Here is a 144,179-nt window from a genome sequence, read left to right as displayed (position 1 = left end):
CAGTGAGTGTTTTGAGGCCTCTGAGGAATAGGGGAAAAAGATGTGTAGATGATTTTTTTATTTCAATCAAATTCTATTTCATTATATGTTGTGTGACTTTAGGTACAATTCTCATCAGACAGCACAGGCATAGTTGTTCAGTTGGTCAATTAATGTTCTTTTGTTTAATAATGCAATTATAATACATCTGATTTTGGTTTAATAATGGAATTATATATGATTTAGCCCTCATTCTATTTTAAACTCTTCCCTGTCATTCATCCTAGCAAAGCTATGATTAGGAAGTTGTCTTAAATACAGGGATTTGATTTTTGGCCAGGAAGTTAGTTCTGTGTTGTCACTGGGATGGTGTGTTTCAGAAAAGAAAATAATAGATCTAGTAGGGTTATTAAATAAGAAATAGAATTCCAGAGACATCCTTACTAAATCATTATGCAAATCACAAACTGTTGACTATAAGCCTGTCCTTTTATGTTTATATGGATTGAATAATTGCAAAGACTTCAGTAAGCTATGTGTATATATTGCATAATTATTAGTATAATACTCGATCCTTTTTTGGGGTATAGTATTGGTGATGGACAATGAGGAAATGTAAAAGAATATGAAAGCTAGAGCCAGCCATGTGTGTGCAGCTTTTGCACAGCAACCTTTCGGCAAGTGAGAATTTTGTGGGGAGTTTGGATAACTCCTCAGCTATGTACTTTACCTGTTTCAATATAGGGTTTAGCACAAATATGTTTAACATGGAAATGTGCAGGTTTACAGCTTGACTTTTAACATGCTTATTATGTGATCACTAGTACAATAACCAGTGACTTGAAAATTACTTGTAGGGTGTGTATAGAGTGCCATCAAATTGGTTCATCTATCAATAATCAATCTCAAAGACAAAAGGGATTTCCTTTCCAGAACTAGTCATTCTGACCCTGTCATTCTGCTTTTAAGAATTTTTCTCAAGGAAATATCCCAAAGTGCAGATTTTTAAACAGCTGTGATTCATGAAGATGTTAATAAAACTTTATTTACTAGAGAAAAGACATAATGAATGGAACAATATGTAGCTTTTTGTTCCTCTATTTTGGAAAATACTGTGCAGACATAACATTTTATTTGTTAAAATATATAACAATTTGAGGAAATAGGACAAATTTTAGAATGCATGTTTCATATAGTGGTTTAAAATATCTTCACTCAAAAAGATACACATACATATGTATATATAGTTTGCTTTTGCAGAGAGAGAGGTAGAAAATATACCAAAATGCAAATAGTAGTGATCTTTTGACCATAAAAACAGATGCCATTTTTTTTTTAAAAAAAAAAGCACTTTAAACATTCATCAAATAATTTGACTTTTATGTAAAATGCTGGTGTAATGGTACTTACCTTGAGTTTGAACAATGAGCCCGAGTACAGGCAGCAGGACCCAAGACATGGTGGCTACTGCAGGTAGCTGAGAGGTCCCACACAGCATGAAGTTGTGGTCTCCCCAGTGTCCAGTTTTATCTTCCCCAATTTCTCTTTAGAAGTTGAACAAGAAAATTAAAACTCCCACTTTTCGTGTGAGATTGGGGAATGTTTCTTAAGAGTGTTGGGAAATTGTCAAAAAATTGCAGTGTCAACATCATGAGAATGTTCCTCATCTTTGAGAGATATTTATGGCTGTGGTTATAGCTCGTTAAGGATTCACATCTGGACACTGTTTGCCCTTGGTGCTGCTGTAGCAGTGGGAATGTGTGAACTGAGACTGAGGTGCTCGCGTGCATATCTACATAGTCGCCAAGCTGGACCATCACGATTGCTGTTCAGTATCCTTATAGAAATAAATCTGCATATTTAGGACATATTTCAGTATTTTGTACATATTTCGAGAAACTATCACAGTGAACACAGAATCTAAAAAGCACCAGGCAAAGTCCTACAAACCAAGATACTGCAAATCTCTCAAACGTTCAGTCTCCTTATGAGTCAACAGGGGATGCTGATAATATTAACTACTTCAAGATTCTTATAAAATTCAAATGCATTTGCACACACATATGCACATGCATGTAAAATTGTAAAGAAATGTGCATGTATAAGACATGTACAAAAAATGTAAATAACCTTGACAGTGCTAGCCTTGACCAAACTCTACACCATATGAAATATGTTTGAGGTGTACTTTTTGAGTTCTACTTTATAAAATAACAATGATTCTCTGACAATATGGTAGATTTTCATGATCATAATATCACAAGTTTATTGTGGGGAAAAAAGTTGATTGCCAATGATCCGACATCAAGAAATAACTTCTGTTAACATTTTTATAATGTATTTTCATCCTTTTATGCAGAAAAGGAAAGCTCACCTTATTGGGCAAAGGGTTTAAGAAACTTATTTTTTTTTTCAAGGCACTATAACATAAGCATTAAGCATTCTCATGACATCGAATATTAAGATGTAATTTTAATGACTATCATATTTTGTACATACGTTTGTGTTGAGTGTCCATGTAATGTGTGGTTGTGTGTATTTCTTTAATTGAATTCCTGGCAACTTCAGGATAAATGTCTAGAAGTGCTATTTAGCTAAAAAGGGTAAATCAACTTGAGATGATTGATAAACATTGACTTGGTGCTTTTCAGAAAGTTGGGCCAAATTAAATTATTATGTATAGAATTTTCCCAATCTAAAAACCCATACTTTCTAACTGCTGAACTTACTTTCCACTGATACATCTGGGAGTTTCTTAGCATCTAACAGGAAGTTTAAAAATCCCCTCTCTATGTCTATTCTTCATTTTGTTGCTGTTCTAGCTTCCTTTAAAATAGTAGCATTTTCTCTTATAATTTTGCATTTCTCTTTCTGGTCCAGAAGATAAGCATTCTCCTTATATCCTTTATGACCTGCCTTTAATATTTTAACAAAGTATAATTCTAATTATGTCTCTATCAAATAATAAAAGAATCCTGGAGTGGTGAACTCTTATCAGTGCCTTACTCTTTGCCACCTTGGATGTTGTCAAGTATTTTAGTTTATTATGATTTTGACCCCCATGTTACTCACTATTTTTGTGTTTTCTACAGATGTTTGAAATTATTCATGTGTACCAACTTCTTTGCTCACAGGTCCTTTTAGCATCAGTTATTGTTTCTTTTTAATTCTTCATTAAGCATATTCTTTTTTATTATTTCCATAGGTTTTTGGGGAACAGGTGGTATTTGGTTACATGACTGAGTTCTTTAGTGGTGATTTGTGAGATTTTGTTGCACCCATCACCTGAGCAGTATACACTGAACCCAATTTGCAGTCTTGTATTCCTCACTCACTTCCCAGCCTTTTGCCCCCGAGTCCCCAAAGTCCACTGTATCATTCTTATGCTTTCACATCCTCATAGCTTAGCTCCCACTCATGAGTGAGAACATACAATGTTTAGTTTTTCATTCCTGAGTTACCTCACTTAGAATAATAGTCTCCAATCCCATCCAGGTTGTTGCAAATGCCATTAATTCATTGTTTTTTATGAATGAGTAGTATTGTGTCATACATATATGGTATATATGGTGTATATATGGTATACATGCATACATATATACCATATATGTGTGTGTGGTGTGTGTGTGTATATATGTATATGTGCGTATATATACATGAATACACACATACCAGTTTCTTCATCCACTCATTGAATGATGGGCATTTGGGCTGGTTCCACATTTTTGCAATTGCAAATTATGCTGCTATAAACATGCAATACACAATGAAATACCACCTTACTCCCACAAAAATAGCCATTATCAAAAAATCATAGATGATGTTGGTGTAGATGCAGTGAAAGGGAACATTTCTACACTACTGGTTGGAATGCAGACTAGTACAGCTGCTATGGAAAACAGTGTGGAGATTCCATAAAGAACTGAAAAATAGAACTGCCATTTGATCCAGCAATCTCACTACTGCGTGAAATTTTGCTATCTTTCAGTGACCATTGTTGCTGTGGACAATTTTGCTTTCTGGCTATTCAGTGGAATTATGTAAGTAGTAGTGCTAGGGCAGTTGAATACTGAAATCATATTAAAATTGTTTCTAATAAATTACTACTATATTGCTAAGGATTCTAAGATAATTCTGATACTATCCTTGCTATTCAGATATTCCTGCAATAAAGTCTAATAACGGAGACAGTCACAAATAGGTAGTCTGTGCAAATATGAAGTATTATGATTGATGTTTGTGTATTGTGTTGAGATCGATTTTAGAAGGGACATATCACTTGATAGGTGGAGATAATCTGATAATAACTGGAAAAGGAATAGTGGAGCTGGTACTATGAGCAAAGCCATGAGTATATAGAAAATCATAGTGTGTGTTGAAGCATATGTTCCTCATGACTTGAACATAACATAAAGGAATCAAACCAAATGTCCACCACTGATAGACTGGATAAAGAAAATGTGGCACATATACACCATGGAATACTATGCAGCCATAAGAAAAGGGTGAATTCATGTCCTTTGCAGGGACATGCATGAAGCTGGAAACCATCATTCTAAGCAAACTAACAAAAGAAAACCAGATATCACATGTTCTCATTCATAAGTGGGAGCTGAACAATGAGAGCACATGGACACAGGGAGGGGAGTATCACACACTGGGGCCTGACCGGGGCCTGTTGAGGGGTGGGGGATTAGGGGAGGGATAGCATTAGGAGAAATACCTTATATAGGTGACGGGTTGATGGGTGCAGCAAACCACCATGGCACGTGTATACCTATGTAACAAAACTTCATGTTCTGCACATGTACCCCAGAACTTAAAGTATAATAAAGTAATAGGTATGTGATATAAAACTTGTAATACATGCAGGGGCCAAGTTAAGGGGGAACAAATGATCTTAAAGAAGGTACATATTTGAGCACTACTTAGCTGACAAAAGTGTCAGACTTGCTGATTGATTGTATGTAGCTACTCCCAGTTGGAAGAGACAGAGGAATCCAGAATGACTTCTAAGGTTCAGCTTGAGCCACTATATAAGTCTTCCAATTTGGCGTCTTGATGGAAGTTGCAGTTTGTTAATCCATTAAAAACAGGAAATATATATCCTGGGGCACCCTTCAGGACCACAGCACCATGATGGTAATAGATGTTTAAGATACTCATTGAATATACGAACACCATAAAAAATTTGAAAACTAAACTCTGCATAAGATACAGATGCTGTTTATTAGATAGTTGAATATCAGCTTATAAATCAAAACTGGGGGAATAACAGTGAAGAAATTGTTTACCCAGTGCATCTGGAGGGAATGAGAAATAGAATATATACAGAGCCTTATGAAGACAATATTTAAGGATTGACTAAACATAGGATTTAATTTATGATCCTAAAACTAAGAAATCACAACCAACATCCTGATTACCGAGAATTTTATTCCCATAATGCTTGCAACTTAACATTTTGGAATGTTGCATAATAACATATCTTTGATTTGGGGCAGATGTTTAAATGTTGTCTAACTACCAATGAAAATAGAACAGCAACATGCACAAAAATTATGGTAATATCTTGCACAAGTAACGACTTTTACATACATGATCTTCTTTGGTCATATAACAATAGATATAAGCAGTCAGTTCAAAGATTTTGGTTCCCATTTTATAGATGATTCAGAGGTTAGGTAATGTATTATACTTCAAATCACCCAGAAATGTAATAGATGTCTCCAAAGTCATTAAGGTGGGAAAAGACGTGCTTGATAAAGAATTTCAAATATTTTACTGTGGGAGATCTCGATGATGGCTTCAACTGCTTCAAAGAAGGTTATCGCAAGGATATGAGAGTGTAAGAGTCAGAAGTTCGAGATGAGAAGTAACATAGTGGTGTCCATGCTCTGAACTCCTTTGATGCTCAGGAATCCCTATTTGCTTATGACTGACATTGGGGGAGGGGTCATGTTCCCTACCTCAGTGGTCTATCAGTGTATTGGAATTATCTAACGAGATTTTTTTTTCCAATTTGAGCTTGTCCAAACCCACCAGGAATCCCTACTGGAGAAAGCTGTGTTAATAGTAATATTAGCTAACAATTACATAGCCAGGCATTGTTCTAAGTGGCTTGCATGCATCAAACATTTTATGTTTATTACAACCCTATTTAAAACATATTTAAACAAAAACATGTTTAAATATCTTGCCTGGATCCTACCAACTTTGCTGACCCATATAATGTCAGTACATCCAGTTTTTCTATTTTCTTCTAATTATGGACATTTTTACCTTAAAATTATAACTGCGAAGACTTTGAAGTAACATAGCAAAAACTTAGTGTTATATTCAGAGCAAAAATAAAGATACAACTTTATGCACATAAATTATACTTTTAGCTATGGAGATCAATGAAATCTTTCACTAATGATACCTTGATGAGCTAGAAAAAAATACATATATGTATAACACATTATCTTTTTGCCTTTATAATTATCACATTTCTTCTAACATTTTATATGTATAATGTACTTAGGTTGTATATAAGATGTATATTTAATATATAATTTATATAAAATATGTATGTAATACATAACGTATAATGTATATAATATATTTTTTATTTACAAATATTATTTTTATATAATATATAAATAAAATACATACAATATTAGAAAGGTGAGAATTGTAAAGGCAAAAAGTGGTTGAGGGATCAAGGTCCCAGAAAGGAAGGAAGTACATGGCGCGAGCTTGACATTCCTCCCAAATTTCCCTCTAGGCATTTAGCACTTCTTGTGTTCCAATTAAGAGGTTAAGAATCCGAGCAGAGTTCTCTGAGCCTCACAGTGCTACAAAGACAAAAACTGGAATGAAGGATCTCTCAAGAAGGAGGACGGGTCCAATACATTTCCTAAGAATAGTTTGAGACCAAGGAGAGTCTACACTGTCAACCCTAGTTGCCCTAGTTAAGGCAAGTCAGAAATACTCTAGACCTTAACAAAATTGAAAACCAGCTTCTGATTAACTCAATCCAGATTGGGTTAAAGTGATTTACCTTGAGATTAACTGCTTGCCAAAAGTAAAGTATATTTTGGTATAGCCACACAGTGAAATTCTAGATAGCAGTGAAAATGTATGATCTACTACATGCAGAATCACGCAAATATTACAAATACATTTTGAAAAAGGTTATGATTCCACTGAAATACAGTCCTAAACTGGTAAAATTGATCTAAGGTTTTAGATATCAGGTAGTGGTTTCCTTTGGGAAGGAGAGATTACATTGACTGCAAGGAGACATGCTAAGTCTTCTAGGGCACACTCTTAATGTTATATTTGCTGATTGGACTGGTATCTACATGGGATATATACTTGGTGATTATTCATTGAGCTGTACCATTGTATATTTTGTGCACTTTTTTGAATAAATACATGAAGTTGAGAAAATATATCTCACTAGTTATGGCTGCATTTTAAATACTAGGCTGTTAGGAAATCTCTATTCTGGGGAAAAAATTTCCAGGAACCACTATTCAGTTGAGCTGTTGCTTTCACTATAGCAAATTTTTACAAGTATATATCATTTGGAATTTGTATATATTATCTAGATTTATTCCTGGAAGAAGCACAATGTTTTAACCCCTTTGTAAGATTAATATATTAGGAATTACTTAAAACAAATATTTTAAGTAATAAATACAGTACCTCTTGCATGTTCCATCAGTTGACTATTTCATATTTATTGCTAGTTACTTGATAATTTCTGATACTATTATAAAATTACCCTGTCTTTTCTGATATTTCTTCCTTTGTTTTTTCATATATTCATACAGTTGTATGACTTTAAAAAAATCATACGTAACTCATTGATTTACTTTGGTGACTTTATTAGAAATCAGTTGATCTCTGTGTAGGTGTGTTTGCCCATTTCTTCATCAATATCACACTGTCTTGATAACTGTAGTTCTATTTAAAACAACAAAACACTTAAGTAGTGTATGTAATCCATGATTCTTATTTACAAGTTTGTTTTGTCTCTTCTGGGTCTGTTACATTTTCATACCAATTTTGAATTCAACCTATCAATTTCCAATAAAGAGCTTACTAGGATTTGGATGGGATTGCATTGAATCATTCAGTCAAATTGGTAATAATTGATATTCTAACTCTATTGATATTCTGATGCATAAGCGTGTATTTCTCTGCTTAGGTCTTTTTAAATATTTGTCTCATTGATGGTTTGTACTTTTTAAAATAGAGGACTTGGATAAATTTCATCAAATGTATTTTGAAATATTTTTTGCTTTTCGATGGTATTGTAAATAAAATTATTTCTCCATTATTTATTGATAGCATGTAGAAATACAACAAACACAATTTTGATTAAGTGGAGTTTATTTCAAGAATGCAAGATTGTGTTTGTTAATTGCAAAGACAGTAATTTACCTTATTGACAGAATAAAGGAGAAAAACCATACAACCATTTCAATAAGTTCCAAAAGAAAAAAATCCAACATTTTTCACAAAAACTCAACAAATTACCAATAGAAGGGGAGCTTCCTAATCTATAAAAGAGCAAAATAAAACTTAAAATAACTTATTTGTTGATGAAATTTTGAACATATTTTACCAATATTTGTTCTACTGGTTCTAGAAGTATAAAAGGGCAAAGAAATAAGCATACATGTTGAAAAGGAGTAGTGAGACTTGCTTTTTACAGTTGGCATGATAGTTTACATTGAAAATCTTCTAGAATGAATAAGATTTATGTATGCGTTTATATAGATGATGCATATGTACATAAATATGTAGTGTTTTCTTAGGGAGTTTTGTACCCATATTCATTAGAGATGTTTTCTTACAATTTACTTTTCTTGTAATGCCTTTTTAAGATTGTGATATAGCAAAATTATGTTGATCTTATAAAACAAACTGCATAGAGTCCTATTCTTCCATATTCTAAAAGAATTTCTTTAGGATATTCTTTTTTTATTATACTTTAAGTTCTGGAGTACATGTGCAGAACATGCAGTTTTGTTACAAAGGTATACACGTGCCGTGGTGGTTTGCTGTACCCATCAGCCTGTCACCTACATTAGGTATTTCTCCTAATGCTATCCCTCCCCTAGCTGCCCCCCGTCCCCCCGCCCCGACAGGCCCCAATGTGTGATGTTCCCCTCCCCATGTCCATGTACTCTCATTGTTCAACTCCCACTTATGAGTGAGAACATGCAGTGTTTGGTTTTCTGTTCCTGTGTTAGTTTGCTGAGAATGATGATTTCCAGCTTCCTCCATGTCCCTACAAAGGACATGAATTCATTTTTTATGGCTGCATAGTATTCCATGGGGCATATGTGCCATATTTTCTTTATCTAGCCTATCATTCATGGACATTTGGGTTGGTTCCAAGTCTTTGCTATTGTGAATAGTGCCACAATAAACATACATGTGCATGTGTCTTTATAGTAGGATGATTTATAATCCTTTGGGTACATACCCAGTAATGGGATTGCTGGGTCAAATGGTATTTCTGGTTCTAGATCCTTGAGGAATCACCACACTGTCTTCCACATGGTTGAACTAATTTACATTCCTACCAACAGTGTAAAAGCGATCCTATTTCTCTACATCCTCTCCAGCATCTGTTTCCTGACTTTTTAATGATCACCACTCTAACTGGTGTGAGATGGTATCTCATTGTGGTTTGATTTGCATTTCTCTAATGACTAGTGATGAAGAGCTTTTTATCATGTTTGTTAGCTGCATAAATGTCTTCTTTTGAGAAGTGTCTGTTCATTTCCTTTGCCCACTTTTTGGTGGGGGTTGTTTTTTCCTTGCAAATTTAAGTTCTTTTAGATTCTGGATGCTAGTCCTTCGTCAAATGTGTAGACTGCAAAAACTTTCTCCCATTCTGTAGGTTGCCTGTTCACTCTGATGATAGTTTCTTTTGCTGTGCAGAAGCTCTTTGGTTTAATTAGATCCCATTTGTCAATTTTGGCTTTTGTTGCCATTGCTTTTGGTGTTTGAGACATGAAGTCTTTGCCCATGCCTATGTCCTGAATGGTACTACCTAGGTTTTCTTCTAGGATTTTTAGGGTTTTAGGTCTTACGTTTAAGTCTTTAGGATATTGTTTTATTCTGATAGTTTCTTCATTAATTTTGAATAGGATTTATCAGTGAAACCATGTGAGCAAGAATTTTGTGAGAAGGTTTTTAATTAAAATTCAATTTGTAGATATATATAGGGGAATTAGAATTTCTTGAGTCAGTTTTAATGTGTTTTTAAATTAACTTTTTTATATTGAAATAACTATACTTGCATATGCAGTTGTAAGATGTAATATGGAGAGATTTCATATACCCTTTACTCGTTTTTCCCAGTGGTAACATCATGCAAAACCCTAGTACAATATCACAGTGGAAACATTGACATTGGTACAGTTACGATACAAAATAATTCCATCACCACAAGGATGCCTCCTGTTCACCTTTTATAGCCACATCCACTTCCACCCACCCTGCATCCTCCTCAACCCCTGACAATGACTAATTTACTCCATTTCTACATTCTTGTCATTTAAAAATGTTATGTATGTGGAACCATACAATATGTAAGCTTTTGGGATTGTTCATTTCTCCAGGATAAACACCCAGCAGTGTAATTTCAGCATCATGTTAGTTATATTTGTTTTTGTTTTTTTTTTTTTTTTTTTTTTTTTGAGAAATTGCCAACCAGTTTTCAGAGAATCTGTTCCATTTTACCATTTTCACCAGTGACATATGAATGATCCAGTTTCTCTGCATCCTTACTTATTTTCAATGTTGTCACTATTTTTCATTTTAGCCATTCTGACTGGTGTTTACGATTTTTCATTGTGCTTTAAATTTGATCACGATTTTGCACATGTGCTTATTTTCCATCCATGTATCTTCTTCATTGAAATGTCTTTGTCTTTTTCTAATGTTCTAATTGGATTATCTTTTTTACTGCTGTGTTATGAGTCTTTGTTTATGCTAGATGCTCGTCCTTTGTTAGTAATGTGGCTTGCAAACATTTTCTCCTAGGCTGTAGCTTGTCTTTTCATTCTCTTAACAGATTTTTACAGAATAAATGTTTTTAATTTTGATGAAGTCTAGTTTATCAATTTTTCCTTCTATAGATGGTATATTTGGTTTTAAATCTAAGAACTCTTTGCCTTACACCAGATTCTGAAGTTTTTTTCTATGTATTTTTCTCAGAGTTTATAGTTTTATATTTTATATTTAAGTCCCTAGTCAATTTTGAGCTAATTGTTGTATAAGTTGTGAAGTTCAAATTGAGGTTTGTTTTCCTTTTTGCTTATAAATGTTTATTCACTCCAGCACTACTTGAAAATTTCTTCTCTATTGAAATGCTTTTGCTCTTTTTTCAAAATCAGATGCGTTTGCATGTGGCTATGTCTGAGTTTAAATTGATTTCATTTATTTCTATGTCTATTCCTCCATCAATACATTACAACTAGATTACTGTATATATACATAATCTCTTAAAATCAAGTGAACTGATGCTTCTCACTTTGTTCTTTTCAAGATTGTTTTAGCTATATTAGATCCTATGCATTTCATGTAAATTTTAGAATAGTGTTATCTGTATGCAGAAAAATTCCTGATGAGATTTTATAGGAATTGTGCTAAACATATATATTAATTTGCAAAGAATTGACATCTTTACTATGTTTAGTCTTCCAAACCATGAACAGAGAATGTTTTCCCATTTATTTAAATCTTCTTTGATTTACTTTATCAGCATTTTGTAGTTTTCAGGGTTATACATCCTGTATATATTTTGTTAGGTTTACATCTGAGTATTTAATTTTTTTAAAAAAATTGTAAATGGCATTGAATTTTTCATTTCGGTTTTCTTATATTCATTATTAATATAGAGAAATATAATTTATTTTTCTGTATTCATCTTGTAATCTGTAACCTGACTTCACTTACTGGCTCTAGGATTTTTTTGGTAGATTCTCTGGGATTTTCTAAATAGACCATCATGTCATCTGCAAACAGGAGAGTTTTATTTCATCTTTTATCATATAGTTGCTTTCCATCCCTCCCCACCCCTGACCCCTGCTTTTCTTATCTCGTTGCACCGGCTAAAACTTCCAGCCCATTGTTGAATAAAAGTGTTGAGAGCAAATGTCCTTGCCTTGTTCCCAGTTTTAAGAGAAAAGCATTCAATCTTTTATCATTAGATTTAATATTAACTGTAGGTTTTTGGTCAATGTTCTTTATCAAATTCAGAAAGTTCCCTTCCATTCCTATTTTTTTCTGAAGTGTTTTTAAATAATGAATGCATGCTTTGGTTTGAATGTTTGCATCCCTTCCAAACTTTATGTTAAAATGCAATAGCTATGGCCGGGCGCTGTGGCTGAAGCCTGTAATCCCAGCACTTTGGGAGGCCGAGACGGGCGGATCACGAGGTCAGGAGATCGAGACCATCCTGGCTAACACAGTGAAACCCGGTCTCTACTAAAAAAACAAAAAATGAGCCGGGCGAGGTGGCGGGTGCCTGTAGACCCAGCTACTCCAAAGGCTGAGGCAGGAGAATGGTGTAAACCCGGGAGGCGGAGCTTGCAGTGAGCTGAGATCTGGCCACTGCACTCCAGCCCCTAGCTTTTTAAGTTTTATTGCCAAGTATATAACATTTGAAATTATCATGTCTTCATGATGAATTAATTAGTAGGAAATGCTGCTCTTTATTTCCAGCGCTCTCTCTCTCTCTCTCTCTCTCTCTCTATATATATATATATATATATATATATTTATAGTCTCTAACACATACATAAAATATATTTATATTTAATATATATATTTTTACTAAAATCTACTTTTTCTGGTATTCCTATAGTCACACCAGCTTTCCTCTAATGAATATTTGCATGGTATGTCTTTTTACATTCAATTTTATCTTTACATTAACACAATATATTTTTCTCAGGGTTTAACCTAGTCTTTTTAAAACTGTTTCTAAAATGTGTCTACCTTTTATTTTAGTTGATTTGCTTATCTGTGCTTTATGTAATTATTGGTATGATGAGGGGATATGCTATTTTGCTTTTTATCTCCTTTTTTGAATTTATTTTCTTATCTCTCTCCTTCTATTGCATTATTTTCTATTTGTCTTTTTCTTTCCTGCCTCCTTGTGTTATTAAAATATTCTTGGTATTTTTAATTCTTTTATTGCATTTTTGATTACATACTGTAATACTTTTATAGATTTTTTTCTTGTTGGGTGCATATGTACAGTAGATCTTGGTTGACTATTGTTCAGCTCGCCTGTATATTCTGCCTAGCTTTTTGCCTATTTGCACTGTTCACACCCAAAAAGGAAATGTTGAATCTGACACAATGAAGGTGGATAATATCAACTTATCCTTCTAATTTTATAAATTTATTAGTTATAAAGATATGTAAAACCCTATATTGTCTTTGCAAATTGTACCTTTTAAAATTATACAGTGACTCTGTCACTTACCTCCTCCATCCCTAACGATGCTTTCTACCGTAAAGTATGTATACTTGATAATTAGGTGCCTACATGAGCTGATATGTCTATTGCTAGCCACCCATTTTCAGTCTTTGCATGAAATCCTGTTAGATGTATTATTTAGAAATAATGTGTGTCTGTATTTTATCTAGCCTGTCAATCTTGGTCTTCTAACTTACCCACCATGCTTCAGATCCCCTGCTTTTCCCCAAGCCCTACAACATATTGATATTATTGAGACCTATAATGCCTGAAAAGTAGCCATTAATCCCATGTGGCTATTAAGATTTAAATAACTAAAATTAAATACAATTTAAATATTTTGTTTCTCAGTTACAGAAGCCACATTTCAAGCTTGGTAGCTATGTGATTAGTGGCTACCATATGGAACAGTGAAGACAGAATAGTTTCATCACAGAAAGTTCTATTGCACAGAACTGATCTAGGCTTTCAAATCAGAGTAATTATGGATGTAATTTCTGGTTTTATTTGGTTTTAATAATTTTAAGATACATAATTTTATTGAGGTATTTGGTTATCTGTTTCATATGTCTCTTGCAGTATATTGTAAATTATCTTTCTTCTAATTTATTAATTTATCTGAAATACTTTTCCAATGGTTCTTTACATAGTTATGTTTCTGTATCCCTGTATTCCTGAGTATATTTTTTAACTAAACCCTTATAACTGAGTGACAATTTGGATGTAAAATCTTAGAGTCTAAGTTCTTTTCCTTCAATACTTTACTATTTTATTTTATTCTTGAATCTATTCCTGCTTCAAAAATTCCGAGATCATGGGTTCTTCCTTTTTTTCTATGTGATAATCCATTTCACTTAGAATTATTGAATTTTTTCTTTGTTTTTGATTTTTTTTTAATAATGCTTGAAGTTCTGGGGTACATGTGCAGAACATGCAAGTTTGTTACATAGGTATACACGTGCCGTGGTAGTTTACTGCACCCATCAACCCGTCATCTACATTAGCTATTTCACCTAATGCTATCCCTCCCCAGCCCTCGACCCCCGACAGGCCCCGCTGTGTCATGTTCCCCTCACTACATCCATGTGTTCTCATTGTTCAACTCCCACTTATGGGTGAGAACATGCGGTGTTTGGTTTTCTGGTCTTGTGTTTGCTGAGAATGGTTTCCAGCTTCATCCATGTTTCTGCAGAGGACATGAACTCATCCTTTTTCAGGGCTGCATAGTATTCCATGGTGTATATGTGCCACATTTTCCTTATCCAGTCTATCAGTGATGGGCATTTTGGTTGGGTCCAATTCTTTGCTATTGTGAACAGTGCCACAATACACATATGTGTACATGTGTCTTTATAGTAGAATGATTTCTAATCTTTTGAACCATATATTTTTATAATGCCATGATGTCCTTGGAGGCCAGGATTGTTGTTTTGTGCCTTGTTTTTCCTTCTCTCTTCTTTGGCTTGCCCTGTTTTTTTTTTTTTTTTCCTCAAGTCTGAATAATTTATCTCCATTATTCGAGTATTTCCTTATGTCCATTTTTTGGAAATATCAATTTTTGTAGGATTCATATTTTAATTTTAGCATTTCTACTTCTACCTTGAAAAGGTAATTTTTACTTTTTCTTATTTAAAAAATTTCTTTGCTAATTTTTCTTTTCTTATTTTCTCTATTTGATCTTTCCTGTTTGCTGAATTGTTCTTCAGTTCTATCTATTCTATTATTCATTTTACCTATTTTATCCTGTATTTCAACTATTCCATATTTTATACCTCAAATGTTCCTTAATTCATTTTTGTTTTTTCTTATGGTTTCATATTTCAAATGTCTATTTTGCCTGCTAATATGTGTATTGTTATTTTTGGCCCCTCTCTTTTGATATTTATGCTTACATTGGAATCTATAATGCAGTATATTTTTCTTTTCAAATGTTTGTGCTTCTCAATGTGCTGTTATTCTGGCAAGCAATCTCACTTATACTACTAAGCAATGCATATGGAGGGCAGTGCATATCAGATATTATCACCTGGGAAAGCTTATGGAGCTGGGAGTTGATGAATCCTCCTCATAGGTGTCAAAACCTGGGAACCAGAAAACCAGTCAATCACTCTCCACCCAGAAATAGAGCTCATCAGATTTTCATCTTTTGTTCTTAGAGAAGCAGAGTGAACAACATAAACTTACTCCTTTTGGAGGTGTAGAGGTGGTGGAGTGAGAAAGCAACTGCCAGAGGTCAGTTTCATTTTCTCTGGTGTCACATTGCACAAGGTTTCTGTATTGCCCTAAATTTATCTGAGTCCACTAGGACTAGTTCCAGCTTCTGCAGGTATGCACACAGCACTGTGTCCAAGGCAAAGTTGGCAAGTGGCCAGAGAAGCACAACAATGCATTCTTTCTCTCTCACAGACTCCCTAAACTGCCTTGTGACCAAACCCAAAGCACCACACAGCCCAGGGTCCAAAATTAAACCCACTCCCGTTCCTGCATCCTGTAGGGTTTGTTTGTTTTTTTTTTTTTTCCCATTTCTCAGTACTTTCTGAGACTAAAGAAAAAGACCACTGTGAAAAATGAGCAATTTGCTTTAAACCATTGAATTCTTTTTAACCAAGGCAAATATAGACATGTTTTCTTTTTTCATTAAATTTACTTACAACTACATCATTCAGTTGAGTGGGTCGTTAAAACCCCCCTTTTAGTATAAAACCAAGTTATATCAGCCTAGCTACCTTTCTTCTTCTTTACTTCTCTATTTTGTGTTTTAAAAAGAAAACAGAATTCTAAACTGACAGTTCTTGTGGCTTTAGTGGTGAGACACTGTTGTAGAGTTTCACAAATTGCTGATGCAGGGGTTATTTGAGGTCATCTGAGTCAGTATTTATAGGATCTATTTGCGAAAGACTCTCCAGTTGCAACAAAGTAAAGGATGCTGAGGTTACTTCAGAAGCCTATGTCTAGCAAATAAGCATACAAAAAATACTCAACATTATATATCATTAGGAATTGTAAATTGAAACGGTAATGAAATACCACTACTAGAATGGCCAAAATCCAGAACACTGATAGCACCAAATGCTGGTGAGGATGTGGAGCAACAGAAACTCATTTTTTACTGGTATAAAAGCAAAATGACACAGCCACTTTGGAAGACAGTTGGGCAGTTTCTTAAAAATCGAAACGTACTCTTAACAATCCAGCATTAGCACCACTTAGTATTTTCCAAAAGGAGTTGAAAACTTATGTCCACACAAAAACTTGAACTGGAATATTTATACAAGCTTTGTCCATAATTGCCAGAACTTGGATGCAATGAAGATGTCTTTCAGTAGGTAAATATCACATTGATAAATACACTGCAGAATGTAGGGGTGAAATTTTTACCTGTACCCTTTAGAGTTTGGTTTTTCAACTGGTCCTGAAGATTAAATTGATATAAAACAGATAAACAGGAGAAAAACATACAAATTTATATAATACAAGTTTTTTCTAAGTATCTAAAACTGCTCTAAAATAGTCTATTTTTAAAAAGCCATATCCTTGGTGCATGGTCATAGGAATGAACCTCAAATGAATGAAAGGACAGAAAGCTGCGCCTATTACGAGTTTCCCAAAATGCTTTGGATTCTGCTACAGTCACAGTCAGGAACATTTTCTTATTTATGCTTGATATTTTTATACAAAGTTTTTCAGCAACCACCAGGAGAGAAATCATAATCTCAAGCCTGAATATTTTCTTTTATTCATGATTTACAAGCTGATCTTTTCAAGATGATTTGCCTCTTTTTTTTTTTCTTTTTTTTTTTTTTTTTTTTTTTTTTTTTTTGAGACAGAGTTTCGCTCTTGTTGCTCAGGCTGGAATGCAATGGCATGATCTCGGCTCACCGCAACCTCCGCCTCCCGGGTTCAAGAGATTCTCCTGCCTCAGCCTCCCAAGTAGCTGGAATTACAGGCGTCCACCACCATGCCCAGCTATTTTTTTTTTTTTTTTTTTTTTTTTTTTTGAGACAGAGTTTCGCTCTTGTTGCTCAGGCTGGAATGCAATGGCATGATCTCGGCTCACCGCAACCTCCGCCTCCCGGGTTCAAGAGATTCTCCTGCCTCAGCCTCCCAAGTAGCTGGAATTACAGGCGTCCACCACCATGCCCAGCTAATTTTTTTTTTTTTTTTTTTTTTTTTTTTTTTTTGTATTTTTAGTAGAGACGGGGTTTCTCCATGTTGGTCAGACTGATCTCGAACTCCCGACCTCAGGTGATCCACCTGCCTCGGCCTTCCAAAGTGCTGGGATTACAGGCGTGAGCCACCACGCCGGGCCGATTTGCCTTTTTAAAACATTTTACTTTGTAGAACTACCACTGGATCCAGCAATCCCACGACTGGGTATCTACCCAAAAGAAATGAAGCCATTCTGTGAAGGAGGCACATGTACATGCATGTATATAGCAACACAACTCACGATTGAAAAGATAAGGAACCAACCTAAATACCCATCAACCAATGAGTGGATAAAGAAAATGTGATGCATATACACCATGGAATACTACTCCACCATAAAAAGGAATAATGTCTTTTAAAGCAACTTGGATGGAGCAGGAGTTCATTATTCTAAGTGAAGTCACCCAGAAATGGAAAACCAAATACCCTATGCCAAGTGGGAGCTAAGCTGTGAGGATGCAAAGGCATAGGAATGATATAATGGACTTGGCGAACTTGGGGAGGTTAGGAGGGGAGTGAGGGATAGAAGACCACATATTGGGTACAGTGTACACTGCTCATGTGACGGGTGCATCAAAATCTCAGAAATTACCACTGAAGAACTTAACCATGTAACCAAACACCACCTGTTCCCCAAAAACGGCTGTAATAAAAATAAAACATAATAATTTTATTCCAGGTAAAGTCAGAGGCTTTAGCAGTACCACCAGTTAAATATCCTATGTTTAGAATTTGAAAATTCTTTGGATAAAAAGTTGACATTAAAACATAAATTTGTGAATTTGAATTTTTGTAATCAAATTACTTTTGCTATTTTGGATGCTAATTTGCATGAATAATCAAGATAAACAGTTACAGCATACAATTAATCTCTTAAGACAATAGTAGGGATAAGATGTTGGTAGCCAACTACAGCTATTTTCATTAAATCTTTGGTTCTTAAGAGTACACATTAGATTCATCTCTAGAACTTACTAAAATATGTCTCGATTCCTTCCCTCTGTGTTCAGACTTTGTTGGTATAAGTTAGTTGGTATAAAATGGTTCTTGACATATTTTGTCAAGAACCATTATTACATGAACTCTTTCAACACTGATTTTTAGAAAATGGAAAAAAGAAAATATATATATATCTTTACTGTTTCTTTTACTCCATGCTGGATTGATTACAAATAAAATAAAGGGTAAGAGAACAAATATTGTAACACCCTTATATATACTTTAGTCACCAGAAAAGATCATCCAATATGCCTAGGAATTACTCTGTAGGAAAATAAATAGATTCAGTTCCTCAAATAATCATCTGAGAATCTTTAAATTAATGATTAGGCAGTGATAAAAAAAAAAAAAAAAAAAAACGTAACCAATGTCACTAAAGCCACTGTGTTTTCAGATATTAAATTCCCTCAAAGGAAAATTCAAAGATGCTATGATGTATATTAAAAATTTGTTTAAGTATTCTAAAAGTAGGTGAAGATAACTTTTACTTGTTCAGTGATGATATGAATAGCCAAGCTATTACTTGGCTTCCAAATTCATGATATGCAGCTCATATCCATTATTCCATTACCCTGAGCAGTGCTGAAAGTTATTGATGAAAAGGTCGAGAGGGTGTTCTAATTTGAGCCCATGTCTTGCTTCCTGCTGGGATTTATTTGTAACTGTGTGCGTGACTGCAGTGTGGTTAGGGCAGGCAGCCAAGAGACTGTTTCCATGAAGTACTGAGGGGCTCCCAGGGTGAGAGTCAGCCAAAAGGTACAGACAGGTTCTCTAGTTGGATACAACAGCAACACCATCCTGAGTGCAAATTTTAGGTCTTAGCAGAAAGAGCTATGTTCAGTCTTATCCATTAATTTTCAATCACTTGGCTGATTTTGTTTCGTTTATGTGGTTTTGCTCTCTTCCCTGATGTTATGTTTGTTCTTTATAGACGCTGTGAGTCTCATATAAATCCTGTTTACTCCTCTTGTTTACTTTTTATTCTTAGTTTGGAGCTCGTATTTATCAAACACGTAGGGCTGTATATTTTATATTTCACAAGTCTCATCTGACCCATGGCTTTATGGTTTCTAGAACTTTCTTGCTTTCTAATTTTCTTAAATGTTCATTTTTTGGGGTTGTTATACTTTTCTAAATATCCTAAATTTGTGTATGTACAAATATGTATGTATCTTTGATGAAACATGGTATATATAAATATCTAAACATATTCAAAAATAACAACTTTTGGTTTTCTATAGTCTTGATGATCTGCTTACAGTTTCCTGAACATGTCATAGCCCTTCTGGATTCACGACTTTGCAAGGCTGTTATTTAACTCCATTATTTTCTAGAAGAATTTTCTCTTTTTCCTTTATAGGTCTGATAAATTGTGGAGTTCAAGATTTAAATGACACCTCTGAGAAATTTCTCATGCCTTCTCTTGATAAACATTTACTCTGTGCTTTCTTGTGCTCACATTTTAGCAATTTATTTTAGTGGTTACTTTATTTCTATATTTATGTCAGTCTCTAGAGCTAGGATGTGAATCCCTGGACAGCAGGGAAAGAGGTTAATCTTTCTAGCTCCAGTGTCCACTTAGTAAATAGAGACTTTGTGAATGTTTGTATTACAGAATTAAAGCAACCAGATAAGTGTAAATTACACAATGTATTCAACTCAGAATCTTGATGGAAGACTTTTGTTAGCTGATTTATTGAGTACTTATTTCCCAGGATCTCTGCTAATCACTAGTAACAAGAGGGGAAAAATGAGAACTGATTTTCAGGAGTAGAAAATGAAGGGGCATAAGATTTGACTGCAGCAGAATGGCTATTACTAAAAAGTCAACAACGGATGATGGCAAAGCTCTGGAGAAGGAATGCTTTTACATTATTGGTGGGAGTATGAATTAGCACAACTGTTGTGAGAGATGGTGTGATGATTGCTCAAAGATCTAGAGGCAGAAATACCATTCGACCCAGCAATCCCATTACTAAGTACATACCCAAAGGAATAGAAATTGTTCCGTTAAAAAAGACACATCCACTGTCTGCATTGCAGAACTCTTCACAATAGCAAAGACATGGAATCAACCCAAATGCCCATTAGTGATAGACTGGATAAAGAAAATGTGGTACATAAGCGACACGGAATACTATGCAGCCATAAAAAGAAATGAGATCATGTCTTTTGCAGTGACATGGATGGAACTGGAGGACATTATTTTTAGCAAACTAAGCCAGAAACGGAAAACCAAATATGGCATGTTCTCACTTATAAGTGGGAGCTAAATGATAAGAACAAATGGATATATGCAGGGAAACAACAAACATTGGGGCCTGTCAGAGGGGTTTGGGAGGAGGGAGAGGATCAGAAAGAATTGCTAATGGATGTTGACCTTAATTCCTGGGTGATGGGATGATCTGTGCAGCACACCACCATGGTACCTGTTTAATTACCTATGTAACAAACCTGTACATCCTGCACATGTACCTCTGAAGTTAAAATAAAAGTTGGAAATGAAAAACTTAAAAAAAGGTTTGACTGCAACTTCAGATACTTTCACTAGAAACATTGCCTAGAAGAATTTGTTGCTGGAGATAAAGTAGCATTCTCATGCTTGATAATATAGAATTAAATGTGCTTCTCTGTGCAAAATAGTTTTGCTGCAGGCAGTGTGGTTGTGTGGAAGGAAGTAAGATTCCTGTGTGACACTCACAAATGTTAAGTGAAATCATACATGCACACATACACACAAAAATACACACAAACTTGCATAAATCAGAATGTGCTACTGTGTACTTTTGTTATTACCTTATGATATCCTTTCTTTAAGAAATAATCAAATTTGAAATTGGCTATGATTTTATTTTCTAAAAGTTGTATGACTTCAGTCCATGTTAATTTCCCCAAAATATGAATTCAGGGTCTTAGCACAATGCAACCTCAGATCTATGACAGTATTTTATTTGGCCCAGAAGTTCTGACTGAGATTCAACTTAATGTAAGATGAGAAAACTGAATAGGATTACAGAGAAAACTCTGAAAGCATGTCAGAGGGAGAAAAAAGACCAAGAAAAAAAGACTCAGCTGGGCACAGCAGCTCATGCCTGTAATCTCAGCACTTGGGGAGGCTGAGACAGGAGGATGACTTTAGCCCAGGAACTTGAGACCAGCCTGGGAAACACAGGGGAGACCCTGTCACTAAAAAACATTTAAAAATTATCCAGGTGTAGTGGTGCATGCCCATAGTTGCAGCTACTCTAGAGGCTGAGGTGAAAGGATCACTTGAGCCTGGAAGGTCGAGGCTGCAGCGAGTCATGATCATGCTGCTGCACCTCAGCCTGGGCAACAGAGAGAGACATTGTATCAAAAACTCACCAATGAAATATGTACTCGGCCGGGCACGGTGGCTCAAGCCTGTAATCCCAGCACTTTGGGAGGCCGAGACGGGTGGATCATGAGGTCAGGAGATCGAGACCATCCTGGCTAACACGGTGAAACCCCGTCTCTACTAAAAAAATACAAAAAGCTAGCCAGGCGAGGTGGCGGGTGCCTGTAGTCCCAGCTACTCGGAGGCTGAGGCAGGAGAATGGTGTAAACCCGGGAGGTGGAGCTTGCAGTGAGCTGAGATCTGGCCACTGCACTCCAGCCTGGGCGACAGAGCGAGACTCCGTCTCAAAACAAAACAAAAAAAACAAACAAAAAAAAGAAATATGTACTCACCAACTAAATATGTACTCACCAACTAAATATGTACTCACCAATGAAATATATACAAACAGCAAGTAATTCTTTCCCCAAACCTTACTTTCTGCTCAGAGACATATGACACAATAGACTGTTCAGAGAGGGTCTTGGTGCCGACAAGCCCAACAATGGAGTCCTCCTTCAGGTAGGCACTGATGGATGCATGTTACTTACCTTTCTAGATGATGGACATTTCCCTCTTTTCTCTTTATATTTTCATGTTCCCCTTACATGTTTCTTAGGAAATCCTCTTTGGGGCAGGGCGCAGTGGCTCATGCCTGTAATCCCAGCACTTTGGGAGGCCGGGGTGGGTAGATCATGAGGTCAGGAGTTCGAGACCAGCCTGGCCAACGTGGTGAAACCCTCTCTCTCCTAAAGATACAAAAAATTAGCCAGGCGTGGTGGTGTGTGTCTGTAATCCTAGCTACTCAGGAGGCTGAGGCAGGAGAATTGCTTGAACCCAGGAGGCGGAGGTTGCGGTGAGCTAAGATCACGCCACTGCACTCCAGCCTGGGCAACAAGAGTAAAATTCTGTCTCAAGAAAAAAAAAAAAATCCTCTTTGAATATTGGTAAGTCATACATGTTTAATTTCATTTTATAGGTGAGTAAATGTACAGATGCTCAAAGAATTGAAATTATTTGAATGAAGCTAAACAACTAGTTTTTGGCAGAACCAGGAGGACTATCTGTGCTTTATTTTCTGTGTGTGGCTTACCCTCCTGTACCATAAACTGACTTTTTTATCTCTTATTCTCTTGTCTTTATATTTCTGCTACATTTTTCTTCCCTTATTTCCTATCTGAGACTGTAGCTTTCCAGTGGATCTACTCAGCCCTGTCATGGGCACAAAAGAACTGATGGAGTCTTGCCAGGAACTGGCTCCTGCAGGCTCCATTTCAACTATAGTTACAACATGTCTCAAGAGACCCACGAATCTCAGAGAGCTATTGCACAGCAGTTAGAGAGATCTAGGCCAATTTGGCAACACATATTGATGTACAAGGGAACAGAATTATCTGCTGAGACACAGTACTTGGCCTGTGGATTGGAGTCTTCTCTATGAGAAATGCAACAACTTTTGCGGTTTGGCAGCTGACGCCTGCTTTCTCAAAAGCTATTGGGACATCAGGAGGGGACCATTATCTCTAGTCATATCATCATCATTTTATTTTTCATTTAGATACATTTCTGAACTTCCTTAAATTGTTGTTCCCATCAGGATTGCACAGCTAAGATTTCAACATTGAGCCGATGCCTGTGCTTGGTCAACTAAGAACAAGAAAGAAACAATGGATGTGGTTCTCATGAAGAAGAGAAGGGCAATAACTGATTTAAATGAGGTTCTAAAGTACTAGGAATAAAGTATGTATCATTATCAATTTTAAAACAGGTTTGCCATCAAAAAAAGTGTAAATTTAAAAAGTATAAAGCAGGAGAAAAGCAATGTGAACTCGAATGATGATATGGAGCAATGGAAATTATCTCCAGCCGTTTCAAATAGAAAATAAATGATTAAAAGATTATTAGGTTATTTAGCCTTAAAAATAAATGAAATGCTGATACATGCTGTAATATGGATGAAACTTGAAGACATGATGCCAAGTGAAACAAGCCAGACACATAGATGAAAAAATACTGTATAATTCCATTGATAGGAGCTACCTAGAATAGACAAATTCAGAGACAAAAAGTAGAATAGAGGTTACCAGAGTTTGAGGGGAAAATGTAACAGGGAATTATTGTTTAACGGGTATAGAGTTTCTGTTTGGAATGAGGAATGGGTCCTGGAAATAGATGGTAGTGGTGGTTGAACAGCACAGTGAATGTACTTATGTCACGGAAATTCTATACTTAAGACTGGTTAAAATGATAAATTCAATATCATGTATGTTTTACCACAATAAAGTACAATATTTGAGTTAAAAAAAATTTAGGTAGCTGAAGGACTCAACATGAGGACTGGAGAACCAAACTTGGTAGCTATGCAATTAGGAATTCCAGCCTGTATTGTGGAGCTGAATAATACGGAATGTCTCTCTCACCTTTGCCACTGTCACTCAGCTGACACTGTTGCTGATACTCTTTGCACCACATCAGCCTTGAACCAGCAACTGGAGCTAGTCTCAAGACTGCCTGAGGAACTCAGCCTTATTATGACATCCTGCATCACCAAAGACAATTCTCTGTAATTTCTGCTTTACATTACATACTTCTGATTCAAAGTTCTGGGAGGGGGCATCTGAAAGTTAGATCCTTGGCCATAACTACATCATAGATGCAAAAGAGGGTTGGCCAGGTGCTGTGGCTCAAGCCTGGAATCCCAGTACTTCGGGAATCCAAGGCAGGCAGATCACTTGAACCACGGAGTTCGAGACCAGCCTGGGCAACATGGCAAGACCGCTTCTCTACAATAAATACAAAGATTAGAGTGTGGTGGCACATGCCTATGGTTCCAGCTACTTTGGAGGCTAAGGTGGGAGGATTAGCTTGAGCCTGGGATGTTGAAGTCACAGTGAGCCAAGATCATGCCACTCTACTCCAATCTGGGGCAAGAGAGCAAGACCCTGTCTCCAGGAAAAAAAAAAGAATCTGGTAACAACATGCAGAATCTTTCCAGTTGCCACTACAAATAGCAAAGGAGTTATATCTCCAAGATGTGCAATGTGGGAATCCTGTAAGCAAGGAAAGGTGTTAAGATAGGCAGATATTAAGAATGAGAATGCCTATGTAGAAACAGTTTGATAAATTACTAATGGAAATTTAAATTCATATATGCCTACTAGAGAAAAATTTTTGCAAAGTGTAGCAAAAAAGTTGGAAAACTTCTAGAAAGCTAACCAACATATAGAGTACTATCCAAAGGAAATAAGAAGTAATAGACATTGGGTGTGGTGGATCACACCTGTAATCTCAGTGACTTGGAAGGCTGAGGCAGGAGGATTGTTGAGTCTAGGAGTTGGAGACCAGCCTGAGCAATGCAATGAAACCCAGACTCAAAAATTAAAAAAAAAAAAAAAGGCCTTGTTTTGGGCTGCACAGGAGAACTTATCCCCCAATTGTTGGCTGTGCTACCTGCAGACAGCCATCGACTTGCCTTTGAAAATGCTTTCACTAAATAAAGTCATCTTGCCCAACGTCACAGCTCTTTTGAGAGCAATTTGTACCTGTGACTAGTTGACACGAGGGAGTAAAAGCTTTTCCCTTTTACCTCAACTTGGCTGCATTCTGAAGGATTACCCAGGTTTAGGGCTGGGTGGGCCAGCTAAAGCCTTCTTTGAGGCAGCATCATTCCCAACTCCTCCAGTCTAATCCTGCTTTCTCTCATTCCATTAAACAAATAGGGGACCTGACCTGAAAGCATTCCATAATACACTTCCTGCATGCTAAAATCCATCTCAGATTCTGCTTGCCGAGGAACCCAAACTGTGATACAGAGAACTGCCTGAAGATGGTGTATACACCATTGTTCATCACTGCATTATTTTAGCCATAAACATTTTTGAAAAAGGATTTCATTGAATCAGATATTAAGTAAAGCATTATTCATTCATAAAATAGTATTGATGGCTGCATAATATTCTCTTATAGATTTGTGTCATATTACTAACAAAATTAAAAGTAATACAAATAGCATAAATATTAATAAATTATATACCAGACAGAAAAGAGGAAAAAGTCATATTTCTAAATGTTAATAGAAATCATACTTGGTGAGATGAGGAAAAATTTTTATCTTAGTACTTTCACTTGTATCCCAACTTTTCTACATTAAGCATATATCGTTTTTTAATTTTTTTTTTAATTTTACTTTCAGTTCTGGGATACATGTGCAGAACATGAAGGTTTGTTACTATAGGTATACATGTGCCATGGTGGTTGGCTGCACCCACCCACTCATCATCTACCTTAGGTATTTCTCCTAATGCTATCCCTTCTCTACCCTCCCACTCTTCAACAGGCCCCGGTGTGTGATGTTCCCCTCCCTGGGTCCGTGTGTTCTCTCATTGTTCAACTCCCACTTATGAGTGAGAATATGCAGTGTTTGGTTTTCTGCTCCTGTGTTAGTTTGCTGAGAACGATGGTTTCCATGTCCCTGCAAAGGACATGAACTCATCCTTTTTTATGGCTATATAGTATTTCATGGTGTATATGTGCCACAGTTTCTTTATCTAGTGTATCATTCATCGGCATTTGGGTTGGTTCTAAGTCTTTGCTTTGTGAACAATGCCACAATAAACATACGTGTGCGTGTGTCTTTAGAGTAGAATGATTTACAATCCTTTGGGTATTTACCCAGTAATGGGATTGCTCGGTCAAATGGTATTTCTGGTTCTAGAACCTTAGTGAATCACCGCACTTTCACAATGGTTGAACTAATTTACACTCCCACCAACAGTGTAAAAGCATTCCTATTTCTCCACATCCTCTCCAGCATCTGTTGTTTCCTAACTGTTTAATGATCGCCATTCTAACTGGCATGAGATGGTATCTCATTGTGTTTTTAATTTGCATTTCTCAAATGACCAGTGATGGGCTTTTTTTCATAGTTTGTTGGCTGCATAAATGTCTTCTTTTGAGAAGTGTCTGTTCATATCCTTCACCTACTTTTTGATGGGATTTTTTTTTCTTGTAAATTTAAATTCTTTGTAGATTCTGGATGTTAGCCCTTTGTCAGATGGATAGATTGCAAAATTTTCCTCCCATTTTGTAGGCTGCCTGTTCACTCTGATGATAGTTTCTTTTGCTGTGCAGAAGCTCTTTAGTTTAATTAGATTCCATTTGTCAATGTTGGCTTCTGTTGCCATTGCTTTTGGTGTTTCAGTCATGAAGTCTTTTCCCTTGCCTATGTCCTGAATGGTATTGCCTAGGTTTACTTCTGGGGTTTTTATGGTTTTAGATCTTACGTTTAAGTCTTTGATCCATCTTGAGTTAATTTTTGTATAAGGTGTAAGGAAGCAGTCCAGTTTTAGTTTTCTGCAATGACTAGCCAATTTTTCCAACACCATTTATTAAATAGGGAATCCTTTACAGATTGCTTGTTTTTGTCAGTTTTGTCAAAGTTCAGATGGTTGTAGATGTCTGGTGTTGTTTCTGAGGCCTCTGTTCTGTTCCATTGGTCCATCTCTCTGTTTTGGTACCAGTACCATTCTGTTTTGGTTACTATAGCCTTGCAGTATCATTTGAAGTCAGGTGATGTGATGCCTCCAGCTTTGTTCATTTTTCTTTTTTTTTTTTTTTTTCCGGGGGGGTGGGGATGGAATCTTGCTCTGTCACCAAAGCTAGAATGCAGTGGCACCATCTTGGCTCACTGAAACCTCCGTACCCTGGGTTCAAGTGATTCTCCTGCCTCAGCCTCTTGAGTAGCTGGGATTACGGGTGCCTGCCATCCTGCTTGGCTAATTTTTGTATTTTTAGTAGAGACAAGGTTTCACCAATTTGGCCAGGCTGGTCTCGAACTCCTGACCCTCGTGATCCTCCCAAAGTGCTGGGATTACAGGCGTCAGCCACCGAGCCTGACCAAGCATACATCTTTTCACAGAAGAAAATTAAATAAGTATATTATATTTGTGATTTGTCCAGATTTTAAAATAACGTTGTCAAACTATTTAAAGTAACAAATAGTTTTAACTTTGTGTGAAGTGGGAGCAACATAAACAACTTAGTCATCTTAGTCATTTAATATTGAGATGTCAGATATATCCCAAGAGTATGGACTTTAATATGAGGTGAAGGAGATAAACAGTTTAATGTTCACAAGAAGTTGCCTTCACAATAAATTATATACCATAATTTTCATGCTTAGGAATTTTTTTATAACAATAGTATTCGCTTAGCATACTACTAACAGTAATAGTGATATTGTATTGGTGTTGGGCATTGTAGCAGACTACCCAGGCCTAGTTGCTAAAAAGTGTCTGACATTGTCAAGTGAAGGCCTTTTTATGGAAGCCGCAAAAGAGACAAGGTGAATTCAAGGGCAAATGTACCAATGTGGCTACAGATTTTGTTAGAGGTGCTTTTTCCTGAGTTAGGATCTTCCCTGACAAGGTGGATCTCAGTATCTCCACACAGCTGTGCCACTCTTGCGTTGGCCCACTTCGGAGAGAGAAAAAAATTGAGAAGAAAAGAATATGTGAGACTTGCTTATCACCCCAACCATTTCCATATTGTTTCATATTACATTCAGATACTAGCGCATGCATATTATTTAGTTTACGCTTAAGAGATGGATTCTATGAACAAAGACATATAATAAGAGAATGTTAAAAACCTGATATTAATAATATTGGATGCACCAACTGAAAAATAGCAATGTAACACTTAAGAAATAAGGGTGTCTTTGAATGATGGGAACATACTAGTTAAGTGGCTGAGAAAGCACGTACTTCTGAAAAACATTTACTCTGGGAAGCAGTAATAAGGTTTATACACATTTTGCTTTAATTTTTAAAATGATATCTGGAAATGGAAGTTAAAAACAGTTAATTGGTTAGCCTTTATACAATTAAACTGATAGGAAAGAAGAGAATGTTATTAAGTAAACAAGAGAAACAACTATAAATTTTGAAATTAGTGAACAGGAGGACTGACAGTACAGAACATAAAAACCAGTAATTTGGAAGATAAACTTAAGGAATTACTCCAAAATACCAAGGAAACACAAAGTGAGAAAGAATATGATAAATGAGAATACTGGCTATCAGAGATTTCAAGGGAATCCTCGGTGCTAGTAAAGAAGGGAGAACAATGAAAGAGACTCGAGACACAGAAAGAAAGAAAAAAAGTTTTGCAGTGATGAAAGCCTATTAAATATAGTTAATTATACCTAACCTGTCTGGAGCACTTGAAACATGATATGGTTTGGCTCTGTGCCCATCCCCCCAAATCTCGTTTTTTTAATTGCTATAATCTCCACATGTTGAGGGAGGGATCTGGTGGGAGGTGATTGGATCATGGGGGTGGTTTCCCCCATATTGTTGTCATGATAGTAAATTCTCAAGAGATCTGATGGCTTTATAAGTGTTTGACAGTTCCTCCTTCACACACATCTTCCACCATGTAAGATGTTCCTGCTTCCTCTTTCATCATGATCGTAAGTTTCCTGAGGCCTCCTCAGCCATGTGGAACTCTGAGTCAATTAATCCTCCTTTCTTTATAAGTTACCCAGTCTCAGGTGGTATTCCTTAGAGCCATGTGAAAACAGACTAATACAAAATGTTATCTACTTCCTTGTGTCAGCTGTCTATTGCTGCATAACAAATATCTCCAAACCATAACAACTTAAATAAAACAACACAATTATCATACGGTTTCTGTGGGTGTGTAATCTGGACAAAATTCAGCTGCATCCTCTACTTCAGGGTGTCTCACAAGGCTGAAGTCAAGATTCAACTGGGAAGGAACCTAATTCCAAGCTTATTCAGTGGTTGTTGGCAGACTTCACTTCATTTGAGGGTCTTTGAACTCGGGCTTATTTTCTTAATGACTGCTAGCCAGAGGCCACCTTCAATTCCTTAACACATGGTAGTGATTTCCAAAGTGGATAGTAAAATCTTAATTGTAATAATAACCCTTTCCATATTCTCTGATTGCAACCAACTAAAATTTGTTTTTTTCATGCATACTTCATTATTTTATAAAAAACTAAAAGCATTCCCAAAGCCCATATAAAAGCAGTAATTTGGTGAGTTGTAATAAGCAGACAAACACTATGGTATCTTAGAGTAACTGGATACAAACATAATTTAACCTGATAATGTTACTGTTTTAAAGTAGAGAAGGTAAAAATAACTAATGATAAAAACAGGTTCGGTGGCATATCTGAGGTGGTTAAATGTCAAATAAGCGGAATTCCCTTAAAGTTAGAAAGTTACAGCTGTAAGTGTGGAAACGGTATTGTGAAATCAAAGTCTGTTCCAAACTCCTCTGCAGTTCAGCTGAAAGGGAAACATTGTAGGACTTGGGTTCACAGCTCCATGATAAAACACCAGTTTTCCTGTCATTGTACTGCATTATTTCTCTTCAAATAGGAATTATGATGTATCTGCATCAGAGACCTGGTGACATCATTTAGGAACTTACAGGAATGTTCACATGCCACCGCTTGAGAGTGTATGGTTTAGTTTTTGCTTGGGTTATGGTACATGGCTAGTTGAGGATTCACAGGTTTAAGATTTCCATTCCATCAGTATAAAAAAGGATTATATGAATCAATTACTGGGGTCAGGTATTACACACACACACACACACACACACACACACACAGAAAAGGCTCATAAGTTGGTCACAAGTACATAATGGCTTTCCAGGAAATAGGGATTTATTTCCAGATGAGGGGAGGGTCTTCTGAAACATCACAGGGCAGATAAAACTCTACTTTTTAAGTTGTTCTTGTGCAAATGCCACATGGAAAGAAAACCTCTATCCTTGACAGTGATTTGATCAGTGGATTCTGGATTTCCTGAGGATTGAGCTTCACTTTTGAGGCCAGAGTGAACTCATCTAGAACCTCATACTGCAAGGGTAAATGAACCATAAAGTTCCTCATGAAGAGACAGACAGGTCTGTGGGGACGAGGTGAGTGATGGAAACTGGTGAAGCAGACAAATACAAGAAAAACTGTAGCTGTGAAGATGAACTAAAACATGTTCCCTGATTATGGAAACAACTACTTTACCAGTTAGGATGATCTCTGTTGAAAATGAGAGAAAATCCAACTCAAATGGCTGAAACAACAAGGAAAATGTATGTCTCATATAACAAGGAGTACCCAGAAAGTGTGAGGTAACTCCAGCAGTCATTAATCTACCTACCAGTTCAGTGACATCATTGAAAGGCCAGGTTTTATTCTTTTCATCTTTCTGCTCTATCTATCTTCTTCAGCCTTCATAATCACAATGTGGAGTGCAGCAGTACCAGGTAGAGTATTCAGATGCCCATATCCGGAAAACTTTGCCAGAAATGTCCTAACATAATTCCTCTCTTATCTTATTGGGAAAAAAAGGGCAGGGGGAGGAAAATAAAATCATCTCCAAGTCAACTACTAGCAAGGAAAAAATAAGGTTATTATAATTGACTTAAAGTGATAGATATTTATCCATGAAATGGAGATAGGATATTTTTTCCTAGAAGTGGGCAGGTGAACAAAATTAGGGTTCTAAAAGCAAGGAAGGAAGGGGATTATTTGATAGGCAACCAGTAGTGTTTGCTATGTTACCCATCAACTAAGCTGACGGTTGCTATGGGCAATGTAATTCTATTGTTGACAAAGCATCGGATTACTTTTTGATTACATTGACAAAGCTGAGAATCTGGATGTTTATGCAAGATCTCTCAATTTTTAAATATTAGCAACATATTCAAAACATTTAAAAGTACAATGTGTCCAATATCATTCAGACCAAATAAAATATATTTGCAGTGCAAACATGGCCTACAGGTCACCAGTTTGCAACCTCTGGTTTATCCGATTAATTTAACTGAAATTTTCTCCAGTTAAAAAGTGAAAACCACTTTAACCATGCCACTAATTAATTATACAAATATATATGATAAAACATTTTTTAATTCACAGTTTTACTAAATTGTAGAAAACCTCACATGGTATAGCTAATAATGATTTCAGAAGCTAATGTAGGAAAGAGATCCACAAAACAGAATGTTTACATCATTTTCTTAAATGAGATTCTAATTTGACAAGTTAATGGTTAAAGCAATCAAGATGTTGCTACCCATTTAATGGATGTACAATTTTTCTTATTCTTCCAAGATTAGTGTAATGTTTTTATGTTTTGTTTTCATTAGAGAATGAATCAATTCCTATTAAAGATTTTAACTTCCCAGATATTTCTTTACAATCACTTTCCTTCTTATAAGAATGGATAATTGAAATTTTAAACTCATGCAAAGGTTCTCAGGCATATGTCCCTCTTGAAAATTTTCTTTAGTCTCTTCAAAGTCTAACACAAATCAGAAAATGTTAACCTTCTTGAGTCAAGAGTAAATACTAGTGAAAAATAAGTGTATTTCTCTGCCATCCAGATTTTCCAGTTTTCCAAGTTGATAATTTAGCCATCAGTTCTTGTTTAGCTGTTGCCTCATGCTTTTGGATTTGAGTCCTAAAAAAGACAGAACTTTTAAATGATCAACTTTCTTCAAAAATTTAGATATTTATTATGAAACTGAAGTATGAAGAAATCAAAATTATCTGAAGTCACAGTTTCTATTTCATAGGTCACTTGATACAGCAAAAATGAAGCAGCAGAAACGAGAGGACAGGAAGGGAGTGAGAAAAACACCACATGAAGTTCTAAACATCTATCTGGTAATTAGCATAATATGGAGAAGGTGTAGGGGACCTTCTCCATATTAGGTAGGAGAGTTATAGGATACTAATTCTATAGAAAGTTTCTTCTCATGTTCATCCTTATGGAATATTTCTGAGAAAATAAATAATATTGGTGTCTACATAGCTTTCTAGCTGAGGCCCTTCTAATTTCTCCCTTTTTAATTGTTGGCCATACTCAGAAGGAAGACATTCATGTCAGCACCCATTTCCAAATCATACAGATAATGTTCTTAGTAAATCTTTTCTAAAAAGACACGTGGGCCTTCTCTTCTTGATGGTGGGAGATAATACAAGAAGATAATTTGGCTATAGATCTCTTAGGTGTAGATGTTCAATTATCCTTGAAAAGAGTAGCGGGAAGTGCTTTTGTGTCTTTATGCTACATTAATTATAAAAACAATGGTATGTCATTAGAAATGCTATGCTTGTCCCATCTTAGCTATATTTATTTCCTTAATGAAATTATTTCTTACCTCTTCTTCACTCATTTAAATTCTCCGCAACTTTCAGGGTCCAGTTCAAATTCCAACTACTCAACTAATGAATATTCATCCTACTTTAACCACTCCGAACCCACTGAATTTCTCCTCACCATATTTTTCTTGTCAGTGTCACTCATCTTGGGTGATACTACAAATAACAGTTGAGGAATCAAGTACTCCATTTTTATATGACTTGTTTTCTCACTAACAATGTGAAATTCCTTGAAAGATAAAAACCTCAAATTTTAGTCTTTCTTATTTACCCACAGCAGAATACCAAGCACAAGAAACATGGTCAGGAGTCATTTAAGGAGTAAATGTACTGTAATTCTTACTTCATGAGCACCTGACTTTTATTCCAGGTTGGCCTCTATATCGCCTGTTTTTCGTACCCTACCTCCTACAGAAAACTATGACTAATAATAGGCCTTATTATATCTATCTATAATATATATATATTATGTAAAATATCACATAATACAATTTTATCTCCTCTTAAGCATCCAGAAATAAATCTTTGAAGGAGACATTTTGTCTCACACAGCAGAGCTATTTATCATTTCTCAATAATTACGTAACAGTAACACTTTTATAATGAAACATCAATACCCATACTAATTTATAGACAGTAAGTGGGCCTTGCTTTTTTAGATATCCCTGGGACAAATGTGCTGTGATATCTCTAGAGAACCTCAAGAGCACACATCCTGATAAATAACCCATGCATTTGGAGACAGTATTTGCAATGAGCAGAAGAGATATTAAAAATTCACCAGTGGCTACCTGATACTTACAAGGAAAGAAGATGATATAGGTGCAGGAATTGGCGGTGGTGGAAAATCTGGCTTTGTAATTAGCTAGTAAAAGGATAAAAAAAATTAAATTCAAAGATTGGGTCCCAAAAATAGGTGCGCATGAAAAGGCTTGTATCATTTTCAGAAACGGAGAAGCTGCGACCCCACCCATGAGAATATTGTAAACATACCAGTTTGATTGCTTTCATTTAGTTGCACACACACAATTGAGACCTAAGTCCAATGCCAGTAGGTATCTGATGAAGATGACTGCTATAAACTGTATGTTTGTGTCACCCCACAATTTCGTATGTTGAAACCCTAATCCCCAGAATGATGGTATTTGGAGGTGAGACCTTTTGGAAGTAATGAGGTCATGAGGGTGTAGCTCTCATGATAGGATTAATGCCCTTATAAGAAGAGGCACAAAAGAGATGTTCTCCCTCTGCTATGTGAGGGTACAACAAAAAGACAGCTGTCTACAAGCCAGAAGGCTGCTTCACCAGACACCAGATCTGCCAGCTCCTTGAACTTGGACTTCCCAGTCTCCAGAATGTAAGAAGTAAATATCTGTTGTTTAAGCCACTCAGTCTATGCTCATTTAGTTACAGCAGCCTGAGCTGATGAAAACAGTGGTACTCTGTTAAGCAGATTAGTCCTCTTCTTGTCACAAGTTGGCATGGAGTGGCATGCATGTTCACATTTTATATCTTCAAAATATTTTGCAGAAGAATTTGTATTTTATATTAATATTCACATAGATTTCAATATTGTCCTGAAGAAATAATGAAGTGTTGTGGGCTATGACTTTCACCGATATTTCCTGGAGATTGAACTAGGGTGATATTTAAGAGAAGTTGCGAACTCACGAAAGAGGCTGGGGGCTCATTGCCTTCTACTGGCAGATCATACACATGGAGCTTCATCTGACTCATCTGAAAAGAAGAATGAATCTTTCAGAATGAACCATTAATTTCATAAGCACAGTTTTTATGGAAGCAGACTTTTCAAGGCATGGAAGATTGGAACTAAGCTGACACCAAGAGACCAGATAGAAAACCACAGTGGTCCAGCTGGCGTATTCCATAGAAGTATTTCCCAGAGCTGTAATGAAAAGTTGTCATCAATAAATGATTACCAATGTTATCATTAACCAACTTCAGCTAAAATCTTTAAATTTACAGGACATGAGTAGGACATTTGGGTTATAAATATTACATGTATTATCATACAGACATATGTATTTTTGGATCTATTGGTCAATTTGCAAGGAAATAACCTAGAGTCAGAGCAAGAGGGAGTGTGTGTGTGTGAGAAAGAAAGAGGCAGAGATAGAGACAGGACAGACAGACATCTGGTATGTCCCTTTTTGTTCTCCTTATTCTGTTTGCATTTCATGAACCCCAGCAAAGTGGCTCTGCATTTTAGGGACTCTCTTTTGCATTTAATAAAAGGCAAAGGAGACACTTCTGAATGTGGAATTGCAAAACACTGCTGGGTAGAAAGGATAGGTAGTCAGGATAAGAGTGTGAGAGAAACGCAAAGTGGGGCCATGGTAATCACAGCCCAAACTATATAGTTCACCTCTTGCGGTTGAACAGCCTTTACCATCTGGGGTTTCCTCTTCTGCTTGTGTGGCCTGGTGCCAGTGGTAGATAGTGGCCTGTAAGAGAGAAACACATGGTATCAATTGACTTAGCAGCTCCTTCAGCATGACAGGGAAACTCGGTAGAAGATTCCCAGCTTCTTTTTCCCATTGTGTCTTTCTTGCCTGTTGCCTGGGTTTTTATTTGCTCCCTGGGTCATTTTTCAGTTTTTACTTCCCTATCAGCCTCCTTCATTGCCCTGTCATTCATAATCACTACTCACTTTCTTTTTGTTCTCTACAGATCCCGATTTCTAAAAATGATAGTGTTGAATCCAAATTTATCTAAATTGTTTTGTTAATGTCATATTCAATATTAAACTCATCATGGGTAAATAAATCATTCTTTCTTTAAAAATACTAAAAAACAAACAAAAAAAAAACCCACTGTGGTACCAGAATCACACTTGTGAGACCAACCCAGGCTCCACACTTACACTGCAAGACTGAAAGTATGTTTGCTAATCTCTCTGAGCTTATTTCTACATCCATCAAAATGTGAAGTTCCTAACCTTGCACAATTGTGTTAGGGTTAACGTAAAACACTCTTCATCTGTAAAATGAAACTAATAACCACTTTATGAAGTTCTTGTGACATTTAAATGAGATAATAGACATAAAAGGGCTTAGCACGGGGCCGGGTGTGGAGACTCACACCTGTCATCCTGGCACTTAGGGAAGCCAAAGTGGGTGGATCATTTGAGGTCAGGAGTTCAAGACCAGCTTGGCCAACATGGTGAGACCCTGTCTCTACTAAAAACACAAAAATTAGCCCGGTGTGGTGGTACATGCCTGTAATCCCAGCTACTCAGGGGACTGAGATAGGAGAAGTGCTTGAACCTGGGAGGTGGAGGTTGCAGTGAGCTGAGATCACAGTATTGCACTCCAGCCCGGGCCACAGAAGGAGACTCCATCTCAACAAACAAAAAAAAAAAAAAAAAGGGGCGGGGAGGGGGCCAGTGCTTAGCACAGTGCTTATCATATAGTGATCAATTAATGCTAGATATTTTTATGATAAATTCAAAAATCCATCATAATGAGTTAATATCTCTTATTAATTATAAATATGGTGACTAACAGAAGGAAAAACATTTCTAGATGTGGAGGATTTCTCAGTTAAAGAGAAACCTAGCTTCTGGTCCAAAAAGACTGTATCTGCATGTATTTCTGAATATTAGAAGTAAACCAATTCAATTTGAAAGGGTAGGTTATACATTGAATTTAAAGTAAAATAAGGGTCAAAGAGTCCCTACAGCAAGATAAGATAAAGGATCACCTCTGATCTTTCTTCTGCTTTTCTCTGGAGCTCTGTTGGCGGATTACTATAGCAACCACCAGAGAAATGACCGCCATTGGGAACAGCACAGCAACCACAATGGAGAAGTCTGCAGCAGAGAACAGGGACCCGCTGAGAACTACAGAAACACACATCTGCACATCACACTAGTCCTTGTTTCTTTACTTAGTACACATTCCCACTACCCTTTTCTCTAATGAGCATAAATTGCCATAGCCAGTAAAATGAAAATGTATTTTGATCAGACAATTACATTAATATTTAGATAGAAGAAATATACATGAAATCTATAGGAAACATTTAACATGAAATAAGTTTAAAAAATCATAATATTGAGAATACTTAGAAGGGCTAATGTTTGTAACCATTGGAAAATGAGCTGGGAGATTAGAGGAGAATATACAGTAAGGAAGATGGCAAAAAAGAAATGAAACATTTTTGAAAAGCAGTCTTGGAATAAAACAGAGAAAAAGAAACTAAAACTTTGAAAATACATTCCTGTCAGTAGTAAATAAGAAGCTGAGGTGTGACTAGAGAACTGATAGACAAATAATTGAGTGTTTCACTGATGTTGATCTACACTGGAATTACAGACAGAAAGGAAGTTATGTGACCTTGAGAATGAGGAAATGCTTTAAACAAATATTCCTGGGCCCCCGTGGTGTTTTTTTTCTTTTAATGACAAATTTAAATAATGAATATAACTTTAATCTTTTGCTCGCAACTGTTCATTTCTCTTACAATAATTGGAAGCCACAAGAGACCAGGAAGTAAAAGATTGAAGAATAATGCCAACAGTTACCATTCTCTTTTTACAGAAATCAGCAAACCAATAGCAAGGTGAATATTTGTATAAATGCAAGAAAAGCTCACAAGTTTGCGCACACACACATGGAGATAGAGGTAGTCGCATCAGAAGCAGAATTCTAGGTAAGACAATGACTTTAGTTCAAATATTCACTACTCTCCACCCTCCACAAGATTCCAATCCAAAAAGTCAAAGGAAAATAAAACATGAAGCATTCTGTTATCATGTAGATATATTCAGAATGAAAAATACACACTTGCACAAATGTCAGAACTGTATTTTCAGAAGAATGACATATTAGCAGAGAAATAAATGGGAATTTGGCAGTACTTTACAAACACACCGAACTTGAAAAGAGCTAACTAAAATTGGGGCATAAGACAGATGAAAGTATAATAACGGAAGGTTTGCAGGTGAAGATAGAAATCACTGAAGAGAAAGTGCAGCCTCTTCTTGTTTCTGGTAATGGTGGATTAGGAAATTGAGACCAACCTGCCCATTAAAAATATCTTTAATTTTTTTGCAAACAAAAGCTTCCCAAAAGTATAGAAGTACTTCAGAGTTAGATAAAATTACTTTGTAGAGATTAGTGAGTGGTCAAGAACCCAGAGAGACGGAAAAGAAAATAATCCTAGGTAGAAGTTCAGAAACGCAGAAAGAAATGAAAGGCAAATGAACCAATAGCAAACCCTAATGTAAACTGTGGACTTGGGGTGATAATGATGTGTCAATGTAGGTTTATGGAATATTTGTTACCATCAACAAATACTCCATGGGAGTGGGGGATGTTGACGGTGAGGAAAGCTGTTCAGGAGCGGGAGGTGCCGGCTATATGCCAACTATCTGTACTTTCTCTTCAATTTTGCTGTGAACCTAAAACTGCTCTAGAAAAGAAAGTTTTTTTTTTTTTTTTTTAAAGCAAATGAAGTGGGAAGTTTCAGGATAATCATTAAAATATAAAAGAAATGCATAACATTCAAGTTAATAAAATAATAGAATCAATAAGTATAAGAAAGGAGAGAAAAGGGAACATAAACAGGAAAGACAAATAGAAACTATATAATTGTGGATTTATGCCCAAGTGTATCAGTAATTACATTTAATTTAAAGGGACTATGTACCTTAGTTAAAGAAACGAACAAAAACCAAAGATGTGAGTACTGCTAAAAAATATATGTGCATGCTTTCTTTAATAAAACAAAGACAGATTTAAAACATGATTCAGAAAGGATAAAAATAAAAATATGGAAAAATGTTACTCCAGTGCAAATACAGACCAAAAGAAATATGCTACAGCTCTATAGTCTCCAGGAACTGTAGATTCTCAAAGGTGAGAAGTGTACTAGATAGACACAGAACCATTTCATAATGATACGCTGTTCATTAATTTGGAAGATGCAACACTCTAAACTTGTATGTACATAATAATATGCTCTCAAAGTATAAAAGTGTTGATAGAGCCAGAAGTAGTAATCAAATTCACAATTATAGTGGGGGTATTTTAACACTCCTAGCACAGTAATTGGTAGAACAAACAAACAATGTTAGGATTAATTTATATATTAGACAATTAGTAAGCTTGATATAATATCTGGAGAATACTACAGAACACATGTATGAAAAAAAGTCACAGTCCAATTATCACCCATGAATGTAAACTAAAAGCAAAAAAATACAAATTCTTCCAGAGAATATAAATGAACATTCTAATATACTTTATGTGACTAGCATAACATTGATACCAAAATTCAGCAATTTTTTCAGTATGAAAAAATCACAGTCCGATATCACCCAAGAGTGTAAAATAAGAGTAAACATCCTTCAATATATAAAAAAGATACTATTTCTAAGTTAGGTTTATTCAAAGGTTGCAAAGTTAGATAAATGTTCACAAACCAATTGATTTATTTGACAGTACTAATAAAGGGGGAAACATTTTAATAAATAAGGAAGTATTTGAAAGAGTTCTTAGAAACTTGAAAGAGAACTAGTGGACTTCCTTAATCCAATCACTGGAATGGATGATCTTGAAAGCATAAGGTAGAGAAAACGAAGAAAATGAGCATAGAAAAATTTCATACATACAAACTTTAAAGACTTGGTGATAATGATGTGTCCGGTTATGTTTATGGACGTAACAAATGTACCTCTCTGGTGACAGATGTTGATAGTGAGGGAAGCTGTGTTTCCTGTGTTTACAAACTTTATATACATGGAATTATATAACCAGAAGTTGTTGTTTAAGGATGTGTATTTAGGAAACAAAACTACAAAGAAAAGTAACAAAATGATTATGATCAAAGACAGATGAATGCCCAACCCTTAGAGAAAGAGGGGAGTTCAGACTGAAAAGAGGCAGGAAAGCAGATGTCTGGGTCTATTTCTTGGCCCTTATTGTATTACATGAGTGTTCATTTTATAATCAGGTTTGCCTTTATATTTACATGTTTATTATATTTTACAAACAAAAAGATGGTGTTAACAATAATCTTGAAAGCCAATGGCTGTGTATGGTCATGTTGTAGGGCAGTGCTCTTAACCTTTGTTATGCTGCAAATCATTCTGGCAATCTGATAAAGTCTATAAACCCCTTTTCTGAGTGTTTCTAAATTCATTCATAAAAGGCATAAGATTTAAAGGAAGCTACTGATGGTGGGATACCGTTGTCAAAATATTATAAAACAATTTATGATGTAGTAAAGTATCTGTTTATTAACCTCTGAAATAATAAGTTCTAACAGTGGATCAGTAACTACCAAAATTTCAAACAAATGATACTCGTGGTAATTGGAGATACATCCAACAACTGCAATGAGATATTGAAGTATTTGTAATTTATATTGGTGACAAAGTCATGGAATATTGCTAATAGTATTATGGTTTATAAGCCATACATTCCCATAATTGTAGAACATTCTACACTTTAGAATTTAATGAAAATGAAAATGTAATTTTTTTCCCATTCAAGTTTAGATTTAGGACCCTAGCTATAGTAAAAATTTTTATCCTCTAGGGTCTGTCTTCTTGGTTCAAGGACACTTCTGAACTAGGAAATGTTCCTCAGTCTGTCTGAGGCTTTTCCTGATGGTTAGATAAGAAATAGCACTGAAAGGGCACCGAACCCACTAACACAATGCCCTGAAAAAAGCAAGGCTTGGGGGATGAAGTTGAATTTTGATACAGTGGTTTCAACAAACAGTAAGTTGAGACAAGCTTCCACTGTATGTATTTTGAACTTCTCCAGCTACCTCCTTATCCTGCTAAAATACAAATTTCATGTAATATACTGTAAATTTGTATCACTAGTCCTCCAAGTTAAAAATTTTGAGAAATACTTTTTAACAGTGCTTATCAGAATTAATTCAACCTTATTGGATGATAACTAAAGAAGAAAAAGCGTCGGTCGAATCAAAAGATTAGGTATAAAATAACACATAGAAGTAGAAGTATATATAAAATGTATACTTTCAGAAAAAGAATATAAAGAATCAAATTTAGGGTACTCTTAATGCAATTAAAATATAGACTGCAAAAAAACTACTTATGAAACAGAAAACCAACTGGGATAAAAAAATTTTCAAAGAGACATAAAAATGCCACTGAATACTTTTAAATGTCACTATGAGTAACAAGAGAATTAACATTGCTAAAATGTTTATATTAAGATACAGAGAATAATCTTGAAAAACTTTCCCAGAATTAACAAGAAAAATGACCCAATATGCAATATAATATGGAGATCACACAGTAGAGATATTTTGTATAAATAATTTACATTTCTGATTCAGAAACCAGAAAACTGAAACAAAATAAATTTTAAAACCTAAAACAATAGAAATATTTCTTAAACTGAATAAAAAAAAAATGAGTTTCTTCACAGAATTGGAAAAAACTGCTTTAAAGTTCATATGGAACCAAAAAAGAGCCCGCATTGCCAAGACAATCCTATGTCATAAGAACAAAGCTGGAGGCATCACGCTACCTGACTTCAAACTATACTACAAGGCTACAGTAACCAAAACAGCATGGTACTGGTACCAAAACAGAGATATAGACCAGTGGAACAGAACAGAGGCCTCAGAAATAATACCACACATCTACAGCCATCTGATCTTTGACAAACCTGAGAGAAACAAGAAATGGGGAAGGGATTCCCTATTTAATAAATGGTGCTGGGAAAATTGGCTAGCCATAAGTAGAAAGCTGAAACTGGATCCTTTCCTTACTCCTTATACAAAAATTAATTCAAGATGGATTAGAGACTTAAATGTTAGACCTAATGCCATAAAAACCCTAGAAGAAAACCTAGGTAGTACCATTTAGGACATAGGCATGGGCAAGGACTTCATGTCTAAAACACCAAAAGCAACGGCAGCAAAAGCCAAAATTGACAAATGGGATCTCATTAAACTAAAGAGCTTCTGCACAGCAAAAGAAACTACCATCAGAGTGAACAGGCAACCTACAGAATGGGAGAAAATTTTTGCAACCTACTCATCTGACAAAGGGCTAATATCCAGAATCTACAAAGAACTCAAACAAATTCACAAGAAAAAAACAACCCCATCAAAAAGTGGGGAAAGGATATGAACAGACATTTCTCAAAAGAAGACATTCATACAGCCAACAGACACATGAAAAAATGCTCATCATCACTCGCCATCAGAGAGATGCAAATCAAAACCACAATGAGATACCATCTCACACCAGTTAGAATGGCAATCATTAAAAAGTCAGGAAACAACAGGTGCTGGAGAGGATGTGGAGAAATAGGAACACTTTTACACTGTTGGTGGGATTGTAAACTAGTTCAACCATTATGGAAAACGGTATGGCGATTCCTCAAGGATCTAGAACTAGATGTACCATATGACCCAGCCATCCCACTACTGGGTATATACCCAAAGGATTATAAATCATGCTGCTATAAAGACACATGCACACGTATGTTTATTGAGACACTATTCACAATAGCAAAGACTTGGAATCAACCCAAATGTCCATCTGTGACAGACTGGATTAAGAAAATGTGGCACATATACACCATGGAATATTATGCAGCCATAAAAAAGGATGAGTTTGTGTCCTTTGTAGGGACATGGATGCAGCTGGAAACCATCATTCTTAGCAAACTGTCACAGGAACAGAAAACCAAACACCGCATGTTCTCACTCATAGGTGGGAACTGAACAATGAGATCACTTGGACTCAGGAAGGGGAACATCACACATCGGGGCCTATCATGGAGAGGGGGGAGGGATTGCATTGGGAGTTATACCTGATATAAATGACGAATTGATGGGTGCTGACGAGTTGATGGGTGCAGCACACCAACATGGCACAAGTATACATATGTAACAAACCTGCACGTTATGCACATGTACCCTAGAACTTAAAGTATAAAAAAAAAAAAGAAAGAAATGAACAGCAACTGAACCTCTGATGATGAAAGAAAACTATTATAAAGACGTAACATTGGAAAAAAAAAAAAAAAAACACCAAATCCTCAGTTTGAAGAAACTCACTAAGTAACATGATAATGGAAAGAGAACATCACCCAGGAATAAAATAATGATTTGTTTTGATTAAGTAGTAATTCTAAAACCATTTAAGCCAAAACAAACCTAATGACTTTTAAAAAGGATGTTATTTAACATCAACAAAAATCAAGCTTTGGTTTTTTTTTTTGACGTTAAATATAAGCATCTACTTTAATAGTCATGAATGCAAAATTGCGATTTAAAAAATCCAGTCAACGTGCTATGTGTGCTATGATATTAATATTATATTTATTATTAATAAAATAAATATTTTATAAATATCATTTAATAATTTATAAATAATAAATAAAAATATTAATTAAATAAATATTAATTAAAATATTTAAAATATTTGGCAACACAAATACATTCTCATAAATACAACTTAGAAAGTTTTATGTGGATGCGTTGTTACAACAGGAAGAAATTACTCATAGAGGTGACTTAGCAAATCAATAGATATATCAAAATAAAGCAGTCAAGAAAGTCATAGTTCAAAAGGATTTTTAGTGAGCATTGAAACCATTAAAGAGTTTTCTAATTAAACTAGTTGATTGTGTTCATGCCCCTTTCAAAATACATGACAAATACATGTGTATATAATAAAATCATAGGACAGGAGAAAAAATAATTTTAAAAATCTTAAAGATTTTAAAGTTAAGGGATTTATGTGGATGGAAACAGAATAAATATAGCCTAAACATCAGAAATAAATGCTCTGTCTTGGAAAGTCTAACAATCTGAATTTGGGACAGATATCTCACTGAGATCTACCTCATCTCCTGTGTATATAGAATAAATTTAGCTCATCACCTGAGATCAAAATCCTAAGAATTTCTCTGTTTCTGCCAACAGAAGATGCAGGAACATGAAAAGGAGGACAGAGATTTCCTCTAGATACCTACACTATATATCAGAGAAGGGGGAGGGTCAAGGAGGAGATGATGAGGAAAAGCAGCTCTCTCAGGAAATGAGCTCCATCCTCAGGGTAAAATGTTCCTCATCATAACAACTGGAGGTGGGTCCCCACTCTGGCTCCTTCCCACCCTGAGGAGCTATAGGCAGACCTACCTACCTGCCCATAGAGCTCCCAGCCAGATTCCTCCATCAAGAGAAATATCAGTAGGTACAATAGCACACACAAATGCAGAGAAATCCCATGTGAACTAATCCAGCTCTACCAATTCCACATTCAACTAAGGATCACATATCCTGAAGAAAAGTAGTACAACAGAATACAAGTGACGTGGTGATAGAACAGAACAAACCAACTCAAAAGAAACAGATAATTCAAAGAATAGAACTGAATGTACAAAAATAATCAGTCATATTCTTAGTTTTATGAGGATATTACATTTTTCCATTAAGTTGAGGATTCTATGAAAATGGAAGAGTCCTAAAGTAAGAAAATTTGTGAAATTAAAATAACATTACAAATATAAATGTTGTAGAAATTTTTTTGCATGTGCAGTGAAAACAAAGACATGGAAAATACAATTAAAAGGTGTTAAGGAGATTTGGGGGATAAATATTGTGGATTCAGTGTCTACAGAACAGAAATCTCAAGAAAAGAGAAAAGAGGCAATGAAATCTCATGTAATACAAAATAAAGGCTTGGAAGAGGAGAGCAATTTTCTCAGGTTAGATGTGTAATGTTACCTACGGAAGACCACTGAGGAGTCATCGCAGTCAGGAGGGCTCCATCCTTCCTCACATTGACACCGGAGCTCATGGTCACACACCTAGGGTAGCAATGATCCTGTTACTGTCCCTGCTAGACTGACCACAAACTCAAATCCCTAATCATCCATAATAAAGTTCATGCCGAAAAAGGAATAACCCCAGTCTCCAGGCTTCCATCTATCTACATAAAGTATGAATGAATGAGAGGCATTTCATGAATGATTCTCAGAAGAAATTTCTCCTTGAACCATGCTATTGAAGGCTTGGATAAACTTAGTAATTCTCATCATTTAGTGCTGAAAACATTCCTTTAGCTTTCTTATGACTGACCTAGAATGTCATAAGATTCAGAGAGCTTAGGGAAATATATTTGCAGAACTTACAGCATGTCCTTTGCATTTAGATGAGCAATTGGTTGATTTGTAGGCTTTCTCAATATCCACACATTCTGCATTAATGCAAACCTGGAAGTGATGTAGAAAACATGAAGCTTCATCCTGTCTGAATGTAGATGAGAAAGTTGAGGTCTGTGTGAAGAGGCTAGCAGATATTGTTTAAGGTGGCTCTGCCAGGAGGCTGGTGCAGAGGAAGGGAAATAGAGATGGGCTCTGTTGCTTACATTATCCTCTTAAACCAACCCAAAAACGTTGATAAAATTGATCTAAGCATTTATGTATTTTTAGTAAATCCAAACAACTCTATATTCCAGAAGCAATGACTATGTAAGAAGTTCAGGGATAAGCAATAATGAGATGATCTTAATACCGGGGGACCCTGAAACACCTCAATTCTGCCCTAGTCCCAGTACCTTCCTCCCTTAAGACCCAAGCACCGCAACACTCATGCCAGGTCATGTGATAATGTCTCAATGTCTTTAAAGTCTTTTAGTATCTGAAACCTGGAAAACTCAAAGATTATATTTTATGTAAAATTCCTTGCCCTTGATGCTGGCATATATTTCAGGAAAAATTGGGGTAAGGAAGAAGTTTAAATATTGTGGGTACTTCTTATAGGGAAGATCTAATATTTTAATGTCAATAAACTGTGCTAAATTTTTATTTTCAGCTCCAGGAGCTCAGAGACCACATCAATCTCATTCACTTTTTTATATTTACTTTTTAAAACTGTATGAGCAATACCCACACTGAACCACTAAGATAATTTTGGACTCACCATTGAATAAATTTACCTTTGAATAGCAAAATCAGTTTAAGTAAATAAGATAGTGTTTTTAGGACTGGCTTTACCACAGTGAAAAATCAGGGGAACTCTTTGGTCATGTGGATATCTTAGTGAGATAAATAGGGTAATTCTAATCTCTTAGGAGAGGCAAACCTCCTCATTGTCAAAGTTCGTGAGTTGGTTGACCCTGGCTAAACAGTGCTTGTACTTGAGATAAGTTCATTATATTATTAATGATATACGGGTCTGTTAAATGAAGCCCAGTATCACATACACTGGCACTTTCAGTGAGTTTTCAGACTTCGTCTATGAAAGTTAAACGGATGCTACCATGTGTTATCTGCAGGTCAATATGATACTGTTCTTGAAATCATGACTGTGAGAGTCAATTATTTCCAAATTTCACCATAGTGTTTGAGAATGTTAATGTCAATACTTATTCCTGCTATTTACTAGGTTCTGTACCATTTTCATTTCTGTGTTCCAAAATCAAACTCTGTGGGTTCTATTAAGGCATGGTGAACCCCAAAATTGGGAAACAAGGCACGTACTGAATAACCAAGGGGCAAAACATCAAAACACATCAAAGTAAGAAACACTATTTTGAGTGAAAGCCACAATTTCAACTTACCTTGTTATGGCCACATTTAGTTCCATTGGCCACCATGCCTATTTCTTGACTTGTGTCTTCAGGATCAAATGTTTTACATGTCAGGAAAGTCACTATCCGTCCTTTCCAGAGCAAATTATCCGACCCTCCTTGACAGAACAACTTCCCACACATGGTATCGCTGAGGAAAAAGCCAAAATTTATTGCAGGATTCAAACTGCAGTTTTATATAAATGCAAATCAGCTCTAGGACTATGGATACTTAACCGATGTATTTTTCCCTGTAGCTGAGACTTTAGTTGGTCTTTAGACTCATTTTCCCTTATTTCTCAGTAACAGGATCCCTGAACTTAGCACAGTACATTATTGCTCAAATAAACAGCATTACCCAGATCCCTGTACACCTAAATTTTTGCCAGTTGCCTAAGTGCTGGCTCATGAGAAAAAAAACAATCTTAAGCACAAATTCTAGAAGGTGGCCTTAAATGAGGAATTATCTTCTGTTTCTCAACATTTTCTCATTTTTGCTGATTGGAGTATGATGGCTGGAGAAGCCATCATAGGCCTAGAGAAACACTTGGAAATGAAGGTCATGTGAATGATGGAGCTAGAGATAAAACATGGATTCCTAACATCAAGGAGGCATCTGAAACATCAATTTCTGTCTTGTTTCAGATAGGTTACTTATTTATTTGTACAACTGGCTGCAGAATAATTCCACCAAAAGAAAGCCCAGGTCTCCACTATAATTCTGTCAGAACAAAACTGAGCCTCCCTTGACACTGCAAGGCATCAAGTGGAGTTTACTAAAAGAACCGTCTCCCTGAAGGTGCAGATTCAACTGCTCAACATTCAATCAAGCCATTCATTTACTGCCAACAGGACTAAAAGACAATAATATTGAAGTCAATTGCTTTATGCAAAATTCAGAAGAGGGCTGTGAAAAAGTATCCCGAAAGTGATGGCATCAGATTTTTTGATATCTCTTGGCTGTAGAAAACACGTTTGAGGAGTGGAGAAAGGCATATATTCTCTCTAAATACAACAGTGTGTTTTTCTTGAATCATTTAGGTGAAGCCATAAAGGATGGCTTTAGGGCACAGGGAATTTCAGGCTAACTCTTCACTATAGCCAATGACTACTGTGAAGCGACTAAGAGGGCAGTTTGTGGGGTGAAAGAGCTGCTTGAGCCACTAGCTGCAGAAACTAATGCTCACGCAGAATTATATGTGTGTGCAGAGGAAAGATGGCGAGGCCCACTCTCTTCCCATTCACCACCTACAATTGCTCTTCCTCTGGCCCTCACAAGCTGCCTTTTACATAATTTCCTCTTTTGAATCTGCCCTGATTTCCTATAAAAAAGAGACCACAAGACCACAGAAAATGATTGTTCTTTAGGAACAGATTCTCCCAAAAGATAACTCTATATCCAAAGCATAGTTTGGTAATATCTGTCATTCAGCGAATTCATGTCCAATAGACAAATTTTGGGAAATGTTGATCTTGTGCAATCTCTTGTTATAAATTACTCTGCATGTGTAAAATTTGGAGCAGGTACAAAGAGTTTACTATAACTGAATTTTAAAAGCCACCTTAAAAATGCAGAATTAAAAATAAACCATAGAAAAATCTCAAGTTCATCCGGTGTGCTGTTCTATAGTGTTTTCCCAGATAATCAGTACTAAAACTAACAAACTCTTCATGTGAATTGTCAATAAGAAAGTAATTTCTTATTGTATTTTTTCTTTATGTAATTCTACTGAAAATTTAAAACTGTTCAAGCACTGCATCTGTTATTCCTCTGGGGAGATAAATATTTCTACTCTGAGTCTTACAAGGAAAAATGTGAGATTGAGAAAGCATCTGATTTATATGGGGAAATCCCTGGACAAATTTCCAACCAGACCCATTCATTGTTGCCTGTTCCATCATCAACCATTCATTCTATCCAACAATGACTCTGGTGTCATCTGAAGCACCCACCATGAGATACTTGAACAAAGAAGCCATTTCTTATTTGTCTTTTCAGACTCAGTACCTAGCCCACATCATGGCACATAGTAGTTACTCAATAAATGTCAAACGATTGATGGCCAAATGCGCTTTCCCTTTAACTGGAATAAATTAGAATGTGCAGCTGGAAGTGCACCATTGCTCTAGTCTGTGAAGCAGGAAGGTTCAGACAAGGCCACTTACTTTGCTTTGCAGGGAATGAGTGTGTCGTCCACTCTGTGACAGTACCCATACTTTGACCCACCTTCATTCCTGTTGTAACATGACTGATCTGCAACCTCAGTTCCTGGGACCAGGATCAGTCAGTAGGGAAAAGAAAATCGATTTTTGAGGTTCAAGAGATATTTGAAAAGAAAAGAGATTTTTAAAATTCAGTGCTGGCAAGGGATTTATAAAATATAAAACAAGCAAGAAAAAAATACTATTTTAGCATAATTCCATTGACCACTCCTAGAAACATGGGTGTAGTAATTTGGTATCAAATGAGCTGGCTGGAATTACGAATAATCTTTTAAGTAATCTGTTACTCCACAACAAATTCCTACTATGTGCCAGGTACAAAAATAGGCATCACATATTTCATGTCTCAAGTAATCTTCCTCAGATCTCTATCAGACAAAACACATTAGTTAAGAGCTCAGGCTTTAAGCAAGACTGAGTAATTGCATGAACATGGGCAAATGTCTTAACCCCTGAGTTTTCTCATCTGTAAAATGGTATAGAATTTATATGTGAATATATATATTTAATATATTTACACATATATAAAATGTATATATACACATTACATATAATAGTACCTACCTCAGAGGTGTTTTGAAGATTAAATCACTTAACACAGGTGAGTCACTGAGAACAGGGCCTGATCAGCAGTACATGGTTGACAAATACTAGCCATGCTTATTGGCATTCTCAATTTATTAATAAGGAAACAGAATCATGTCGAGTCACAGAGACCTATGTTCCTTCTTGGTGCTGAGGTGCCCCCTCTTCAATAACAATAAGTAATTCTGTCTTAAACGTTTGGAAATTTTGAGTCTAGCCTTTGACAAACAGCAAACTAAGTTAAAATAAGCAGACACCTATGAAGATACTGAATTGTTTTTAAGAAATACTTTTAAACCTACTATGATGACTTGTAAACTCAAAACATTTTAAATGAATTTCATGTTTCAGTATGCAAGATAAAATGAGTTTTGTTACCTTTTTTATTATTTGTATCTTAGTAAAATGTATTCATTTTAACATGTACTGTGTAGATATTTATACAATATCTACACAGAAGAATCATTAGTTATGAATAATCAGGGAAAAGCATTAAATTCCTAATCTGAGATTTCAAAGTTATTGCTGCTAATATTGTAGAATGTGTCATTCATATATCTGGCATCATGCTGTTTTATAACTTCTTGCCAATTAACAATTTAGCTGTCCTTTCCCCAGGCATTAAATTTTCTAAAGCATCACAGCTGCAAGAATTGTACTGAAATAATATACTTTATTTAATCCGTATATTTTGGATTTTGAGATGTTTTTCAATTACTATCATTAAAAGTGCTGGCTGAAAAATAGTCATAAATATTTGAGTGCAATTGCTAGGAGAAAGAGTAAAAAACAATTATTTTTAGATTTTGTGCATGCATTTTTCTCTCGGTAAAAATGATGCTAATTCGTATATTTACCAGCAGTGTAGGAGAGGAGTTGTTTGGTTATGTTTTCACTGACACTGAACATTAACATCTGTAGCAAACTTTTGCCAATTAGCAAATGTAGAAGATTAACTTGTTTTCATTTAGGTTTTGTATATTGCTAATGAGTTAAAATGGTTTTAATTTTATGGGACATTTGTATTTCTTCTTCATGATGAATTGTCTGCTCATGCCTTAGCCACATTTTCTTTTTTTTTTTTTTCATTTTTTTATTATACTTTAAGTTCTAGGGTACATGTGCATAACGTGCAGGTTTGTTACATATGTATATTTGTGCCATGTTGGTGTGCTGCACCCATCAACTCGTCAGCACCCATCAATTCATCATTTATATCATGTATAACTCCCCGATGCAATCCCTCCCCCCTCCCCCCTCCCCATGATAGGCCCCAGTGTTGGAACTACAATTGATTTGTGGGAATGATTTGATGCCAAAAAGAATGATTTTTAAATTACTTACAAAGTTGCAAGACTTTTCAAACTTCCCAGATTAATTTAAAATAAATGGGTAGTCCTCTGTGAATTATAAAATTTGGAATTTTATTTAGGCAAATTGTTTTCTCTGGCCTTTTGTAATGGCTATATTTAAAAGTATGACTTAAGAGGTCTACTCCATTTCATGATCAGATAAATACATTCAATGTTAATTCAATAGACAATTTTGAGCTTTTTACTAAAGCCAGGTACTATGCTGGGAGGCACTGGGAATACAACTGTGAACAATGTAGACAATGTCCCTGTTCCAGGAAGTTTACAGATTTGCTGAGGAGACTAATCGTAAAGTCCGAAAAAGGAGGGTAACAGTTAATATTGTTTGCAGTTAATATTTACTACAAGATAATAAAGGCGAAGCTCAGAACTTCACCTCTGTGCTAAAGATTTTTTCTCCTGGTTTTTGCCATATACTGAAGTTAGCCAAGGAAACATGAGCCTCTTAACCAACAGTCAATTTTGTTTCCACCTTTTTAACCTTGCACATCCATGAACTGGAGACAGGATTGCTGAGGCCTGGTTCCAGGACACCAGTGAGCTTGCTGACATACTAACGGCATTGAGCTTTGCTCCTCAAATTGTGTCTCAACCCACTGTAGCCAAAGACAGAAGTTTACAGGGAGGTTTTTCTAGGGTCTTGTCTATTTATTTCCCAGGTTTCTTGTTTTCACAGTGCATTGTAGGTCAGAAATTTTTGTTGATTTTCTGAATCTTGTTTTAGCTGTATTTTCAAGAATTACGAAAAGTTTCTGGTATCCAATGACCCCTTTCAAATAATTTTAGGAATATGTAGATTTTCTCTATTTTAATAAATACTGTTTCAGTCATTTAAGTAGGAATCTGAAACTGTATTAGGAAGGGGGTATGGCAATTAAATACATGTACACAATACACATCATATCCAGAAAGTTCAAATAACTGGTTTTTAAAAACTTGCTGTTTTCAACTTAAATTTTATATCCTCTGACCAACATCTCCCCACCTCCTCCCTGTCACCCCCTGGAAACCAGCCTTCTACTTTTTACTTCTATGCGTTCAACTTTTTTAGATTTCACATATAAGCTAGATCACTTATATGATCTAAAATTGCCTTTCTAATAAAGTTATTTAATACTATGTAAATTGCTGTTTAAATTTTCAGATATCTCTCTAATCTTTTATTTTTCCAAGTTTTCTTCTTGGTGAAATTAGAGAATATGGTCTCTAAAATTTTGGTGTTATGGACAAAGTGACCATTTAAGAACTTTCACTTTTCTGTATTGCCTTTCTGCATTTCCAGAGTTGTTCTTTTCCTTTTTCCACCTTTCCTTATTTCTGTCCCATCCCCCAGTGCTTCTGCCACACCTGCACGCGCGCGCGTGCACACACACACACACACACACACACACACACACACACACACAGACAGACTTCCAAGGGTTCATGATCTTAGGGTTGCCAGATTTAAAAAAAAAAAAAAGACACCCAGTTTAATTTGAATTTCAGATACACAAATAATTTATTTTAGTAGGAGCACACCTGAAATATTCCATGGGATAAACTGATGCTAAGACAAAAAGCTTGGTTGTTAATTTGAAGTTAAAATTTAATTGGTCCATCCTTATTTTTATTTGCTAAATCTAGCAACCCTAAAACCAACCTCAAATCTTAAAACCTTTCCATGATTTTGAGTTCGAAGTTTCTAAGAATGGTCCTTTGGCCATGGTTAAACACTGTCATCTGAAATTTGTTTTCCTTCGCACATGCAAAAAAAAAGATTTTTCTTCCTACCTGGTCCCCACAGCTCAGTGCACTGCTCCTGCAGTGTGGGGCACGCCCCCATCAAGCAGTAGCCCTTCCCGTGATGGCAAGGGAAGCCATTGACACGGAATCTATCATCAGGACAATTACCAGATTTACCGTCACACATTTCAGGCAGGTCACACTCATCTTTTGCTGGTCTGCACACCATCCCAGCCTTTTTAAACTGTAGAAAAACAAAAATAGAAGGCTTTTTGTTTTCCCTACCTGCTTTACCCTGATACCTCAAATTAACACAAAGATTTTTCCACTTGGACTTTTTGGGCATAGTAGTTTGAGGTGTCATTTCGCTGAAGCTTACATTGTCATTATAAATTAAAGCCATCATCTGCTATATCACTTCTATTAATATTGGTTAATGCCCTAAGATTTTAAGCAATCAATATTTCTGAATTTGTACCAAAAACACCAAAGAAACATAATGTAGAAAAGTACAGGGGAAAAAAAAACAGGCAACAACTTAGATATAAGGAAGGGAGTTATTTCTCCCTTGGTTGAATGCATCTCTATCAGGAACTCCAAGGAGACTTAAATCTGCAACGTCAGAGATGTACTGGTGAAGTGGGTCTTCGGTATTCAAGGAGATAAGTTTACAAACACTAGATCAGCAGACTCGGACTTTCCCAGGCCTCGAGTTTCCTAATCCTTAATTCCTTTTATTGTAAGTTCAGCTGGTTCCTTTCAACTCACTTCTTTCATAGAATGACTTATGAGGGAAAAATAACCAAATATTCCCTTGATATATTAACTCGATTGTAATCAGATACTGCAAATCTTACTCTTATTTGCTCAGAGAAATGTTAGTGAAACATTCTGCCATTCCTGCAAAACTGAGAAAGCATGTATGTTTGTTTGTTTTTTCCTTTCTAACAGGAGCAGGTTTTTTACTGCATCAAATAACTTTGAATATCTTAATGCCAGTGATGGGATCAAATCCAAATTTCAATGCAAGCATGTGAGATCCTCCAAATTCAACCCATGGCTCCAGCCAGACCATTCCTTACCAGATACCAGACAAACCATGCTTGTATCCCCTCTTATGTCTTTGCTGTTTCTGTGTCCTCACTTGGAAATTCTTTTTTTTTTTTTTTTTTTTTGAGAGGGAGTCTCGCTCTGTCGCCCAGGCTAGAGTACAGTGGCCGGATCTCAGCTCACTGCAAGCTCCGCCTCCGGGGTTTACGCCATTTTCCTGCCTCAGCCTCCCGAGTAGCTGGGACTACAGACGCCAGCCACCTCGCCCGGCTAGTTTTTTTGTATTTTTTTTTTTTTTTAGTAGAGATGGGGTTTCACCGTGTTAGCCAGGATGGTCTTGATCTCCTGACCTCGTGATCCGCCCGTCTCGGCCTCCCAAAGTGCTGGGATTACAGGCTTGAGCCACCGCACCGGGCCGGAAATTCTTTTTTTGTTGTTGTTCTTTTATGTCTAAATCTCTTTTGTCCAAAATACTTTAAGTCCAGTTGAAAGCCCCTTTCCCACCAAGTCTCCTCTGACATCTTCAATACAAATTGTTGCTCCTATTTTCATGTGCTTGGAAAGAGCCTTGAATTCAGATTTAGAGGACAGGAATTTGAATCTTGGCTCTGTGGGTGTCTGAGCGCTGAACTTTAGAAAATGGATTTAATCTCTCTGAAAATCCCTGTCCCCATCCAACATCTACTTTATAAGGCCATTGTGAAAATCAAGTGAGACTGTACAAAAAAGTTTAATATATCATTATGGTATCTACATGGCTATTGAATCACACATTATATTTTCATATGTTTCATATATGTATATCATTGCTCTAAATAAATAGTAAGAAACTGGATACTTTTTAATGTACCATAATCTAACAAACAGCATTTACTAAACACTCTGAGTACTGCTTAAGTTCTCAAATTTACTTCCTTTTGAACTTCTTTCCTCTCTCTCTGATATTAAAAACAAAATTACACCAAGCATTCCTTATAACCTGGTGTGCCATCTACATGTCCATGCTGCAGTTACAGATCATTTAAAATGTATAAAATTCTGTGCTAGGTGAAAGTGAATCAGTCTTCTGGCCTCAGGAGTCAATCTAACTATGGAAACAAACACACCCTCACAATGTAAAAGGATATGCAACAATAGAAAGTTAAATACTAAACTTGAAGGACAATTCAGAAAAGCACCACAGAGAACAATGACATGTCTTATTTAGAAGAACTTCACCCTGAAGGGGCTTCAAAGATTGAAGATAGGGACACCTCCACACTACTCAGAATAAAACTTCTTCCATCACACACATTGTTAATGGGAGATACAATCAGTTTTGTGAGAGATTTGACCTGAGAAAGCCATGAAGCATGAGAAACAGCAGCAGGTAGGAGTAACTAGCTGTGGCTTGGGAGATGGTCACACTTGGGGTTATGTCACTCAACAGTGGCCATGTTTGTTTTTACATTTTTTTTGTTGTCTATATTTAAGGTGTACATGATGTTTTAACATATATATACATAGTGAAATGCTTACTACATATGTACACCTACTATGTGCCCACAAAACTTTAAAAAGAATTTTAGAAAGAAATGATTACTACAGTCGAACAAATTGATGTATTGGTCTCTTACATAGGTGTGGGTGTGGGTGTGTGTGGTGAGAACACTTAAAGTCTACTCTGTTAGCAAATTATTAATATACAATACGGTAACGTTGTACCTGTACCTAGTCATGTTGTACATTACGTCTTTAACCTTACTCATGTTAAAAAACCATAACTTTGTCCCTTTTGAACATCATCTCCCCATTTCCCGAGCCTCCTTGCCCTTGGTAAACACCATTCTACTATGCATGTATTCAATATTTTTGGATTCCACATATAAGTGAGATCAGTATGCAGTGTTTGTCTTTTTATGCTGGCTTATTTCACTTAGCATAATGTTCTCAGGTTTATCCAGGCTGTAACAAATAGTGGCCATATTATTTTGGTCATTTTCTACTCTGCATTTTATTCTCAAAAACAAAATGAAATAATATCTACTGTGAAGGATCACTGGAAGATTCAATAGGCCATGTATGTAGAACACTGAGTAAGTGCTTCGTAAATAGTCAATATATCATTTTATATAAAGAAAAATATTGCATTGCTTGTTTCGGTTAACATAATCACTGAGATGTTAATGTACAAAAATGTAATAATTATTAAAATAGAATAAAATGATCTTACTTGGCATTTTTCACAACATTCTCCTGATACACATTGAAAACCTGCTTTGATTTTACATGTCTTAGCATCACAGCAAATATTGGTACATTCCTAAGAAATATGAGAAACAAATGTAAATGCAACATTACTTTTTGGTCCCAGTTCAGCACAATTTGTAACATAATACAGTCATCAGGCATATGTTACTTTTGTGGAGTCTAAATATGACTTCTTCAAAAATAAAGATAAAAAAATTAGAAACCCTGAAATTTTGGAGCAACTGATGGCTTGTGGTTTATCTGAATTCCACTTATGTCATTTTTCTATTAACTAGTTTCCTCAGTCTCCAATAATACTAAGGAAAGATCTATTCTTTTTGGTAAAATATGAAGAATAAACACAGTTCTTAAAATAAGATTTGTCTAATTATAGAATATAATTCCTTCAACTCATCAGTTATGTACATATCTAACAGTTGATCCAATTGCTAGGATATCTACTGAAAAGCTAAAGATATAGCTGTTTATCAAACTTTAATATTTAATTCAACTGTGCTTGATGCAAATACTTTGTCTTAGTCTCTCTGCTTTGTGTCAGAATCCTACCTGCAAAAGGTATTGGAGAAACTCCTACCTCAAAACTGTTCCCTGAGGCTGTCTAGATTCCCACAGAAGATTGAGAGTTTTAGAGTTACAACATTTTAGGGTTAAAACTCTGGCCCTTAGTTCAAATATAGTCATCAACCAGGACAGACTACTTTTTCTCATAGATTGAGTAAATATGTAATTAAATATATAATCATATTTCAAAGTTACTGAAAGCCAATACTCTGAAGGCTTGATGCATTACTTATATTAAGCATTAATAACATGGAAGCAGAGGTCCCATTCAAAATCCCAGCTGCCCTGTGAAGAGGGTCAGCACAGAACTTCTGATGGTAATAACTCCTGGGTCCCAAAGCAGTAAGGGATGCACCAGATCCCTGTGCTGGGTGGTCTTGTATTTCAGAGCTGGAAACAGATACATTTGATATCAGTTCTTGGCTCCTCCATTTGCCAGCCCAGTGACCTTGAACAGGCAAGCTCTTTGTACCCTGAGCACTCATAGTGCTCTGTCTAAAGTAATACTGGGTAAGTCGTAGTCACGTAGAGAACTTCAAGTATTTCATTTAGAAAGGGAGGGAGGAGGACAAAAAGCCCAAGTTAGTAAATAGTCCTTAAAAAAAGAAATGAGGATAGAACCCTGGGAGAGAAAATAGCAAGGTCTGTTCAGCAGTTCAGGGTTCGTTGTCAGAAAGATTTTCCTGGAAAATACCTACAAATGGACATACCCAAAACTACCCAAAAAACCTACAATGTTATAGTGGGCCACACATTATTTTATAATTTATCTTCTTAGCAATTGGAAAACAACTATATCCTTTTAGAAAGTGATGGGCTGTACCTCAGATGTCCCACAGTCACAGTCCTCTCCCATTTCCACCATCTGGTTCCCACAAATTGGAGTGGATATGATCTCTGTAGGCAATGGAGCATTAAAGAGGCAATTTGATAATTTATCTTCAAAAAACTTGTCATAGCTGACACGGCTGCAGGAACTGAAGTCTGTGGGTATATAGAAGCTGTGAAGATAAGGAAAGAAAAACTGCAATATAATCATGCTTAAAATGTGGGAAGCAGATCTGACATTAGGCACAATTACACCCACAGCCTGCCCCAAAAGATAAAATCCAATCCAGTGACCAACTGCCAGATCGCGAGCTCATTTGCATGCCTGAATTAACCCACCTGGGTGGACACAAACACCTCCAATTTCATGAGAAAATATAGTCATATTTCAAAGTGTAGCATCCAGGCCACTTTTAATAAAACAAATACGTCTCTGACTTCTCCAGATAATCTTAGATCATTTGGGTGTTGTAAAGACCTAAAGGTACCAAAATATGTATTTACATGTCTCAGAATTCACTTTCCTTTAGAGGAATTCCTACTGATAGGATCTCTTCATTATACAGATAAAGATGAGGTTTAAAACTGCTGTAATGCCGCAATAAACATACGTGTGCATGTGTCTTTGTAGTAGAATAATTTATAATCCTTTGGGTATATACCCAGTAGTGGGATGACTGGGTCATATGGTACATCTAGTTCTAGATCCTTGAGGAATTGCATGTTTATTGCGGCACTATTCACAATAGCAAAGACTTGGAATCAACCCAAATGTCCATCTGTGACAGACTGGATTAAGAAAATGTGGCACATATACACCATGGAATACTATGCAGCCATAAAAAAGGATGAGTTTGCGTCCTTTGTAGGGACATGGATGCAGCTGGAAACCATCATTCTTAGCAAACTATCACAAGAACAGAAAACCAAACACCGCATGTTCTCACTCATAGGTGGGAACCGAACAATGAGATCACTTGGACTCGGGAAGGGGAACATCACACACTGGGGCCTGTCATGGGGAGGGGGGAGGGATTGCATTGGGAGTTATACATGATATAAATGATGAATTGATGGGTGCTGACGAGTTGATGGGTGCAGCACACCAACATGGCACAAGTATACATATGTAACAAACCTGCACGTTACGCACATGTACCCTAGAACTTAAAGTATAAAAAAAAAAAAAAAAAAAAAAAAACTGCTGTAATAGAGGGGAGAGGTAACATAAGCTCTGTAACTGGCATGCAGCCATATGCTGTTTCGTGCAGGGGCTTTGGAGAATGACCCTAGCTTGAGTGGGCTGAGGGAGGAAATGAAAATAGAAAAGAGGAAATAGAGTTTATAGAGTGAGTTGTATGTATAGAAAAGAGGACATGAATATACAAAAAAGATTGTGAGATTTTAAAAGATAAGATTGCCTAAAAATTTTGCCTAATTCAGGGTAGGAATGTGTGATGTCTTTTCATAGACTGTCCTCATTTTCCTATGAGCAGTTTCTTCTTTAATTAGAGTTTTATTCTAGAACTCTTTTCTGACCACCATCTATTCTGAATTCATGGAAAATCTGATAAATGCTAATGATTTTTCTGAAGCCAGGTCTTGTATAGATGAGGATAAAATGATGAATTGCCCCAACAGCAAAGAGACAATATGTTTAAATTATGTCTGAGTTATTAAAAAATATTACATATAGATGAGGTGGCTTGGCACAAATGCACATTTATTTAATGACTCAAAAACTTGAACACGTTGTTGAAGATGACCTAAGGTAGTACAGCCCATGGTGGATCAAAACCAGGGCTACATAGCATGTCCCCAGAGCCCAGATGAGCCTCACCTCAGTGCTTTGTCCATCACACATATTGTAGAAGGACACTTGCAAGAATAGTTGTCATGAAACATTCCAAAGTTGTGGCCCATTTCATGTGCCATTGTCCCTGCAACTCTAAGAAGATTGTCACTATGGTCCTAAGGGTATGAAAAAAGAAAAAGATTCTCTGATTTTCTACTGAAATTATACTTCACTCGCCATCTCTCTCTCCCTTTCACACACACACACATACTCGCCATCTCTCTTTCTCTTTCACACACACACACACACACACACACACACACACACACACAGAGTACTAAATGGAACTGAATGCCCATCACAGCATATATGGTCTGCCCTTTGCTCCTTGAGTAGGTTCTTATAATGAAGGAAGTTGTTCCAGTTTTCCTTCCAAGAAAGATGGCAAATTCTCATCAACAATAAGAAATAAGAACTTTTTTAAAGTGATATATCTCCCTTACCTTTGGCTTGCCTTTTAGAAGTCTTTGATGCATTTGGCCATTAGAGATCTAAAATTGTTTGTCAGCCTAGCACTTTAGCTCTATTTGTATCTTTCTCAATTCCGTAATTGCCAAGAGTAGACATCAGTCATTTAAAAACTTGCCCATTGCGTGAAATCAGCCTGTAGCCAACTTGATCACCAGATTGTTTCTGGTTTGAGGTGCTTGGACTCAACTCCAAGCTTGCAGATAAATTAGAGCTTGCAGCTATAAGTTGTCCAGGAGCAATAAAACAATGCAGGAGAATCACTGCAGGGTAAAATGTCCTATTGAGGAGACAAGAATCTGCCAGTAACATCCACCTACAGAAGTCTGATGCTCTTATCTACTTCATCTCAAAGAACTAAATGTAAAGTTTGATGAGGAACAGTACAAGAGTGGCAAACAAGGAACAGCTGTGTAAATTGGGAAGGTGATACCTACACACTGTATATTCTTTCATTCTTTTGAGATGAACATGATAAACCCTCCCATATAGAAATATAGAGCTCTCCAAATGGGGAAAAATGCAAGCCAAAAAGCCCAAGAAAAATTAAAATGTGTTTAGAGGTCTATCTGAAGTTCCTTTCAAATTATGGTTTCTTTCTTCAAATAATGGTTTTCCTAACTTAAATGATTTTTGCCCTCGAATGATCCCCATTCTGTCTTGCCCCGCTCTAAATCCTACCTACCCTTTGAGGTCCTTTTTTTTTTTTTTTTTTTTTTTTAGACTGTCTCGCTCTTATTGCCCAGATTGGAGTGCAATGGTGCAATCTCTGCTCACTACAACCTCTGCCTCCTGGGTTCAGGTGATTCTCCTGCCTCAGCCTTCTGAGTAGCTGAAATTACAGGCACCAGTCACCACGTCCAGCTAATTTTTTTGTATTTTCAGTAGAGACAGGGTTTAACCATGTTGGCCAGGCTGGTCTTGAACTCCTGACCTCAGGTGATCCACCTGCCTCGGCCTCCGAAAGTTCTGGGATTACAGGCTGAGGTCCATCTTAATGCAACTTTTCCTGACTATGTTAATATTCATCAACAATCATCTCTTATGAATTCCTAGCATGGTTTTCACTTCCATAAAATAGTACTAAGCTACCTATTATATGTTAGAACTATTGCTTTAGGTAGGCCAGTTTTCTTCCAATTTTATGGCAAGCTATTTCAAATTTGAAAATATGTATTTTACTTCTTCGGTACATCCATGAAACCTACTACAAACCCAGACTCAAAAGATAGTAACAAAAAAGTATGTTAATTCCATTTCTATCTAGGATGTAGAAAGCTGGAAAGAACATTATTCTTACACTAACAAGGATAAGGCAGATAGATAACGATAACTTCCCTTGAATCCACCAGTAAGTTGGAGTTACAGGACATCCAAAAAGTTTGTGAAAATATATTCAAAATGAAAGTAAGATAAAGCCTTTCTTAGACAAACAAAACTGAAAGAATTTACTGTATTATAAGGAATGTTTTTAAAAATTCCCTTGAAAGGAAAAAATACTAGATAGAAATTTGGACTTTTATACAGAAGTAAAGAGTGCTGGAAATGCAATAAAGTGATGGTAAATATAAAACTTCTTTTTTAAGCTTCTATTATAAGTTCACAGGTACAAGTGCAGGATTGTTAGCTAAACTGTGTCATGGGGGTTTGTTGTACAAATGAAAAATATTTTAATTTTAAAGTGCAAAGATGGACATCTAAAAATTAATAATGTATTGTGTATTTATGTCATATAAAGTTAAACATATGATAACAATAACATAATAGATGGGAAGAAAGAGAGGCATACTCTTAAAAAATCTGTACGCTTTTCCCAGCACCATTTATTAAATAGAAAATCCTTTCCCCATTGCTTGTTTTTGTCAGGTTTGTCAAAGATCAGATGGTTGTAGATGCGTGGTGTTATTTCTGAGGCCTCTGTTCTGTTCCATTTGTCTATATTTCTGTTTTTGTACCAGTACCATGCTGTTTTGGTTACTGTAGCCTTGTAGTATAGTTTGAAGTCAGATAGTGTTATGCCTCCAGCTTTGTTCTTTTTCCTTAGGATTGTCTTGGCCATGCAGGTTCTTTTTTGGTTTCATATGAAATTTAAAGTAGTTTTTTTCCGATTCTGTGAAGAAAGTCAATGGTATGATGGGTATAGCACTGAATCTGTATTACTTTGGGCAGTATGGCCATTTTCATGATATTGATTCTTCCTATCCATGAGCATGGAATATTTTTCCATTCGTTAGTGTCCTTCCTTATTTCCTTGAACAGTGGTTTGTAGTTCTCCTTGAAGAGGTCCTTCATATCCCTTGTGAGTTGTATTCCTCGGTATTTTACTCTGTTTGTAGTAATTGTGAATGGGAGTTCACTCGTGATTTGCTTGTCTGTTATTGGTGTATAGAAATGCTTGTGATTTTTGCACATTGATTTTGTATCCAGAGACTGCTGGAGTTGCTTATCAGCTTAAGGATATTTTTGGTTGGTACGATGGGGTTTTCTAATTATACAATCATGTCATCTGCAAACAGATACAATCTGACTTCCTGTCTTTCTATCTGAATACCCTTTATTTCTTTCTCTTGCCTGATTGCCCGGGCCAGAACGCCCTGGCCAGAACTTCCAATGCTATGTTGAACAGGTGTGGTGAGAAAGGGCATCCTTGTCTTGTGCTGGTTTTCAAAAGGAATGCTTCTAGCTTTTGCCCATTCAGTATGATATTGGCTGTCAGTTTATCATAAATAGCTATTATTTTGAGATATGTTCCTTCAATACCTAGTTTATTGAGAGTTTTTAGCTAAAAACTTCATGCTAAACAATATATTAAAAAGATAATGCATTATCACTATGTTGAGTTTACCCTGGAATGCAAAATTAGTTCAACATTTGAAATTCAATCAATGTTATTTACCATGTCAACAAAGGAGAAAAACTATCATGATCTTCTCTATAGATGTTTTAAAAAGCATTTGGTAAATGTAAACCATAGAACCAACAGTTTATCGTCATACAGACCTGAACAACGCCAACAGAATGATAAGGAGAACACATTGTAGACATAAATGCAAGACCCACAGTCATTCCAGCAAATTCTGTTGCTCTGCAAGAAAGAAATAAATTGATATCACAAATTATAATGCTAAGCTCTATTTTTATAGACAATTCATCCAAAGTCCTAAATGGTTACCAGAAAAACTCACTGTGAACCATCACTCAATGTTTTTCTTCAGTTTTTGAATTTGCATAAGGCATTTTTCTGTAGAATGGCTTTTGTGTCACTTAAAATCCAAACACCTAGATAGAATTACGTTGACTATTTTCTATCATTTCTGATTATAACACTTTTCATTGTGAAATGTATCCCTTGTGAAGAAAAAGAAAGGCTATTTTTGGTCCTAATAAATATTTCTCCATATATATCTTGTTTTGATATTAGCATTACCACAGAGGCTTTGTTTTTATTTATATTTTACTCATAATTTTATATCACATACTTTTGTTTTACATTAGCACTGTTTTAGCTACAGTTGGTTTAGGGATTGGGCCCATTTTGAAAGCATTTGTATTAGTGATCACTGACATTCAAATAATTTTTATACTGGAGAGGGGTTTGAATCATTTGCACTTACGTAGATAACATGTTTTTTCTTTAGTAATTTTAATTTTTTTTTGGTTCCTTTTAATTTTTCTATAAATCTTCAATAATTTCATACTCGTTCCTTTTAGGTTTTTTTTCTATCTGTACAAGATCCTGGCCCTTAATTGTCTCTGGAAATTTGGCCAATTTGCATCAAGTTTTTAATTTCCTTAGTAGATGCATTTACATGGGAAATTGAACCTGTATTTTCCATAAAACAATATTAAAAATAGACAGTATCTATTCTGCTGTGTAAAATAAATGAGAAAACTTCTCAATTTTTCATTCCCTGCAGATTTTATCCATTTAATCTGATTTCAGATATTTATTTTGAAAATATATTTTACATTATACATACTTAAAAGATTTATGATATCTGTAATCTCTTTTAAAATTATATCACAAAGTTATTTATACTTCATTCTACATTTTTGTGGTTTCAGTTCTCCCCACTTGCTCATTTGCAAAAACAGTTCCTTCATTTTGGAGTTATATATTTTGGTTTATCTTTTAAGTGAACAGAGTATATTTGGACTCTAATTTTTTAACCTACTTACACCTAAGTATAAGTATCTTCTGTTAATTTGTTTGGTAAATGGTAAGACATTAATTGCATAACTGGAAGAACAAATATTTCCTTTCTTTTTTCATTTTTTTTCTGATCTCTTCAAGGAATCTATTCTTGACATTGTATCATCATTTATTTTTACCTATACATTTATCATCTCGTCTATTATTTTTAAGCTTCTACACTATTACTGTACTGTGATGGAGTATTCAGCAATTTGTCTGGCTCCCTTATTACTTACCCGCTATGAGACCTTGGAAAATCACTAAACCCCTCCACAAAGAATGGGCTCTTGAGTCTAAAACTCACCTTTCCAAATTAAGAAATTGTGTAGGCTACTTCCCAAAGGTGACCCCTCAATGAACCAGCCTTGCAGTATTCTCAGCCTGAGTAGTGCCTTCCCCTTGAATCTGGATTGGCCCTACAACTTACCCTTGATTAAGATAATATACCAGTAATGACACCCTGTGACTTTTGTAGTTAGATCATAAAAAACCTTGATGCATTATCTTGTGCCTCTTGAAATGCTTAGTCTGAGAAAAACTAGACACCTAGTAAGAAGTCCACCTACTCTAAGATAGCCATATTGAAGGGAAGCTCAAGCTGGGCACATGAAAGGGGATATAGACAGAAACATAACCAACCAGACTCACTGTTCCAGCCAAATGAGCCCACGTGCCAATTATGTAAATGAAGAAGCCTTATTTCAAGCCCAGAAATTTAAACTCGTTTGTTATGCAGTAACCGATGACCAGCACAGAAATATTAACTAATTCTGGTGGACATAGTTCACTGATTTCCCATGAAATTCATGGTTTTCTTAGATAATAGACTCTTCAGTAACTTCAAGTCAATCCTTACTGCTTCCTTCTAGCTGATTTCAACTAAATATTATCCAGCTACCCCGCAGCATTTTCTTGACCATTTTGAGGCACACCCTCCAGTCTCATATAATTTATAGCCATTAGATTTATTTCCCCTATTGTTCTTAACTGGACATTTCAGCAGGAAATAAATGAGTGAAGATGTGGGGTTAGGATATAGTACTTAATTTTTTTCTAATAATATCCTAGAGGTTTCTTCTAACTTGAGCCTAAAGCCAATCAGTTCTTTAATTAAACACTGAATCAAAAACTATCTTTCCATTATATAAACTTGTCTTTTCTTCCTGTATACCCAATAAAAACAAACTTTTTATGAATCATTGCTTTTTTTTGAAAAAAGAAAATACTTGGATCCAAAATAAGAGCATATTTGACATATAATCCAAGTAAGTGCTCTATAAATGTCTACTCCCCTATGTGTACACCTCACTTTGCCAACTTTGCCAAGGTTCAGAAAAGTATCCACCAAATACCACATAGTGTGCAATGGGGGAAAATCTGTACATACGTGATTAACTGAGCAATATCATGATGCTTTCTTCTTGGGAGAACACTCCCCCTCCATTTAGAAAAATTTTCCAAGGTGAAGCTTGCATTTGGGGTTATCTTTATCTTATCCTCGTCAGTCCAGATTTCCATACCGACTAAGGCCACATGAGTATTGAGCTTTTTATAAAGCTGTCCAAAAAAAAAAAAAAAAATGGCAAAGCAATTACTTATAATGGTGATATCATTTTAAACATTTTCAATGTATTTTGTATTTTTAAACATTAATCACAGCAGTATTAAAAACCTTATTTCCAAGCATATTTGCGAAACAGAATGTATTGACTATTTTGTAGACACTAAAACTCCCATTCAAAACAAAAGACAGATCCCCTAAGATAGTTCAGGTCTGTAAATTTCTTTTTCTTGGGGGGGGGGGGGGGAGTATATAGAAAAGGCCCTGTTAAGACAAAATATTCCTGTTTGTGCTCTTAAGAAATACTATAATTTTGTGTCAGTGGCCCATTACTATGGCTTCAATTGCCTATATGTTTTTCAGTGCTCTCAGAGTGAGAATATTTCAGAATTAGCAAAGTTTGCTCAGTGCCGGGTTAGGCATTAAAGTAGTAACATGATATAATCAAATGTACATCGACACATTTACAATAAGCTAAGTAGTTGCTATAGTTTGAATGTTTGTGTCCCCCAAAATTCATGCATTGAAATCCTAACCCCCAAGGTGATGGTGTGTTAGGAGGTGGGGCCTTTGGGAGGTGATTAGGTTATAAGAGTGGAGCCCTCATGAATGAGATTAGTGCCCTTAAAAAAGAGGTCCCCAGAGAATTGCTTTGTCCCTTCCACCATATAAAGGCACAGTGAGAAGGCAGCTGGTCTCCAAGCCAGGAAGACAATCTTCACCAGAAACCAAATGTTGATGGAACTTGATTTGGACTTCCCAGCCCCCAGAACTGTGAGCAATAAATTGCTGTCATTTATGAGCCACCCATTTTATGTATTTTCAGAATGAGACAATGGTCCTCTAATCTTAAACATGAATTGAAACAAATAATCCACAATGCATATGGGAGAAACTTTAGAAATAATGAGTTAAGCTTATGAGACAATATGCTTCCTCTAAAGATAAAAGCTTAAATTACTACTATAGTTTCTAAAAGTGCACAGTGACATTCTCACCAGCAACTTTCTGCTAAGAAACTTAAATACTTCTTAAAAAAAGGTAGTTTGGAAAACAAGAAAAGCATTAAGGAATGCAGTTACTGAAAGTGAAGTTAAAATCCAGTCATGTTATCATCCTTCACTTGATTGTTCCCCTCAACTTCCTTAACTTCCTTGTTCCTTTCTTGCTTAATTTTACTCACCTGACAAAACTCCAACCCTGGTTAAAAGCAACTTGCCTCTAAACCTCTCCTCCTTCTGCCCTTGAACACAGGGGAAAACACATTGTTCTGATGGCTCTCCCTTTTTTTTTTTTTTTTTTTTTTTTTTTTTTTAAGACGGAGTCTCGCTCTGTCTCCTAGGCTGGAGTGCAGTGGTGCGATCTTGGCTCACTGCAAGCTGTGCCTCCCAGGTTCACGCCATTCTCCTGCCTCAACCTCCAGAGTAGCTGGGACTACAGGCACCCACCACCACGCCCGGCTAATTTTTTGTATTTTCTTTTTTTGGTAGAGACGGGGTTTCACCGTGTTAGCCAGATGGTCTCGATCTCCTGACCTCATGATCCGTCCACCTCAGCCTCCCAAAGCGCTGGGATTACAGGCGTGAGCCACTGCACCTGACCCTGATTGCTCTCACTTTAAAGCTGTGACTACCAACCTCAAGTAGTCCTTAACGCTTTCCAGCAAAACTGCTGTATTTCCAAATTCCATTCACATGCAGTTGTCTGCACACATTTTTTATACTCCTCTTCTTAGTAATTCTAACATTTCTTTTAAATCTGACTTTCACAGTTGTCCTTGCTTCCATATTCACTGAGAGTATAAGAGCAATTTGAAGAGAATGTCCACAAGCTCCCACCATTGGCCCATCCCCTCACCTATTCTTGTCCAAACACCCTGCGCCTCCCCATCTACTATATAAATGAACAACCTCTGAGTCTAAGACCAGTTTCTCCACATACGTACTACATCTCTTATTTCTGCCCCCATCAAGATTATTCCAACAATTCTTCTGTCTTTCCTGCATTATCAATGTTTAGCCCTCCACAAATCATTCCCATCAGCGTAAGAAGGAAATTTATTACTTCTTTTATTTCATATATATTGACTGTGGTAATCACTTCACTATGTATATGCATATCAAAATAAGTATATTACAGCATTATGTTGTACAACAAAAAATTATCTTCAGAACATTTATAGAATACCACAAAGAGACTCATTCATTTCAAAATAAGTATGCCAACTATATATCCAACAAACAGAAAACTAAGAATTAGTACTTAAAAGTTGTAAAACCATTTTTTAAATATTTTGGAAATTAGGTAACACAATCATGTCTAAAGAACATAGTCAACAGTTGTATGACTCAAATGGGTTTGGAAATCTGACAAATCTATATTCAAACCTCATGGCTATCCTTTTCTCACTTTGTGATCTTAGGTGAGTTACTTTGTTTCTGACAATATGAATCCTTAGCTATACATTAGGTTTTAGTAACATTTAGGATTGTTCTGGGGATTACATGAGATCATTGTTTATGAAATATGCTACTGTGACAGTGCTTTGCATTTTTAAAATTATTTTTTCCCCTCTGGACCAGCTTTCTGTTGGGATTTGGTCTTCAGCATTTTCTTAGTGGATTTTTGGAAAACACAATGCACCCATGTAAAATCAGTTTTTATGTCTTCTTATACCTGAGAATAGTGTGGCAGGTAAATAAGAAAAGTGTTGGTTTGTGGTATTAATATTCATGTTCCACTGTGTAGCAAAAGTTGTGGTCATCCTTCGGGAGTTAGTCAGCCACATTGGTCTCAAGTGTCTTGACTTTGCTTCCCTGCTTCAAGTGCGTTCATTGAAAAACCCAAAGACATCTCCCAGCAAACTATTTAAAACTGCAGGTAATAAAATATGTCTTACCATGTTGACATAATTAGCCATCTCAAACACCCTCTTTCTGATCTCATCTTGATTCTCATTGTACTTTTTAAACTAAAAGAAAAATTAAGAAAGAATATTATGGGCATTGATAAAAATTAATATACTTGGAAGGTTAAAAGGGTATCTTCTCTTATATTACTTATTGATTTCAATTAAATTTAGTTATTAGAGTTAATTAAAAGTTAGAATCAAATTCCTATTTGTCTAGCTACATTAAAGCACTTTGGGAGTGAATATGATGTTTTCTCTTCTGAAGTACTAGCTCAGTATAAAGCTCTAAAGAATTATTCCAAATGTATTTTCACTTAAATTCTATAGTTTTCTAAGCTATGCAGAATTAGCAAAAGGAATGCCTTATTAATTTAAGAGATATGTATATGAATAGTACATGAATTAAGCACAATAAGTAAGGCCAAAGCTTAGGGCCTGAGCTAATAGTTGACTTATATTTTCATACACATGTGCATTTTAAATTTAGAAAACCCAGTATATGAAAATGCATTCTTACAGTAGAAGATAAACAATGACTGTCACCAAAGATTTGCCTTTTCAGAGGATTCCATTCACTAAGCTTTCATTGTGACCAAGTAAGCTTTTATAATGACTCCCTAATGAGAATAAATTTTAATTTACAAATGATTTAACAACAAAAGACAATGACAGAAGAATATAATTGGAAACCTAGTTGGGTGCTCTTAAGTCAATAAGAAAACAGTATTATAAGTCCCAACAATTTATGCATATCGTATCAATTGCCCTGATGTCTCTGAAAAGAAGAAATCATATCAGCTTAATTACAAATGTCAAATTTCATAGTTTTAGAAAAATATGTAACCATAGCTCATATTCATGATTCTTTAAGTCTCATCCAGATACTTAATGTCTCTATAATAAATAAATATATATGAATGGGAGTTTTGGAAGACAGCACATTTATCTCATACAATTACCTCACCATTATCCAGGACCAAATAATATTCTATGTATTTCTCATGTTTCTGAACCTTCCCATCATTCGATTTCTGAAATATAAAGGGGAGAATTACTGATACAACATCTTCTTCCACAAAAGTTCTTATATTATTTGACATCTGTAATTTTATAAGCAGTTGGTTTATATCTGGAGTAAAGGCAGACAATATTAGCATTTTAACCCAATTCAACAGGCAGGATTATCTACCGACAAGGCTCATAAATTTGGAGGTGAAGGGACCCCAGCAATATTCTGGTCTGACTTCTTCATTTTATCAAGGGGTCTAAATTATGTTACTAGTAGGGGAGCTAGAAATAAAACCAAAGTCTTTCTATTGTTTTGAACAGTAGACTTCTTCAGCATCCTGACACAAAATAGAGTAACTTTGACTTCAGCATCCTCCTAGTGTTTTTCGGTTTTTTTGTTTGTTTTGTTTTCTTTGGTAGCCTTTAATTCATATCCTGGTGAAATACCAGCTCCTTTATCAATAGTGCAATGCAGAGACACCATTGTTTCTAGTCTACTTGGTTCTCTTCTCTCCTTCCCATGTTTTCAAACTTACCAATGTTCTGTTCCTTTCTCTATCTAAAAAAAAAAAAGTTAGGCCGGGCGCGGTGGCTCATGCCTGTAATCCCAGCGCTTTGGGAGGCCGAGGCGGGCGGATCACGAGGTCAGGAGATCGAGACCATCCTGGCTAACACAGTGAAATCCCGTCTCTACTAAAAATACAAAAAATTAGTCGGGCGTGGTGGTGGGTGCCTGTAGTCCCAGCTACTGGGGAGGCAGAGGCAGGAGAATGTCGTGAACCGGGAGGCGGAGCTTGCAGTGAGCCAAGATCACACCACTGCACTCCAGCCTGCGCAACAGAGTGAGACTCTATCTCAAAAAAAAAAAAAAAAAAAAAGAGAGAGAAAGAAAAGTTACATAGTGCATTGTCTCATTGAAAAGGGACCAATAGATTATTCCTACTAAATAATAGCTCATCAAAGTTTATTAGATTGCATTTCTGGAAGTGCACGTCTTTTAGTAGGTAACTTAAGTTCGATTACAAAGAACAAATTTCTGAAGATAGACTTTTAGATGTTATCTAATGAGACATGTACTTACTTCCTACCCTCCATGGGAACAAAATATTTATTAGCACTTACAATACACTGAGAGTGCTCTGGGAACTGCAAATGCAGTAGTGAAATCAACATGGTCTATCTGTTGATGAAGCTTACAAGAGACATAAACATATCAGATGGTGGCCAGTGCTATGTGGAGGATTAAAGTGGGCATGTGATATTGAGTTACTAGGTAGTTATTTCAGAATAGGTGAAATTATCTAAAGAGCTGGTCGTCTAGCAGATGTATTAAGGAAAATGAGAAGCCAGGCAAGGAAAGATAAATTGGAAGACAATTCCAGCAGAGAAAAAAAAAATTAGTAAATAGACTCTAAGGCGAAATAGTATTGGCATATTTAGAGCATAGAAAAAAAAATGCTTGTGTTTTGTATAACATAATGGGGCAGGTCACTGAGAGATGGGGAGTAAAGAGAGGAAGAGACCAGAGAGGTCGATGGGATGACAATCATATAGGGGTTTGTGACCTGTGGTCAGTTGTGTGGCTTTTATACTAAATGCTATGGGAAGACATCAGAGGGCTTTGAACAGAAAAGGGATGTGATGTGATTTACAATAAAAATGGCACTGGATTGATTGTGTGGAGTGTGGATTCTGCTGAACTGGGATGGGCAGGTCAGGCAGAGGCTGTTGCCATGGTTATTATGAGATGGTACCTTGGCATAGTCAGAAAAGGGAGCAAAGTAAAAGATCTGAAATATGTTGGAGGCACTTTCTGATGGATACCATGTAAGGAGGGATGAAGAAAAAGAGAATCAAGGATAATTTCTAGATCCAAACTTGAACAAATAATGAGTGGTGGTAGTGTTAAGTAAAATGGGGAGAAAAAGAGAGGAGTAGGTTTTGTTTGTGGTTTAGAAATTGGTAGTTCTTTTTGGGACATACTTTAGGTTTGTGATATCAGATGTTTGAGTAGATATATTAAAAAGATAATTATAACAGTCTGGCCTTTAGGAGAGGGGCAGAGGGTAGAGATACACATCTGATGGCCATTAGTGCACAGTTCCTATTTAAATAAGGCACAGGACAGGGTGAGATTACCTAGGAAGAATGTGTAGATAAAGAAAAAGATCCAGGATTGAGTTATGTGAGGTTCTCTAATATTTACCAGTCAATCAGAGCAATGGTGACAGAAAGGAAATGAGAAGGAATAGCACTCCTGAGGTAGAGGAAAGTCAAAAAGATAAAATGTCTCAAAAGCAAGGCTCTTTCCACATAGTTACCAAGGAATGGAGACAGAGGGATAAGAGGCCTGTACAAGCAAACCCAGGAGTCGATATTCACAGCAACATATAGCTAGGAGTTTCACCAAGTTCTGGCCAATCAAAGGTGGCCAACTCTTCAAACCATGTTCAAATAAGGCAAACACCAAGCTGTAACCAATGCAGCTGTTTCTGTACCTTAATACATTTTCTGTACGTCATTTTTCTGTCCGTAAATCCTCTCCAACCATCGAGCAGCACGGAATCGCTCTGAACCTCTTCTGGTTCTGAGGGCTGCTGGATTCTCAAACCATTCTTTGCTCAATTAAACTCTGTTAAATTTGTCTACAGTTTGTCCTTAACAGTCCTCATATTGTACATTAGATCTTTCAACTGCTTCACCCAGCACATTGGCTACTTGGTATCCTTAGACCTGTATCTCCCCATTTCCTGTCCCTACCTAGACCCTGGTAACCACTGTTTTATTCTCTACCTCTATATATTTGACACTCATTCCCCCACTTTTTTTTAGATTACTTTTCATTTTGTTTGTTTTATTTGCTGTGCAGAAGCTTTTTCGTTTGATATAGTCTCTTTTTTTACATTTTATAACCTTAGCTTTTAGGTATGATATCTAAGAAGTCATTGTCAAGGTTAATGTCAAACAGCTTTTCCCCTCTATTTTCTTCTAGGAGTTTTATGGTTTTAGATATTACATTTAGGTTTCTTACTCATTTTGGTTTGATTTTTAGTTATGGTATAAGAAAAGGATTCAATTTCATAATTTTGCATGTGGATATCCAGTTTTCCCAGCACTATTTATTGAAGAGACTATCCTTTCCCCAGTGTGTCTTTTTGGTGCCCTTGTTGAAAATTAATTGACCATATATGTTTGGATTTATTTCTGAGCTTGCGATTCTGATCCACTGGTGTAGGTGTCTGCTTTTATGCCATTATACTGTTTCAATTACTATATCTTTGTAATATAACTTTAAATCAGGTAGTATGATGTCTTTTTTTTCTCAGAATTCCTTTGACTATTTGGGATATTTTGTGGTTCCCTACAAATTGTATGATTTTTTTCTTATTTCCGTAAATACTGTAATTGGGGTTTTTATAAGGATTGCATTGAATCTACATATTGCTTTAGGTAGTATGAACATTTTAACAATAGTCTTCTAATTCATGAGCATGGAATATTCATTTATTTGCATTTCCTTCTATTTCCTTCATCAATGTTTTACAGCCTTCGGTGTACAGGTCTTTCACCTCCTTAGTAAAATTTATTCCCAAGTATTACTTATGTTATAAATGGAATGGTGTTCTTGATTTCATTTTTGACTAGGTTATTTTGTGGATAGAAATGTCACAGATTGTGTCTGTTGATTTTATATCCTGCAACTTTCTTGAATTTATTTATTGGTGTTAACAGGCTTTCAGTGGAATCATTAGGGTTTTCTATAGGTAGAATCATTTCATCTGCAAATAGAGATAATTTTAGTTCTTCCTTTCTAAGTTGAACGTTTGTTTCCTTTTCTTTTCTAAATGCTCTTGATAGTGCTTCTGGTACATGTTTAATAGAAGTGGTAAAAGTAGGCATCCTTGCCTGGTACCAGAAGAATGGCTTTCTATTTCTCCTTTCTGATTGATTATGATGTTATCAGTGGCTTTTCATAAATGGCTTTTAATTTAAAAAATAAAGAGAAAGAAGAGTGGGCAGGTAAACCTTATTGCTTGGGCTGAGACATATTTTAGAGTTTCACATCATTCCAGCTTCAAATAAAATAATGCAAAAGTGTTCTTAAATATTCATTATGCTTTAATCATCAACAACTGCATTGTACACTATCAACATTTGTGTGGTTGCTGAAAGTCTATGATTATGTGCACTTAACCACACCTTTCTTATCAAAACTCGAATTCCAACTAAGCCAAGGACAAAAGTTACATATTAAACGAATTTCAGAAGAAGACCCACATATTTGAGTGAGCACTTATTTCCATGAAGAAAGAAGAATATAAGAATGACAAAATCTCTGAAATGTAACTGGCATGTAAAAAAGTTTTCTGATTATAAACTATCAACTTTGATTTAGTTTTGGGAAACTAGCTGCTATAGAATGTTTACAAATATCCTAAATCAAGAGGATTTGTAAGACTGTGCGTTAATAAAATAAGGCATATTTGACTGCTAAAATATATTAATAAATAAATAAATAAATGGCCTTTATGATGTTGAGGAACTTTTCTTCTATGTCTAAACTCTCAAATCAAGAACCACTAACTACACACCATTATTTAACTGCCTAAACTTTTAATCAAGAAAGCATGTTGAACTTCGTTTAATGCCTTTTCACCAATTGATATGATCATGCATTTTTTGTCTTTCAGTCTGTTGATATGATTGATATATTACATTGATCAAGTTGTGTATGTTAAGTCAGTATGCCAAGAATAAATCCAATTTGATTATGATGTATAATCTTTTGGATGTGTTGTTGAATTTGATTTGCTAATATTTTATTGAAAATTTTTACCTCAATGTTTGTCAGAATTATTGGCCTGTAGTTTTCCTTTCTTTGGTGTCTATGTCTTGGCTTAGGTATAAAGGTAATGCTGGGCTTGTAAAAAGTGTTAAGAAGTACAGCTTCCATCTCTATTTTTTTGAAAATTTTAAAAATTATTGGTGATAATTCTTCTTTGAATGTCTGATACTTTTCAGCTCTAGAGTCATCTAGTCCTAGGTTTTCCTTGTTGAAAGGTTTTTAATTACTATGTCAATCTCTTTGTTATTACTCTGTTCAGGCTTTCTACTTCTTTCTGATTCAACCCTTATAGGTTGTATTTTTCTAGGAATTCATCTATTTTCTCTAGGCTATCAAATTTATTGACAAATAATTTTTCATGTTAGTCCTTTAAGATCTTTTTATTTCTGAGACATCTTTTGTAAAATCTCCACTTTCATTTCTGATTTGATATATTTGAGTTTTCTCTCTCTTTCTCTTAGTCTACCTAAGAGTTTGTCTATTTTGTTACCGTTTGCATGGAATATGTTCTTCCTTCTTTTTCTTTCAGCCAATGTATGTCTTTAAAGCTTAAAAGTGTCTCTTGGAGGCAGCATATAGTTAGATCTTCTTTTTTCAGCCATTCAGGCACTCTTTATCTTTTGATTGGAAAAATTAATCCATTTATATTCCTAGTAATTATTTATAGGAAAGGATCCACTACTGCCATTTTGTTTTATAGGTTTATGTTTTTTTTATTGCTTCCTCCCTTGTTTATCTTTGTGATTTGGTCATTTTTCTGTAGTGCTGCATTTTTATTCTTTTCTCTTTATCATTTGTATCTGCTATAGTTCTTTTTTTTTTTTTTGTATTTACCATGAGGTTTACATAAAACATCTTATAGTTGTAATGGAGTATCTCATACCAATAAAAACTTCAGTCATGTATAAAAACTCTAGACTTTTATCTTCCCCCTGATAATTTATACTTTTAATGTCATAATATACATATATATTTCTTAATAAATTATTATGGGTATCATTATTTTTGACTCATTTGGTTTTTAAGTTTCATACTAGAGATATATGTGATCTACAGAGCACTTAAAAGTATTGGCGTATTCTGGGTTTGACTACATATTTACCTTTACCACTGAAGTTGCTGGTAGAATTTAAACCTACAGAAAATTAAACTGACTAGAAATTTTATTTAGACCAATTATGCCCTGTGCTCACAGACTCTGAGAACATTTAAAAGAAATGATTGGATTTGAAATAAATATTGGAAATAAAAGTAGTAACAACAAGGAAATAAAACTAATGTCAACAAAGATATTTTGATATGTGCTCTACAGACTAAAACACAACACTATATTCATTTTTCTCCTATGACTAGAAGCAGAATTCCACACATAAAATAATATTCTAAGTTCCTATAGCCAAATTCTATGTCTATCTTGCTTATTTCTATCTCTCCAGCACCTGTGACAGCACTTTAAGAGAGATTTGTTGAATGAATTTATGATGACAGGAGGATGTTTTATTTCAAAATAATAATAATCACTTCGTAGCTTTTTGGCTAAAATCAAGAGCAAATTAATAATAATACTTTATATCTTTGTGGTTTATTATAGGCTACAAGGAATACTGTGACAGGTTCCTGCTTCTAGGGGGCAGTTACATTTTACACTTAGTTTTTAACCTTTGAACATTGCTGTAAATAGTAGTTGATTCCAGCCAAGTGTGGTGGCTCACGCCTGTAATCCCAGCACTCTGGGAGGCTGAGACAGGTGGATCACCTGAGGTCGGGAATTTGAGACCAGCCTGACCAACATGGTGAAACCCCATCTCTACTAAAAATTAGCCAGGCATGGTGGCACATGCCTGTAATCCCAGCTACTCAGGAGGCTGAGGCAGGAGAATCACTCGAACCCAGGAGGTGGAGGTTGCAGTGAGCTGAGATCACACCATTGCACTCCAGCCTGAGCTACAAGAGTGAAACTCCATCTCAAAAAAAAAAAAAAAAGAAAAAAGTTGATTCCTAACTATTTGTTAAATGAATCATTAATGTCTAGCAATATTTAAGGATTAGTGTCTCTATAACTTACTAATTTCGACAATGACTATAGTTTCAGTAAATTGCGCTGCTAATTCTGGAAACCAAGGCAGAATACATGAGAGCATTTCAAATAAAAATAAAGTTGCACATACTACTAGTCTGGTGGCAGGTCGGGCAATGTTCTGCTGCAAATCGTGGGCCCACAACACACCATCTGTCCCACAGGTGCTGTCATAATTCTTTTCATCGGGGTCATACTTGAAGAGTGCATGCTCCTGTCCATCCCAATGTATGGGGCTTAAAGGTTCAATAAAGTATCTTTGATTCCCCTGACTGAAGTAGCCCCTGAAAAAAACAGAGTTCTGGTTTCTTAACAAAGTATTACTGCATTAGGTTCATACAGATTTATAAGATCCAAAAGAGGACCTTTAAAATTCCTAGTCAATGTCAAAAACAATTTCAGCTCATGGCAATAAAATGCAGAAAAACTTACAGCTGAAGATACCTTGGAGATTATCTAAACTTATTTTCTATAAGGAAGTAAGACATATTAGGGAGAAGTGACTGCTGCAATGTCATGCAACCAACCATATCAGTTCTGGCACTAGAATGAATATTTCCTGACACTTGGTCCAGCATTCTTCCAATTTTAATGCTATACTTGTTTTAAAGGTACCCTTAAAATGAAAGAGACTTTAGAGTTTTATAGATAAGTGTTAAAATACTGGCTTTATAACTCATTCACTGTGACACATTGGGAAAATTTTTCAAACTCACAAGCCTCAGTTTCTCCACTTTTATTTGTCATGACACCTTCCTAATATTGTGATAGTAAAGATTGAATGTGAGAACATGTAAAGCACATGACAAATATTTTCAACTTCCTAATTTTCTCTGCTAAAACCTTGAACTAGGATTCATTCAACCAATATTCACTGAGTACCCATTATTCATTAGGCATTGGACTAAAGGTAGACAGCAAAAATAAAGATATGGTCTCTTTTCTTATGGAGTTTATGTTCAAATGAGAAAGATGGATGTGTATCAAATAATCACAGAATATATATAACTATATAGTAAGTACTTATATATAATTATAATAGATAATTGATGTGAAGAAAAAGTACAAGAGAATATAATAGACTGAATTAAGTGTACATAAAATTAGATAATGGCAAGACCTCAAGTGGTCCGCCCACCTCAGCCTCCCAAAGTGCTGGAATTATAGGCGTGAGCCACTACCCCCAGACTCCCTCCCCACTTTAAGCTCTCTCTCTCTCTAGATAAGCACTCTCTCTCTCTCTCACTCTCTTTTCTCTCTCTCTCTCTCTCACTCTCTCTCTTTTCTCCCTCTCTCTCTCTCTCTCTCATATCATTATGCTGTTAATGATATGCTATGCATCTCATATTCATGAGATGCATGAATTGAGAAGATGATATGAGAAGATGAATTATTGCAATGGTCTGCACAAGGAATCATGGTAGAGGGACTAGGATATTGCAGTAGAGACAGAATGAACAATTTCAGAAAGCGTTTAGAGGATAGAATCAACAAGACTTGGTAAGGGATTGAAATTGCAGGGCTGAGGGGCAAGCAAACCTCAAGGAATTTAGGGTTCTGAACTGGGCAAGTGATTATTTGATTATACCACTGATTAAGACAGAGAACATGGAAACTGTACCAGATTCAAGAGACAATCATTAGTTTGGTTTAAGGCACACTGAAATTGAGATTTCTTTAAGATATCCAACTGAAAATATGAAAAAGAAAATTAGATAATCAAGTCTGGACATCAGAAGAGCCACCTTACTATAGACAGATGCATAGCATATCATTAACAGACAGAAACATATGTCATAATCACAGATAAGACAATCTAGAGAGAGACAGCTTAAAGTGGGGAGGGAGTCTGGGGATGGTGGCTCACGCCTGTAATTCCAGCACTTTGGGAGGCTGAGGCAGACGGACCACTTGAGGTCAGGAGTTCAAGACCAACCTGGCCAATACGGTGAAATTCTGTCTCTACTGAAAATACAAAACTAGCCATGTGTGGTGGCGGGCATCTGTAATCCCAATTATTTGAGAGGCTGAGGCAGGAGAATTGCTTGAACCCAGGAGGCTGAGATTGCAGTGAGCTGAAATCGCACCACTATACTCCAGCCTGGTGACAGAGCAAGACTCCATCTAAATTAATAAGTAAAATAAAGTGAGGAACGAGAAGAGAGAGCAGGTCCCATTCCCTAAAGATTCTGACTCCAGAACTGGGACTCAAAATCCTGTATTTTAAAAATAAGGTAACAAAAATATCTTTGAAAGCAATTCAGATATGTAATTTACAAACCACTATCAAGAGAAGCAGTGTTTCTTCAAATTTCAACATTTTATGGCCCTTATGATTCATATGCAACTATATAAAAATTAATGATATTTGGAATTCATCTGGTTGGTTAGATATATACATAAATACCACAATCACAGGTGCATGCAAAACATTCCTGAAGTCTTACCTTAGACCCCTACATGTGCTGATGCTAGCATCAGAATCCTTTTCATTAATGATATGTCCTTGATAGTAACAATCATCCTAAAGGAAAAGGGGTTTTATAAAGAGAAGTACATGTGAATTTTAGTGCCCCTGCTAAAGCCGCATTGGAAATCTTGAAACAGGATTTTAAATACTTTAAATACTTTCAAATCATATTCTGCTGAACAACAGTAAACTCAGAGACGTTTAAAAAATAATTAAAAACTTCATATAAATTGAAATTGTTAATGTCAGTCAATGATCCCAAAATGTTTACAAGGTATTAACTGTCAGTGTTGACTAAGTAGGATGAATGTCAATAATATTTAGATGGAATAAACTTGGATATGTGAGTTTAAAACCTGAGCTCCTAAAACAACACTGGGCACTCATTTTTCCTTTTGGCTGATTTCTCATTAACTTTTTTCTAGCAAAGATCTACAAGCCTTTTTCCAAAGGATGGGCTATTCAGATTGGGTTTTTGTTTTTTCTTTCTTGATTTATCTGAAATGTTCCATCAGATTAATTGGATCAGCACATTTCTTGCCTGCATTTGGAGCAAAATGCCCTTCTTAACATTTTTTCGTGTGGGTGTTCCATGAAGGACCTTTCTAGTTTGGGACAGATGAGGTGTTGGCCCATGTTAACTCTGGTATTATTGCTACGGAGAACAATGCTTGAAGGGCTTCCCATGGAAAATGGAGCTCAGAAAAAGAGGTAACGGTGCATGACCCCTAATGGCTACACACCGTCGTCTGCTCGCTCTAAGAAAACATGGGCTATGAATAGGTGTCAAGAGAAATTGTTAAAAAAAAAAAACAATTCTGCAATTGCTATTGAGGAAACAGTCTTGGTTGAAGAGACCACAAATCTAGAGAAATGATAGAAATTGATTGAGAGCACCAGAGGTATGTAACTCTTCATGCTCATTCTACCCACCTCCTATAGGAGTCCTTAAAGGCTGGAAAAACTTACCAGAGTTGCCAAGAAATTGTTTTGCTCTTGTCAAAATATAAAGAAAAAGAAAAGTGGAAGATCAATTGGGTAAGGGCTACTGCTGAAAAAAGCATTAATGTTATAAACGCAGTTTCACTTCTATTATTTGCCTAGCAAGGACACCGCCTTTAGGGCTTTGGGTAAAACCCCTATTAAAGAATTGAAGAGACTATTATACCATAATTTGTGGGCTTGTGGTGATCTCCTTTCCAGTGGAATTGTAATATGTTTCTGTGTAGCCTGGTGCAAGGAGGTTCCTAGAGAAAGACAAACATGTTGTGGTTACTTGTGCTGATTGTTAAGTTCAGTGAACTTCTTGAGTCATTTGAGAGCAAAAGCTGATTAGTCCAGGTTTGTGCCAGGCATAAGCAGCAACAGACTCAGCACACTCTCCACATGCTGCCTTTCTCTTGCTGAGGATAATATCACAGATAAACGTACTTACTTGTTTTTTTTCAAATAAAGCACCGCAATTTTTCCATTAACTGTCATTTTATACTTTAATTCAGTTTCAAATTGTTCCTGCAAAAATATACATTTACTTGTAATTAAAAACATACACAAATATTCACTTGAATATTATACTTCTATCTGTGTAGTCATTAGCAAGCAGTATCTGCTTTTTAGTAGTGTAATAGCAAGTGCTTACCTATTCCCCTTTTAACAGATCAAACAACTCTGGCAACTAAATAAACAAATTATCTGAGAGCCTTTTATCCATCCATCCTTCCATCCATCCATCCTTGCATTTTACAAATATCGTTTGAGTGAGTGCTGTTTCTTTGCAAGATACTGCTTGGTTTTGAAAATTCGACTCTAAGCAAGAAAAATTGGTACCTACTGTCAGAGAGCTTGTAATCTTGTGAAAAGACAGACACTGACGTGAGTTATGTGCATGATGATGGATGTATATAGTAGGATGTCTAACATCTTAAGGCCAGGAAAGGAAGTAATGTTTAAGATGACACATAAATTACCCAGGTGAAGTGAGAAAGGGAAGTTATCTGATTAGAAAGAATAGCGTACACAGATGCCTAAAAATTTCTATCACATCTCATGATTTTTGCTCTCAAGGTCTTCTCAAGACTAACTGGAACGTAAACTATGAGAAACATAACAAGAATATATACTGTAATGTGAGGAAGAACCATCAATAAGCAAGCACAGTCCCAGGTATTTAGGAAGAAGAAATACTACCTTAAGTCAACCACGTAAAAGGAGAATTATTTTAAACTTGGATATTGGTATATAAGGAGAGTTGTTGAGGACTACACAGAATTCTTTTAAAGAAGATGTTTTTGGGTACTAAGTTCTGACTTTCATCTGTAAAACAGGGTTATTAGCTGTGGTTGCACTCAATATCTAAAAAGTTATTAGGAAGTGCCTGGTTACTGTCATTAAAGATATCTAAATATGGTAGACCAAAGGTGGTTGAGAAACACACATTGTTGACTGAGTTCTGTTTCTTCTGCTGTGTTGCACCTAAGGTCAAGCCTTCCTTCTCTCCCTCCCCTTCTGGCCAGTATGGTATCTGAGCTCATAGAGGGACAATGCACGTTAGAGTCATCAGATCATGAGTACTGTTCTGGGATTTAGCCCTCTCCAAAGTCAGTTGTTACAGTTCATACTGTCCTTAAATCCTCAGTTGTTGAGGTCTGCTCTGCTGTCAATAATCCCAGGCTATAAATATCCCCCAATGTGGGCCTAGATAAGTAGAGGTTGATGGACTCAGCTTATTTTCATGGATGACAGGAACTAGAAAGAGACAGGGCGTTGAAAATAAAAGTTATGCAGAGTAGTCATAACCTCTTATTGTTCAGGTTTAAGAAAAGCTAGCTAGAATGAAGCTATGAGAATGATACCAAATATGGTCTTGTACCAGAAATGGCCTTCCAGATACCTGCTTCCTGTTCAGCAATGGATTTTTAGTAGATTTAGTTACTAAAACTTTAGCTGAAGGTTGTTTTAGAAAAGAATAAATGCTTTTGGAGTGGAGTTTTGGTCAACACTGGCATAAAGATTATGGATGGAAGGAAAGATCAAGGAAGAAAGCCAGGGCCTCTATAAAAGAGAGTACACTGGGTAATATAATAGTAATACTTTTGAAAGCGAGTTCCCTTGTGGAGAGCAAGGTTTGAGGATAAGAAGTGTTGTTCTGGTTGTGTACTTTGTGGGTTCGGAAGTATGCATCAAGAGAAGTAAGGTGCACCTTGATTTGGAGAGTACTCACTAGAAGGAAATGATTTCGGTTTTACTGAGGAAGACTAGCTAGCCACAGAAACATATAGATCCAAATTTTCTCTAAAAATAATGTCATGGGTCTGATTTAGAGGGTGGATTGTGAAAGCCACAGTCCTGGATGGTCCTGGGATGGAGCAAATCTGTAAGTTCAAGGACATGTCAATGGGCACACAGGAAATATCAAGAGAAGCCCTAGAAGACACAGAGAGATTCTTAATTCTAGTAATACAACAGTTATTCAGAACTCACAGTGAATCCATGAGCTCTAAAAACCCTGCTAAATCAGCTAATGGGCCTGAAAGTGTTCTCAATCTGAGGGAAGAATTGTGCTGTAAGATATTTTATTTTATGACATGGGCCAATATCCAGGTAGTTTGGGCCTCTAAGAACATGTACAATCTGGATGCTGAATTCTATGAAGAATAGTTACTGTCTTTGGAATGTAAGTTCCCAGCATCAGGGACTTTCACAGAGTATCTGTTAAATATGTCTCTAGGGAGGTTTATGGGTAATATGCTCCAGTCATAAACATTTATTCATTTGTCCATTAGTTTACTTATTCATTTGGTCATTTATTTAACACATACTTACTTAGTCCTTATATCATTCATATAAATACAATCGTGAATATAATTATGAATAAAATATTCAAAGTTCTACCTTGTTCTTTACCCCCAGCCCCCAAAAATTTTTACAAAGAATTATTTCAGTCTAGCTGAAATATTAAGAGATGTGGCATGTGTGATCAAGTCAGAAAGATGGTGTCACACCCCTGGTATAGCTGACAGGTAAAGCCAGTGCCTCAGTTCTCTGGTTGTATAATAAAACAACAGAGGGCACAGTTGTATAATGGTAACTACAAAAGTCCTCCATCTGTTCACTGTCTTGAGAAGTGAAGCACTTAATCGAGGGTGAGACCTATGAAGCTTTTATGGGATGGGACACAGAGATCCCCTTGATCATAAGGGTGGTCAACTGCACTACGAATTGTGGATTGTTTCAAGTAGTATTTGCTAATCAAGTCTTTGCACAGGGAAGACCAATAGTCTCAACACAGAAACTTCAAAGATAACTCCCAAGAACTTGGCTTATACCTGGAAGATAGTGTTCTTACTAGTCGTAAGGTGTGCCTGAGAGACTATAGAAGAGTCTATGCCAATGGAAATCATATGTTTGTTGTGTGGCAAACAAAGATGTTACTAACTTCTTTAGTCTATATTTGTAAAACAAGTATCATATGGCAGAACCGAATAACCCCAACAGGGCAGTATTAAGATACGAGGCATGCAGCAGCATTAGAAGCCTTAGGTCGTGGATAGGACAGAATCTGGAATCATGGAGAGATTGCTAGGGTTTAGTTCTGGATGTTCACAGGGTGATATCAAAAGCCACAGGATAGGATTGCCAGATAAAATACAGGATGCCAGTTAAATGTGAATGTCAGATAAACAGAATATTTTTGTTAATACATATAAACATATAATACTTTTTAAAATACATGTGCCCCCATGACCATTGTGACATACTAATGAAATATTTGTTGTTTATTTGAAATTTAAATTTAACTGGGCATCCTATATTTCTATTTGCTAAATGTGACAATCCTGCACATGGAGGAGTTTAGAAGATGTGAGAAAGAATGGAAAGTAGAGATCAGTGACTAAGAAAAAGAGATGCAAATGCACGAGCTGGGAAAATTAGATTCATTCTGTTGGAATGCTTCTTTATAATTATATCAGAAATGTTGTGTGGAATATATATATATATATATATATATATATATATATATATATATAGAGAGAGAGAGAGAGAGAGAGAGAGAGAGAGAGAGAGAGAGAGAGAGAGAGAGACACTCACTCTGTCACCCAGGCTGGAGTGCAGTGGCATGATCTCAGCTCACTGCAACCTCTGCCTCCCGGGGTTCAAGTAATTCTCCTGCCTCAGCCTCCTGAGAAGCTGGGATTACAGGTGTGCACCACCATACCCAGCTAATTTTTTTGTGTGTATTTTCAGTAGAGTCGGGGTTTTACCTTGTTGGTCAGACTAATCTCGAACTCCTGACCTTGTGATCTGCCTGCCTTGGCCTCCCAAAGTGGTGTAGGACATATTTATACAAAAAGATTTTGACTGTTTGTCTGAAATTCAAACTTAACTGGTACTCTGTATTTCATCTGGCAACCCTATCATGTGACGTTTGATATCTTCCTGTGAACAGCTGGAATTAAACCCTAACAAAAGTTACTGCTAATGGTTTAGCCACCTGGTTATTGTGGGATAATTCAAAGGTGTCACCTGACACCTGAGATATTAAAAAGTAAACATGGGAGAGTTATATTTATTTCTGAGATGCTGTGGAAGCATTCCGTGCTTATTCCATTATATTCATCAGGCCTGATAATATATTCTCTTCTACTCTCTACAACCACAGGGAACAGGAGAGAACTTGGAAATGTAACAGATGAAACTAAAAAAATAAAAGTTTTTCCTTTTGAAGAAACATTAAAAGGTTCTAATTATTTAGGTAGTTTTTCTTCAATTATCTATGGTATTTATTTTAATAATCTTATTTCCTTTAGAGATAAAAATTAATGTGCTTTGCAAGTATTTATTTGGACCCACATGTATTTATGAAACAAGTATTTATGTTCCAGGACAAGGATTGGCACATAAGGGTGAAGGAGGAGTAGAGACATGGGATAGACATATTTAAAGGAAAAAAAAAAAACCTTTAAAACAGTTTACCTGGACAGTTTCAAACCAGAAGTGAAGGTTACACTTGCTTTCATAGAAACACATGCACACACACACACTTACGCACACACACACACACTTGTGAACACACCATCGCTACAGACACATTTCTTTTTAAAATCAGTAGCTAAACTTTATAATACTCACTGTGACTGATGCACGATTTCAGGATAGGGACGGATTCGAGTGTATAGGAATATGGCAAGTTGGCTTGACAAAGACTCTAAGAGACACTAAATGTAGAGTCCCCTAAATGGGAGGGACTCTAAATGTAGAGAGAGTATTTTAAGTAGCAAGAAATCCATTAAAGAAAGCATAGAAGTAGAAACAAGCATATTATTAAGAAAAGCAAACCAAGGCTGACAGTTTATGTCGAAAAGAAGAATTTTAAAATAAAGGTTTATTAACTGGGACATGAAGCCACAAAAACTGAAAATCAGTCATAAGAAATGGAATACGATGGTCTACACAGGGCAGCGCCATAACATAATACACAATTTATCTCTCTCTCTCTTTCTTTTTTTTTTTTTTTTTTTTTTGAGATAGAGTTGGAGGTTGGAGTGCGATGGCATGATGTCAGCTCACTGCAACCTCTGCCTCCTGGGTTCCAATGAGTCTCCTGCCTCAGCCTCCTGAGTAGTTGGAATTAGAGGTGCCCACCATCACACCTAGCTAATTTTTTGTATTTTTAGTAGAAACGGGTTTCACAACATTGTCCAGGTTGCTCGTGAACTCCTGACCTCGGGTGATCCACTGGCCTCAATCTCCCAAAGTGCTGGGATTACAGGCGTGAGCCAATGCACCGAGGCCATAGCATAATCTCGAATAGGGAGTTAAAATTTGGATCCTTCCTCGCTTTTCGTATACATTATCCCAAAATATTTGTATAAGTATTATCAAGATCATCTCTACTTTAAGACAAGAAACCTAACGTTTATGTTTGTCTAAATTTATACAGAGAGAACGGACAAAATTTACAGGTGAACACAAACTAATCCTCTGAATTCAGATCCTATATACTTGCACTATGGATCAGGAAAATGTAAGGTTCATGTAGCCATTTAACCTAGTAATGGACTAGATAAGTAATATAACCACAATAAATATCAAGCACATTATATCAACCTCATCCACCTAGTCAATCATTGCAAAAATTAATATTTTTCATCTAGTATGAGCCAGTAACTAGTCTATGGCTTTTGTTAATCAAAATATATTATTCAAAGCTCAAATTTATTTTTTCAGTTGTGAGGAAATCATTTTGCAGCTCTGATTAAAAACAGTTCACCTGTGTTTAAATTTTCCTCAAAATGTTCAGTGTAAAAAGGGTGTTTGGTGTGTGTGCATGTGTGTGCGTGTGTAAGTAAATGTTGGCTTTTCTCGGAAGCATTGTTTACTGTGAGTCAAAAACGCATGAAGAGTAGATAATTGGTATAAATTTCCACAAGGACACAATTAATCACTGGTTTAGTAGCAAAAGGTTGATAACACAGAAAATACAGGTGAACTTGTGAAATTCGAGCTGGTGGCTAACAAGAGAAGTAAAGGACCTCTTCAAGGAGAACACAAACGACTGCTTAAGGAAATCAGAAAGGATGCAAACAAATGGAAAAATATTCCATGTTCATGAATACGAAGAATCAATACTGTGAAAATAGCCATACTACCCACAGTAATTTAGAGAATCAATGCTATTCCCCTTAAACTACCATTGACAGCCTTCAGAGAATTAGAAAAAATTACTTTAAAATTCATATGGAACCACAAAAGAGCCTGTATAGCCAAGACAATCTTAAGCAAAAAGAACAAAGCTGGGAGGCATTATACTACCAGATTTCAAGGTATACTACAAGGCTACAGTAACTAAAACAGCATAGTACTGGTACAAAACAGACACACAGACCAATAGAATTGAATAGAGAGGTCAGAAATAAGACCACACATCTATAATCCTCTGATCTTTGACAAACCTTACAAAAACAAGCAATGGGAAAAAAGATTTCATATTTAATAAATGGTGCTGGGAGAACTGGCTAGCCACATGCAGAAAATTGAAACTGGACCCCTTTGTTCCACCTTATACAAAAATTAACTCAAGATAGATTAAAAACTTAAATGTAAACCCTAGAAGAAAATCTAGGCAATACCATTCACGACATAAGCACAGGTAAAAATTTCATGACAAATTGTCAAAAGCAATTGCAACAAAAGCAGACACTGACAAACAGGATCTAATAAAACTAAAGAGCTTCTATACAGCAAAAGAAATCATCATCAGAGTGAACAAACAACCTGGAGAATGAGAGAAAATTTTTACAATTTATCGATCTGAGAAAGGTAAAATATTCAGAATCTACAAGGAACTTAAATTTACAGGAAAAACAACCCTGTTAAAAAGTGGGCAAAGGACATGAACAGACACTTCTCAAAAGAAGACATTCATGCAGCTAACAAACATGAAAAAAACTCAACATTACTGATCATTAGAGAAATGCAAATCAAAACCACAATGAGATACCATCTCACGCCAGTTAGAATGGTGATTATTAAAAAGTCAAGAAAAATAGATGCTGGCAAGGCTGTGAAGAAATAGGAATGCTTTGACACTGTTGATGGGAATGGAAATTAGTTCAATCATTGTGGAAGACAGTGTGGCAATTCCTCAAAGACCTAGAACCAGCAATACCACTTGACCCAGCAATCCCATTACTGGGAATATACCCAAAGGAATATAAATCATTCTATTACAAAGATGCATGCATGCACATGTTAACTGCAGTACTATTCACAATAACAATGATGTGGAATCAACCCAAATGCGCATCAGTGAGAGACTGGATACAGAAAATGTGGTACATATACACCACGGAATACTATGCAACCATAAAAAGGAACAGGATCGTGTCCTTTGCAGGCACATGAATGGAGTTGGAAGCCATTATCCACAGCGAACTAACGCAGGAACAGAAAACCAAACACTGCATGTTCTCACTTACAATTCAGAGCTGAACAATGAGAACACATGGACACAGGGAGGGGAACAACACACTCTGAGGTGTGGTAGGGGGCGGGGTAAGGGAAAGCATCAGGAAAAATAGCTAATGCATGCTGGGCTTCATACCTAGGTGATGGGTTGATTGATGCAGCAAACCACCATGGCACACGTTTATCTGTGGAACAAACCTACACATCCTGCACATGTATACCAGAACTTAAAATAGAATTTTAAAAAAGATAAAAAGTTATTAGAAAAAAATTCAGCTGATGAGTCTCTTATTTTTAACAGTAAATGATACAGCAAACTGGTCAGTGTCTCAGGGTTACAGACTGACTCTTAGACTTCAGTGTAACAGAACCTGAGCTACCTTAATGGTCAGAAAGCCTCTATTGATGCCAGAGGCTCTCAGGAGAACATACAGACTCTCCTACATATTAAATCAATTTGGCTGCTTGGATAGGCAGCCACAAATAATACTAACACATAAAGTTGTCATTTGGAGTCAAACAGGTTTGAATCCAAGCTCTAAAACGTATAAGCTACGTGCTCCTAGGCAGGGTACTTAAATTTTCTGAGCCCCTACCTCTCCACTTAGAAATAAAATACTGTAAAAATACACTTATGTTATATGGTTGTTGAAAGGACTAAATATGAAAATATATTAAAAATCATTATATTTTTTTCCAACTTTTATTTTAGATTCAGGGGATACCTGTGCCAGTTTGTTATACGGGTAAATCGCATGTCATGGGGGTTTCGTGTACAGATTACTTTGTCAACCAGATAATAAGCATAATGCACTACAGGAAAAAAGGTGTCTGACATTTTAAAGAAACTTACAAGGCACTTGAAGAAAGTCATATTGAAGGGGAATCCAATGCATTTGGGTTCCATCTGAAGTTAGTGAAACCATTTGGTTGATAATTATTTTAGGAAATGGGGTCAAATACAGGTTCTGTTGTCATAAATTTGCTTTAGAAGAAATGCTATGGAAAATCGCATACAGTGAGGGAATATGTTCACTGAGTGTGCTGGATTTCAGAGGATTTCTGTAAACTATTATTTGTGTCCCATTTATCTGTATCTTCCTGGCTCCCAGAAGAAGACTTAAGAGTGCAGGTAATTATAACATTGTTATAATTGAATGAATCATCATGTTTTAGCTTTTCTTAGAATTAATAAATGTTTATGGAGTGAATGTTGACTGAGAATATGTTGTCTCATTTGCAGTAAGAAATGTACAAACATTAAAAAGAGTCTGTTCAGAAAAGACAGATAAATGCTATGTTAATGTGCGTGTATACATGCATTCACCTGCTGTATTTTGTTTCCTATTTCTGTTTCAATTGTCATAGTTGTGTTTAGAAGGATGGATGGATGGATGGATGGATGGATGGATGGATGGATGGATAGATAGATAGATAGATAGATAGATAGATAGATAGCATCCAATTTTCTTTGGAAGTACATAGAATAAATCATCATAAAATATTAAATTTACGGGCAGGCGTTAGCTCACGCCTGTATTCCCAGAACTTTGGGAGGCTGAGGCGGGCGAATCACAAGGTCAGGAGATCGAGACCATCCTGGCTAATAGAGTGAAACCTCATCTCAACTAAAAATATAAAAAAATTAGCCGGGCATGGTGGCGGGCCACTGTAGTCCCAGCTACTCAAGGCTGAGGCAGGAGAATGGCGTGAACCCGGGAGGCGGAGCTTGCAGTGAGCCGAGATCGCGCCACTGCACTGCAGCCTGGGCGACAGGACGAGACTCCGTCTCAAAAAAATTTAAATTTGCTCTCTTTGTTACCTTGGACAGTTTCTTTCACTTCTCAGAAACTTGATTTGTAGAATGAGGTTAATAATATAACTTTGGGTTATAGTAAAGATTTTTTAAAGGTCAAAAAGAAATACAAATATAATCATTGTTATTTAACTCCAAGGTGTAATTGCTGAAAACATCACAAATTCCACTTGACACACACAGGCACACACACACACATGCACATATATAAACACACACTTATAAATCTCATCTCTCATCATAGATATATATATACACATATATGTATACATATGTGTATATATGTATATATATGTGTATATATATACATATATATATATCTCAAATCAAGATTCTTTGATAAATCAAAAGCTGTACCTGTTGCTCTGGCTCTTTGACCTCTCTTTTACGTAGTGGATGAAGTCTTATAGGATAAACCACTTCATACTTCTTCACCCCAGGGAGTTCTTTGATAGCACTTACTGAGAAAAAAGAAAAAGACTCATCCAGGTAGAACTGAAGTAGGCTGGTCAGTAATGGCCATCCTTACTGCATTCCCAATGAACAATACCACACACAGAAGCCTGAAGTGACGAATGTCAGAGTTATTAATGGGCTGACACCAGCAGAGAGTGACAACCTCAGAAGGCTACTCTTTCCTCTTAACGTTTTACTTTAACCTATATCTTCAGATATGTCCCCAATCAAAAGTTTACAAGTGTTACTGCATTTAGAGAAAGTATTTCTTTTGGATTTTGCCACTTCTCATTATCTTTGATCCCTGCAGTGCAGGGAAATAGCAACAGTCCAGCCAAAAACAAAAAAGTGAAGACAGAAGCGAAAGTAATCCTCTGAGAAGCTAATCAGTCCCAGAAAAATTGCATTAAAGCACTGGAAACTATACAAGGTTAGAAAAAAATAACTAATGTACACAATTTTTATTCTATTTTTCTTGGATTTGAAAACAGCAATGTTTTATACTAGTGAAATAAAACTGTGTCACAGTAAGAAAAGACTCCAATACTAGGTTCATAGAATGAGCTGGCAAAAGCAATGCAGAAAAACCTTCATTTTTTGCATATAAAACATTTTAAAAATGAAAATTAGAGAAGCAGGTAATTTAAACAGAATCACTGGCCTGGAAGGACTTTTTTGAGCCTGCAAGTCATACTGAAAGAGAACTGAAAAGTGATTTGATCCAACCTGTCTGCATCTTAAATGCTCCTCTCCATGTTGTCTTTAGAAGTCTTTTTTTTTTTTGTTGTTGTTGTTGTTGTTGTTGTTGTTGTTGTTGTTGAGACAAAGTCTTACTCTGTCACCAAGCTGGAGTGCAGTGGCACAAACACAGTTCACTGCAGCCTCAACCTCCTGGGCTCAAGCCATCCTTCCACCTCAGCCTCCAGAGTAGCTGGGACTGCAGGTGTGCACCACCATGCCTGGCTATTTTTTTTTTTTTTCTATTAGAGAAGAGGTCTCGCTATGTTGCCCAGGCTGATCTTGAACTCCCAGGCTGTAGCAGTTCTCCTGGCTTGGCCTCCCAAACTGCTGGGATTATAGGCATGAGCCACAGCACCCGGCCTAGAACTCGTTTTAGAGAGAGATTCAATTTTGTCAAAGCTAACATTAGATTTTCTATTTTCTTTTTGATTTGCCCATGTGGTTTAGTCTCTGTTCTGCATGAAGTCAACAGACCTGCTCCTTAACTGCTAAAGGTGGCTACAGGTTTAACCAAAATGTAGACTTCAGTAGCAGAATGGGGCCTAACTCTACAACTTTCTAAGACTGGAACTGAAAAGGTTTTGTTCTCTTCTTTGAGTAAGGACTAGGAGGGTCTCTAAAGGTAATCCTAGTTCAGAGTACTCAAATCTTAAAGTTCTATGGTGAGATACATTTATGTTACTGTGGTTGATCTTTTAACAAACATAACGGAAGCACTTAAGTATTACTTATTGCTTACCTAGGAGGACTGTGCTCTTACTCCAGTCATTTACCACAGAGCAAAACATTGTTTAAAGTTTTCTTCAGAAACTAAAGCATACACTTTCAAAAACTAGTGTTATTATTTTTAATCATTTGAGAATGGCTTTATTTCATTTAATGACTGAAGAGTCACTTATATTTAACTTTGAAGAACAGAAAAAGGGTTTAAACCAGCTAAGAACTCTTTGAGTCAAAAAGAGTGTTAAAGTAATGAACTATCTTTTCTCTCAGTGGCTTAAGAGTTACTCTAAAAAATATCAAAATTACTTAAAGGTATGACACTGACAGTACCTTATTTTTTTATTTGGTTTGAGTCTTTAAATAGTTTGAAAAAAGGAGGCCGAATAAACAGTTTCTAAAGCTAGTTCAAGTGGTTTATGATTTATGCAAATAAATACAGAATCCCTCATAACCTCTTTGAAGAGTCAGTGATCATTAGGATAGCTGAATTGTGGTCCATTGTGATAAAATAAGCCTCATTACATTGTCACACTTCAAGAACAACATCACGAGGTTCTTCAGTTCCTCATTTCTTGCTCTCACAGAGGGAATCCCTGGGCATCTTTGATTTCTATTAAATTAACTTTTGGTAAAGGAAAAGAATAACATCAATTATAAAAAAATTTTGAAACAAGTTCAAAAACCTAAAAAAATATTAAATTGATGATTCTTTTTCTGAGTTAAAATTTTTCTAATTATTGTAATTATTTTGAAACTGTAAGATGCCAAGAGGTAAGAAAATTACTCCTGCCAGAAATTAACTGATGGTATTGACACAATTCCCTGTTGCCTCCTTAATTTAGGGACACAAAACAAGCACACCATAAGGCACCAACATGCCGCCTGGTAGATTACAGTAGCTAATCAATGCGAGTAGTCTTGTTAAAGATAGAGTTAGCGAAGCCAAATTTCACCAATGTTGCAGCCAACACAAATCTTTTTAAATGCTATATTAGAACACACATGATTCTAACAGGAAATACTAGTCCAAGCTGCCTTCGTGGAATAAAATAATAGTTGTGTTCCTGATTTTTTGTATAAAAGCAGAAAATGAAGTGAGTTTCCTTCTCAACACCATTCAGAAATGGTGAGAAGGAAAACAGGCCCATCTAGCCAACACAAATTTTCTCTCACATGCACACTGACCTCTATGCTTCTAGTTAGTATCTGAATCCTAATGTTTCATGAAATCAGAAATTGCAAACTAGCTCTTAACTATGGGCTCAAAATATGTAAGTTAGTTATGAAATTTCTTACTAACTTTTTGGTGGATGAACACTTCCAAATGGAAATCAAAGACAAAGCAAAGCAAAACAAAATCAACAACAACAACAAAAAAATCCCACAGCATTTTAAAAGTCTTTGGCAACCTCTCAATCTCTTCAGTTTGAAGTGAATGGAATTCCAGCTCCTTCCAAACTCTTGCCACTCCTTATATTCTCTGAAGAAACCAAGTAGAATTTCTCTTAAAGGCTCTCATTTTCTGGAAACCTAGAAGTCCCTGAAATAATGGGATCTGGAATACAAGAAATTACACCGCCATTATAGGGATGTAACAGACCTAAATATTGTTTAGCTCATCTGCCTTCAAGTTTAATGGAGATGGTGCAGTCTCATCCCCAGTTAAAATAATTAGCATCATGTTAATTATTCTGAAGCCTGAGGAACAAACAAAACCAACTGCCATCCAGGGATTACATAAATCCAAGGTGTAACACAATATGTTTCTATTAATTCATTTTAATACTTGCCTTCTCTCTCCCACAGAACTCACATGTTGGATTAGTCTTGAATAGCAAAACCAGATCAGGAAAAAGAAAACTGTTATTTTGGTTTAGATTGGATAATTATTTTTGACTGTTTTGAGTTTTAGAAAAACCAAAGATCATTAACAACATTAATATGATCAACATTAGTCTGGATTGCTTCATTATTTGTTCATGTGTTTGGGGTCATTTCGGAAACAGGAACATTAGTATGTAATATCGACATTTTCATTTTTGTTCAAATGTGTTTGAAACTGTTCAAAGAAATGTCTTCTTTCCAAACTGAACACATCACATTAAATGCTGAATTAGGGTTTACACAAGGATATTGACTTACATTCTGGGATTCTCTGTATCTCCTCAATCCATCTTGTGGTTTTAAACTTCATGCATTAAAAGTGAGTACAAACAAAAGGAAAAAAACTGCATTTCAATTAGGTCTATTATTTTGGCTATTTTGATTAAATTGTATATATCCTTTTCAGTCTTCTAGTCACCTTATAAAGGCAAGGAATAACTGGTAGTTTGAAATAAAATAATTTCAAAATTGCTGTGCCCCCAGGTATTCTACTGTAATAAGGTAAAGACTTTTCTCCTTTATTGATGCACTCATTTACATCTTCACCTTGCAAACACCTGTCACATCCTTTTAAATATTTGTTTTTCCTTTTTGCAGGATGAAATCCCATAAGTCATTTTTTCTCAGGGGATTGTGAAGTTCACTACACACAACCGGCCTTATTTTACATCTCCTTCTTTTATGTCAACCGTCTGGGAACTGGGCAGAAGTCGTGGTCAGAGGGGCATTTGTTTATTGCTTTGATGATAGGGGCAGAGAACAAAGAGGAAGAGGTGGGAAATGAAAATTGCTTTACTTCTTAGATTCTGACTAGAAAGGCCACCCAAATGGGAATCATAACAGGGATAGTTCAGTGGCAAAAAAAGACACCCTTAAAAATACAAGCTGGAAGCTAAAGGAGGGGTGGCGTCACACTTCTAGGCGTGACATCAGAGGAAGCTGTGTCTCTTGGTGCCATGTTGTACAGGCACCGTCAGGGCAGCAGAACCTATTGGTGTGCCCAATTGCACAAAAGGGCTGTAATGTGCATGGGACCCAGTGTTAGCCATGCAAATCTGTTAATGGATCCAGCTTGATCTTTTTTTTTTTTTTTTGGAGACGGAGTCTCGCTCTGTCGCCCAGGCTGGAGTGCAGTGGCAGGATCTCAGCTTGCTCCACCTCCCGGGTTCACGCCATTCTCCTGCCTCAGCCTCCCGAGTAGCTGGGACTACAGGTGTCCGCCACCACGCCCGGCTAATTTTTTTGTATTTTTAGTAGAGAAGGGGTTTCACCGTGTTAACCAGGATGGTCTCGATCTCCTGACCTCGTGATCTGCCCGTCTCGGCCTCCCAAAGTGCTGGGATTACAGGCTTGAGCCGCCGCGCCCGGCCCCGCTTGATCTTTATGCTCTTCAACAAAGCTAGTGCCCAAGCAGTTCTTGTATTTTAGCTAAGAGCGGGTTCCCAAAAAGCTGTTGGTGATAGCATTCTTGGAGAATGGAGAGAAAAAATATTTCTATTAAGTTTGACTCAAAAAGTAGGAATTTCAGGTCAATATTAAATGCCTGGCATCAGTTTTAATTTTTTTTAATATTTCAGGCTCATTTTACCAAAAGAAAGCTGGTGTAACACGTTCACATAAGACAAAATAGATATCAAAGCAAATGGCATTAGAGATGAAGAGGATCACTGCACAGTGGTAAAAGGTTCAGTTCAGATATAGGTACATATTAAAAGTGAGTACAAACAAAAATATATAGAAGCAAAAATATACAGACATGGAAAATAATCAGATAATTAAAGATATTAGGTTAGATGAAATTTTTATAAGTCTTGAAAACAAACCAAAAACAAGTAAGAAGGAGGAAAACCATTTTTGGCAACAAATTACTAAGAGGGTGCATGGACAAGGGAAAGTTTTCCCTCCCTAAGCCCCATACCTCTAGTCGATAATCTATTCCCATCCCCAGGTCCCAGCAAACATCCTGAGACCCACAAACAGGTTTACTGGGGAGGAATTTGAGGCACTGCAGTTTACGTGCTGAGTTAAATAAGCTCTGGAAATAGAAACAAGCTGAAGAATCATGATACCCAATCTAATTTAACCAAAATCTAATTAGAGAATTTACCAGAAATTGAGAGACTTGCTAGACATAATTTCTTGTTGGGAAGGTAGTATTTTTCTCCTTTCAGATTTTTAAATGTTTGATATAACCAGCAAAATAAAAGTAAATTATCAAGTTAAGCTTAATAGCAATATTGTTTTGTTAATAACACAATACCTTATAAATTTAAAAAAATAGTTAATTATTTCCAGTTAGTTACATTTATTATTACTAATAATGAATAAATACAAAAATATACACGCAAGCAGAAAGAGCCAAACTGGCTCCCATAATAATAGCAGGTATTTTCCTAAGCCTTGTACACAGTAATAAATAGCCAAATCTGCCACATCTTTACCATTCTTTAAATGACAAGCTGGGTTTTATTAATTTCACTTTTTCAGCCAAAACTCATATTCATTATTTAAATTGTGCTGTATGAAATTGTCCCTTTTATTTCTATATATTCTCAGATGAGATGCATACATATTGGTTCAAGACCCCTTGTTGCCTTTTTTTAACGTTGTCTTTATATCACTCACAGCCCACAAACAAAAGGTTAAAACCAGCCCAACTAGTTAGTAAAATTGGATGGGAAAAAAGAAAAAGAAAAAAAAAGTCAAAATAGTTTATACAATAAAACTATTAGGAGATGATGAAAAGTTCGCTAATGCATTCAACAGAACCTGAAAAAGAGCTAAACACATACCTGAAACAGGAGAGAGGAGGAGACCGACTGTCAGGAGACCTTGCAACATGCTGGGTGATTCCAGGAGCACAGTGTCTGCTCTTCTCGCTCAGATGGGCACTGCTGGGTCTGTCCCTGCCTCTCCAGTGAGACAGAATGAAACTCCCTGGTTCATTCTTGACTCTGATTCAGGAAGTGTTTACTAAAGGTGTTGCACAACCTCGAAGCTGTGGTCCTGCAACAATGGGACAGCAGGAGGAAGTGCTGGCTGCCTCCTGGCTCTAAGATTCCTTGATATGAACAATTATTTCGCTCTCCTTCTCCATACTTCCCACTCCAAAGTAATACATTTCCAACATATTACTATAGCCAGATAAGCTACAAGGAAACAGGCAATGGCATTAATGAGTCTTGAAAAATATGCCAGACATTGATTTACATTATGGATATATGGATACAATATACAAATATATATGTTTAAATATATTTTACATATGTGTAATTGTAGGAAAAATGTTATTAAGAATGTTATTTTTCCCCCACATACATAATGTGGTTATGTAAAGCAATTCCTAATTCAACCTAATTACTATATAGCATTCTCTTTTCCTTTATGTTCTATTCTCACACAAGGGTACTCTCAGGAAGCTTGAACTATCCTGAAATAAGAATGTCTGACAATATAAGCACAAGAATTTTTAGATCCCTGGGGGCATTTGTATCATAATTGACAACAGGAGTGTGGAAAAAGGATTCAAGACCCAAATGATACAGTTTTAGGATCTGTCACTGGTGGTAGTAAGGCTAAACTGGGCATGTCCAAAAATTATACTTATAACCAATAAAATAACTAATATCAGTTGAGCTGCTTATTAAGTTTTAGGTATTGATAGGGTTTGGTTGTGTCCCCACCCAAATCTCATCCTGAATTGTAGCTCCCATAATCCCCGTGTGTTGTGGGAGGGACCCAGTGGGAGATAATTGAATCAAGGGGCGGGCTTTTCCCACACTGCACTTGTGATAGTGAATAAGTCTCATAAGATCCAATGATTTTATAAAGGGCAGTTCCCCCGCTCAGGCTCTCTCTGTCTGCCTCCATGTAAGATGTGTCTTTGTTCCTCCTTCACCTTCTATCATGAGTGTGAGGCTTCCCCTGCCATGTGAAACTGTGAGTGCATGAAACCTCTTTATCTTTATAAGTTACCCTGTCTCGGATATTTCTTTGTAATAGTATGAAAATGGACTAATACAGGTACTCTCCTAAATCTACTGTACTTGTTATTTTATTAGTCCTTATGATACACATTATGCATTTACATTCATTTTGCAGGTGAAAAATTGAGGTTTTAAAGGCAAAATTCAAATGATTAAGACTCAGTTGTCCTCATTGTATAGATTAAGAAGATTAAGCAGATAAAGTCACCTATCCAGTAAGTGGTAGAAGTGGAATCTGAACTATGTGTTGTCTGGGCTCTTAGTCATATACTCTAACGCTTTCCCTTGGCTTAGCTGACTTATACTCCCAGTCTTATTTCTATTGATAGGATTCTGGGAGAATAAAAATAACTATGAAATTCCTAAGGAATAGAAATAACAGGATCAGTTATTACCACAAAACGTTGTCCTAGTCCACTAAAATCATGCATCATTTTACAGATTCTGAAACACATTCTCATACTACAGGGGTTGCAGTGATGATTGATGTCTCCAAATGATCATAAAGTCATCAACTAAAAAACACAAGGGAATTTTTGGGTCTAGTTATTGAGCATTTTAACCATCAGGATTGCGATTCACGAATTTCTTGCCTTTTCAACCCAAGTTCCATTGCTTTGTCTTTCCCAGGGAACAGAAAGGACACTTCAACTTTTTAATTATTCCATGTTTTTCCTCCATTAATTCAATGTAATTTTACTTATAGCTATGATGTGTGAGACACTGAGATTGCAGTTGAAAAAACACAATCATGGCCGGGTGTGGTGGCTCACGTCTGTAATCCCAGCACTTTGGGAGGCTGAGGCTGACAGATTACCTGAGATCAAAATTTGAGACCAGCCTGCCCAACATGGTGAAATCCCACCTCTACTAAAAATTAAAAAATTAACTGGGTGTGGTGATGGGCACCTGTAATCCCAGTTACTCAGGAGGCTGAGGTAGGAGAATTGATTGATTGCTTGAACCCAGGAGGCACAGGCTGCAGCGAGCTGAGATTGCACTACCACACTCCAGCCTGGGCAGCAGAGCGAGACACTGTCTCAAACAAACAAACAACACAATCACTTTCATTGAGATGTTCACAATCTGAGAAAGATAAGTTCAATTACCATAAAATTGCACAAAGTGAGTACCATCTCTAAATGATCACAATATCACAAAGTGTTTAGTGTTACAATAGATTTATCAAAAGAAGTCAGAGGTCTACACCAAATGGGACGGAGTGCATTCTGGAGGCAGGAGTCCTGGGAAAAGGGGTCCCTATTTCATAAATGGTGCTGGGATAGCTAGCTAGCCATATGCAGAAGAATAAAACTGGACCCCTACCTTACACAATAGACAAAAATTAACTCAAGATGGATTAAAGATTTAAATGTAAGACCTCAAACTATGACAATCCTAGAAGAAAACCTAGGAAATGACATTCTGGACATTGGCCCTAGGAAACAAGTTATGACTTAAGTCCTCAAAAGCAATGGTAATGAAAACAAAAATGGACAAGTGGGACCTAATTAAATTAAAGAGCTTCTGTACAGCAAAAAAAAAAAAAAAAAAAAAAAAAAAAAAAAACTATCAGCAGAGCAAACCAACAACTTGTGTAACGGGTGAAAATATGAGCAAACTACACAGCTGACAAAAGTCTAATATCCAGATTCTATAAGGAACTTAAACAATTGAACAAGCAAGAAACAAATAGCCTCATTGAAAAAAATGGGCAAAAGACCAGGTGCAGTGGCTCATGCCTGTAATCCTAGCACTCTGGGAGGCTGAGGCGAGTGGAACACCTGAAGTCAGAGGTTCAAGACCAGCCTGGCCAACATGGTGAAACCTCATCTCTATTAAAAATACAAAAAATTAGCCACGTGTGGTAGGCACCTGTAGTCTCAGCTACTTGGGAGGCTGAGGCAGGAGAATCACTTGAACCCAGAGGAGGAGGTTGCAGTGAACCAAGATTGCACCACTGCACTCCTGCCTGGGTCACAGAGCAAGACTCTGTCTCAAAACAAACAAACAAAAAAGTCAAATGAGCAGACATTTCTCCAAAGAAGACATACAAGCAGTTAACAAAGATGTGAAAAAGTGCCCAACATAACTAATTATCAGACTACAAATTTAAAAAAATGAGATACCATCTCACACCAGCCAAAATTGCTATTATTAAAAAGTCAAAAAATAACAAACGCTGGTGAGGCTGCAGAGAAAAGGAAACACTCAGGCAATGTTGGTAGAAATGTAAATTAGTTCAGCCAGTCTGGAAAGCAGTTTGGAGATTTCTCAAAGAAATTAGAATAGAACTGTCATTTGACCCAACAATCCCTTTACTGGATATATAGCAAAAGAAAAATTATTCTACCAAGAAGACACATACACTCGTATGTTCATCATAGTACTATCCACAAGAGAATTGACATGGAATAAAGCTAGGTGCCCATCAATGGTGGAATGGATGAATAAAATGTGGTACATACATACCATGGAATACCATGCAGCTACAAGAAAGAATTAAATTGTGTTCTTTGCAGCAACATGGATCACCTAGAGGCCATTATCCTAAGCGAATTAATGCAGAAGGAGAAAATCAAATACTGCATGTTCTCAATTATACATGGGAGCTAAACGTTGGGTACTCACGGACATAAAGATGATAATAATAGACACTGGGGACGGCTGGAGAAGGGAGGGAAGAGGGGAAAAGGCTGAAAACCTAGCTGTTGCATACTACGCTGAGTACCTAGTGGTGGGATTATTTGTATCCCAAACCTCAGCATCACACAATATATCCATGTAACAAATGGATATGTACCTCCTTGAATCCAAAATAAAAGTTGGAAAAAAAGAATTAATTATGAGAATAAGTAAGGACGATATATTATAGCACATCAGTTTATGGCTGGTAGTGTTTGGAACTGCTGGAGTAAAGAATGCCTGGGAAAATGGGAAGATACCCTGCTAAGTGTTAAGAGTTCATGCTTGACTTTGACCCTTTGGTGAATGGGCACCACTGATGGGATTGAATGAGAAAGAGTATAACTTTCCTGCTTGCCTCTTGAGGAGGGGAGTGCACTGGAAATGGTGAACGATGACAGTCTGCCCGCTGATCCATGTGGCATTTTAAATTGGCACTTGTTCTTCATGTCTTTTCAATTCTCTTGTAGTCATTACATGCCTTTGATCACAGTTTGTTCCAATTATCATTCTCATAATTTTTTATCATTCTTCATAGCCCAGAGTTAAATTTATAATTCCCTTTACTGTCAAAGAATTTATACCAATCTCTAAATGAATTTTATTTTCTGCTTCCGTGGTTATTTCATCAAAGATGTATTAAGCAAGCATAAAAGTCGAATTTGGACAGTCAGTTTAATTTTCCCCTTTGTTTCTTTGGGATAAATACAGTATTATCATTGACATCTTTAATTGTCATGACTTGTCAAACTCTTTGCCAGAATATAAAATATAAATGGCAGAAAGAAGAGCCACATGAGTGAAAAAACATATAATACATGAAGAGGAGTACAGTAGAATGAGAAAAAAGCATAAGGTAGCACTCAAAACCCGTGCTAAAACATTTAACAATGTTCTATATGTGTATAATAAATTATACACAGGAATAATGCATGTATATATATGTATCATTACTATTGACTGATTATACACACGTGCACAGTCATGGATCACTTAATGGGGATACAGTCTGAGAAATGTGTCATTAGATGATTTTGTTGGTTTGTGTTACAGTATACTTACACAAACCTAGATGTTATAGACTACCACACACCTAGGCTGTATGGTGTAGCCTATTCCTCCTAGGCTACAAACCTGTGTAGCATGTTACTGTACTGTATACTGTAGGCAGTTGTAATACAATGGTAAGTATCACAAAACTAAATAATATCTAAGTGTAGAAATGATATACAATGTTGTAATCTTATAGGACCACATCATATGTGCAATCCATCAATGACTGAAATGTCATTTATGTGGTACATAACTAGATACATTTATGTGTGTATATGTACACACACATAAATATACACACATATGCACACATAAATATATATAAACTCTCTTTTTCTTTTTGAGATGGTCTCGCTCTGTTGCCCAGGCTGGAGTGCATTGGCGTGATCTCAGCTCACTGTAACCTCTGCCTCCTGGATTAAACCCTCTTTCTATTATATACAGGTATGTGCCACATAAATGACATTTCAGTCATCAATGGATTGCCCGTATGATGGTGGTCCATCGCCACATATAATTGTATGTATCTATGCATATGTGTATAAAAATATAAATACATTTAGGATAGTATTTCAGAAAGAAATAATACTACAATGTATGAGTGCTGCAAAAGGAAGTATGGAATGGTGTAAAATCAGATTTAAATTTTAGAACAATTACATTGGCAGCAGTGTAGAGAAGGACTCTAAAGCCTGATTACATCAGAGAAAAGAAACCAGTTGTAAGTGAAAATGAAAGAAAGCAGGAGTCTGAATTTAAGCAGAAACAATAGGGATGGAAAGAAGGGGAGAGGTTTGAGAAATATTCTTTAAGTATATTGGAGAGATACAGTTATTAGCTATGGGGGTGCTAAAATTTTAAAAGGGTTTATTCATTAAATATTTATGTAGTGTCTACTATGTGCCAACTACTGGAATAGGTTTTAGGGATTAGGCTTTGAACACAGAGATAAAAATATATACATGCTTGGTGCTTGGAGATTAGAATCTAGTTGGAATGGGAACATGCGCAAGATCAATGCTATGAAAAAAATAAAACTAGGTGACAAGTTCTGAACAAACATCCATTGCTCATTCCCACTGTTTCCTGCCATGGGAAGACTACCCAGTAGCATAACTTCCTAGCCCCCTTCTGACCCTTGCCTTATATTGCCAAGGCAAGTAGAGGGACCCATCTACCTGGCTTCTTCCTCTTCTCCTTCCCTTGGGAGCACATGTATGTTCTGCTTCTCCATTCTTAAGTGTCCAGGGGGGCAGTGAAGAGCTGTCCTCATGTGGAACAGAGTCAGCCCCATGAACTTCCTGGGAAAGGTAGATGAGCCCACTGAATTTTGGGGACTAGTGCTAGCAAACATGCTAGTCCAAAGTTATAAACTACATTTTGGTCACATCCAGCATTAACAATTACAAGGGGGCTATTTTAGTCTTTATTTTCCTTGCCTGCTTTCTCAGATGGCTCAGAGATATAGTGAGGAAGATGAATATTTTTAATTGCTTTATCTTAAAGACCAACAAGAAGGGGTAGGAAGGAAGGAGAGCTGGGGCTCCTTATTCCTCTTTTGGAAGGTAACAGATGTGGGCTCTAAATGATGAGAACCTGAACATGAAAAAACATGAGGGAAGAGCATTTCAGGTAGAGGGAACAGAAAATGCAAAAGGTGGTGGCTGAAGCACACTCAACATGTCCAAGAACAAAAAGCGAATCTAGGTGACTGGAGCGACTGAAGGAGAAGAGTCAGTGGGAGATGTGGGGAAAGGGGGTAAGAATGTTGAGCCTGTAAGTGGCTTATTTCAAGTACAATGGAACACCCTTGGTGGAACTTCGGCACATTTCTAAAATTTATCCAGAGACAGAAATACAGAATGGAAGAAGAGAGACCAATTCAGAAGCTGAAAAAACACATCCAAAAAACAATGGGGTCAGTGAGAAAGCAGGGAAAATGGAGGTCGGTGCTCAGGTTAGGGAAATATTTAGGCAGTAGAGATGCCAACGTTTGCTTATGGCTTAATTCCCTGATCTTTGTGTAGGAATCTGAGTTAGATAATTGCCTTGTTCCCTTAGAGTGGAGATTCACACAAGAGAGCAGGTAAGGGGGAAAAATGCGTAAGTTTAGTTTGGGACATGTTACATTCAGGCAGAATATTCAGTAATTAATTAGAAAAAACATGTTTGGAATTCAGGATGGAGATCTATTTTTAAAAATAGGTATCATGAACATAATTGTAATGCTGTGTTCTCTGGATATTTATTATATTCAAGAGCTTAAAATACTTTGAATAGTAATTACTAACCATCAATTTATATGAATGAGAAACTTTTTTTTAATTTAAGTTTCAGGGTACATGTGCAGGATGTGCATGTTTGTTACATAGGTAAATATGTGCCATGGTGGTCTGCTGCACCTATCAACCCGTCACCTAAGTATTAAGTCCCACAGCCCCACATGCATTAGCTATTTATCCTGATGCTCTCCCTCCCTGCCCCGCCGACAGGCTCCAGTGTGTGTTGTTCAGCTCCCTGTGCCTATGTGTTCTGATTGTTTAGCTCCCACTTATGAGTGAGAACATACAGTGTTTGGTTCTGTTCCTGTGTTAGTTTGCTGAGGATAATGGCTTCCAGCTCCACCCATTTCCCTGCAAAGGACATGATCTCATTCCTTTTTATTGCTGCATAGTATTCATTGGTGTATATGTCCCACATTTTCTTTATCCAGTCTACTATTAATGGGCATTTGGGTTGATTCCATGTTTTTGCTGTTGTGAATAGTGCTGCAATAAACATACATATATCTGTATCTTTATAATAGAATGATTTACATTCCTTTAGGTATATGCCCAGTAACAGGATTGCTGGATCAAATGGTATTTCTGGTTCAAGATCCTTGAGAAATTGCCTCACTGTCTTCCACAATTGTTGAACTAATTTACATTCCCACCAATAGTATAAAAGCGCTCCTACTTCTCCACAGCCTCACCAGCATCTGCTGCTTTTTGACATCTTAATAATTTCCAGTCTAACTGGCATGAGATAGTATCTCATTGTGGTTTCGATTTGCATTTCTCTAATGAACAGTGATTTTGAGACTTTTTACATATTTGTTGGCAACATAAGTTTCTCCTTTTGAGAGGTGTCGGTTCATGTCTTTTGCCCAATTTTAATTGGCTTGCTTATTTTTTTGTTGTGAATTTGTTTAAGTTCCTTGTAGATTCTGGGTATTAGGCCTTTGTCAGATAAGTTGCAAAATTTTTATACCATTGTGTATGTTGTCTGTTCACTCTGATGATAGCTTCTTTTGCTGTGCAGAAGCGCTTTAATTAGGTCCCATTTGTCAATTTTTGCTTTTGTTGATGTTGCTTTTGATGTTTTTCTCATGAAATCTTTTTCCATGCCTATGTCCTGAATGGTATTGCCTAGATTTTCTTCTAGGGCTTTTATAGTTTTGGGTTTTACAATTAAGTGTTTAATCCATCCTGAGTTAATTTTTGTATAAGATGTAAAGAAGGGGTCCAGTTTCAATGTTCTGCATATGGCTAGACAGTTTTCCCAGCACCATTTATTAAATAGGGACTCCTTTCCCATTGTTTATTTTTGTCAGATTTGTTGAAGATTGGATGGCTGTAGATGTGTGATCTCATTTCTGAGATCTCTATTCTGTTCTATTGGTCTATGTGTCTGTTTTGGTACCAGTACCATGCTGTTTTGGTTACTGCAGCCTTGTAGTATAGTTTGAAGTCATTTAGCATGATGTCTCCAGCTTTATTCTTTTTGCGTAGGATTGTCTTGGCTGTGTGGGCTCTCTTTTGGTTCTATATGAATTTTAAAGTAGTTTTTTCTAATTCTGTGAAGAATGTCAGTGGTAGTTTAATGGGAATAGCAATGAATCTATAAATTACTTCAGGCAATATGGCCATTTTCATGATATTGATTCTTCCTATCGACAAGCATGGAATGTTTTTCCATTTGTTTGTGTCCTCTATCATTTTCTCTGAACTACAAGTACTAGTTTGTCCTTGAAGAGGTCCTTTACATCCCTTGTTAATGGCATTCCTAGGTATTTTATTCTCTTTGTAGCAATTGTGAATGGAAGTTCATACATGATTTGGCTCTCTGCTTGCCTATCGGTGGTGTATAGGAATGCTTGTAAATTTTGCACATGTATTCTGTATCCTGAGACTTTGCTGAAGTTGCTTCTCAGCTTAAGAAGCTTTTTGGCTGAGATGATGGCGTTTTCTAGATATAGGATCATGTCATCTGCAAACAGAGACAATTTGACTTCCTCTTTTCCTATTTGAATACCCTTCATTTCTTTCTCTTGCCTGATTGCCCTGGCTACAACATCCAATACTATGTTGAATAGGAGTGGTGAGAGAGGGCGTCCTTGCCTATACCGGTTTTCAAAGGGAATGCTTCCAGTTTTTGCCCGTTCAGTGATACCGCCTGTGGGTTTGTCATAAATGGGGTTATTATTTTGAGATATGTTCCATTAATTCATCGTTTATTGATAGTTTTTAACATGAAGGGATGTTGAATTTTATCAAAGGCTTTTTCTGAATTTATTGCGATAATTGTGGTTTTTGTCATTAGTTCTGTTTATGCGATGAATTATGTTTACTGATTTGTATATGTTGAACCAGCCTTGCATCCCAGGGATGAAGCTGATTTGATCATGGTGGATAAACTTTTTGATGTGCTGCTGGATTTGGTTTCCCGGTGTTTTACTGAGGATTTTTACATCGATGTTCATCAGGGATATTGGCCTGAAGTTTTCTTTTCTTGTTGTATCTCTGCCAGGCTTTGGTATCAGGATGATGCTGGCCTCATAAAATGAGTTAGGAAGAAGTCTCTCCTTTTCAGTTGTTTGGAATAGTTTCAAAAGGAATGGTACCAGCTCCTCTTTGTGCCCCTGGTAGAATTCAGTTGTAAATCCATCTGGTCCTGGGCTTTTGTTGATTGGTAAGCTATTTATTACTACCTCAATTTCAGACCTTGTTATCGGTCTATTCAGGGATTTCACTTCTTCCTGGTTTAGTCTTCATAGGGTGTACGTGTCCAGGAATTTATCCATTTTTTTCTTGATTTTCTAGTTTATCACATACAGTTGTTTATAGTATTCTCTAGTGGTTGTTTGTATTTCTGTGGGGTCGGTGGTGATGTCCCTTTTATCGTCTTTTATTGTGTCTATTTGATTCTTCTCTCTTTTCTTCCTCATTATTCTAGCTCACGTTCTACCAATTTTTTTTTTTTTTTCTCAAAAAACCAGCTACTAAATTCATTGAATTTTTGAAGGGTTTTTTTGTGTCTCTATCTACTTCAGTTCTGCTCTGATCTTAGTTATTTCTTATCTTCTGGTAGCTTTTGGATTTGTTTGCTTGCTTCTCTAATTCTTTTAGTTGTTATGTTAGGATGTCAATTTGAGATCTTTCTAGCTTTCTGATGTGGGCATTTCATGCTTTAAATTTCCTCTTAACACTGCTTTAGCTGCATCACAGAAATTTTGGTATACTGTCTCTTTATTCTCATTGGTTTCAAAGAACTTCTTGATTTCTGCCTTATTTTCATGATTTACCCAGGAGTTATTCAGGAGCAGGTTGTTCAATTTCCATGTAGTCCTGTGATTTTGAGTGGGAGAAACAGTCTCTTGAACTCCACGCAAGGGGATTTACTACTGAAGCACTGGAAGGACTTCACTGTAACTCTCTTTTACTCCCAGAAACAAAATAGCTATGCTCCCAGGTACTCTATTCACTTAGGGGAGAAGAAGGGCTGTACATGTGAAAGATTGTATCTTTTCCAAAGAACTTCACAAACACCTCTTTTTCAGCCCAGAATTTTCCCTTCTTTCTGCTTGCCAGTTGGATTATTTCAAAGAAGGCCATGTAGCAAGAAGAGTAAATGTTTTTTTTATTGAAGGCTGGGAATGAGAGAAAAAGGATGACACCTACTGAGCCCCAGCCTCAGGTCAGGGGGTGCACAGTCTTGGTAAGGGGAAAAGAAGACAGGATCACATGTTCACTGGGCAGCTGGAATGTGCCAGATGGTTTATATTAGCACATATCAATCTTCACCATAACTCTGAGAAGGAAATATTGTGGAAATATCAAAGACAATAGACATTTTCTGATCAAGTGTGACAAATTTTGGGGCGACTGGGTGTGGGATCTTCAACATATGTTTGTATTCAGTTAAAATATTAGTGACTAACAGCTGTGTTCTTAAAATTGCTCCTGGAAAGTACCACTCCTTCAACCCAAAGGCAGACCACAGTCATGTAGTGCCAAGGCACTGTATTTGTTTCCCAGTACCTAGAAATGACCTGCACAGAACTGGCACTGAGTGAATGCTTTGGTGATGCTTTTAAGACATGTTTGGTGGGGTTTCAGGAAATTGGACTTTAACATGACCGACCACATTCCTTCTGCCTGCTCACTACATATATTGTATATGTGCTGAAAATGTGTCTGATTTATTCCATACCTCTGTTGAGCTTAGCAAAACAGATAAAAGTGCAAACTTAGAGTTGGAAAGTAACCTCCAAGAGAAAAACAGACTGGTCAGTGTCAAATACAAGATTTTAAAATATTTTCTTATATATTAAACAATACTTCAACCACTGAGAATCATTCTAAAGAAATTGTCTGAAATGTAGAATGTATCAAGATATTAATTATATTGTTGAAACAGGATAAAAGCAAAATTAAATGTCCCAAAATAAGAACATGGGTACGTAAAGGTTTCATGCTTGTTTGCTCAATAAAATGCTGAACCATAATGTAAAAGTAGCATTATAATGAATTTTTATATTATAGAAAATGTTTACATTATACTGTTAGGGCAAAAATGAAGTAATAAGATTGTATAAAAAAATGGTCAAAACTAAATGAAAACATCAAGAATTCATTAAGAATAAAAACCAAAAACCGAAAAAGAAATCCAAAATATTTAGAGACATGTGTGAATGTGTGTGTGTGCATGTGTGTGTGGTAAGAAGATGAGTATTTTTATCTCCTCTCTTTCTGTATTTCTTAATTTTTAAGCAGTGGTTGGTATTTTATAACTTAACAATTATGTAAAAATAAGCATGAAAAATAAATATTTTCCAAATTTAATAAAACAAGCTTTTTCTCCCCTAAACCAAGATTCTTTTAAAGACATATGTGTTATTCATCATTAAATCCCCAAGACCCCAATACAGTGATTAGAAAATAGTAGCTACTAAATATTTGCACGCTAAATTAATAATTGAAAGAGGATCACTCTTGAAAAACAAGCAGAGCCTCAGAACCACAAGTCATGAACTGCTGAGTCTTAGAAGAGGAGGGAAAAAAAAAGCTATTAGGGTTTCGTATTCTAACTTGCTATGTTCCCACCTGTGGTAAGTAGACAAAGAAAAGAAAGCTATTTGCTTTTGAGATTAGTAAATACATTTCCACAAAAGAAAGCCAAGAGATTTTGTTATCACCTTTCAGGTACTATATTTACATAAGTTTCTACCCTCTTGCTTAGGTTGCCATTTTATAATTAGTTAATAACCTCTCAGGCCCTGAATTACTAGCTGTGTATTTAAGACATGCTACATGCTATTAGGTCCTTTGTAACATGAAACAGCCCATCCTCTCATCATACAATATCTAAGTTTTAAAGCAATAGGTAATCAGCAGAGATGTTAATATATTGTGGACAGTCAGTGGATGCACCATTTGCAGAATTTGATGCTTAACAAGCAGACAGGGCTTGGCAGAACAATCTGCCTTCCAAGTAGAATGAGGATAGACACCACCCATCTTTATATCTATGATTCTTCTACATTTTCTTTCTTCTCCCTACACTCCCCACTGGCATGATGAGATATAAGGACTAAAATTAAGGTTAAGTGTTATGTATGACATGACATCTAGGGAAAACTGGTAGGGCCTGGAATGGCTTAACCACCAATCTTGCTCCTCACCTTTCTCCCATGGGTAATGTCCACTAGTCAAACAACTCTCCTTATCGCAGGGACTAGGCAAAGTTCCTGCTTATCCCTGAGTAGTGAGCTTCAGTCCCCTGCCAGCTACAGAATTACTCATATAAGGCAATGACATACTCCCACAGGAACCAGAGAGCACCTCACCCCTTTGATACTAATTACAAAGCCTGCTTCCCACAGCCCTAGTTGTTCCCTGTTCCCTGTACTTATGTTCCTCATGTGGCCTTCAGGGCATGCAGTGTCCTCTGCCTTGAGCCATGAGTGTATGTGACATGAGCATTTGTCAACCTTATCTGTCTAGGACCAGGCAACATGTGTTCAGCATCTCCATAACCCTAGGATAGGAATCCCTCCCCAGCCAACAGGGCAAATAAAAGCAGATAAGACTGCTCACCATACTACATCTGCAAAACTAAGAAGGCCCTCCAGTGGATCCTTTGTAGGACAAAGAAGTTCAGCTTTTTTGGGTAGAAAATCCTGGATCCACTTTACAAAGTAATGGACACCCACATGAATAATAATGCCCAAAGATATCACAAGTGGATTAAAATGTATTTTAAACATCTGGGAGTTTGTAAATTCATATATGCACACACACACATGCACACACACACATATATGTGTGCATATGTATGTGTATATACAAACTCCCAGATGTACTATATATATTTACATATATTTTACATATATTTGTACATATACACACACACACAAATGTACTATATATCAAACATAAAAATATATGTGTGTATATATATATGAACCTACTATGTATATTCAGAAAATTATATATATGTGTGTATATATATGTGTGTGTGTGTATACATATGTGTGTGCATATACACACACACACACATATATACTGATTCTTCATCTTTTGATCAGATAAAATCTTACAAGCGAGGACCAACAGATTCTGAGACTGACAGCACTATCCTCACTTTTAAATAAGCAATGTAGGAGAACACTGACAAGAATACATTCAACATATGGATCTCTTTAGGAATGAGTCATTCTACAATCTTACCTGCTCTGTGTCATGTGCTTCTGGATTGATAAGAGGTGCTCAGTTGAGAGAATCAAAACACAAGACCGGGAAATTCTGATCTCTCTCTCAATTTGCAAGCAAAGAAAGTTGTTAACCCATCCTCTTAAAAATGGGTGATTATTTATGCACAATGTGTATGAATGTTAACCATCCAAATATTCATATTTTGTTAATTTGGTAGTAAGCAGATGGGGATAGGTCGAGAAGGAAGCCATTTGTGAGAACAGCTTAAAAAGACAGAAAATAAATTCAGTGGAGTGTCGTTTAACTGAGAGAGAAGAGTTTGAAGAAATTAAGATTTGGAATTTTAACCTATAAATGTGTGATGGCTAATTTTTTTTTTCCGTTTTGGCATTGAATTATTTTTATTTTACTTTAAGTTCTGGGATACATGTACATAATATGCAGGTTTGTTGCATAGGTATAAATGTGCCATAGTGGTTTGCTGCACCTATCAACCCACATCCAGGCATTAAGCCCCATATGCATTAGGTAGATGGTTAATTTTATACGTCAACTTGTCTGAGCCAAAAGGTCCATATATTTGGTCAGATCTTATTCTTGGTCATTTCTGAGAAGATATTTTTATGAGATTAACATTTAAATGAGAAGACTATGAGTAAATCAGATTATACTTCATAATACAGGTAGGCCTCACCAATCAGTTGAAGGCCTTAGTACAACAAACACTGACCTCACCTGAACAAGAAGGAAGTCAGCCAGCAGACCACCTTTGGACTTGAACTGCAACTCTTCTCTGGTTCTCCAGGGAAAACAAAACACTGATTTACCAAGCTTCCACAATTATGTGAGCCAAGTGCTCAAAGTAAATCTCTTTCATATGTATAGGAAAGAGATATATATGTGAGAGAGAGATATATATACATACACACATATACACATACATATACATACACACACACATATACACATACATATACATACACACACACACAAACACATACACACACACCTGGTTGATTCTGTTTCTCTGGAGAGCCCTGATGTATACAAAGTATTCATTCATTTCCCTGTGCTTCCTATGGGAATTAGGATTTTTTGGATACAACTTTCCACTTATAGTTGAACATATTCCCCTTTCTACCACTTAAGATGTGATAGCGGAAGAAATGATGAAAACGGCTGTGCAAATATTTTTTCCAAGAATGGGAAAATCACCGCTCTTCTCCCACTCTGTATCCCGGAACTTAAACTAAAATAAAGAAAAAATAATAATAAAAAAAATTCTCTTCTGAATTAAAAAAAATATTTTCAAGGGGACTATTTGTTTCTGTTAATATACGTTAAAGGTCAAGGAAAATCAGGCCCTCTGCGTAAGAAAATGTGTATCGATAACCCGAGAAAATGATTCACGATATAAGTGACATATATAAAATATTGAGCTAATTTACCCTTTCTTCAGCAGTGGCATCCTTAGGAATACCTTTGAAAGTACCATTTCATTACCATTTTTTAAATCTTTGGCAATTTGATGGATGAAAAATATGATTTATATTTATATTTTACATTTCAATCTTTAAATCTGGAATGAGTGGATAAAATATTCTAAGTTTATATTTTTCTTTTCCGTACATACCTAGTTTACTAAGCCTGCTAATTAATATCATGTTTTAAGCCCTCTAAACTTTCTCCTCTGATATGAAACTATAACCTTATCATACATTAAATACTTAGGTATATTTTGGTGCATTTCTGGACTTTCTCTTCTGCTCCACTGATCTGTCTATTACTATGCCTGTAGAAGACCTTTCAATTTTGTAGCTTCGTGATTGATTTTAACATCTGGTGTAAAAAAAAAAAAAAAAAAAGTACACTCACTTAGACTCACTTTTTATTGTTTGCTAAAACGAATTGAGAACTATTAATCAATACAGTTGAGAACATGAATAACCGCGTTCTTGGGCCCTTTACAAGGTTTGGCAGGTAAACTGATGATGTATTTCACTAGGTCTCTGCGTCAGTAATTTCATGGCGAGTTGTTTACATCTCTAGACTATGTTTCTTCTGCAGACCGGTATTTCTCCTGATCAGCTTGCCTGCTGTGGATGTCCTTACTCCCTGCCCTAACTTATTTCCTTATTTCCTAAGGACAAGCAGTAACAACGTAGAACACCCCTGGAGCTTCTTGGAATGTGTGGTTCATGTTTCATTCTATTTACTCTGTTGCTCTGGGCCTGTTCACAAGATGTCACTGTTTCTGATAAATACTTTCCCATAATAATACCTTCTAGAGTGTACCCACTAGGTATGGTATGCCAAGCAACTCTGGGCAATGGATAATTAGGAAATGCTTGTTGTAGACATTTGAGAGCTTCTGCAAGGTTCTGTGATCTGCATAGAGGAGATAAAACTCCCACCTTCCAACTTCTGTGCTCTTATTCTTCCAAGTATTTCCTCCTAGGACTGTACCTTTTTCTCTCAAGAGTCTGCCAGCCTTCATCAGCTTTCCAAATGGAAACTACTTTGGTCAATCTTTTCCTATACTTTTACCTCAGTATTTCCCTGTGCTTCCTGTGGGAATTTGTCACCACACCATGGCTCTCTCTTCCAGACATTCCACTGTGCTTTCTGAAAGGACTGTTCCTTTGTTTACAATACATGCCTCACTTTTAGCATGATTTCACCTTGTTTGGGTACACCAAGGATAACATGCACCTGCAGGCTTTTAGTAGACGACCTTCATTCTACCACTTTATAAGAACGACAAGCCTAGGATCCAGTGTTTGGTTTCTCTGAGTTTCCCACTTCTATTGTTAGACTTTTTACATGTGTGCAAGCACCTCTTTTTCTATTAGGCACCCTTCTACATTTGCTTAACCTCCAAGCTACTTCTCCCTATTCACCCGGGATTTACTGCTCATTTCACAGGTTTCCTATTCTAATCCCCAGTTCCTGTCACCATCCTGAGTGATAACAATGTCCATGCAATCCTATAGGAAATGCTTCTCTCTCAGTTCCTAGATAATGAGTTGCATTTTTCTTATCACTTCCCAAGCCACTCGGAAATGGTTTCATTCTTGGCCTGTTTGTCACTTGAAATTCTCCAGCTTTGAAACGAAGTTTAAAAAGTTTTTAATTTCTGGCCGGGCGCAGTGGCTCACACCTGTAATCCCAGCACTTTGGGAGGTCGAGGCAGGCAGATCATGAGGTCAGGAGATCGAGCCCATCCTAGCTAACATGGTGAAACCCCATCTCTAGCAAAAATACAAAAAATTAGCTGGGCGCAGTGGCAGGCACCTGTAGTCCCAGCTACTCGGGAGGCTGAGGCAGGAGAATAGCGTGAACCTGGGAGGCAGAGCTTGCAGTGAGCCGAGATGGCTCAAAACATGATATTAATTAGTAGGCTTAGTAATTAATAGGTATGTATGGAAAAGAAAAACATAAACTTGAAATATTCTATCCACTCATTCCAGATTGCTTAAAGATTGAAATGTAAAATATAAATCATATTTTTCATCCATCAAATTGGCAAAGATTTAAAAAATGGTAATGAAATGATATTTTCACAGGTATTCCTAAGGATGCCACTGCTGAAGAAAGGGTAAATTAGCTCAATTTTTTATATATGTCACTTATATCGTGAATCATTTTCTCAGGTTATCTACACACATTTTCTTATGCAGAGGGCATGATTTTCCTTGACCCTTAACATATATTAATAGAAGCAAATAGTCCCCTTGAAAATATTTTTTTTTAATTCAGAAGAGAATTTTTTTTCAGCCAATTTTTATTCATACTGACAAATTGGATTGCAGTCTTGGTTAGCTGGGTTCTTTACTGGGATCTACATGCAAAACAGCACTGCTGTAAGTCAGTAATCAATAAATTCATTCCACTCTTGCCAAAGTGGACAGCACAATTTACTGCAAATAATAATGTATTTCTTGTTGGTAAATCTAACCCCGCTGAGTACAGTGTGTTCACACAGTCACCATCCACTGAGAATTGACAGAATTGTCTGAGAATTTGAAATCAACTAATTCTTAGCATAGTAATATTTGCCAGAAGCCAGGATTTATTTTGCTTATGTTTTAAACCCATAAGTAAACATTCCATATTTCTTTTGGAATTTTCCAAATCTTAAACCTTGAACAGTAGAAGCTACAGAAAAATACTGTTGAATTTTTCAAAACTTTGGCTTTTTTAGGTAAGTAAAGTGAATTAGTAGGTGTGTTTCCCTGTTCTACGTATTAATAGAAAATGATACTTGCTGTAACCCCACTAATCTTCATATCTTTTAACCAATTTTATCCATTTATACTATAAATGATTATTCATTACCTTCCACTCTGCAGGGAGATGGCAAAACCAAACACACAAAACACACATATATTCTCTCCTCTTTCTGACACACACACACACACACCCACACCCCAGATGTTAAAGAAGTTCACATAAGCTCCTAATGTGTACAGTTTAGAAAAAAGTAGAGCAAGGTAGGAACACAGCTAATTTACAATATGAGGACACTGTAAGACTGAGGGGCAGGTTCTACTAATGAATGAATTTGCATAAGCCACACAGCAATCCCTTGCAGAAGAACACATAGCAAAAAACAAAGTAAGCATGAGAATTCAGTTATCTCATAAACCCTGCTCAAGTGCAGAACATTCTCCTCTGTGAATTTTGCAGTCAAGAACTGGCAACCAAAATACTGGGAAATAAAACATTCAGTAGCACACACATGGGAGAAGATGGCAGGTGACAAGCAACATTTTCACTTGAGGCTTGAATTGGTCTTTCTGTCCTGGAAAGAAGGACTTCTCATAAGAATAAACTGTGCTTAGAGGGGAAGAAGCTGGTTGAAGACACAAGAGAACAGTTTACTGATTGCCAGTGACTTGGAGACAAGATTGAGGGCTGAGAGGGAAGAGTCAACCAGGAAATAAGGAGAGGGATTGTACAGTTTAAGGGTAGTTAGCATTTAGAACAAATGAAAAATACATGGGGTGAGAAGGCTGGAGATGCTGTTTGAGGCAAAGTTCAGTTCACTGATAATGTGTGGTCATTTCATGTGTAAGATTTTTTGAAATAGGTGGAGAAAAGGAAGATGACAGAACTGGAGAAGGTATAGATAGATGTTATGAAAAAAAGACCTGCTTTCTACAACACACCACCATTGACTCCAGCAGAGATGCTGCTGAATGTGCCAGAGATTTGAGCTGCAGAATAACCAGTTAGGTGAGAAGAATTCTTAACGTCTGAGCCAAACCCACACATTTTCCTGATAAGAAACCCGAAATCAATGAGGCCAAGTTACTTTTGAAAAAACTTCCACTACCAGTTAATGCCAAAACAGGAAAGCAACTCAGTTCTATCTCTTAATTGTATTATTTTAGTTTTATTTTGTTTTGTTTTGCTACAAACCTCTGCTCCAGTTATAGCTTTTCTCATTTGTGAAAGTTAGGCAGAAATGTACCAGGGCCAAGGCCAGAGATTTGTTAGTGTAGTCAGAGAGAAGGTGGCATCTCCCAACAATGTGATAGAAGATTGGCCTCTAGTAAGCCTGTTTGGAGCTAAGGCTCATGTTAAAAGAAAAAAAAAAATATCATGCTGGACAATTCAGAAGTTCCTCTTACAAAACAAATTTCTCCAAAGCCATCTGTTCCCACCATTTCTGGATAGGAAGGAAGGATAGAGCTTGCTATGTTTGTACACAGGAGGGAGTGGTTGGAACCAGATTACCAAGTGAGTCATGATCAACTTACACTTCCCTCTATCACTTCTTGTCAAAGCCTGATGTCAGAGCCAATCGTGTATCACACTTGTGTTTTCTTCAAAAGCCCTACATGCATAATAATCACAGTTCTGTACCCCTTACTGTTGATCTAGTTGTGTTGCAGGATTGTAGGGTTTACTTCCGGTGAACTTTGGATGACACCTCAGCAAACGTTGTCTTCTACATGAGAATTAGATATTCAAGAGACCTCCAGGTAGAACATTTGAGCTCAGGCTAACTAGATGCCTGAGTTTTATTGCATCGAAGCCTAATAATCCGTGCTATCACTCCTGGGTTCTGTCTAGCTCAGCTCAAGCCCATTCTTAAAGGTTTTTACTGTCCAGATAGGATGTTTGGTGGTTTGGATCAAAACCTCTAATTTAAGTTGCAGAGGATCTATTTTGGCAAAATTAGAAAGATAGCAATGCACACAAAAGCATAAGCTTAGCCCCTAATGAGATATTCTAGAAACAATGTACAACACCACGTTGAAACAGAGAGTGATTCTAAGTATTTTCATTGTGCTGAGTGAAACATTGTGATTTTTGAGACATTAAGAGTTATTGCTACCAAAAAAGGCAAGGGGTAGGGGAGGATGGTATCACTGAAAGCACCATTTAAGCAATGACAAATTCTCAGAAACTTTAATGTGTTTCGAAAACTAAAATGCTAAGCCCCACAGGTGACTGAACAGATCCCCTGTTGGCCAAGAGAACCTCAGAGAAACCTTAAAACCTAAGTCACAATGGGATTGGAAGGTCAGACACACTTTGTTGTCTAAGCCTTTTGCCTTAGACATAACAACTGACCAGCATTAATGCTAAAATAGAGATTATAAGACTGACAGAATGGACTCTTTGTGGCAATAAGATACTAAATTATAAACAAGACCTAAGCTCATGTAGACAAGGGTTACGTCCTGCACCCCTACGCTTAAAGAATAAACTGTGTTGTAACTGCTACAAGGTTTTCCTTTTTCTCTAGCAGCTAAGGGAGCACTAGCCTTGAGAGAAGCATTATCAAAACATTTGCAACTCACCAACCATCAGACCCTGACTCATAAGCGCCTGTTCCACCAGGGGCTTTGATGAGATAAGAGAGTGATTTCAGTTACTTTCCTCTGATAAGATGACTACCAACCGTGGACTGGCTCTAGCCAGTTTACAGAGGTTGAGCACTTATAATATCCTTGTTTCGCCTTGTGATGTGTAGGTCCTAACTGTAACGTTATATATTTAAATGTTAAGTCTGTACTGTAAAGTGAACATGGGAGGTAGGTAACATGCACGTTTATTCAATACACACACAGCAGGATCCCCTTCGTGGATATTAATGGCTCCTCCTATAGCTTGTTGAATCTGAATACTTGGCCAACCTATTCAGCACAAATCCCTGTTCCAGCCCCTTCTTCAGAGTGCCTGCCTTTGGGTCTCTGCTGGAGGCTACACTTCCTGGCCTATCAGAAGGGTCACCTTGCAGGCTGTAACTCTTGACAAGAAATAAAGTCTTCTTTCCAAATGTATAGATCATGATTTTTTCAGTTGACAGTTACCTTGCCTGGTGACATGCCAAAATAATACATAGAATTTTCAGAAGATATTTGATCATAGAACTATTTCTGGTGGAAAAATGTTTACTATCTGTTCTAATTCTTTATGGCAGCCGGTTAAACCACCACACATACTTTAATACTCATCAAACAAACATGAGTATTGTATCTCTCATAGTTCCAAATGTGCCTGGGTTTAGCCAGGACTTTCTTGCCTAGATCCTCTCATGCAATTGTCATTAGTCAGTAGTTGGGTCTGGAAACATCTCATATGTCTGGTGGTTACTGTGGCTGCTACCTGGGATCCAAGCCAAACCAGGCACCATCGGGGCCACCCTCATGAAGGTGCTCCATGTGGCCTTGGCTCTCCTTAGACCCTGGGATCTGAGTTCTAAGGGCAAGTGTCCCAAGACAGAGCAGGTGGAAATTGTGTTGTCTTTTATATTCTACCCTCAAAAGCCATGCAGGGTCAGCCAGGCACAGTGGCCTGTAATCCCAGCACTTTGGGAGGAGGTCAAGGTGGGCAGATCATGAGGTCAAGAAATCAAGACCATCCTGGCCAACATGATGAATTCCAGTCTCTACTAAAAATACAGAAATTAGCTGGGCGTGGTGGCATGCGCCTGTAGTCCCAGCTACTTGGGAGGCTGAGGCAGGAGAATTGCAAATTGCTTGAACCCAGGAGGCGGAGGTTGCAGTGAGCTGAGATAGCTCCACTGACCTCCAGCATGGGCAACAGAGCGAGACTCTGTCTCAAATAAAACAAAACTAAACAAAACAAAAGCCCTGCAGTTTCATTCTTACCACATACTATTCATTAGAAGACACTAAGTCAAGTTCACACTGAAGGGAGGAGGAATTAGACCAATGGTTCCCAACCTTTTTGGTACCAGAGACCACTTTCATGGAAGACAATTTTTCCACTGGGGAACAGGGGCATGGCCATGGGGGGGCACAGTTCTGGGATAAAACTATTCCACCTCAGGCATTAGATTCTCATAAGAAGCCTACAACCTAGATCCTTCGCATGCACAGTTCACTCGAGGGTTCACACTCATGTTCTTCCCCGAAGCAAGCCAGATTCAGCTGCATTTTCTCGAGGCCCAATGATGAGAAGCAGACAAACTAGGAAAGAAGGAAATTAATCACTGTAACCAGACACAGAGAGAAGCCTGGAGATAATTCTACCAGACCAACTCAAAGTGTCAAAATTGTGTTAGTGCTTATGTAGGTTGGGATTATGTGCCTACGTGCAGTATAGCATTTGCCTGAGTCTATTGGTAACTAATTTTGTTTCAACTAGAAGGTCAGAAGCAAAAAAAAAATGCTAAGTTTGATTAAAAGGGCCCCAGTACCTTCAAGGCGTGTCTGCTGTGGTACTGGAGTGATTATTTCTATCGTATCTCCTTTACAGCTTGGTCCTGAGGGCTGCCTTAGACTCTCCAATGAATCTATTCAAACAGCAGTCTCTGTTACCATGACTTGTGTGAGATTTTGTCGACCTAAGACGGGTCCTGGCATTAGGAATGTAAAACTGTTTCTATTATTTTGACTTGCTCCAGCAAGGGGAGAAGCCCACGCAAGGTTCCTACTGGCCGTATGTTTCATTTCTAGCTTTGATGTCTGGGCACCGGTTTCCCTAGGTTTAACTATTTGCTTGATGTTAAGGCAGTACTGTGGAAATTTGTGTAACGGGGTGCTATGCAGGCCCGTCTGTGTGATTGTCAGGGAGAACTGACCTGCCACGCTAAGATCAGCGGCTACATTAGAGTCTCAAACAGCAGGTGCAGCTCAGGTGGTAATGCTCACTCACCCACAGCTCACCTCCTGCTCTGCAGCCTGATTTCTAACAAGCTACAGGCCAGTAATGGTCCATAGCCCAGGGCTGGGGACCCCCGAATTAGACCGCTTCTCTTAATGGGAAGAATGCCAAAAAATTTGAGAACATATTTTTGAATCATCACATCATGTCAGGCAGTATTTCTCAGAATATAGTTTGGGAAACTCTGAAACTACTTTTGGTAAGAGTCTGGAGTCTGGGGTATTACAGTGCTAATACTTCACATTTGAGTCGTATTAACTTATTAACTAAAGCAAAAAAAAAGGGGGGGGCTAAACAAAAAGACAGTAATACCTAGTTAGGTGATTTATCACACCCTGTGATCCTGTGTCATATCATACAGAGCGTATGAGAGCACTGCTCTATTTCCGAGTAGGCTGAACGTAAGTTTTCCAGGAGCTGACCAAACCCGAAATCCATGTGGACTCTTCCTGTGCTTTGAACCCCATATCCACGGTGACCATACGTCTGAGTTTCCCTGGGAGTGTCCTGGTTTTCTCTTGTTGTTCTGGCCTGTTGATAGAATTGTGTGTCACAGTAAACTATGCAGTGGCTCTCCTAAGCTCTCAATCTAGTACTTTTAAAGGCAAAACCACATGTTACTTTTGCACCCACCTAATATTTGCAAGCCTTTCTATTCACCTGTAGTTTCTATACCATGCTCATCCTGACTTCCATTTACATTGCCATGCCTGGACTTCTGCAATTTTCCAGTTGGCAAATTCTCTCCTCCAGAGCATTCCGTGCTCCCCATTCAGACAGATCTTTCCAAAACATCACTTTGATTGTTCTTAAAGTCTTCAGCAACATCCCTGCCTCTGACGACCCCAGCTCTTCACAGCAGTTTTACTGGTGTGCCACCTGAAGGTTCACTCTGTCCCATGCAGCACTTGAGTCCATCTTAAACAATACAGGATGCAAAACACAGTCTCTGCTCCTCTCCATATTTAGTAGATGTGAGAAGGAATCATGACCCTTTTCTAGACTCAGGAATAAGTGGTCCTATCTTGCCTGCTGGATTGGTATGGTATTCTCTGAGTTTCTTTTGTTGCCTAGAACTAGCTGTTGTTGCCAGAGAAGATTTCTGGATACAAGTTATATGGCTGATAGAACACCTTCTCTATCCCTAGTCCTTTTTCTAATGTTTTCTGATTTGAGGGATTTTTTTTTAATAGAGGTGTCCTGATGCCTTCAGGCCCACCTTAAGACTTTTCTAGATCCACGTCAGTGCAGAGGGTTTTGCCAGCCATGTACAGTTCTCAGAAATAACAACTGCCTCCCTGTCCTCTGGCCTAAATCTGAAAACTCACCTTTGCCTACATTCTTTGCTACTTGGTTCTAAATACCTGATTTCTTGGCCATCTGAATCTTTTACCGATTGTCCACTGTCTCACTATCCCATCTGCACCTCTAGAGTCAGTGCTAGAGCTGAGCTACTTTCCTGACCCCCTGAAGTCCACTTACAGACCGTTTCAAGATCAGTATTTCTGAAACATACACTGATTCCTGGTACCAAAAGGAATCTATAATAAGCTTGGCAAGGAGGTTGTTCCAACCCTGTGTTGTAACTGCCATCATAACGCCCTCAAACTAACCAGGCAGGACAGAGGGAGGCGTTGAGTCCAGCAAGCCTCCTACATCTATTACCTTTGTCAGAAAGACATGCTCGGTCAGGGAGCTGGTCCTGGAACATTTTACCCATTTCCTAGAACACTATCTTCCTAAACTGCATTTATTTAGTAATTTCAAAGCTGAGAGGTTCACTACAGATAGTCAGGAAGTTGGGAAAGTGAGCAGACTTGGACTTGAAGATTTAGGTTTTAGCCTCAGAACTAGACTGTGTGAGCTTAGGCAATTCAATTAACCTCTGTACATTTCAGTTTTCCCCTCTGTAAAAATAACACAGCCAAGTAAGATGATTTTTTTATTTTTTCTGAGATGGAGTCTCCCTCTGTTGCCCAGGCTGGAGAGAAATGGTGTGATCTCGGCTCACTGCAACCTCTGCCTCCCAGATTCAAGCGATTCTCCCACCTCAGCCTCCTGAGTAGCTAGGATTATAAGCATGTTCAACCACACCCAGCTAATTTTTGTATTTTTAGTAGAGATGGGGTTTCACCATGTTGGCCTGGCTGGTCTCAAATTCCTGACCTCGGTTGATCCACCTGCCTCATCCTCCCAAAGTGCCGGGATTACAGGCGTGAGCCACCATGCCCAGCTGTAAGATGATTTTTAGTTTTCCTTTCTGCACTTGTGGACATCTCCACAAGAAGGTGAGATTAGACCTGGGACTGGAGAGTCTGCTAGTATTCACAAACAGGAAAAAGAATCAATTCTACATTGTTGATGAGCCTTTATTAATTCTCCAGAATATCTTAGAAGCTGGCTTTAAATTTTTCCATAAAGAAACGGACATATAAATTTCACTGTGTTTAGAGTTAGGGCATGGCATTTTGGAATAAGCATGCCTTCTATTTAGAATACATTGTAGAATCTAGAACATCTATTGGGAATAGATGAGTCCCCAGGATGTTTTTGTCATCCTATTGTTTTTGTAGAGCGATACTCTCAGGTAAGACACATCAATCCGTAGATATTTCTGTTTTATAGAAGTATTTCCAGAATGTCACACTGGAGAATTCTGGGATCCTTCTTTCTCTTACTTTTTAAAATTTAACTCTTTATATTTCCAAAGAAAAATATTAATTTTTTTCCACCCTCATAGACACATCCAGCTGTGATTATTAAAGTGATGATGAAATAATCTTAAGGTGATGCTACTTCTTTATAAACTAAGCACATACACACACCCATAAAATATGCCATCCCCTGAATAGACACAAAAATGAAGACAAACATCTCTCTTGGCATTGAGGAGTTCACAAAGAATTTATATGTTCTTTGTATTTATGTATGTATGGTATTTATAAATTTATACTATCCATACTATATATACTAATTTATATTATTTATAGTATTACTATATTTATAGTATAGATGCATTTATAGTATTGCTACATATGATATTGTAATATAATGAAAATATTTTCCTTTTATATAGCTATTTGCCATTTTACAAAATGTTGTTACCATTTCTTCATTTAATTTGACTTAAGTTAATGGGATAAATGTTTCATAGTGAAATGTGAACTTTGCCTGTATAGGTTAAAAGAGACATAATCATAGCAAAGTTCTTCTCACTTCTTTTCCTTTTTTCACTTTATTTCTTCCCTGTGTTCCACATATCATGTGGGAGTCTAAGATATCAAATACCAAGCCATCAATGCATTTTTCATTCTACATCCTGCCGGTGGAAAAGTAGCCCACACCAGCAAGTTCATTTTCAGCAAATGGCTGTGTTGAAAACTCCAATATAATTCCCATTCTCACAGTGAAGGGAGACTGTCATTTGCACAATAAGCATTCTATGAAGGTATATTATCTTGCTAATGAAAACAAGAGACTGGATTTTCTTGACACATTTTCAGGCATGTCATAGAGTCAGTGCCAAACTAACAAGGAGGCAGCATAAAACCAACTGTAAAAAACACACAAGAACTGTGGCTTGACTCTAAGCCACTCCAGTTTCAAGATAAAATCAAAAGTGCTGGAATTTTATGAAGAATCTCAAAGTAATTCTGTAACTTTATGAGAAAATTTACAAAGTTGGAAATTAGTTCTGTTAAGATCTATGTTTTCATAATTCCTGGCTCAAACTGCTTTAAAATGTGTAAACTCTGTTAAATGGCTCTCCCATCACCACCTCCAGTAAAGTTTTAACCAGCAAATGACTCCTTAGCTCTGCTTGCATTGAATCCTTCTGTTAACTAATTGCTATTACTAGTAAAAATCATGGAAAAAAAAATTGCTCACGTTTCATAAGTGAGCTAATCTTAAGATATTTCTGGAAGAACTACCAAAATGAACAGTTAAGCTAAATATGTAGGCTTGCCAATCACAAAGAAAAAAGATATAAGAAACATATGGTGACAATGTAGGGTAGAAATTTACATACTTCTTGTATTTATTTCCTTTTTTCCTTGCTGAAGATGCCATCACTTTATCTGGGCTTAGCAATAATGTAAAAGTATGCCAAGAAAGTTTTTATAGTCTCTCTACTCTGTTACCAGCAATTTTCCCTACAGTCCTTCCATTTTTGGGGTGACTTTTTTCATTTTACCTCAAGTCCTGAATGTCTCTGTGAATTTAGTGATTATTTATTGATTACTCGCTAGATATAGGCACTGTGCTAGGAACTTTAAATAAAATCAAAATAAATGGGACATAGTGCTTGCTATAGCTTAAATTAAGACAAATTTTAAAATACACTTCAAATAGGATTTAACAGTATCATAAAGAGATTCACACCACACTCGATATTTGGTTTGTTTAGTTCCAGGGCAACAATTGCATATCAGATTGCAATAAATGAACTCCTTTCTTCTTGTAAATATAGTGCTATTAACAGGAACAATTTCTAGTAATTTATTTCATACTAATTTTTACAAAATATCCATATCATTAAACAATGACAATAAAGAATCATGTGTGTATATCTAATAGTTATTGCATAGACCAGACTGATTAAATAAATTTTGAATATGAATCTAATTGCATTTAGACTAAATATGGCTGAGTGGGTGATTGAGAATGAAGCATTAATATTAGGTAATTGATAATGCCATTAATATAAATAAAAAGTACTGGAAAATGAATGTGCTTGAGGGAAACATAATGAGTTCAGTTTTAAATATGAGTTTGGTGGGAGTGATCACCAAACAATTTTCATGCAAGAATGGGGTTCAAGAGAGTGGTGTTGAATACACAAAGTTGGTAGTTATGTACATATTACAAGTTGTAGGAATGGATTATGGACTTATGGGAGAAATTGTAGGGAGAGAAGATAGCCATGGAATGGATGTATGTAAAATCGCACTTGGAGGCCAAGGAAGAATAAGAGAGTCAGTGAAAGAGTGAAATGCAAGACACAAGCCTTTATCACAGAGGACAAAGGGAATGCTGGCATCATAAAGGTAGGAATTGTTAACTGGAAAATGCAGCCAAGAGGTCACAGAAAATGAGACTTGAAAAGGGAATAAAGGGAGATAAGAGGTAAAAGCAAAAGAGGATGAGAAGATGCTACTTACTAAGAAGATGTGGGATACTGGTAAAAGAGAGACATGGTAGGCTGGGCGTGGTGGCTCACGCCTGTAATCCCAACAATTTGGGAGGCCAAGGCGGGCAGATCACTTGAGGTCAGGAGTTTGAGACCAGCCTGACCAACATGGGGAAACCCTGTCTATACTAAAAATACAAAAATTAGCTGGGCATGATGGCAGGCACCTGTAATCCCAGCTACTGGAGAGGTTGAGGCAGGAGCTTTGCTTGAGCCCGGGAGGTAGAGGTTGCAGTGAGCCAAGATTGTGCCATTGCACTCCAGCCTGGGCAACAAGAGCAAAACTCCGTCTCAAAAAAAAAAAAAAAAAAAAAAAAAGAGAGAGAGAGAGAGAGATGGTAATATAAGTAGAAACAGGGTGAAGGAGAGTTTATGTTAGGATGGTGAAACCAGAATGTATCTGAAGATGGCAAATTAATACATAGTGAGGAGGCTGGACAGAGAGTGTGTAATGAAATAGTAGGTTTCACAGAAGGAGGAGATAGAATTCAGTCAAGTTTATCTTTAGGAGAAATTTTTGGCAGGAGCAAGGAGAGATAAGAAGGATGAAAAACCAGGGAAATAGGTGAATAAAATATAGAAATATTAAAGGCACATCCCATCAGATGGACCCATAAATAGAAGACCATCTACTTACAGGAGCTGAAATGGGGGAAAGGTAGAGATTTGAAGAAAGTAGAAAAGTTATAAAACAGTAATTTGGACAAAGCAACAGGGAGGCCACAAAAGTTGAAGTAATTATGGGACAGCAATGAGTACAACCTGGCATTGAATAGTCCAATAGGAGAAGCATCTATCAAATGCATACCACATTCGTACTTGGTGGTAGAAAAAAAGAAAGTAAACCCTGTGAATTTTTGTAGGTTGAGTAGCAAAAGTTTATGGTATACTTTCCCATAAAATAGTCAAATTTTTGTTCTAGTAAAAACTATAGGGCATATCCTTTCCCCCAACCAACCAACCCACCCCATCAAAAAGTGGGCAAAGGATATGAACACACTTCTCAAAAGAAGACATGCAGAAAAAAAAAAAAAAAAAAAAAAAAAAAACTATATATATATATAAAGAAAAGCTCTTCATCACTGAGATACTACAATGAGAAACCATCTCATGCCAGTTAGAATGGCGATCATTAAAAAGTCAGGAAACAACAGATGCTGGAGAGGATGTGGAGAAACAGGAATGTTTTTACACTGTTGGTGGGAGCGTAAATTAGTTTAAACATTGTGGAAGACAGTGTGGCAATTCCTCAAAGATCTAGAACTAGAAATACCATTTGACCCAGCAATCCCATTACTGGGTATATACCCAAAGAATTATAAATCATTCTACTATAAGGACACATGAACACGTATGTTTATTACAGCACTGTTCACAATAGCAAAGACTTGGAACCAACCGAAATGCCCATTAATAATAGACTGGATAAGGAAAATGTGGCACATATACACCATGGAATGCTATGCAGTCATAAAAAAGGATGAGTTCATGTCCTTTGTAGGGACATGGATAAGTTGGAAACGATCATTCTCAGCAATCTAACACAGGAACAGGAAACCAAACACCACATGTTCTCACTCATAAGTGGGAGCTGATCAGTGAGAACATAGGGACACAGGGAGGGGAACATCACACACTGGGGCCTGTTGGGGGGTCGGGGGCTACGGAAGGGATAGCATTAGGAGAAATAGCTAACATAGATGATGGGTTGATGGGTGCAGCAAACGACCATGGCATGCGTATACCTGTGTAACAAACCTCCACATTCTGTACATGTATCCCAGAACTCAAAGTATAATATAGTACACTAAAAGTACAATAAAGTATAATAATAATAAAAAACTATAGGACAAGTAATATTCTTCTTTCACCAACAAAGGAACTGAAGTTAACAAAAATTAAGTAAGTATGAATCAGATGAGCCAAAATTTTAATGGGATATTTGTTAGGCACCTTGACAATGGTTGAAAGAGATTCTGATTGAATGGAAAGAGAGAAGGAAGAAGGGACTGCAACCTCAAGTGTCAGTAAGATTTGGGAGTAGGATATTGTGAAGTTCAGTCCTGTTAACAGTTGGGAAGGAGAAGGCAACATAGAAAGAATTGGGGCTATGTCTGCACCATGGTTTCAGATATGTGGGTGGAAGTAGTGCTTCTGCTTGGACTCTGTTACCTAATGTTCCATTCTTGTTCGGAGATGACTTCCAACTAATCCCTGTAAGTGTATTAATACTATAATAAAAGTAAGTAATCAAGACTTAGGAAAAGAAAGATTTGCTATTTTTGAGGAGTGAGACCCTGCCTGCTTCCTCATTGTGTTGAATCATGCAGCCCTATTCCCACACATCAATTGTTTTATTCCTCAATTGTGGAGCTTATAGATGTATTCCTCAGGAGTCATCAACCACACCTGGCCCAACTACTTCAAACTGTAGCAGCTTTCTCAGCATGGAGGAAAATATTGATAAGGGCTGCACATCACCCTACATTCCTACATCGCTCTTCATATATTATCACTTTCACCTTCAAGAGGAACGAAATAAAATACTGGGCAGCTATTTCCAAAGAATTTGCCAATTCCTATTTATATTCCTAAAGTTAAGAGTTTTGGCTAATGTTTAATCTTAGAACAAACTACACAATTTTATTTTTATTAAAGATCAGTGATTATTACTGCAACAATGGTACCACTTAGAGATTTTGAACAATGGCATTTAAAGACTGTGTTAACAACCAAACCCTATCTTTTGCTTTAAAGATCTGACAGCTTGATGTTAAACACAACAGCCTGTGTGTGTTTAACCTCTAACTGCAATGTTTCTGGAACTCGAAAGAAATTAAAGATCAATTAATCCACACTTTCTGTAGAAATACAAATAAAATGCACTTCTGATTACATTATCTGTATATTTCTTATGGGCAGTTGAGACAATGATCAAGGCTAGTGGTCTCAACTCTGTCCATTGATGTTACCTGGAGAGCTATTAATAAACACCAATGCTCAGATGTCACCCCAAGCAAATTAAATCATATACCCCAGGGGAGAAACCCAGACTTTGGTGTTTGTTAAAAACTCCCCCAAGTGATTCTAAGACTCAGCCAGGCTTTTGAAGATCACAGATCTCAGCTTTTCAGTTCTTAAGTCCACTTGGTTAAAATACCTCGCTGAGGAATAATTTTCCTTTTGGATGATTGTCTTCTCTGCTTCCTTCCTTCTTTTTGTAAATCCTCCCTTCTCCTTGAGTAAATTGTTCCCGCTTTTGTGTTTCACCATTATAACTCTTTCCCTGAGTATTGCCAAATAATTTTAGAGTAGAAAGTGACTCATTTTTTATAAATGTTGAAATAGAGCAAAAGCTTATTCATTAAGCTTGTCTGGGAAAGCCACCCCCTGGAAAATTGAAAAGCAAAATGTAAGAAAATCTGGTTTGAAGTGGATAAAGCATAAGTTGTCTTACAGGAAAAGTTTACAAACACTTTGAGGAGGATTTAGGAAGGTTCAAGTATAGGCTTCTCTGACACTGTCCAAGTCTCCAACATCAAGATCAAATATTACCATTCAGTCACATTAATAAGTACTTGGAATCTATAATGAGCAATCCAAAGTGGACTTAGTCACGTTAAGGAGAAACCTGATCATCATAAAAGACACAAGTGAAACCATTTCAGATTTATGTAGAACCTTTACAGAAAGTGAAGAGAAACAAAACTCAACTGATTTCTATAAACCATTTTCTCATATCCACCTCTAATCTGTTGTAACTTGGAACTAGTGTTTTCGTTCTAAGCACTAATTATTGACTCTTGGATGGGAAGAAAAAGCCATTTTCAGGCACTTTGGTGAATATTTTCTAGACTTCAATTTATAATATAAATTGCCACTACTATAATTGAACAAAATGTCTTAGTGGATTATTCCAATCCTTTGAAGATTTATTTAACATAGTGCCTACTTTTTTAGTGAATTGAGTAACTCATCACTGAATGAATGAATGAATAAATGAATGAATGAATACATGACTCAGAACAGGTCAATATAATAACCTTTATTTGGTGGTTCTTTCAGCTGCTGACAAAACAACATGTATCCTGTTTTTCCAACAATTGAAAAAAACTTTCTGTACATCTTATTTGGGTAGTAATATATCAGATATGGCAGTAATAGAAGTTTTTTAAGTGAGTTTTAATAAAACTGGATGAGAAAAGTATATGCATTAAAAGAAAAGGAGAACAAAGAACTTATTTATCTGATACAATATAAATTTAATAGGAAGTTAATATGAATGCAGAAAAATGGGAATAAAGATATTCATGGCAGAAGTGTTTGTAATAGTTATAAATGGAAGAATAGTTATTAAAATGTTATTTAAAATGAGGAATAGTGAGAATGGAATTCTATGTAAATATTTAAATGACATTATAGAATATCATGTAATGTGTAACATGATATGCTATTCATAATGTGTTACTAAATTTAAAAGCAAATTACACATTAGCATTGTATGATCTCAATTCTGAATAAAAAAGTTATATATTCTAAGAAAAACTGAAATTATAACAAAACATGAATAGTGGTCCTTAAATATGGATGGGAATAAGAGGTTTCTTTCCTTTTTCTTTTCAATTACATTTTTTGCTTTCAAATTATCTGTGATAAGTTTGTATTACATTTTTAATTTAAACCATGCTTTTTTTCTGTTTTTGAGAGTAGAATTCTTAGAGTGACACAAATAAATGCTGACTTATTTCCTGATGACTCTGAATGGAGATCCCTGTACTTCTGTCTGGTTCTCCCAGGTTATTTAGGTAAATCAAAAACAGTTGAAAAACATCACCTTAGTAATTGATGGAATGTTAGGTTAGAGATATATATAATGTCTTTATGGTACTAATTGACTGTGAAGGCAGAATGTACTGGGGTGATTGGTTCTAATTTACTGCAACAATCCTAGAAAGGTGTTTTTACTTTCCAAGTAGGTAACGGAATATTACATAGCAGATGTCTGTTTGTTACAGAAGAGTCAATTATGATAAGCATAAACAACATAGAATAAATGACCACAATTACAGGCTCTGCTCATTCCCTTAGTCCCTTGATCCCAGTCTCATTCATCTGGGAACCTCTGAATTCTGGAAAACTCAGCAAAGATGTTCCTATGGTCATTTAAACCCATTATCTGACATCCCACCAACTTGCCCAACATATGTTCCTTTAATTATTTGGCTCCTTGGGCAAACAACCTTGACTGTGCTATACTTCACAATTCTGGGAGTGTTAATCGTACTTTTAACAAGAAGCTCTAGGAAAACTATTAATTTTTTTCTTCCCAAATTCAGTATAGGAACTGACCCAATCAATACAGCCTATTTTTTTAGCCCAAATTACTATTTAACACCTTTAAAAATTATGTTTGAACATTTAAAATGAAGGGTTATTAAAATCAACTGAAACTCAGATGTTATCCAAAGATATTATAAAAACAAAAAAATTGAAATAAAAATCAACAGGATTTTCTTCAGATATTAAAAAAATTGCTGTTATAAATAAGCAATTAGAAATCCAATTAAAGCTACATTATTTCTACTTCTGTTGGGTGTACAATCAATTAAATACAGATAATATCACAGATAATTTGAAAGCAAAAATTGTAATTGGAAAAAAAAGGAAAGAAACCTCTTATTCCCATCCATATTTAAGGACCACTATTCATGTTTTGTTATAATTTCAGTTTTTCTTAGAATATATAACCTTTTTATTCAGAATTGAGATCATACAATGCTAATGTGTAATTTGCTTTTAAATTTAGTAACACATTATGAATAGCGTATCACGTTATACATTACATGATATTCTATAATGTCATTTAAATATTTACATAGTATCCCATTATCTCACTATTCCTCATTTTAAATAACATTTTAATAACTATTCTTCCATTTATAACTATTATGAACACTTCTGCCATGAATATCTTTATTCCCATTTTTCTGCACTCATATTAACTTCCTGTTGAGTGTAGTGTGAAAGGCACCGGTTGTGTGCTATGAGAGAATACAAAAGAGGCAAACATCTAAGTTTCTATGCTTATTTTCAACAGAGCTGAAAAAACAACATGTAAACAATTTAAAAAAAAAAAAAAAAAAAGGTGTCTGGCAATGCAGACAGTGTCAAGACCCAAGAAAATGAAATGGGCCTATGATTCTGGAAAATGACATTTGGTTTGGGAGCTTGAGAAAGGCTTTTGGGTTCAGGGGCAACGTAAACTGGGTGCTATGATTTGAATGTTCCCCAAACTCCCCAAATGTGTCCCAAAGTTCATGTGTGAAAAGCTTAATCCCAAGTGCAAGTGTTGACAGGTGGGACTTACAGGCAGTGATAATGTCATGAGGGCAGAGCCCTCATAAATGGGATAATGCTTTGTCACAGGAGAGGTTTACTCACCATGGGAGTTTGTTAGTTACCGTGGGAGTGGGTTACTTACCATGAGAGTGGGTTCCTGATGCAAAATGAGTTTGCCCCCCTTCCCTATTCTCTTGGTATCTCTCACATGCACTCTCTTTCCCTTCAACCTTCTGCCATGGGGATGACACAGCAAGAGGCCCTCACCAGATGTGGGCGCCTCAACCTTGGACCTCCCAGCCTCCATTCTCCATAAATTACACCCCGCCACCCCCCGCCCCAGGCTCTGTTCTCCCTAAATTATTTCTCTTCATAAATTACCCAACTTGTGGTATTCTGTTACAGCAACACAAAACAGACTAAGACACGAGGTGCTCGATTATAAGTAGGACTCCGAAACATGAAGCAGAATTTGGTTCCCCTTTCCGAAGAGTGGAGAATTGTGAGCAAGGTATTTTCCTTGTGAATGAGAAAATTGTGTCGTTTCAGATGAAACACAGGGTTCATAGAGCAGGCTGGAGAAAAATGAGGCTTGAAAGCAGATTGTGAAAGTTGCTGAGAATATTGAGCTAAATACTTTCAATTCTTGTCACATGGATTATGAGCATGTAAGGATGATATTGGAGCAAGGTCATGACATAACAAATTTGCGAGGTACCAGTTATATTTGAATACTACACCAGGTATAGAATTCTATTGAAACCCTTGGAGTTTCATTGTTACCTCATATAGACATATTTGTACACCAAATTCCAAAGATATGATCCTGAGATGCTTTGAGTAAGCTTATATTTTTACACATTAATTCATATAACTAATGTATTGGTGCCATCTCAGAATCTACTTAATGATACACACCTAAGCCTACTTTTCCACCAGGTTTGAGATTAGCTTTTATATTTAACTTTTAAAATTACGAGATATAGGAGATTGGTCAGGGTGGTGGGAAAAGTTATAGGGTAAGACGCAAACCTTCTTGGAAGGCCGGGAGGTTTTGCAAAGCTTGGGGAGAGAATAAAAGCTGAAGGCAGCTAATTCCCTTACCCTGAGGCAGAGGGCAAGAAGTAGATGCAAGGGAGGGTAAAGGAGATTATTTACTTACGTTGTCTGGAAGCCAACCTTTGATCATCCACATGCCAGACTGTTCCCTGTAAGTGGGGGAATAACAATATTAATTATCCACAGGTTGTGTTGGCTCCAGGCCTTTGTCATTAAATCTCCACTGAATAAATATAAGCCACTCCAGCTTATCGAAGCTGCACTCTCTCTTTGGCATCTCTAAGCTGAGCAGTCCCCTAGCCATGCTCACGCAAAATACCTGTGTCTGCATACTCCTTTCATCCATTGCTCAGCCAGAGTCTGCATGATAGACTTGGCAATGGGACTCTGTATTTATGTATTTAAATATATGTACACATTACACTTAGTATATAGCAGGGCTACCAAGGAATGCTAAATTTACCTAAATCAGAAGGAACTGTGGAAAGACTATACTTTTAAGTCATACATTGCTGTAATAATTGATGTTTCCAATAACAAGAAGGTGTTTTTAATAACAGAAAAATATTCTTTAAAAACAAGGAAAATTAGATAAACAGAAAACAAATAAGAATGTTTAAATTTTTATAATGGGAGATTAAGAGACATACCATGTATGGATTGGGGACGAGATTCTTTTCAAACTGAGGTCCCACACATTGTGTAAAATTGGCCAATTTTCTGAAAACGATTCCACATACATCATGCAGTTCAAAAATCTTCAGCAACAAATAATGAGATGAGCCAAACCACTCAGGAGAAGCAGCTGAGCAACAAAAACTCACATGCCAATACTTAGAAGCCTCACAGGCTTGGGAACCACTCCTTCCTTGTGGCACAGATTATACTTAAAATATATATATATATATATGTGTGTGTGTGTGTGTGTATTTACATACTATATATATTTACATACTATATATATTTACGTACTATATAATTGTGTCAAATTTAAATGATCACTTTTTGTACCACTAGAATAAGCCAAGGGAAATAAAGATCCAGTCCAAATTGATAGGGTCTGTATATTAAGTCAGTACTCTAATAAAGCCAGGAACAGGAGCAACAGTAACAGGCTAGAGTGCGGGAGGGTATATGGATACAAATTAGGCTGAGCCTAAGCAAAACTCATGAGTCAAAAACGCATCTTGAATCTCTCAGGTTCCATAAGCCTATCCTCAAAGGTGGCAGGACCCATAGGGTAGCCATGCCTGCAAACCAGCTATTCACCAGAAATCCCCAGAAGCCAGCTTCTCGAACCTGATTGATCATCAGCATCATCTAGAACACTTCAAAAATACAGGTTTTCAGATTCCAGTCTGGATGATTTTCATTTGAATAGGTCCATGACGGGGCCATGGCATCCGTGTTTTATAAACCTCTACAGAAAATCCAGTGACAATCCAGGTGTGAGAACATCCTGCTTCAAGCTACTTCACCGTCTATTTGTTCATTGGCCATAAATTCATTTTTTGGTTTTCCATCTGCTTATGCCTGGTGGACCTCTATCAAAATCTATTTTCCTGGCAAATGCATCCTCAGATCTTGCACCCATCTAGAAATATAACTATCATTTTCTCTTTTGTATCAACCATACAAACTCAGATAGGACTCTGCTTTTATGTTTTCCTATGACCCAAGGAGGAACATGAGTAGTAACTAAATGCATAACTTAGAAAATTAGGCCATGAAATAAAACTAAAGTCAAGAGTTACGTGAAGAGCAAATAAAATGCCAAGTAGACATGCAAGAACTAAAAAGTCATCTCACCCGAAGGAAGGAGCATAGCATCCAAAATTCACGCAGGGATAAATTGGAGTTTTTCAACAAATGAAGACTACACATAAGTAAATAAGACATAAACAGAGCCAAGAAGTGCACAGAAAGTGAGCTTAAGGTACAAAGAAATTTTTTATAACTAAATCATCTTTTTAAGTCACCAATGAAAAGAACTTAATTCAAAAGAATGCTTCCAATTTGCCCACCAAGCTCCTTCCTACGACTCTATTCTCCCAGCTTTGCCTCTTGTCATTAAACTCCACAACCAGCTGCTACTTATCAATGAAGGTGAAACAGCCAGGCTTGTTTATTCTCCATTCACAGATTTGTAAGTATATCAGATTTTATTGAAGGCTTAAGGAAAATAAGAATAGCAACCTAGGAGGGCAAGCACTTAAAACTATAGTTTTATTCTTATGGCAAGAAACTCAAGAAATAGAATCCTTCCCTAAGTAGGCTCCATATGTATTCACCCCAGTGTCTACGCTTGCTCCATAGTTAGGATGAAAGAGGGCACTATAAGTAGCCTTCTGGACAAGGGGTATAACTTAGAACTCTCCTGGGCACTTGGCATGTGTGGTCACCTGCCCAGAGTCCTTACCTTTGTGCTTCTTTGTGAAATTGGCCCTTTCTTCTAAATTCTGCCATGTGACTCTCTTTCTGCCTTTTGGGCTTTACCACCACACCCACAATGCACATTCCTCCCTCATGAAGTGGATTTTTCCCAGCCTGAATTATATTTGGAAATACACATGTATAATTTACAAAATACCATATATTTGGCAAATCAGGAGGAAAACCTTGATCTGGATCTCTAACTCCTTCTATAAACAGGCTTAGGGAAGCCAATGACATTTCAAATTTAAATCAAAATCTTCTCCAGCGACTTGCAGATACTCTTTATTCTCCAACAAGTAACTAATCACAAGTAACCACACATACACAATCTTTCCAGAAGGAAAAATATCAAATATCACGTAGAATGTAGAACTCTAAAAATGAAAATAAATGCGTTTTTCTGTCCATAATCTACCATGATGTTCTTGAGCCGAGAGAGAGAATTCTTTGTTGTCAGGGGATGCCCTGTGCGTGGTAGAATTTCAGCAGCTCCTCTGGCCTCCATCCACGAGGTGTCAGTATGACTCACCCTGTGCTTTTGTGACCACCAAAAATGACTCCAGACATTGCCAAATATCACCTAAGGAGAAGAATTCTCCCCAGTTCATAACTACTGCTCTAGAGTTAAAACTTTACTATGAATAGAAGTTGTAGTTGTTTTCCTTTTATTTCCTCATTTTTAGAAAACCAGTCCCTCAGACTTGAAGGTACCAAGAAATAAACCCAATGTACGGCAATAAGTATCCTAATGTACATTCTCTTAGTTACATAAAGGCACATTGAAACTATTGAAATGATCACTTGTAAACACCCAAGTGAATTCTTAGCCAAAAGCCATCCTTCTTCCTGGTCTGTCTGGGGGAGAGATGGTAGGTGGTGGTTTCATTCCTGCAGTTACCTGATGTACCTGTGGAAAATCCTAATATAACTATATCAGGTTGAGTGAGTTATTGAGCACACCTGGCTGAGCTGCACAGAGTGTTTTCTGGAAGATGCATTTTAGCACCAAATCATCTTAGAATTCAGGTAGGTGAAGGACTAGTGTCTGGTTGGCCCATACCTACCTGAGCTGCCTATTTAGGTAGCTCATGAGACAAGACAGAATTATTTCTCTGCTAGGTAATTTACCTCTGCTATCTCAGGCCCTCAAGAATTTAGTAGTATAGGACTCATTATTTTTGTTGTTGAAGAACCTTTGACTCAGAGAATTTATAATGCAACTAAATCACATAGTTAGCAACTGTTGCATCTGGGAGCCATAGCAGATATGATTCCTGATAAAAGGTCTTGATACTACAGAAGAAGTCAATTATTAAAAATCTCACTCAAAATCTAATTCAGAGAGGAGATAAATTATGAGTAAATATGAGAAAGAAATACTTGACAAAGTATTAGGTTGAGCCACAGTGGCACAGAGAAGGAGGTATAATTTGCCAATTGTTCCCCAGAATTCATTGTGCTATTCTTCTACCAAATGATGGTGGAGAATCTACCCTGCCCATCATTATCCAGCAGGAGGCTTGGGAAGGACCACCCCTCCCAGCTGCAGAAATGGCCCCTGGTTGGCTTACAGCCAACAGCAGATCCTGCCTTCCGTTCTGTAAGGTTTGTATAATATCCAGTTCAGGCCAAAGGAAGGATACATCTTAGCATTTGCTTGGGATCTACCAGGAGAGAACCTCTCTGTACTCTTAAATAAAATAATTTAAGAGTGAATTTAATACCCGGAGCCACTGCAGCCATTTTGCTACCATGAATTGAGAGCTTAGTGCTGTCTTGGGGTAAGTGGAGTGGGCCGGAGTAAGGAGGGGTGGACATTGAGGGGGATGTCAATGCTGCAGAAGGCAGGATAAAGAGAGAGTGAGGACAGGTCCTGAGTAACATGGTCTGAATGTCTGAGTTGAGTCTCTCCTGAAGTTAGTCCCATATGTGGACTTTTAGTTAGAAACCGATATGATTTCGTTAATGTGAAAGTCAGGGTGGTCTGGAATTTCTGATACTTGAGACCAAATGAGCCCTAACTATTACAAGAAGTATGTAATCACACAATGGGATCTTCTTGCTTGCTGCCCAGATAGAGCTGGTTTAAAAGACAGGGGAATTTCAATAGAGAAAAAGCTTAATTCACGCAGAGCTAGCTGAATGGGAGACTGGAGTTTTATTTCTCAAATCAGTCTCTCAGAAAATGTGGAGATGGGGGTTTTTTAAGGATAGTTTGGTGGGGGGTGGTCAGGGAGTGGAAGAGTGCTGATGGGTTGGGTCAGAGATGAAATCATACGGGGTCAAATGGGTTTTTCTTGCTGCCTTCTATTCCGGGGTGGGATTGTACAACTGGTTGAGCCAGATTACTGGTTTGGTTGCTGCCAGCTGTGGCATCAGAATTAAGGGTCTAAAAAACATCTCAAGCCTCAATCTTAGGATTTACCATTGTGATGCTATCCCTAGGAGCAACTGGGTATATATGGAATCCTGTGACCTCTAGCTTCATAACTTCCTAAATCATAATTTCTAATCTTGTGGCTAATACGTTAGTTTTACAAGGCAGTCTGGTCCCCAGGCTAGAAGGGGGCTTGTTTCTGGAAAGGGCTGTTATTATCTTTGTTTCAAAGTTAAGCTATAAACTAAGTTCCTCCCAAAGTTATTTTAGCCTCTGCCTTGGAATGAACAAGTGCAGCTTGGAGGTTAGAAGCAAAATATAGTCAGTTGGGTCAAATCCCTTTAACTGCCATAATTTTCTCACTGTTATAATTTTTGCAAAGGTGGTTTCAGGTATACCATGCATGTCAGGTGAAAATAAATTCTTTAAATCTCTGAACTCTGAAAAGTTATTGACAAGGGGTTATCCCTGCAAAGACAACTGGAGCCAGTCTACTCAAAAAGTAGGAGAGACTGTATTTAAGGTTCTTGCTTTCAGATTAAATGCTGCTCAGAGCCTTAGTGCTCAACTCATTTTTACCTCGGAATAAAATTTGTTTTCAATAGAGTACTCATTATATTTCCATTGAGGTAAGAAAAGTGAGGCAAAGAAGAAAGAACAGTAAATTGAAGTCAAACTATTTAAATTTCTATACTTTTAAATTATCGTGTAGTTACTTAACCTGTCTAATTGTCACCTCAATTGTCTGTAAAATCAACAGAATAATGTCTGTTTCACCTAAGATCACAGTAGAGATTGCAGTAAATAGTAAATGTGTAAAAATGGTTGAAAATTGGGATAAAATGCAAATAGGCAGATGTGAAAGAGGATTTGAAATAATAAGAAAAGCAAATGAGCTGGGTGCGATGGCTCATGTGGCTGAGGCGGGCAGATCACGAGGTCAGGAGATCAAGACCATCCTGGCTAACACGGTGAAACCCCGTCTCTACTAAAAATACAAAAAAAGTTAGCCAGGTGTGGTGGTGGACGCCTGTAGTCCCGGCTACTTGGGAGGCTGAGGCAGGAGAACGACGTGAATCAGGGAGGCAGAGCTTGCAGAGAGCCAAGATCATGCCACTGCACTCCGGCCTGGGCAACACAGCAAGACTCCATCTCAAATAAAAAAAAAAAAAAGAAAATAAAATGAAAATGACTTTCAAATTTATGTTTCTTTGGATAGTGACTGGTTTCTTAGCTTTATCTGGACTATGGCATGTCCTTAAAACCAATTCATTCCTTGAAATCTAATTCCCAATATGATGGAATTTGGAGGTGGGACTTTTGGGAGGTAACAGATCGTGAGGGTAGAGCTTCCATGAATGGAATTAGTCCCCTTATAAGAAAAGGCCAGAGAACTAGTTCACTTCTTTTCTGCTATATGCAGACACACAGAGATGTCAGCTGTTTACAACCTGGAAGAGAGCTGTCACCAAAACCCAGCCATGCTGGCACCATAATCTTGGACTTCCAGCCTCCAGAGCCATGAAAAATAAGTTTCTTTTGTTGGTAAGCCATCTAGTTTATGATATTTGCTTGTAGCAACCCAAGCTGACTGAAACATCATCTTCATCATCCATTAACAGGTACAATATTTTATAGGGCCACTGTTATTAAATCATTCATTCAATAGTATGAGGAATACTGCTAGCCACCAGGATTGCAGAGAGGTAAAATGTCCTTACCAGGAAAGTATGTGGGAATTCTTTGCACTATCTTTGTACCTACTCTGTGAATTAATCTAAAATTTAAAAAATTAAATCTCCATCAGTTCTATACTCTGTGTTATGACTGGTTAAAACAATAATCTTCTATAGACCATTATAACTAAATTTGGAGAATGATGAGAACGTATAAGTAAAAAATGTTGAAAGGTCAAAATAAATATCCTCACAGGGGCTCATGATGTAACTACAGAAACAGCTAAACCAGCTTATAATGTAGCTGCAGAAACAGAGGACAAGCTTATTGGAGTTGAAATAGAAGCAGTCCTAAGAGCAATGGGCAGCACTTTTGAAGTACCACTGCTTATTCAGTAATGTTTTTTACTAAAAATATTTGAAATCCCCAAATGACACGCTGACCATTCTGTTGAAGTGGTAAAGAGGGATACTATGGCCTTGGGTCCTCAGTGGGGAAATGCTCTTAGTGAAGGGAAGTGACTCAGGTCAATCACAGCAACTGGGAGGCTGACAGGCTGGCTGTGCTTATGCAGAAGAGCCAACTTTTGCAAGCGAATGTCAGATCTTCAGGCTCCTTCCCTATGTATTGCTGCCACCTAGTGATCAAATATTTTTGTGAGACACCGGAAATAAGAGATATACAAGACTTTCAGATTGCTTTAATGTTTATGTGAACAATCTAAAGTGCTCAATAGGAATGCAAAAATTCATAAAGTTTATTGAATAACAATTTCATATTCATCATATATATGGGTTATTTGGCAGATGTATAAACTCCATTCCTTAAAAAAGTTTGTAATCTACTGATTCACAAAATTGAAAGTAGTACAATATAGTATGAGTGGGATAAGATCTTTATACTTTTGCTTCTACTTTGGTGGTTTTGATATCAATATGTGTATTAGTTCATTTTCATGCTGCTGATAAAGATATAACCGAGATGGGCAATTTACAAAAGAAAGTGGTTTAATGGAGAACTCACAGTTCCACATGGCTGAGGAAGCCTCACAATCATGGCAGAAGGCAAGAAGGAGCAAGTCACATCTTACATGGATGGCGACAGGCAAAGAGAGAGCTTCTGTAGGGAAACTCCCATTTTTAAAACCATCAGACTTCATGAGACTTATTCACGAGCAGGAGAACAGCACAGGAAAGACCCGCCCCCCATGATTCAATTACCTCCCACCAGGTCTCTCCCACAACATGTGGGATTTCAAGATGAGATTTTGGTGAGGATACAGCCAAACCATATGAGTATGTGTATACCTACAAATGGTAGTTATATGAATAACTACCATTTGCAGGATGTCTTCATTATGGCAGGCAATGAGCTTTGTGCTTTAAATGAATAATATTTATAATCTTCAAATCATGCATTTAAGAAAGTCTTTGTCACTGTATGTTTAACTATGACAATATTGAGTCAGTGAAGTTCTGGCACTTGCTCAAGATAACACAATTAATGAGTTATATAGGCAGGATATTAACTCAAGTAGCTGACTTCAAATTTAGTATATTTTGAATAAGACTCAATTGACAAAATGAGAGTATTTTCAAACCATGCAGCATTTGCAAATCCATGTGTTTTTTACTTCAAAGGATCCACCATAGGAGGTTATCTCCCTTTTAAATTATTCTAAAGATATTCCACCATTGCCCTAGATCTTGTCTTGCAATTATTTTGGAATGAATTTTAGAACCATTCCAGAAGGAAAAACTTATATTATTAAATTTAGTAAACCCTATTTGATTTCACATTATTTTAAAAGTCCTAAGCTTCACACATTTTATTTTTATGACAAAGTCTGAGTGAGAATGAGTGGGACCCTGAAATTAATGCCAAAATATTACTGGCAATGTTGTCGACATTCTCAATGAGTTTCCCAGACTATTTCAACTGCTTCTAACAGGTATAGCAAAACGTCTTCAAAAAGATTCTATCAATAAGCTAGAAACTACCAAGAAAACCAGAAAACAAAGACCTCCTATCTTTTAGAAATAAAAATGACTCTATCTCAAATAGTGTGTGAGTTAGTGATGAAATAAAACAAAAATTTCACGTACTCCCAAATAGTGATCTAATGACCCTTGTATATGGACTACAGTTAAAGTACAGTTCAGAGAAAAATATATAGCCTTACTAAAAATAAATAAATAAATGAATTAAACTTACAAATCCAAAAGAACAAAAGAAAAAACAAAATCAACTGAAGGAAAACGAAAGGAGAAACTGTTAGCTAAAGGCAGAAATATACCAGAAAAGAGAAAACAATGAAAATGAAAAATAGTTCTCTAACAAAATAATCATCTAAATCTAATCAAGAAAAAAAGCAAGCTGCACAAATAAATATTGAAAAGATGGAAAACCACAAAAATTCAGAAAAAGATATGTAGAAGACAACTTTGCACTGTATGCACATAAATAGGAAAATATGAATGAAATGGAAAATACTTAAAGATATATACTATACTCAATTTTCATTTTTTCTTTCTTCCAACCTTGCTGTCTTTCTTTGCGATTTGTTAATTTTTTCTGATGGTAAGCTTTGATTCTTTATTCTTTATTTTCTGTGTATCTACTAGAGGTATTTCCTTTGCAGTTACCATGAGGCTTATATAAAACATGCTGTAGTTACAAAGGTCTATTTTGAGCTAATGACAACTTAATTTTAATAACATAAAAAATTCTAGTTTTACTCCCCTCTCCTCTTGCATACACATTTTATGCTATTGGAATCTTGCTTTACATTATTTTATATTGTGTACCCATTAACATAGCAACTCACAGGATAAAACAAGATATTTTACTTTTTCCAGGCAAACACAGTAATATTAGCTACCTGACTAACATGGTATATTATACTAGTGTAGCAGGACAAGCTGCAGACAAAACCCCTCACACACACCGAGTTGTAGAAGGAAGGGCTTTATTCAACTGGGAGCATCGGCAGACTCACGTCTCCAAAAACCAAGCCCCCCGAGTGAGCAATTCCTGCCCCTTTTAAGGGCTTATAAGTTTTTATCATTTGAAGAAGTACAGGTAGCAAACAAGGGAGCAGTAAGCAGGTTTCTATTGCTATTATAACTCCTATTATAAGAGTTTTAAATCTTCTTAGCGCTGGGAACCATTTTCTAAACAAGGCCCCAGGATCAAATCCATGCCACACTTGCATGGACACATGTGCCAGTTTTGTCATATTTCTAACTATGTCTTCAACTACTTGCCCTTAATCATCTATGTGTAGACAGCAATTAGTAAGGTTAAATTTCCTACAAACCCCTCTTTCAGCTGCTAGCAAGTAGTCGAAATCTATTTTGATAGATAATATTTTTCATCTGAGTTTCTTGCCGGGCCAGAATAGTCAAGGCTCTGCCAGTCTTATTAGTGATTATTTCTAAGACACCTTGTAACCATATGATTCGGTTGAGCATGTAAATGGGGGTCCAGTATCCCCACGAGCCATCTTTTGCCCAAGTAGCAGGCCCATAACTTTGTATGATTCTCTTGGGGGGTCATTCATTATTTTTCCAATTTCTTATAGCTATGTTTTTTTTTCTTTTTTTTTTTTTTTTTTTTTTTTCACAAGAAACATCGACAGGGAAGCCCAGGAGTTCACCTATCTTTACGGGCAGTAGGAAGAAAGATGGTTTAATAGTGCCAATAACCCAATTACCAGCACACTGGTTGGGTAATTTGGCATAAGCTCTGCCTGCATATCCAGTATAATCCAGTGGGGGCTGTCCAGTCCTGGTAGGACTGCGGGTGGGTCCACATGATTTGCAACTTTGGAAATTTACTAAATGGATTTTTCTTAGTGTGGTTTGAATTCCGTTAGGTGGCTGTTTTTGTAGTACTATTATACAGTTTTTGCCCAAGGCAGTTGAGTCTTCCCACAGGAAGGGTGAAGTCCTTCTCCACTCTTGCGATACAGTATTGTCTAATGATTGAGGCTTTTAGGACTCAGAAGTTATCAGGTGATTCTTTTGAGCTGGGAATTCATCAGGAACTGGGTCTGTAGGTACTAATTCTCAGGCTTCCCATGGCCATTGATCTTCAATTACAGTTCCTCCACATACATAACATGAAGTGACATTGAGAGACTGGGCTACATGCTCGGCTAATTGCAAAAACAAATTTATTGTTTTTTCCTGGAATTTCTGGTACTGGCACATTCATTTCATCACAGAAGTTTTGAAATACTGGCTCAGGAGAGCTTTTATAAACTTCTCCTCAAACCACAATATTTACTTGAGGATCCAGTCCAGCCCCATTGATTCCTAGGGTTACACACTCCCTTTTTTTTTTCCATCGAGGATTAAGGGGGTTGGTTATTACTGGTTCTAAGGAGTTACACTGACCACTGGTACAGGAAGGGCCACTTTTCCTTTTCTGAAGGTGGACAGGATCCTTTTCATTTTTTATCCAAGTAGCCTAAGTGATACAAGACTAATATCCACATTCATTTCCACACAGTCCTAATTCATGTCAAATGTACTTATTTTCTGCCATATAACCTCTTTCCTAATTAAGAGAACCACATCCTATTCCTATTACTATTAATGACAGCACAGGCATCAAATTTCAAGGTGAGTTGTTTGGGCACCCCTTTTTCTTCTGTTTTGGCTAACACTTTATTCATATCGTTCATGAGCCCCCACCAGTCCTCAGTCCTTAATCTTATTTCAAAAACTGGTCATGGGAGGCTCAGATGGGTCATAACACACATCACGTTGGTCATTTCCTGGGCTACATAGCTTGTATAGAATAACATCATGCAAACAAGTTCTTTTTAGAGTTCCAGTACGCTTATAATAACCATAAAATCATAGGACCATATTGTCCTACCTCAGTGACTTGATGTATACACTGGGAAGAGTCCTCAGTCTGAGGAAGGTCAGTTGAAGTCTTTACTGTACAAGTCCGAATTTTAAGGAAAATGAGTCCCGCAATGAGTTTTCTCATGCTTCAACTGTGTGTGGACCAGTAAGCTTCCGGGTGTGACTGGAGCAGGGTTTGTTGTCTTCTTCAGAGTCACTTTACAGGGGTTGGCAAAGCTGCTCCCACCCACGTACAGCTCACAGTCTACTGATGCTCAAGGTTGGGCCCACTAGAATAAACTGAGTCCAACACCTCTACAGAGTTAAGGTCAGCTGGGCTTTCTGATACCAGGAGCAAGGTGGTGGAGTTTAGGGTGTTGCAAACTTCAATGGTTACGCGGGGATTTTCACATAGCAAGCTTTGGTACTTGGTTAGTCTAGCATTTATTAACCAATGATGTCCTTTGGTATTTATCAAAGTTACCACAGCATGGGGGTCCTTTATATTCAGGTTTTGTCCAAGCATTAGTTTATCTGCTTCTTGTGCTAACAGAGCCATTGCTGCCAGGGCCCTTAGACATGGGGGCTAGCCTTTGGAAATCCCATCTAGTTGTTTTGAGATAGGCCACTGGCCTTGGCCAAGGTCCCACAGTCTGGGTTAAAACTCCAACTGTTATTTTTTCTCTTTCTGACACATAGAGTGTAAAGAGTTTTGTCAGGTCAGGTAGCCTCAGGGCTGGGGCTGACATGAGTTTTTCTTTTAACTCATGAAAAGCTCGTTGCTGTTGGTTGTAATAGATGTAGTTTATCCAATAAACATTTTTATTAACTGTCACCCACCAAAATACTGACTCAAATCCTGCAGCTATTTGATTTCAAGCTTTAAATTGATCTGGTATTCTCCGTGGGACTCCAATTGTGTCTAAATAGACGTGAGAGTCGAAAGACCCATAAGGGGCTTCTCTCACTTTACGATGTC

The 144,179-nt window shown here is 36.7% G+C and overlaps 2 protein-coding genes across 5 annotated transcripts in view; both read right to left on the bottom strand.

Annotated features, from left to right (window-relative positions):
- The window catches only part of ADAMDEC1 (ADAM like decysin 1), a 21,792-nt gene extending 20,095 nt beyond the window's left edge, over window positions 1–1,697 (bottom strand). For both annotated transcript variants that reach the window (XM_010364116.2, XM_030938026.1), the window contains exon 1: window positions 1,390–1,697. In XM_010364116.2, coding sequence (XP_010362418.1) covers window positions 1,390–1,477 — 88 coding nt within the window. In that variant the 5' untranslated portion in view covers window positions 1,478–1,697. The remainder of the gene's footprint in view (window positions 1–1,389) is intronic.
- A 26,270-nt stretch (window positions 1,698–27,967) lies between these two features.
- ADAM28 (ADAM metallopeptidase domain 28) lies at window positions 27,968–96,332 on the bottom strand. 3 transcript variants are annotated; one of them, XM_030937769.1, is made up of 23 exons: window positions 96,206–96,254; window positions 89,967–90,070; window positions 80,262–80,338; window positions 79,995–80,073; window positions 78,804–78,880; window positions 76,448–76,640; window positions 69,385–69,456; window positions 68,414–68,485; window positions 65,341–65,510; window positions 62,759–62,843; window positions 59,276–59,406; window positions 57,431–57,608; window positions 56,009–56,098; window positions 52,795–52,990; window positions 49,007–49,109; window positions 46,832–46,991; window positions 45,402–45,482; window positions 44,999–45,077; window positions 36,967–37,075; window positions 35,630–35,708; window positions 34,915–34,980; window positions 34,046–34,108; window positions 32,340–32,539 (listed from the first exon to the last, which is right to left on the bottom strand). In XM_030937769.1, the coding sequence occupies exons 1-23, from the start codon at window positions 96,252–96,254 to the stop codon at window positions 32,519–32,521; spliced, it is 2,334 nt and encodes a 777-aa protein (XP_030793629.1). In that variant the 3' UTR covers window positions 32,340–32,518. The 3 variants fall into 3 exon arrangements, with proteins under 3 accessions (XP_010362421.1, XP_030793629.1, XP_010362420.1); XM_010364119.2 differs by lacking the exon at window positions 34,046–34,108 and having other exon boundaries at window positions 27,968–32,539; window positions 96,206–96,332; XM_010364118.1 differs by lacking the exons at window positions 32,340–32,539; window positions 34,046–34,108 and adding an exon at window positions 33,101–33,148.
- Window positions 96,333–144,179: the final 47,847 nt, after the last annotated feature.

Source organism: Rhinopithecus roxellana, chromosome 9, assembly GCF_007565055.1.
Source record: "Rhinopithecus roxellana isolate Shanxi Qingling chromosome 9, ASM756505v1, whole genome shotgun sequence".
NCBI classification, from domain to species: domain Eukaryota; kingdom Metazoa; phylum Chordata; class Mammalia; order Primates; family Cercopithecidae; genus Rhinopithecus; species Rhinopithecus roxellana.
The sequence above is the reverse complement of the archived record's forward strand: the minus strand, read 5'-3'. Positions and strand labels throughout refer to the sequence as shown.

What these genes read in the sequence shown, in the direction of transcription:
- ADAM28 (XM_030937769.1), bottom strand. Translation starts at nt 96,254, where the DNA reads ATGTTGCAAGGTCTCCTGACAGTCGGTCTCCTCCTCTCTCCTGTTTCA. An exon ending in GATATTGCTCAGTTAATCAC is followed by an intron (nt 62,844 to 65,340) that starts GTATGTACAGAT and finishes TCTTTCTTGCAG; the next exon opens with AGCAACAGAATTTGCTGGAA. An exon ending in AATGTTGTGAAAAATGCCAA is followed by an intron (nt 52,991 to 56,008) that starts GTAAGATCATTT and finishes GTTTTTCTACAG; the next exon opens with TTTAAAAAGGCTGGGATGGT.